At 36.8% G+C, this 116,131-nt stretch overlaps 13 protein-coding genes and 1 pseudogene across 14 annotated transcripts; 6 read left to right on the plus strand and 8 right to left on the minus strand.

Annotated features, from left to right (window-relative positions):
* Positions 1-1,297: 1,297 nt before the first annotated feature.
* LOC148931560 (dirigent protein 1 pseudogene) lies at positions 1,298-1,762 on the minus strand (annotated as a pseudogene).
* A 9,544-nt stretch (positions 1,763-11,306) lies between these two features.
* Positions 11,307-12,448, plus strand: LOC148931561 (uncharacterized). Its single transcript, XM_089064827.1, has 4 exons — positions 11,307-11,354; positions 11,538-11,643; positions 11,825-12,001; positions 12,099-12,448. Exons 1-4 carry the CDS (start codon positions 11,307-11,309, stop codon positions 12,446-12,448), a joined length of 681 nt encoding a protein of 226 aa, XP_088920953.1.
* A 21,001-nt stretch (positions 12,449-33,449) lies between these two features.
* Positions 33,450-35,706, plus strand: LOC125216491 (kelch repeat-containing protein At3g27220-like). The gene is made up of 7 exons (XM_048118222.2): positions 33,450-33,783; positions 33,987-34,157; positions 34,223-34,458; positions 34,549-34,719; positions 35,005-35,110; positions 35,189-35,395; positions 35,475-35,706. The coding sequence occupies exons 1-7, from the start codon at positions 33,610-33,612 to the stop codon at positions 35,637-35,639; spliced, it is 1,230 nt and encodes a 409-aa protein (XP_047974179.1). The 5' UTR covers positions 33,450-33,609; the 3' UTR covers positions 35,640-35,706.
* A 1,117-nt stretch (positions 35,707-36,823) lies between these two features.
* Positions 36,824-37,346, plus strand: LOC125186732 (LOB domain-containing protein 23-like). The gene is made up of 2 exons (XM_048083178.2): positions 36,824-36,976; positions 37,068-37,346. The coding sequence occupies exons 1-2, from the start codon at positions 36,824-36,826 to the stop codon at positions 37,275-37,277; spliced, it is 363 nt and encodes a 120-aa protein (XP_047939135.1). The 3' UTR covers positions 37,278-37,346.
* A 1,228-nt stretch (positions 37,347-38,574) lies between these two features.
* On the minus strand, positions 38,575-42,361 carry LOC125217753 (ankyrin). The gene is made up of 4 exons (XM_048119282.2): positions 41,940-42,361; positions 40,854-41,129; positions 40,466-40,603; positions 38,575-40,271 (listed from the first exon to the last, which is right to left on the minus strand). The coding sequence occupies exons 1-4, from the start codon at positions 42,270-42,272 to the stop codon at positions 38,742-38,744; spliced, it is 2,277 nt and encodes a 758-aa protein (XP_047975239.1). The 5' UTR covers positions 42,273-42,361; the 3' UTR covers positions 38,575-38,741.
* A 9,567-nt stretch (positions 42,362-51,928) lies between these two features.
* Positions 51,929-55,562, plus strand: LOC125202464 (putative inactive leucine-rich repeat receptor-like protein kinase At3g03770). Its single transcript, XM_048100859.2, has 6 exons — positions 51,929-53,919; positions 54,011-54,144; positions 54,402-54,645; positions 54,730-54,941; positions 55,018-55,140; positions 55,224-55,562. Exons 1-6 carry the CDS (start codon positions 52,524-52,526, stop codon positions 55,461-55,463), a joined length of 2,349 nt encoding a protein of 782 aa, XP_047956816.1. The 5' UTR covers positions 51,929-52,523; the 3' UTR covers positions 55,464-55,562.
* Positions 55,563-58,184: 2,622 nt separating this feature from the next.
* Positions 58,185-61,175, plus strand: NARA5 (pfkB-like carbohydrate kinase family protein). Its single transcript, XM_048125450.2, has 5 exons — positions 58,185-58,619; positions 58,879-59,141; positions 59,359-59,476; positions 60,257-60,465; positions 60,584-61,175. The coding sequence occupies exons 1-5, from the start codon at positions 58,305-58,307 to the stop codon at positions 61,041-61,043; spliced, it is 1,365 nt and encodes a 454-aa protein (XP_047981407.1). The 5' UTR covers positions 58,185-58,304; the 3' UTR covers positions 61,044-61,175.
* Positions 61,176-61,569: 394 nt separating this feature from the next.
* On the minus strand, positions 61,570-63,549 carry LOC125222699 (uncharacterized). The gene is made up of 6 exons (XM_048125460.2): positions 63,379-63,549; positions 63,233-63,310; positions 63,093-63,168; positions 62,533-62,606; positions 62,337-62,407; positions 61,570-61,769 (listed from the first exon to the last, which is right to left on the minus strand). The coding sequence occupies exons 1-6, from the start codon at positions 63,397-63,399 to the stop codon at positions 61,727-61,729; spliced, it is 363 nt and encodes a 120-aa protein (XP_047981417.1). The 5' UTR covers positions 63,400-63,549; the 3' UTR covers positions 61,570-61,726.
* A 1,269-nt stretch (positions 63,550-64,818) lies between these two features.
* Positions 64,819-75,396, minus strand: LOC125200647 (dual specificity protein kinase YAK1 homolog). Of its 2 annotated transcripts, XM_089065359.1 has the most exons (19): positions 75,079-75,393; positions 74,766-74,969; positions 73,425-73,624; positions 72,309-72,462; positions 72,109-72,218; positions 71,940-72,009; positions 71,753-71,835; positions 71,588-71,666; positions 71,461-71,501; positions 70,621-70,743; positions 69,231-69,381; positions 67,979-68,093; positions 67,795-67,877; positions 67,632-67,706; positions 67,251-67,325; positions 66,393-67,165; positions 65,801-65,959; positions 65,182-65,357; positions 64,819-65,093 (listed from the first exon to the last, which is right to left on the minus strand). In XM_089065359.1, exons 2-19 carry the CDS (start codon positions 74,958-74,960, stop codon positions 65,014-65,016), a joined length of 2,742 nt encoding a protein of 913 aa, XP_088921485.1. In that variant the 5' UTR covers positions 74,961-74,969; positions 75,079-75,393; the 3' UTR covers positions 64,819-65,013. The 2 variants fall into 2 exon arrangements, with proteins under 2 accessions (XP_088921485.1, XP_088921486.1); XM_089065360.1 differs by lacking the exon at positions 64,819-65,093 and having other exon boundaries at positions 65,182-65,316; positions 74,766-75,396.
* Positions 75,397-76,189: 793 nt separating this feature from the next.
* On the minus strand, positions 76,190-78,536 carry LOC148931562 (uncharacterized). Its single transcript, XM_089066108.1, has 2 exons — positions 78,025-78,536; positions 76,190-76,837 (listed from the first exon to the last, which is right to left on the minus strand). Exon 2 carries the CDS (start codon positions 76,764-76,766, stop codon positions 76,359-76,361), a length of 408 nt encoding a protein of 135 aa, XP_088922234.1. The 5' UTR covers positions 76,767-76,837; positions 78,025-78,536; the 3' UTR covers positions 76,190-76,358.
* A 134-nt stretch (positions 78,537-78,670) lies between these two features.
* On the minus strand, positions 78,671-80,134 carry LOC125201910 (uncharacterized). The gene is made up of 7 exons (XM_048100206.2): positions 79,858-80,134; positions 79,726-79,778; positions 79,595-79,654; positions 79,441-79,518; positions 79,173-79,355; positions 78,934-79,089; positions 78,671-78,858 (listed from the first exon to the last, which is right to left on the minus strand). Exons 1-7 carry the CDS (start codon positions 80,105-80,107, stop codon positions 78,718-78,720), a joined length of 921 nt encoding a protein of 306 aa, XP_047956163.1. The 5' UTR covers positions 80,108-80,134; the 3' UTR covers positions 78,671-78,717.
* Positions 80,135-82,341: 2,207 nt separating this feature from the next.
* Positions 82,342-83,544, plus strand: CXE18 (carboxyesterase 18). The gene has a single exon (XM_048113476.2). It carries the CDS (start codon positions 82,443-82,445, stop codon positions 83,451-83,453), a length of 1,011 nt encoding a protein of 336 aa, XP_047969433.1. The 5' UTR covers positions 82,342-82,442; the 3' UTR covers positions 83,454-83,544.
* Positions 83,545-85,852: 2,308 nt separating this feature from the next.
* On the minus strand, positions 85,853-88,704 carry LOC125201680 (smr (Small MutS Related) domain-containing protein). Its single transcript, XM_048099895.2, has 5 exons — positions 88,440-88,704; positions 87,653-88,344; positions 86,637-87,046; positions 86,369-86,438; positions 85,853-86,259 (listed from the first exon to the last, which is right to left on the minus strand). Exons 2-5 carry the CDS (start codon positions 88,273-88,275, stop codon positions 86,196-86,198), a joined length of 1,167 nt encoding a protein of 388 aa, XP_047955852.1. The 5' UTR covers positions 88,276-88,344; positions 88,440-88,704; the 3' UTR covers positions 85,853-86,195.
* A 6,153-nt stretch (positions 88,705-94,857) lies between these two features.
* LOC125215738 (zinc finger CCCH domain protein) lies at positions 94,858-103,586 on the minus strand. The gene is made up of 12 exons (XM_048117272.2): positions 103,450-103,586; positions 101,600-102,995; positions 99,155-99,162; positions 98,577-98,752; positions 97,932-97,992; positions 97,693-97,791; positions 96,880-96,974; positions 96,651-96,764; positions 96,421-96,488; positions 95,966-96,076; positions 95,423-95,660; positions 94,858-95,282 (listed from the first exon to the last, which is right to left on the minus strand). Exons 2-12 carry the CDS (start codon positions 102,973-102,975, stop codon positions 95,172-95,174), a joined length of 2,457 nt encoding a protein of 818 aa, XP_047973229.1. The 5' UTR covers positions 102,976-102,995; positions 103,450-103,586; the 3' UTR covers positions 94,858-95,171.
* Positions 103,587-116,131: the final 12,545 nt, after the last annotated feature.

The raw sequence follows: 116,131 nt of genomic DNA on the forward strand, positions 1-116,131 counted from the left end.
CCTAGATAGATAATAAATAATAATTAGGTTTATTGATATCTTGCAGATATTGATAGACATTAGGAACCATTATACACATTGCTAATTGATCCTTTGATCTACATCCTTCAATAACTTATTTGGTAATCAAAGCTTATTGTGTACTTTTTATGTAAAAATTTACACATTTTATTGCAGATTGTAGAAACGGACTTTATTCCACAAATTTATTTTATGGTGTCTACGGAGACTCGCGCCAAATTGATTGATGAATGATCATTCAAGAAATGTTGAATGTTGAATCTTAGGGGAATAAGTTGAGGCTGTCGAGAAAATTATTTGTTCCACAAATTCATTTTTTGGTGTTTACGGATACACTCTCTATCAAACAAAAGAGGGATTAGTTATAGACTATTGTTTTTTTTAATGTCTTTACCCACTCCTTCGTTTGTTTTATTATATGGAGCTATGTGTCTTGACTGTTAAATGAGTTAATGTTGGCATCATTGCTTGAAGTCAAGTGGAGAGGATGAACTAATATTTTAAAATTTTTTTGTTATGTTGGTCATGCATTTATATTAATATGTATTCTAATAGATTAAATTAATAAATTGTTTATGTCAAAAATGATACTCCGTAGCATTTTTTTAGAAAATGATTTTGATCAACTGATACGTTTTTATAGGTTATATTTAACAAATAGTTTATTTTATTTTCTATTTTTGAATACGTATAATAATTTATACTATTATACAAATTAAAAGAATATAGAATGTATCGTGCATCGCACGGGTGAGATACTAGTTTAAGTAAAATATAAGATTAATGGGCCGGTCATGGATTGCCTTGGTTGGTCCTAAATTATAAACAATGCCAAATAAGTCTGTTGTAACCAATGAGCCCATTTCAACACCGTTTTGTTTATGATGGATCGATCTTATGCCGGGCCTTACCAGGCTTGGGTCGGACTGGGTCACTTGACAAATCTATTTATGTAAGATGTGTTTGCGTTGGTTGATTGGGCTCGGTCACACTAAAATTTGTTGTGGGCCACTAAATTTTATTTATTACATGACCTTAGTTTTATTAATCTTTTTAAAATTAGATGTATCTGATTATATAGTCCTTCTCAAAATCCAACTATGCTCTAAATCATACTAATACATAAACATAGTTTTTTATTTCATACACCAAATATTATTCCATTCCAAGAAGCTTAGACATTATTGTATAAGGTGCCGAGTTCGAGCCCTCTTGACATCAGTTGTAATTTCATCCTTCATATAGGAGTTTATTAAAAAAAAAAGCAGTTAGCAAGTCAAACAACATAGAAGTCATACACGAACACAAAGGTATTAGGGGTGGAGGAGAAGAGGCTGCTAATGGTGTATCCTCGCGCCAAACGGAATACACCGGTGCCCCCGATGATCGGTATTTCCTGATTCTTCACAAATGGCATCTTCCGGCCAGCAATGGTAAGCGAGCTCCCTCGGTATGGTCCATCCGTGAATATGAAGGTGTACGTCAGCACAATTGCAATATCATCGAGGTCTGAAAACGCAACAAAGCCTTGGCTTCGGCCCAATCTCATCGAGTTCGGGTCAGGAGTAGCAGTTACGAAGTCATCGCCTACTAGGAACTGGCCGAAGTTTGTGGGAGAAGTGGACGTAATGTTTGCCCGTGCCACCTCGTATAGAGTTGCATTTGGGCCGCTCAAAATTTCTTGAAGATAAACACGAAATGTTGCTTTCTTATTCAGACTTGAGCCGTTGCATAACACCATTAGTGAACAAAATACCAATATTATGGGGAGTTTGGCCATTTTGTTTTAATGAAGAGATGGTGGAGAAATGGGAATTTATAGCTGGATAAAAGAATGATCAAGTGTAACTTGGTTTATTTTGTCAAAATGAATTATTGGTTCATTAAATGAGAATTTGGATTTTCAAGTGATTCACTTCTTTTAAGTGATGCTAAATGGCTATATTTGTTTATTTTTTCATAAAAAGTTAGGCCATTTTACATTATAGTTAGTTTTTTTTTTGGAAAGGCTACAATTCTTAGGTTAGTAATGCTCTTATGCCTTATTGTATCATTATTTGACATGATAGTGCTTTGACAAAATAATATTTCTCAATTCAATAAACTGTGTTGGGAGGATTTAAGGAAAAATAAGGAATGTGATCTAATTCTTAATTTATAAAATTTCCATATTTAGTTAGATTATAAGAAAATCTAAAAGTAGTTTGATTCTCCAACACAAGAATCATAACGTAAAATATAAGGATTATTTTAACTTGTATAGTTCTATGTTTCTGCTTCTATATCTAGCTCTCTGCGTCTCTACTTCTATGGTATTCAGATATAAAATTTTCAAATCTGTGTTGCTTAAGCCACTGACTTTTTTTAGTAGTTAGTTATATGTGTTTATGTTCTATTATCCCATAAATCAAGTATGGACTCTCTTTTTTCAGTCACTGTAGAGATTAGAAGAAAAAGATCATAACACTAAAAAAAAGCGCCCATTTTCTAGCACACCACGGTGCTCGCAATTTTGCTAGCAGAAACCGAGCAAAAATGCAAACAACGACCCATTTCTGAAGATGGAAATAAAACGAGGGGCTTTGCGAGCACATATTTAATGTTCGCAAGTTTTCGAGCAAACGGTGCAAAATATACATGTGCTAGCAAGTTAGAGCAAGAATAGGTGCTAGCAAAACTTTAATTATTATCCAGATCTACTTTCTTCTTTCTCATTTGTTACCTTTCCATATATTTATTATCACTGTATGATTCCTTCCCTTCTGCCATTACCTGCCAAACCAAGCTTCCACCCATAGCAAATTTTTTTGCCAGATCTACTGACATAAAAGGTGGGAGTAGAGAAATATGGGGAAGCAAGTTCATCAAATTTTGATATTTTCCAATTATTGAAAGTTGGGACTAGAGAAATGCGGGGAAGCAAGCTCATCAAATTTTGATATTTTTCAATTATTGAAAGATAAAACTTTGATTTATTAGTTATTCTTCTAAAGTTGTGGGCTAAATTATTATACTTAGATATTCTTCTAAAGTTGTGGGCTAAATTATTGATTTGTTAGTTATTCTTCTAAATTTGTTGGCTAAATAATTCAAAATATTATTATACTTGATTTTTCAGCTATTCTTTTGAATGTGTAGGCTAAATTATTATATGGAGTACATGATTTGTTAGATATTCTTCTAAATTTGTGGGCTAAATAATTCACAATATTTTTATACTTGATTTGTTAGCTGTTTTTCTAAATTTGTGGGCTTAATAATTCAACATAATAGTGTACTCGATTTGATTAATATTATTATACTTGATTTGTTAGCTATTCTTATTTTTTATTTTATTATTTTTTTCCCCACATATATGACATGTGATTTATATTGTTTCTTGCCTAAGATTTTTGCGATTTGGAGGTGTTTCTGTTGCCCGTGGTCGGCCCAGCTTGACATTTTTCAAGTATCTAAAGGTAAAATTTTTATTTGATAAATATTCTTTTAAATTTGTGGCTAAATAATTCAAAATATTATTATACTTTGTTTGATTTATATTGTTTGTGTATGATGGATAGTGAAATGAATAAAATTCCAGGAAGAGAGTGGATGTATGAGAGAAAATTTTCCACCGGAGATTTGAATCTGGATTTTATTGATGGTTTGGATAAGTTTATAAATTTTGCTATACAACATCCCTCTAGAATGAATGGTTTTAAAATTAGATGTCCATGTGTACGATGTGATAATAAAAAATGTCTTCATATGGACATGGTGAAGGAGCATCATGTGAAAAAAGGGTTTACTCAATATTATTATGATTGGAGATTTCACTATGATGTTGAAGTGTCGTCCAACTCAAGGCAAATAGAATCCATGCATTGTGATCCACCATTGAATCCGTACCAGCACATGGTGCACGATGTGTGGGGACAATCAGATGCTCACGAGCATTGGCAGTATGTTCTGCCTACATACATGCCAGAACCTCCATTCAATAAGTTGCAACAGTTCTACAATTTGTTAGAAGCTTCTAAGTCTGATTTGTGGGAGGGGTGTGATTATTCTGAGCTGTCAACAAAGCTCGAATAATGACTATGAAGTCTGAACATTGAATGTAACATCCCGGATTTTAGAACCCTAATTTTTTTAGCCCTAGAATTAATTGTTGATGACGTGGCATCGAGAATGCTTTTATTTCATGAGTTGATATGGTCGATTTGAGTTAGGGTTTGTGTTGAAAGTTTGAAAAGTCAAACCTATTTAAGTTAATGGTGTGGCATGTGATATATTAAGTTATGAGACTATGTGGTCATTTAATTGTTTATGGGTGAGTGAGAATATTAGAGAAAATTTCCATAAATACTTGTCACCCTAATTCTTATGATTTTCGAACCCTAGACCCCTTGGAGAAAGAATTTCTATTTTTCCGGAATTTATTTAATCCTTGGGATATTTATCCAAATTAAATTCCAAGAGCCAATTATTTCCTTGTTTAGAGATGGAAAAATCGAGCCCCTTATTCTTCTAGTGATTTTCGAAAATCACTATATTTGGGAAGGAAGGAATTGTTTTATTTTATTTGATTCCTTACTTGATTTCCTTCCATACCTAGAATTTAATTATTCTACCAAATCTTTTCATACTTCAAGAGATCTTGCCTTACTTTATTTTAGTCAATATTCAAAAATCCATGCCTTATTTAAAAGGCTAGAAATCGCCCCTTGTCTTGCTCATGGAGGATTTTCCTTATTTTTATTTTGCTCCATGATATTTTATTCTATATGGAAAAATACCAAAAACAAAACCATGGCTAATTACCTAGCCTAATTTTCGAAAATTAGGAGATATGGCCATCTTCTATTTTTGTTAATTCTTCTTCCCTACTTCACAATATTATTTTATTTATTTATTTATTTGGGAGGATGGGATCTTACCAAATATTCTATTCTAATTACTTAAAGATCTTGTTGAACTCTATAAATAAGAACCAAAACCCCAACCCTAGCCCCATAATTTTCGGCCCCCTCACCCCCATACACTCTCTCAATTTTTCTTCTACATTACTCCATTAATCCTCATCCTTTGAGAAGAAATTGAAGTTTAATCCAAGAACTTTGAAGAATCAAGGCTAATACTTGTTTTCTACCGATTGTTTTTCGCTAAAAAGGTATTTTCGATTAAGAGTTATGTTTGTTCTTCTTCTACCTCTTCTTTTCTTCTTCCAACCGATTAATCGGTCTTCTTGAACCCTCATGCATCTTAGTCGAGTGAAAGAGGGATAAAAAGGGATGTGGGAACGTGTGTATGTGTGTGTGCCGAGTGTGTGTGTGGCGTGTGTGTGTGTGCCGCGTGTGTGTGTGTTGTTGTGTGGTGTAGTGTGTGTTTGATAGTTAAAAATATGGTGTGATAAGCATGATCTTGATTAATTAGTAATGATAAGATGAATCGTTGGGAAGGGGGAAAAGTAATGAGACATGCATGAGTAAGAGTAGTATTGAACCTAATTTGTGATATGTGCCTATGTGATTAAAAAGTGAAACTTTGGTTGCGAAGCCGGATAACGGAAAAGCAAATCTACTTGAAAACTAAGCAATCGAGGTGGGCTTTACTCTTAAAACTCTCTTTTATTTTGTCAAAATGATATTCGGTGTTATAAGGGTGGTTTAACTGTTATGCCATGCCTATGTTTGTTTTAATGTGATTGTTGGATATGCTTATACGAATTCGGGTCTGAGTGTGGGCCGCAAGCCCTACCAGGCTGTGTACACGATGGGATCGAGAGCCGTCCTTGCTAGTCGGCCGGTCTCGTGGGCGAAAAGTGTGGCCACACTTTCGTCGCACCATGGAATGATTGTTATTTGATGAGAAAATGGGAGGTTATTTTGACTGGCCAGTTTATGAAAATGTATTTTGTGATACTCGTGATATTCCTTTTATAACTGCTTAAAACTCGAGTACACTTGGTAAGGGTGGCATAACTTATAAAATGTTTTGGCAACGAGCTCATTGAGTATTTCAAAATACTCAGCCCTGCATGTGTTTTCCTTATGTGCAGGTTGAATGAAGACGAGTGGTGGCGGGTGTTGAGCAGCTTAATTACTTAATGAGGATATGTCGAACTCTAAGTGTAGTTGTGTCACCATACATAGCTATACTTTCTCTTGGTCATTTTCCGCTGAATTTTTGATACTCTTAGAACTTCTTTTTGGAATATTTGCATCTTGCCTTCGGTTTGAGGCCTTAGTCTTTTCATGTAATTTCGTCTTGGATATTGAGCCGTGCTCTTAGGTTATTTTGATCGCCATTTATGATATCTTTCTTCTTCTAAACTTCTAGGTTAAGTTGTTGCATTAAATACTCTGATATCTCTTTCATTTCTTTTGGTCAATACTCTTTAAATGGAACCCTAGCCTATGTTTACTTCTTTGGAGTCGGTTTTGGGTAGCAGCTGCCGCATTTATTGTACCCTAGGAGGGCGGGCTGTTACATTGAATGTCTCAACGAGCTGTTGACGAATTGCGTCAGTTTATGGAAGAGCGTTTGTCAAAGCCAAATCGTATGCCTAACAGTTTCTACAAGTGCAAGAAACAAATGCAGACTTTAGATATGCCCCATCCGAAGATACATTGTTGCAAGAAAGGGTGCATGATCTATTGGAGAGAAAACGAGAATAGGACCAAATACAAAGTTTGTGGTCATGCTAGATTCAAGGATAATGGCAGGATTCCATTCAAGAAGATGTATTATGTTCCTCTCGGCCCAAGATTAAGACGATTGTATGCGTCTGAAGTTGAGCACGCCCAGACTGCAAGAGAGATGCGTCATCCAGCTGATTCTATAGCCTGGAAAACTTTCGACAAGACACATCCCTTATTTGCTTCTGAATCAAGAAATGTCAGATTGGCACTTAGCACAGATGGATTTCAGCCATTCGGCCAAAGTGGTTCACAATACTCATTATGGCCCGATAATTTTAACTCCATACAATTTGCCGTCATGGATGTGCATGAAAAATCCATACATGTTTCTCATTGTGATCGTGCCAGGTCCGAAGAGTCCAAAACAGAAAATTTATGGACTGAAGGAATTCCAGCATACGATGTATCAAGAAAACAAAACTTCCAATTGCATGCAGCACTGATGTGGCCTATCAGATACTTCCCCGCATATTCAATGTTATCAGGATGGAGTACATCTGAGCACCGTGCATGTCCGTATTATATGGAGGACTCACAAGCTTTTTCCTTGAACCATGGACGGAAAACTACTTGGTTTGATTGTCACAGGAGGTTTCTCAATAGAAATCACCATTTCCGCAGAGATAAAAAGAATTTCATAAAGAACAGAAACGAACATTTCGGTCCTCCTTCGATCTTAAACGGAGAAGAGATACTTGATCACTTGGAACAATTTGAGTACAAGAGAGTGTTTGATGAAGGTGCAAAAGCAGCAAACTCCGAGTTGAGCAAGATTTTTGGATGGAATAAACAAAGCATATTTTGGGATCTTCTGTATTGGAAGACAAATGTGATTCGTCACAATCTAGATGTCATGCACATAGAAAAAAATGTGTTTGGCAATATCTTCAATACCATCATGAATGTGGAAGGCAAGACGAAAGATAATGCTAATGCAAGAAAGATTTGGAAGAACTTGGTATACGGCCTGAACTTTGGCCTTGTGACGGGAAATATCTTAAGGCTAATTTCACAGGCAAAGCTTAATGATGCATGCATTGAATCTTATTGGCAAGAATTTAAGGTAATGTTGTTCTAACTTTTTTTCTTTTCTTTTATATCATTTTGCAGGTGTATGCAAATATTGAGAACTATAATCAAGATCTTGCCAAATTTGCCTTTCGTAAAAGATGTAAGCGTAAGTATGGAGATCATATTTACAAATTGAAACAAAGGAAAAAGAAGCCTGCATACTTCACAAATGCGTTGTGGGAAGATTACACTAAATTGTGAGAGACGGATCAGTCTATCAAGGTTTCCGAGAGATGATCGAAAAACCACAAACAAGGATATGAGAAAGCCCCCAGCACACATTGTAACACATGTGTTTCATTTGACGTGACTGCGGAAAAGATGGTAAACTTTGCATTTTCTAGTTTAACTTGTTCATTTTTTAATTATTGTTAATCATTTTGAATATTGTTTGTAGATTAAAGAGAATAATGGAAAGATGCCTAAATTTGTAGAATTTTATAAAAGGACTCACACGCTAAGGGGCAAAGATTCACAGGGGAGGCGCGCCATAGAAAGAATGGTAATTTCAAAGTAATTTGCTTACAAATTTATATATCTATAATTAATTTTTGAGTGACAACTGCCGGAAGTAAATATCTTTAGTATGATGAATAGTAAATATGAATATGATAGTAGTAGTGACTATGAAATTAAATAAGATATCAAGCTTTTTTTGGTCTTGCATCTATGGGATTTTAAATGAAGAAAATGGGGACTGCCTTGCATCTATGGTATGCTTCCATGATTGATTCTATGTGAGCATTTCATGAAAAAGAAGGCAGTGTTGAAGGGGGTTTACCATCGGCTGGTATAATTACTGTTGAAATAAAATGTTTGTTATGAAGAAGTGAACTGATGGTGATGAGCATATATGTGAGTGTGTGTATATATATACAAATCTGATTCTTGATTACTGTTGATATCATAACTGTTGAAATAAGAGGTGCTGTATAGTTTGAAAATCTCACCATCTTCTCATTTCCTTTTCTAAAATGTCTTCTTGGCTCTTTTGAGTTATGAGAGTAGCAGATAAATTCCTTTAGCACCATTTCAGATTAAATTAGAGAGCTATGTATTGCTTTCTATAGAGTTGCAGTGTCATATGCTGGTTGAAATAGACCGTATATAGCATGTGCATGCATTGGTTTGAAGTCTTATTATACATGATATGAATCCTGTATCTTGATTGATTCTGTATCTTTTAGTTCTGCAAACGAGGGGGTTCTGATTTCTAAGTTGATAAGATTGATTCTGTATCTTTTAGTTCTGCAAACGAGGGGGTTCTGATTTCTAAGTTGATATTTGATTTTAAATGTTGATTTTCTTCCTGTTTTTTGTTTTTTTGCAAACGAGGTGCTTACTGTTTTCTTCTTCTAAGTTGATATTTGATTTTAAATTTTGGGGCAACCTCTTACTATGTCTTTGTTTGTTTGTAGGAGCAAGTTATGGCAAGAGCCTATGAATTAGGGGCTGCAGGGGAATTAGATCCAGATTTAGATCGCATTTTCCTTGACCTTTTTGGGAAGAATATGGAGATACAGCAAATTCCTGGAGCCGAACAGACAACAAGCATTTATTTCCCTAATGCTAGTGGTTCGTCCAATGGGGGCTCGGGCGTTAGCAAGGAAGAGTTACAAGCAATGCGAGAGCAAATCACTATTGAGGTGCGCGAGGAGATGGAGCAGCAAAATGAGGCGTCGCGCGCGGAGTTGGAGAGGCAAAATGCGGCATTGATCGCAAAGCTGGAGAGGCAAAATGCAGGGTCACACGCTGAGTTAGCAGGGCAAAAGGTGGAGTTACGCGCGGAATTAGCGAAAGAAAATGAGAGGGCTATTAGAACAATTGTTTACCCTTAGTGAAAAGGTTAATAGAATGAGTAAAAAACTCAGTGTAAACCAATCTTATTAATTTTATGTAAGTTTTGAATTTTGATAACTTTTCATTCTCGTTTTATTATTATTTTTATTTAATAAATTATCCAGATAATAATTTGAAAAAAAATAATGTTAGAATTTGCAAACAAAAAATATATTCAGAATACTAATTGCTAGCACCATTGTGCTCGCAAAAAAAGCTGAAATTAAATAGTCTAAAATTTGCGAGCACATATATGGCTTGGTCGACTTCGCCATTTAGCGAGCACAATGGTGCTCGAAAAAGAACTTATGCTCGCAAAACTGCTCACAAATTTGCTACAAGCGTTATAGCAAGCACAATTGGTGCTCGAACTGTGCTAGCAAAACTAATTGTTGCGAGCATTTTATTACCCTTTTGCGAGCACAAGGGTGCTAGCAAATGGACGCTTAGGTTTATGTTCTTAACTTAAGTTGCTTCGGCCTTTTTTCAGATGATGAAAAAATAGATTCAAATTTGAAATTAGTTCATGTCTTATGATTCATATGCATAGGAGGCTGTGACATTAATCTTAAATAAAGGAAAATTAAAGTTTTGGAATCTTAACATAGGCCAGATGCAAGAATCATATTTTTTTAGGAATTACTATAACTTTGAAATTATATTTCCAGAGTTTATAAATTACAAAAATCAAAATCCTAATAGTTACTTACTATTTCCAAATAATTCTAATAACTTTCCTTTTCCCAACAAAGAAGGCACCAACTAGTGAGATTAGGCGCTAGTTTAGGTATAATTTTAAACTTATTGAGTATTATTCTCAATACTTTTAAAATATCCGTTTTATTTAGTGGTTAATCTAAATTGAGCAACTACTACTACTTGATAATAAAAGAAATTAACGTGTGCAATAACTTTGGAAGAAATTAACGTGTGCATTAATTTTGTAAATAATTAAGTTTTCCAAATCAAGTATAATTTATAGGCTTAGGAAAGGTTAACTTTATACAAGTATTTCCAAATTAAATTGGAAATCACGTCCATACAATCATTTTTAATTAAGTAGTATATTTTGAAAATATGTTTAGTAATAATCCCATTATATATATAGCGGCTGCGACCAAAGAACCCATGTCTTTCTCAAGATCGTCTCTCGAAACCTAGTACATGAATACATAAGTTTATATTAGTGATTTGTTTAATTGGTTGATGTTCTGTGGGACTTGTGTTGCATGCTTGTATATTTATGTGGAATTTTGAGTTGATGATATAAAAGAGATATTTTCTTTGACTGTGGTTTTATGGCTTCTTTCGCTTGTCTGCTTGTCGTGGTTTTCTTTTCTAGCTTTGTTTGGGGTGGAGTTTGATCCTCCCTTTCTTGCTGCTTTGGGTTGTATAGTTTTTGTTTTGTATTCTACAGTTCGCTTCTCTTGGCTCGAGCATTTAGAATAATAAAAAAAAATAGAGACATATTGTCTTGTGTTTATTTTTCTGTTTAATTACTTCATGTGTTGTGTTTTACACCTATTTCAGTTTCAATTTATGGCTGTGATTTATTCGATCTATATAATAATATATATACTATATGTATGTGTTACTATTCACCTATTGATGAATAATTATAATTTCAGGGTTATCTCACAACTCTGTGGATTGAATCAATCAATTGGCTGCCCTCTTTCTGGATCTTTCAAAATGTTAATTGGCCATGTTAGAGAAATCACTCCACAGGACATACGAATCGTAGGTTTTACCGTTGTTTTTTACTCATCATTTGTGTAATCCAAAATCTATATACATTATGTACTATTTGTATTTAATGCATATATATGGTAGCCTATTGAAGCACTGATTGATTAGAAAACAATAACAATTCCTTATATTTTTCTACCATGTGTGCTAAACTTGTCTTTTGAACTCGATCAGGTTAAAAACCTTGTCGAAATGTGCATTCAACGTTACATGAATGAGAAGGAGGTTGTGGATATGTTGTCCAATGATGCAAAAATTCAACCTCGCATCATCAAACTTGGTAACATTAATTTCCACTTAGTCTCTACTATTTTCATCGATCTACCTATTATTTTGATTTTGTACTCCATTAACAAACGTGCTTCATTGATTTTGATAATTCTTGAAAAATGTTTGTACCCGTCCCGTACAATTCATTATACTATAAGTTTGGAATTATCTAATAATTTGCTTTCTTCTAGTGTGGCAAAGGCTGGAATCGGAAAATCCAGAATTTTTTCAGACGTATAATCTCAAATTGGCTTTGAGGGCCCAGATAAGAAAATTCAATGAGTTCGAGAGACAGGTTGAGGTAATGCGTCAAGTTGGCCAAGGAGTCATTTCCATGTCTTCGTCGAATGGATCTCAGATGCATTCAAGTGAGTTTTCTTTTGTGTCATGGTGATTTTATCCATGCATCTTTGGATCAAAACAATATGTTATTGGTTTGATTGATAATCAAATTTTGTTTTTAAGCTTGGGCAGAGCATAATAATTCAGGTTATCAAGTTCAACGGCCGGTCGGGCCACCTATAATGCCTGAAAACATGCACCAAGTTGTTACATTACCCAATGTCTACACTAATGGTGTGTCCGCCCTGCAACCTACCGTGCAACTTCCGGTCAGCATGTCCAGTCATTGCGGTCGGACTGAGATGCCAGAAAACAAGCTGTTAACTCAAAATTCCAGCTCAGGAATCATGCAAGGGATGAACCATCTGATGATTGAATCAGCGGGTGGCTTTACAGGCGACTCCCGCGGCATGTATGGCCCAATGAAAAATAAAGTAGAGAAAGTAAAAATGTATTCTTTTAAGCCCTATTGAATCTTAGGGAAATTAGAAGTAAATATCTGACAATAAGAGTTTTGGAAATTTTGTTACCTTAAGAGATTGAATTGTTTTTGGTTGGATTTAATGTTTTATGAAGTAGAATTGCAGCATGTAATACCCCGTTTTCTTAATGGTGTTTAACGTTTATCAATACGGGCATGCTTATATTAAAGTAAGTAGTACTTCAAACTACTATCTTTTTTTACTTTAAATCCTTTTGTGTTTTATTATTCAAGTGCCAACTTGAGTAGGTAAATATGCTAAACAAGTTTGTTGTGCAAGGAAATACAAGTTAGCGAATAATTTTCCGTGTATAATTATAGCTCAGATGAATATTAAATGTCCATTTACAAAATATAGATATTTTACATTTTGAATTATTACATCCTATACATTTCAACTAGAGCCACAGTCAATCCAAAATGGACGGATCTGTCAAATATTAACAATCAATGGGTGTTTACCCGATTTTGACCCAATTAACATTTTTTATTATTTCAAAAATAATAAATATTATTATAAATAAAATAAGTTTTATATTATAAATAAAATAACACCAAATAATAACATGCTTCTTCCTTTCACACCCAAAACTGAATTTGTTCCCCAAAAATTTCCTAATTTCCCAATCCCGCCACCTCATCTCTTCCCTTTTTCTCCCATCGATCCACCCTGATAGGATAAACCTCCTATCGGGCTGATCGGCGTCCGTAAATCGGCGATCGATAAATGTTTGTCGCGGGCAAGTGTCCGTCGAGCACGACGACTTTCTCACTTAGAGAACATAATGAACGATAATATTGATATTCTATTGATTGATTTCTCAAATCCACCTTGTCCTCAAGGTGGGAACTCGACAACCAAATCTAGTGTTGTGCGCGGAACGTCTTCCGTCGGGCAGCGGCGCAACTTTGGTGCGAGATGGTGGGAAGGCATAACTAGTTGTTGTGCGCGGGTGGATTCCCGTCGGGCAACGACGTAGTTATTGATCAATCGGTGTGGCTAGTTGCTGTGCGCGGTGGATTCCCATCGGGCAGCAACATAGCTGTGATTCGATCGGTGTTTTGGAGGGTGAGATCGTGATGAAAGCACCAATTTGATTCGATCGGTCTCCCTCTGCCTCACAGAATTGATTTCACGGCGCCCTCATTTCTCTTCGGACATGTCGGCTTCCTACTCCCGGTGTTCAGCCGTTGTTGCTCACCCTCAAGCCATCGTCTCGCCTCTCCTCTCCTCTGCGTCAGGCTCATCGCCGCTGTCGTCGCTTGATGGATGTAGCTCGTCGGTCTCCTGCCATCAGCGCCGCCTTCGAACTTCGTGCTGATGCGAGATTCCGTCGTTCCGACTAAGCAGTTTTTGCTCGCCGACAAGACAGAGATACACATCTCTAGTCTCTAATGTTGAGATTTGCACTCTCGGTTCTCTCTGATTTTGATTGTGGAAGTAAGTGTGTGTGTGGAGATTGAGTCGGAGGTGGTGGATTACTGGTGGGATAATTAATCGGGTAAAATGGCCATATATTAATATTAACCAATTTATTTTATTTAGAGTAAGTGCATCTCCAATGCTGAGGATGTCTCATTGGACTTCTCCGACGGACTTCACAAAACCCCTCCTGCCACGTCATAAGGACCTCACACTGCACTGCCACATCATAAGGACATCTCACTGCACAATGGCGGACATCCCCAAGGACTTCCCGCGCAGACTTCCCGCAATAAAAAAAATCACAAATTCACAAATATGCAATTTACGTTGCGTAATAAAATTTCGACACGAATACGGATGGGGAAAATGCAACTACTTCATTAAAAAAAAACATACATAATTATATATATAAAAAAAATTACATGGTTATAAAAGAAAAAAAAAATACAACCCCAAGCTTCAACAAATGCGACCCCCGGCTCACTCCTCATTGTCCGCATCGTCCCCGCCGCTAGTCCAGGCGCCACTCTCGGGCAGGGGTGCCATCCCCAAATCACGCCTCAATGTGTCAATGACATCCTTCAACATCATCTTGTATAACGGACCAGTCGCGTTATGCCACATTTCCATGGTCTGTACCAGGCTATGCATTTGCTGCGCGCGGGCGAGATTGTTGATCTCGGGAGTGGCCTCCGATTGGACCTCGTCAGACCCGCTGGCGCTTCTCCTTGCCATCCGTTGTGCAGTCTTTTGCCCAACCGGACGACGACGGCGGCAGGAAGACGCTTGAGGGGTCGGGATCTCTACCTCGGCCTTGGGGAGCTCGTGAGAACTGGCACTGCTGCTGTACTCACCAGAAGCGCTGATCTTCGTCCGCTTCGGCCAGCCAGCTTCAACACCCGCACAAAACTTGGCGGACTTCTGCACCACCGGAAAGACATCCCAATGCTTGAATTCGCGGAACTTCAACGCCCTATCGGGGTACTGCTGCATGGAAAGGTTCTTCACATCCTTCTCGGACATGACGTTGGTTGCTTGGCGGAGGTTGTTTTGCTAGATGCCGGCAAATTGACTGAGCTTAGGCCTCAACCGCTCCCACTATTTCCGGCATTGCTCGGGACCGTGAGGCTTCCACTGGCGGTTTGAATCGGAGGTAGCCTTGACTAATGCGCAGCCACATTTTGTCGATATACTGGTTAACCCCGATGTAGGGATCCTTGACTACAACGACCCAAGCCTTCATCAGCGCGACGTTTTCTGCCACACTCCAGACGGTCCTCTTTCCCGTCTCCTCCACATCCTCCTCCTCCTCGGCCCCCACACGCACACGCGAGGACGAGGTAGGGCCCTTGCCCCTGCCCCTGCCCCTCCCTGCGTCCTTCTTCTTCGACCTCCCTCCCGCTGGTGGCACCACTGTGGGAGTCTCCCTGATCGGATATAGCCCCAACTCCTCCAAAGAGAAAGTATCATTCTCGGTGAACTGATTCCCCAGAGGAGTACTCTGGAAATCCCCCGATAATAAATCCATGTAGGGGCGATAGACATTGTCCCCAGGTGATAGGGGCCCCTGCTAACCCCCCTCCCCCCCGCAGTGGCAGGCATGCCGGGCATCATTCCCCCCATCATCCCCGGTGTCATGCCCCCAATCCCCACTGCCATCCCAAGCATCATTCCCCCATCCCCGCTGCCCCGGGCATCATTCCCGGCATCATCCCTCCACTCACCCCGGGCATATGGGGCACCATACCACCCATCCAAGGGTACATATTGTAGTACGGGGACATCATCCCCGTCATTTGGGGAATCATCCCCGCCATTCCACTCGAGTTTCCCTCACCTCTGGCGGGAAACATCGGCATTTGTGACTTGCTCGTGGCGGCAGAATTCTTATCGTTCTCCATTTATCTTCAACAGAAATGAAATTTAGAGAGAGAGAGAAAAACTTGTTAACACAAGTGGTGCGAATGAAATGAAATTCAACGAGCCGTATATATAGAGTTTTTTTTTTTTAAAGGAAAAAATCGGAAGTCCGCGCCGGACGTCTGCGTCGTCGCCGCAATGGCGGACGTCGCGACGGACGTCCGCCTCAGCCGCGGATGAGCGGTGTCCACTCCAGACGTCTGCGTCCTCACCTTCCGCGCCTAATGGCGGACATCCCGCGCGGACGTCAGGCAGGAAGTCCGCCGCTGGAGATGCTCTAATGCCAAAATTGGTCCAGAACATATGGTCATTTTACGATTTTGGTCTCAGACATTATGTTTAAAATATTTGCATCCCAAATATTTCAACTCGGATCACAATCGGTCAAAATTTGACGGTTCCATCAAATTGTAATAGTCAATGTCTTTAAACGCGATTTTGACACAATTAAGCATTCTGATTACATTTTTTTATTATTCTGAAAATAAAATAATTCATATATGTATTTCAATTCATAAAAATCCCCTCATTCATCTTCTTACTCCCAAACATATCTTCAATTCCATCATCCATTATTTCAAAAGCTTCAATCTAGGGTGCATTCGGCGCTCACCACGGCTGCCGAAGAGGTGTGGAATCTCAAGGCCTAGCAAGCCTCAAAAAGTATTTCCATATATTCGGCTACATCAACACCTCCTTCGACGAATTCCTCGAATCCACAGTAAAAAAAAACTACCAATTGAACTTCAACCTCAACCAAACCGGCGAGCTCGACAGGGAGGAGATTTGAGTTTTCCAATTTGGGAGTATTCTTTTTTAAAAGAACTAGTATCACACATGTGCGATGCACAGACCTAATGTATTCGTATTTATACGATTATAATTTGTATATTTAATAATGATATTAATTTGAATAATAATATAGATATATGGATATATAACAATAGTAGAAAATTACATTTGTAACTTTTGATATTGTACTAATATTATTTATGATCTATTCTCTCTTTAGCTTGAGAGAGGTGCTGAGTTTGATCAAAAGAGAGGGATGGAAGGAGATGAGTTTGAGATGAATGTCCAAACAGTAGTACTCGTAGTGACAAGTTTACGGAAGGATGAATCTATCTTTGGGGCAGTAGTAAAACATTGTCGTCAGCTTTTGAAAGAGGTCTCCGGATCCTCTATGAGGTTCGTAAGGCGATCAGCGAATCAAGTTGCCCGCACGTTTGCTCGGGCATCTGGTTCTATAGCTGAGAACAAGTTTTGGTTGAATTGCATTCCTATTTTTATTCGCGATGTAATCGTTATGGATTTGGTTGAATAATATCTTTCATTTGGTGTTAAAAAAAATATCTATTCTTGAGAAACATCACTTTGGACATGATTTTGTATTTTTTTAACCCTAACCCTCTTACTTTTCAAACTATTTCCAAGACAGTAATTTACTTTAACTATTACTCAAATAAAAAATTATTTCATATTCATATACTTTTGCACTGAAAATAACAAAGTAGAAAAATCAGACAAAAAAAGTTGAAAGAGGAAATAAAGATAAGCATGCAAGGGCAGCACTGAAGATAACAAAATAGAAAAATCAGACAAAAAAGTTGAAAGAGGAAATAAAGATAAGTATGCAAGGGCAGGGTAGTGATCAATTGCTAATACTCATTAGCAGTCCTAAACTAAGATTAAATCTTAGCCATTAGATTAGAAGATCTAGTGATTGAAATAATGTCACATGGATTATATTTTTAATTAAGAAATTAATAAATAAAATTAGAGAGTATTAATGTCAATTCTCTCTCATTAAAATCATCTTAAAATTTTAAATTTACGTAACTCTCTCGATTTAAATTATTTTTTCGCAAAAAATATATCAATTTAAAGATAATTTTTTAAGGATTCCAACGAGATCTCAGTTGCATATGTTCTGACGACGTTCGGATGATGAAATTTGATATTTTTTATTTTAATTTTTATAAATGTTGATAATCAGATATTTATCAATAAATACATAAAAAAAATCTCAATAAAACCATGTAAAAATCTCAATAAATATGTGTTGATATTTTCTTGCACTAGTGTTGATATTCTTATGTTATATTGTTGATATTTGCAATACACTATGTTGATATAAAAAAAAATATTCACGAAAATTATCATATGATAACATAATGACGATATTACCTTTTTGTTGATATTTTGTCTACTATTTATTGAGATTCGTAAAATTTAATTTCATCCACTCATTTTAAAATCTAAGGGTGGAGATTTGGTTTTGATTTTGGATTAGAATGCTATAATCATTAAAATATGACCGTTCACGGGCATTGTATAAAACTCATATTTGGGGTTGACTAACTTAATTATATCTTCCATGAAAATATTAACTTCCTTGATTGCAGGTATGACATTCACACTGAATCTCTTTAAGGTGCTCTGAAGCCTTTTGTCATCTGTTGTGGTCATCTTGTGTACAACCTTTCTCTTTCTGCAAACCACACAAGTGATTTTATTAGAAACACAAACGGACAAAGTTGAAATCATGACAAGTGTTGCTCTTCTGCTAAGTTTAATCTTGACAACATAAATCAGTTAAAACTATAAATAAAAGTTTGCTGCATAAGAGCATCCGTAATGGTCGGCTAGCGACCGGTTAGCCGATTCGTTGCGCTAGCCGATTGGCTAGCCGAACCATTGCAGTCGGCGAGAGAGAAATCGGCTAGCGCTTCGGCGTGGGCTAGCCGATCGCTCGTCGCTGGCCGAAGCGCTAGCCGATCGGCTAGCTGCCATTGTGGCGGCCCGATCGGCCAGCGCCGATTTTTTATTTTTTTTTTTAAAACCTATATAAACGCGATTTTCGTTTCATTTTCATTTGCACCACTTATTTTAACGAGTTTTCTCTCTCTCTAACTTTCTGTACAAGAGCATCATCGAGCGATGGATCACAACAACGAGTCCAGTCCAGCGACGAGTGGATCTCAGACTCCCACGGTACCTGTGGGATCTGGATGGGGGCAGATGGGCTCGGGGTTTAACATCCCTTGGAATCAGATGATGGGGATGATGGCCGGTGCGCCCGGGGGGGGGGGGGGGGGGGGAGGGCCAGGGGTATGCTCGGGGGGTATGCCGTGGGGGATGCCGGGCGGTGGGCAGGGGAGCGGCGGGCAGTCAGCGCCCGGGTGGGGGGGTATGCCCCAGATGCAGCAGCAGATGATGGGGATGATGTGGCAGGGCGGGATGCAGGGGGGGATGCAGCACGGTATGCATCCCGGGATGCAGGGGGGGCTGCAGGTGTCACCGGGAGGGGACACGGTATATCGGCCCTCGCTTGATTTTTTGACGGCTTCGTCTCACACGTCGACCCCAGTGGAGACGCAGTTCTCTGGCGATGACCTTCTGTCATTGCATGATATGAGGATCGATCTCGGGGAAGATGATACTTTCGTTCCAGCGACACGGGCCGCGCCGAAGAAGAAGACAAGGGGGAAGGGGAAGGGCAAGGCGGTCGGCGAGTCATCGCAGCCCGCTGCCCCTGGCCGGAGGAAGTGGACGGAGGATGAGTACGCCGGGGTGGCCAAGGGGTGGTTGGAGGTGTGCGGCAATCCGCTGGTTGCGAACAACCAGCGAGTCGTCAACATGTGGTCGAAGATTAGAGCTGCCTATAGGAGGCACTGCCCGCACGGGAAGGACTTCAGCAACGAGGAGGTCCGGAAGGGGTGGGAGCGCACCAGGGCCGCGGTGGGCCGTTTTGCGAATTTGTTCGCCAACGCCCTCCGTCAGCTCAGAAGTGGGCAGAATGAGGACGACGCCCGGAGGATAGCCGCGAGTCAGTTCCCCTTGGAGGGGAAGTATAAGGAGTTCACCTTTTGGGAGTGCTTCTTGTTGTTGAAGGACTCCGAGAAGTTCCGGGCGGGGTGCGACGCTGGGTGGCCGAAGAAGCAGCGACTGAACTATAGCGGCGACTACAGCGGCAGCAGCGGCGGATCCCACGACCTTCCCCCGGATGCTGAGGAGTTTCCATCCCCTCCTTCATTTACTGGTCGCCCCCGCCCGGTTGGACAGAAGCGGGCTGCGAGGAGCGAATCCCCCCTATCGCCCCGCGAGGTCCAGTCCTCCGCCCTCCCACCCGCCCCACTCGAGTACACTCTCCATTCGCGTAACCAAACGCGGGCTCAGATGTACAAGGTCTTCCAAGAGTGGAAGAACGCCACTGACCCTACGGAGAAGATGTTTCTTCACGAGTTGCTCGAGAGAATGCGTGTTGATTTGGAGATCGCGAGGGCACGGCTAGCGGGTTCCGACGTGGGCTCAGATACCACGAGTAGCGGCAGCGGCGGCGGCGACGGCGATGAGGAGTAGAGAGTGGCGGAGCTCGTATGTTGAAGCCCTTTTTTTAAAAAAAAAATCATGTACTTTTTTTTTAAATCTTTGTACTTTTTTTTAATGGAAATGATTATTTTTCCCGTATATGTGTCGTAAATTTAATTCCGTATTTTAATCGTAATTTTAATTCCGTAAATGTAGTATATTTTGAATTATTTTAATTGCGGCTGGCCTATGGCTGGCCTAAATCTGATGTGGCAGGTAGATTTTTTAGTGTTGCTGACGTGGTAGGGGAGAGAATGGCTGGCCTATTGCTGGCCTATGGCTGGCCTAAACAACATTGCGGATGCTCTAATATCGAGAACAAACCTTCTCATTGTACCCTTTCCACCAGTGAATTCCATGGTTTCAAATTATTACAAAATTAGTAACATAACAAATTAACAATCACATAAAAAGTACGTGTAAAATATATGAAAGCTAATGCAATCGGAGAAGGCAATGTGAAAGTGACTATAAACTTTTATAGGAAGATATTATAATTTATTATTTATGTACCCTTTCCACCAGTGAATTCCATGGTTTCAAATTATTACAAAATTAGTAACATAACAAATTAACAATCACATAAAAAGTACGTGTAAAATATATGAAAGCTAATGCAATCGGAGAAGGCAATGTGAAAGTGACTATAAACTTTTATAGGAAGATATTATAATTTATTATTTATGATTATGAAGTCTTTATTTCATTTTATTTTAATATAATATTCATGATGGCAATTTTGTAAATATCTCTAAATCTCCTCTTTTATATATTTATAGATAATAGAGAGAGAATCAATTTGGGAAGATATGACAGAGAGAAGAGTGAGAATATGATTTAAATGTTAAGTTGATTATAATAATTAAGGATATAATGGAAGTTAATAATCACACTTAAAGACTGTAATTAGGTTAAAATTGCGTTTAAAGATGTTGACTGTTATAATTTGACGGAGTCGTCAGTTTTGGACTGATTATAATCCGTGTTGAAATGTTTGGGATGCAAAAATTCAAAACATAGTGTCTGAGACCAAAATCGTAAAATGATCATATGTTCAGGACCAATTTCGGCACTTACTCTTTTATTTATAATACTCCATCCGTCCCACTTTAGGAGTCCCGGTTGATCAATTTTGGACGTCCCGCTTTAGGAGTCTCGGTTGAGATAAATTAATAAAAAAATGCCTACAAAGTGTTAAAAGTGGGTCCCAACATCCACTATAACATTTATTTATTGGACACTCAATTAAAAGTGGGTCCCAACATCCACTACAATATTTATTTATTATACACTCAAACATTTTTTTCTTAAAACATGTGTCCGACTCAACCGGAACTCCTAAAGCGGGACGGAGGGAGTATAAAAGTTACTTATTTATAATTGTAGTATTATTTTTTAAATAATTAAAATGATTAATTGGGTCAAAGACTCAAAATCGGGTAAACACCCATTGACTGTTAATATTTGACAGATAAGTCTATTTTGGACTAATTGTGAACCGAGTTGAAATATATGGGATGCAATAATTCAAAACGTAATGTTTTGGACCAAAATCGTAAAATGGGTGTTTATGACCACTTTAGGCCTTTACTCACTAAAATAAATAATGGTCTGAGGGTATCACACTAGTATATACTCTCTCTGTCTCATGGTATTCTTATTTTTATATTTTGAATCGTCCCTACTTGTACTATTTTTATTTTAAGTAAGAATTAGGATATTTAATTAATATATCAAAATTAAAAGTGTTCCTTCATCAAGTAATCTCAAATTATACTTAAAATACTAATTTAACTATACTAAAAAAAATCCATCCTAAATATATGAGGCATTATAATATTAAACTTATTGAGTACCATTCTCATTACTTTAGAAAGATCCGTTTTATTTAGTGGTTAATCTAAATTGAGCAACTACTAATAACTTGATTCAAAAGAAATTAACGTGTGCAATAATTTCGGGAAAAATTAGCGTGTGCAATAATTAAGTATTGATAGGCTTAGGAAAGATACTTTATATAAGTATTTCCAAATGAAATTTGAAATCACGTGCATACAAACATTTTTAATCATTTGAAAACGTTTTTGGTAATAATCCCTCCACATATATAGCGGCCGCGACCTGAGCACCTCATCACTTTCTCAAGATTGTCACTCTAGACTTTGAAATTGATTCTTTCTTTTTTTTTTATGGTTTGATTGGTTGATGTTTTGTGGGAGTTGTGTTGCATGCTTGTATATTTATGTGGAATTGGGAGTAGATGAGAAGAGGCATATTGTCTAGTGTTTATTCTTCTGTTTTATTAATTACTCCCTGTGACCCTGTGTGTTTTACACCTATTCCAATTTCAATTTATGGCGAATATCCTATCTATGTAATAGTAAGTAATATATTATATGTGTGTGCTACCATTCATCTATTGATGGGATGTGGGTCCTACTTTTAAAGTATTAGTTTTATAATATAATGTGAGTATGAATGAGTTAGTGGAATATGAGGTCCACTATCAAAAATGGTAAAAGTGAAATGGGAAAAATTATGTAGGACAGCTCAAAATGGAATACTGGGTCAAATTATGTGCGACGGAGGGAGTATTTATTACTCTCTCCGTCCCACTTTAAGAGTCCCGGTTTACTACTTTTGGGTGTCCGACTTTAGGAGTCCCGATTAGAATATTTCATAATTGGTAATAGGCCTCACATTCCACTCACCTTTTTCCACTCACATTTTATTATAAAACTAATATATAAAAGTAAGACTCACATTCCACTATCTTTTTTCATCAACTTTCTTTTATATTTCTTAAAATTCGTGCCGAACTCAACCGGAACTCTTAAAGTGGGACGAAGGGAGTATCATTTTTATAGAATGAGCGTACAAAAGGCAACAGGACTACTACTATTGTATTGTGTGCGCATATGCTTTTGTCCATACTTTATTTTCTTAAACGTTTATTGTTTAGTAATTTATAAAAGCTAATTAGAATTCGAATTGTTTATTTATGTTAACAAGCCCCACGCTAATCATTTATGTTTCCTAAAAATAGAAATTATTTTTTTTTTTAGTTCTATCGTTTCCAAAATTCTTATTTTTTTAAAACTTAAGTATAAGTTTTGATTAAATACCAACGGGTTTGGAAAGCAAAAAAGAAAGGGAAAATTCAGTCCCAAAATTTCACTTATTTGGAATAAGTTAAATCAAGCTATTCATTGTCATGTCTTTGGCCCAAGAATATGGGCCATCATTTTAATTAACCTTTAAGTATTTTTTAACTCTTTTTCCAAAAAGATTTATTAATGTAACTCAAATTTTGTTTAATACATTAATTATCCTACTTCCACTCATGACACAAATTTTTATCATTTGAAGTTATGAATCACTCCATTTTATTTTCAAACTCGTGATTCATCCAAATTCTAATCAATCGAATAACCTTAAAAGTAAATTAAACGAACCCCAACACAAGTAACGTACTACAATTTTCATACTAATTCAATTACTACAACAAATAACGGAGTATTTAATTTGGACTACTAGTTGTTATTTTAATAATTTATTTAAAATTATAGAGAAAACGAGCAAATTGAACTTTGATTTTTCATGAATTTTAATTAAAATTTATAATAATATTTTTTAATATATTAAAATCAAACTAAATATATAAATTAAAACGACTAATAAAAATATCCGTCTAACTATTATTCTTGACTCGATTTTCTTTGCTTGATTCTCGATTTCTTAATTCCAAACAATTGTTGTATCGGTGCAATCGGTAACTAAATAACCTTGGAGTTGATTAATCATGACATTCATCATTATGGGCCGTAATAAAATTTCGGTTGATGTTGTTTTCTAAGTAAGAGTGGGGACTGCTCATTTGTCAAAGATTAGGGGCCAAAGCCCTGAGAAATATGGGCCATTATAATAATTATCCTTTTACTAATTTAGGTTGATGTTGTTTTCTAATAAGAGTGGGAACAATGTTGTCGGAAATGTCTATTCAAAAATGTTTTTGTAGAACTTAGTTCAATTATTCTACTCATGGCACAAAATTTTCTTCTCATATAGTTCTCACTCTATTTCCTTGTAGTCGAGTCATTTTTCTATTTTAGAAAGTTTCCTTATAGTTGACTCATTTCCATATAATTAACATTTTTTCTCACTCTTATTTTACTTTCTCTTATTTTATTCTCTCTACTTTTTTATTTCTCTTACTTTTTTATCTATTTACTTAACATACTAAACATCAATTTCTTAAACAATGTGACGAAAAGTTTCGGTTCAACTATGAGGAAACAAAGGGAATACTCACTTCGTCGCATTAAAAATGAAACGTTTTCCTTTTTGGTCTGTCCCATTAAAAATGAAAAGTTTCTAAAAATGGAAAAATACTCTCTCTACATTTTCTTCTCTCTTACTTTAGTCTTTCTTCATTAACTCACAAAACAACACTACATAAAATCATGTGCCGAAAAACAAATGTTGCATATTTAATGGAACGGAGGGAGTACTATTTTATAAGTTATAACCAAAAATGATTTGTATATATTTCACATAGATGTGAAATCAAAGTATGCGACAAAATAGCGCCAAAATAAAGAGTGACTGCACTATAAGAGGAAAGAGAAACACATTTACGCTTTTAGAATTTGCACTTTTCACAGATTTTTGGCGTGAATTTTCAGATTCAGGTACTCAAAATATGCCAACACTATTTTTAGTGATCGATTTTGAAGTTCGCTCTTTCAAAATAAATTGCCAAGACAATACGTGCCTAATTTGCAAGATGACACTTGTTGATATTGTCTTCAACTTATAATAGTATCTTAACAAATGAATGTTACAATTTCAAGTTATAGAATCGATTCACTCAACTCTCAAAATGGGATAGGATCGTTGAATTTCCAGCCGTTAATCAAAATAAACGACTTTCCAACGCAAGTAATCACACTACAATTTCCATAAAACTCATCAAAAAAGGTTCAAGTTTATTATATATGGAATCTCAACCAAATAGAAAAGTTCATCCTAATTTCCTCTTAATATTTTAGGGGTTTCTCTAAAGTTGAATTCGTCAACATAGCTCAATTATCAAAAGTGATTTAAGCAATTGCATCTAAGTCTAAAAATAATCATTTTTCCTGCAAAACAAAGTTAAGTGAAGGATTTCGAAAGTCAAATGTCGGAAATTTTCATCTTGTTTCGTACCGCTCTTATAACAATAATAATAATATAAAAATTAAGCCTTAATTAGTCTACCAATTATGACAAAAATATATAAATGCGATAGTAGTAATTTAAATGTCAAAGTTTGGTTAGATTAGATCAGTTCCATAAATTTAAAAATAAAGCAAAGCATTTCAAATTTTCTCAATTTTCTTATCCGTATAAAAAACGATAACTTAATTTAATGATGTCCAAAACAACATTATTTAGTTAAAAATAAAAAAGAAAAAAAGGAAGAAAGTACTTATTTTAATTGAGAAAAAAATGAAAATTGGTAATTTAAATACTTAAATTCGTTTTAATAAATCTTACGAATCTGATTGGACTTTGACCAAATTTTGATATTTAAATGAAATGTCAATCTTTTCTGGACACATTCTTCAAGACTAGAATATAATCGGCCACTTTTCCTCCGAAAAGTTTTCTAGTAGAGGTGGTCAAACCAAACTGGACCGCCGGCGGTTCGGAACCGGAACCGGACGACGGTTCCGGTTCGAAATCCGGTTACACGGTTATTACGGGCCGGTTACGGTTCAAAAAATAAGCAACCGGAACTGACGGTTAACCGCCGGTTAACCGAGAATATGTAGCCGTTCGCCGGTAGGTTCGTAGGGTTGCAGGTGTAGGTCTGAAAAAGGTCGGTTAACCGCCGGTTTGTGTCGGAAAACCGGTGGTTTGTGTCAGAAAACCGGCGGTTTCTGACACAAAACCGCCGATTCCCGACGGTTCAGGGCTAGGGTTCAGGCGTAGGGTTTAGGGTTACAGCGTAGGGTCTGAAAAGGTGTCGGAAACCGGCGGTTTTAATATGTTTTAAATTTTACTTTTAAGTTGAGCTCAAGTCCTTTTTCTTTTATTTCTTTTTTTTTCTAATTGTTTCAACTTTACTTTTAATATGTTTTTTGTAAATTATAATTTTGTATTTAAATTTTAAATTCAAGTGTATAGTTGTATTGTTGTATTTTGTAACTTGTAATTGTATTGTAGAAATTTACATTTAAAGTTTCAAATCAATAAAATTGCAATTCTTTATCGTTATCAATTCTCTTTGGACTTTAATATAGAATTGCAATAAAAGTTATAACTCTAAGATTTAAAAAAAAAGAAGAACCGGAACCGACCCGGAACTGCCAGAACCGGTGAAAAACCGGCGGTTAGTAACCGGAACCGGATAACCGGTATCCGGGCCGGTTACGGTTCAAGCTTTCGACAAACCGGAACCGGCGATTTCCGAACCGTGGCCACCTCTATTTTCTAGCATACTGTAGTATATATTCATGGGCTTGGCCGGGCCGTGTTTATTTTCAAGGGCCAACTAAATTATTTCCATTGGTATCAAACACCAAGACTTTGACCAAAATAGTCCTATTCTGTGCTATCAAACACACCCTAATAGTAATATTATAAAAAGGAGAGGATGGAAGAATATTATTAGATATGTAACGAATATTCACCATCAAAATGAATGAATCTGAAATTGTACCAATTGTGTTTGGATGTGTCTCAATTACAATTTTTGGCTTAATTTGCTTATGCGCTGTTCGCTGGCCCGCCGCTGGTCCATCTTCTGCTCAGCCGGTGGATCGCAACGTCAACAGAGAGTATACAGAGGAAAGCAGTGGAGCCAAGAAGGCGGACCTTGGACAAGGGGCGGCTAGCGCTGCTAGCGCTGCTGATGGTCCCGATGTCAGAGAATCTACTGACTGTAGCACAGGGGGCGGCGGTGGCTTTGAAGGAGGAGGTGGTGGTGGCTTCGGAGGAGGAGGTGGTGGTGGCTTCGGAGGAGGAGGAGGAGGCGGTGGTGGCTTTGAAGGCGGAGGTGGCTGTTGAGGTAGGTTGAGTAGAAATATATGGTACAGTAAGAAAGAATATAACATATAGAAGAGTCTTTTTCTGCACTATTCTCTTACTTACTCTATCATTTCTCTACTTTAAATATTTATTACTCCCTCCGTCCCAGATAATTTGGGACACTTTGACCCGGCACGGGTTTTAAAAAATGTAATGGAAAGTGAGTTGAAAAAGTTGGTGGGATGTAGGTCCTATTTTTAAAGTATTAGTTTTATAATAAAATGTGAGTATGAATGAATTAGAGGAATATGAGGTCCACTACCAAAAATGGTAAAATTGAACTGTGACAAACTATGTGGGACGGCCCGAAATGGAATACTGGGTCGAATTATCTAGGACGGAGGGAGTATCATTTTATTAAAATGCGTGCAGAAAAGACAGCGGGACTACGAATGACGGAGTGATGGAGTACTACTATTGTATTTGTATGTGTGTATATGCTTTTGTCCAAACTTTATTTTCTTAAACGTTTATTGTTTCCGTTTCGCCATAGTTGAGTCATATTTTCATTTCGGAAAGTTTCTTCATAGTTGAGTCATTTCTATATATTGTAGTAACTTTTTTCTCTTTCTTACTTTACTCTCTCTTACTTTATTCTCTACTTTATTCACTTTATACTTTATTCTCTCTACCTTTTCCTCTCTTTTACTTTTTTATCTTTTTGTTTAACACATCCAATATTCATTTCTAAAACTCCGTACCGAAAAGTTTCGTTTCAACTATGGTGAAACGGAGAGAGTAATTTATAAAAGCTAATTAGAATTCGAATTATTTATTTATGTTAACAAACCCCACGTTAATCAAACATGATTTCCAAAAATCATTTAGTTTCCTAAAAATAGAAATTATTTTCTTTTTATTCTGTTTCTATCGTTTGCAAAATCCTTTTGTTTTTTTAAAACTGAGTAAGTATAAGTTTTTTATTAAATACCAACGGGTTTGGAAAGCAAAAAGATAGGGAAAATTCAGTCCCAAAATTTCACTTATTTGGAATAAGTTAAATCAAGCTATTCATTGTCATGTGTTCGGCCCAAGAATATGGGCCATCATTTTAATTAACCTTTAAGTATTTTTTAACTCTTTTTCCAAACAGATTTATTAATGTAACTCAAACTATGTTTAATACTTTAATTATCCTACTTCCACTCATGACACAAATTTCTATCATTTGAAGTTATGAATCACTCCATTTTATTTTAAAACTCGTGAATCATCCAAATTGTAATCAACCCCAACACAAGTAACGCACTACAATTTTCATACTAATTCAATTACTGCAACAAATAACGGAGTATTTAATTTGGACTACTAGTTGTTATCTTAATAATTTATTTAAAATTATAGAAAAAAAACGAGCAAATTGAACTATGAGTTTTATAAAATTAAAAATTGTAATAATATTTTTTAATGTATTAGAATTAAACTAAATATATACATTAAAATGAACAATACAAAATGTGCGTCTAACGATTCTTGACTCGATTTTCTTTGCTTGATTCTCGATTTCTTAATTCCAAACAATTGTTGTATCGGTGCAATCGGTAATTAAATAACCTTGGAGTTGATTAATCATGACATTCATCATTATGGGCCGTAATAAAATTTAGGTTGATGTTGTTTTCTAAGTAAGAGTGGGGACTGCTCATTTGTCAAAGATTAGGGGCCAAAGCCCTGAGAAATATGGGCCACTATAATAATTATGCTTTAAGGCTTTAACTAATTTAGGTTGATGTTGTTTTCTAAGTAAGAGTGAGAACAATGTTGTCGGAAATGTCTATTCAAATTTTTTTTTTGTAAAACTTAGTTCAATTATTCTACTTATGGCACAAAATTTTCTTCTCATATAGCTCTCCCTGTATTTTCTCGTGGTTGAGTCATTTTCCTATTTTAGAAAGTTTTGTTATAGTTAATACTTTTTTATCTATTTACTTAACATACTAAACATCAATTTCTTAAACAATGTGCCAAAAAGTTTCGCCTCAACTACGAGGGAAACGACTACTATTTTATAATTATAACCAAAAATGATTTGTATATATTTCACATAAATGTGAAATCAAAGTATGCGACAAAATAACACCAAAATAAAGAGTGCCTGCACTATTAGAGGAAAGAGAAACACATTTACGCTTTTAGAATTTGCACTTTTCATAGATTTTTAGCGTGAATTTTCAGATTCGGGTTCTTAAAATATGCAAACACTATTTTTAGCGACCAATTTTGAAGTTTGCTCTTTCAAAATAAATTGCCAAGATCTTTCACAAATGAATATTACAATTTCAAGTTATAGAATCGAATCACTCAACTCTCAAATGGGATAGGAGCCGTTAATCAAAATAAACGACTTTCCAACGCAAGTAACCACGCTACAATTTCCATAAAACTCATTAAAACAGGGTCAAGTTTATTATATATGGAATCTCAACTTCGGAAAAAGGGATTAATTTCGCTGACCTTTCGAAATTAGGGATTAATTTGGCTGACCTTTTATAATTTGGGATCGAGGCATGCATATTTTTCAAAATAAGGGATTTCTGATTTTTTAATCTTTTTTCTATTCTTTTATAATATTATTTCCTCCAACCATTTATCAATTGCCTAAATTGTCCCTTAATTATGTTACCTAATTTCTAAAAAATCAAAGCCGTTTCACTTCCAAACCACCCGCCTTTTTTTTTATCCCAAGCCTTCTCCTCTCCTCCCCCCTCCCCTCCCCTCCACGGCGCCTCCGCTCTTCATCACCTTTCGTCGCCTCTTTACCTTACTCTAGACCCTACTCCACCCTCCTTCACGGCGCCTCCACTGTCGTCTTTCAACTCCAAACAGCCGTGATTATGAAAGGATTTCAAAATACACATACCTATTTTCTGTTTTATTTGTATAGGCATACATATCCGTCTGTATATGCAAATACATATATACACAATACATATTTTTTGTTTGTCGGTATTGGTGTTTTGAAATCACTTTACTTAATGTAATTGAAAATTTTGACATAAAAACTATTTTAAATTTTGTGAGAATACATGTATCTCTATATATATGTTTGTCTGTGTTTGGACAAATTCTTTGTAGAAACGGCTGGAGCTATGATTTTGTAGAAATCATGTCAAATAATTGAGAGGGTAATTTAGACAATTGATAAATGATTGTAGGAAAATAATATTAAAAAAGAATAGAAAAATGGAAAAAAAAAATCAGAAATCCCTTATTTTGAAAAATAAGCTTGCCTCGATCCCAAATTACGAAAGGTCAGCGAAATTAATCCCTAATTTCGAGAGGTCAGCGAAATTAATCCCTTTTTCCGAAATCTCTCATCTTAATTTCCTCTTAATATTTTTGTGGTTTCTCTAAAGTTGAATTCGTCAACATAGCTCAATTATCAAAAGTGATTTAACCAATTGCATCTAAGTCTTTAAATAATCATTTTTCCTGCAAAACAAAGTTAAGTGAAGAATTTCCAAAGTCAATGTCGGAAATTTTCAGCTTGTTTCGTACCGCTCTTATAACAATAATAATAGTATAAAAATTAAGCCTTGTACATATTGTTTTTATTACTCCATGTATTGTGTTTTACACCTATTTCAGTTTCCATTTATGGCTTTGATTTATTCGAATATCTGATCTATGTAGCGACGGAGCATCTCACAACTCAATCAATTGGCTGCCCTCTTTTTGAATCTTGCAAAATGTTAATTGGCCAAGTTAGAGAAATCACTCCACAGGACATACAATTTGTAGGTTTTATCGTTGTTTTATACTCATCATTTATGCAATCCAAAATCTGTATACATTATGTACTAATTGTATTTAATGCATGTATATGGTGGCATATTGAAGCACTGATTGATAAGAAAACAAGAAAAAATCCTTTTATTTCTACCATATGTGCTAAATTTGTCTTTTGAACTTGATCAGGTCAAAAATCTTATCGAAATGTGCATTCAACTTTGCATGAGTGAGGAGGAAGTTGTGAATAAGTTGTCCAATAGTGCAAAAATTCAACCTCGCATCATCAAACTTGGTTACTTTAATTTCATCGATCTGTACTATTATTTCGATGTTATACTCCATTAACAAACGTGCTTCACTGATCTTCATAATTCTTAAAAAATGTTTGTACCTGTCCCTTAAAACTCACTATACTATATGTTTGGAATTATCTAATTATTAGTTTTCTTCCAGTTTGGCAAAGGCTCGAGTTGGAAAATCAGGAATTTTTTAAGGCTTATCACATGAGAGTGGCTTTGAAGGCCCAAATAAATAAATTCAATCACTTGCTCGGGAGACAAGCTGAGGTAATGCGTCAAGTTGGCCCAGGATTTATTTCCACGTCTTCATCGAATGGATCTCAGATGCATTCAAGTGAGTTTTCATTTGTCGTCCCAGTGAATTTTATCCATGCATCATTGGATCAAAACAATAAGTATGTTATTGGTTTGAATGATAATCAAATTTTGTTTTGAAGCTTGGGCAGCGCACAACAACTCAAGATATCAGGTTCAACAGCCGGTCGGGCCACCTATAATGCGTGAAAACATGCACCATGTTGTTGCATTACCCAGTGTCTACGCTAATGGTGCGTCCGCCCTGCAACCTACCGTGCAACTTACCGTCAACATGTCTGGTCATTGTGCTTAGATCGAGATGCCAGAAAACAAGTCGTTAACTCATACTAATTCCAACTCAGGAATCGTGAAAGGGATGAACCATCTCATGATTGAATCAGAGGGTGCAAGCGACTCCCGCGGCATGTTTGGCGCAAAAAAGAATAAAGTAGAAGTAGTCTTTTAAACCCTATTAAATCATAGAAAAATTAGAAGTTAATATTTAGATAGGAGTTTTGAAATTTTGTATCTTAATAGATTGAGTTGTTTTTGGTTGGAGTTAGGCCTGTCAAATCGGGTATCCGCGGATACCCGATCCGAAAATTTCGGATACCCGATCCCGAATTTTCTAAAATCTAGTATCCGATACCCGATCCGATTTTGATTTTGGATACCCGGATACCCGACTCGGGTATCCAGTCCCAAATAATCGGGTATCCAATCCCGATATTGATTTCAATTCAATTTTGAGGAGAGATGGGAGAGGAGATGGGCCGCGGCGGCACTGGGAGAGGAGACGGAACGCGGCTGGGCAGTAGAGGAGAGCTCGCCGGCGCTGGGAGAGATGAGGGCTAGTGCTGGGAGAGGAGACGGCGGCGTTGGGAGAGGAGATGGGCCGCGGCGGGCAGTAGAGGAGGGCTCGCCGGCGCTGGGAGAGATGAGGGCCAGTGCTGGGATTGGAGACGGGGGCGTTGGGAGAGGAGATGGGCCGCGGCTGGGCAGTAGAGGAGAGCTCGCCGGCGCTGGGAGAGACGAGGGCCAGTGCTGGGAGAGGAGACGGCGCCGGCGGAGGGAGGCGCGGGCGAGAGAGTAGAAGAGGGGAGGGAGGCGTGTCAGCTGCTAGTTTGTAACTCAGTAATTAACTACTCCCTCCGTCCCGGAGTATTAGACTCAATTCTTTTGGGCACATGATTTAAGGAATTGATATTTAAATAGTTAAAGTGGAGAGAGTAAAGTATGAGAGAGGGAAAAAGTAGGGGAGAGAAGAGAGAAAAAAGTAAGTGGAGAATAAATAAGATAGATGCTTTTTGCTAAAAAAAAGAAATGAGTCTAATATGTTGGGACATCCCAAAAAAGAAAATTGGTCTAATACCTTGGAACGGAGGGAGTACCATTAACACTAATATTTAATTACTTAAACTTTAAAAGTTAGAACTAATATATTAGCAAGCGGACAGTTAGTATTTCATATTTGGGTTAGTAAATAAGTATGAATATGCAAATTAGAATTAACACACTATTTATTAAATTTTTTAAAAAAATCGGATAATTCGAATATACCCGAAGATCCAAAATTCTCAATACCCGATCCCGATCCCAACTTGGAGTATAATGTTTTATGATTCAGAAGTGGAGCATTACCTGTTTGGTTGGTTTCTTGATCGAGTGCTATGTGTTACATTTAATTTATCACAAATTTGACACGGTAATGTAAATTCGATTTAATTTCATCACATTACTTGATTGTGAAAATTTTGATACTCATTTAAAATTATTGTTTTTCACCATATTTAAATTTTGCAGAAAAGTCGGAATTAGCCTTAAATTTATTGGCTATTAATGATAAATAACTAAATGTTTTAAAAAGAGTGTTTGGAGAAAAACCATCTGTATTTGAGGCGGTGTGGCAGCGATGTTTAAACCATTGGCGCCCCATCTTTTTTTCCTCTCCCGAAACATGATCTGCTTCACTATAACTTTCCTCTTTGCTTGCTCCCTTAATTTCTCATTCCCTTTCTTCGATCCTCAATCAATATGCTGTTTGCCGGAAAACGCAGTTCCACTAAATCCACAGTCGTTTTTACGCTTCTATCCCTTATTGGGATTGCTTTGACGCTCGATTTCTTCTGGGCCTCCTCCTCCACTTCTTCTTCGAACTGGGATCGGGAGAAAAATCAAATCTTGGTTGTTTCGAAACCCAAAATCGAGGTTTGTGATGATTGCATATATTGAGTTTAACTTTCAGCATTAGTGATGATGGAGAAGTTTGCTGTTTGGTTTGTGTATTGAATTTTGCATCTATTTGGTTGATTTTGATCACTAGTGATGGTTCAAAATGTGTTGTTTTGTATTGTATGGTATTTACCTGTTTGTAGAAATGCCTGAATAAAAGAGTTATTTGATGATCGCAGGGGAATTATAATGTACCTGAGCTGGAATTATCAGGTACATTTGCTGATCTACCAGCTCCACAATTAGAATGGGAGCAAATGGCTTCAGCGCCTGTGCCGCGTTTGGATGGTTCTGCCATTCAGATTGAGGATCTTCTTTACGTTTTCTCCGGATATGGAAACCTAGATCATGTAAGCTCTTTGAATTTATAAATCAGTATGAGTTTCTATGTTTTGATGTCATGCTTCTTTGGTAGGTGCATTCCCATGTCGATGTCTATAATTTTACGGCTAGAAATTGGACTGAAAGATTCGAGACGCCAAAAGAAATGGCAAATTCCCATTTGGGAGTGGCGAGTGATGGGAGAAGATATGTGTACATTGTGTCTGGACAGCATGGCCCTCAGTGCACAGCTCCTCCCGTGGCTCTTTCTTTTGTCCTCGACACAAAGACGAGGAAGTGGGAGAGCATTCCCTCGTTACCAGCTCCGAGGTAGTACTACTAGATCACTATAGCTATATATCAAGATTACTTTGTTTTGAACTGAAAAACAATAACTTGGTGAATGTGATAATGGTTTAGATATGCTCCAGCAACTCAGATATGGAGGGGAAGACTACATGTAATGGGTGGCAGCAAAGAGAATCGGCACACACCTGCAACCGACCATTGGAGCATTGCAGTGAAGAATGGTAGAGCAATCGAGAATGAATGGCGAAAAGAGGTACCCCTGCCCCGAGGGGGACCTCATAGGTAACAAAAAGTCATCCTTCTTACTGCAAGTTTTAGTTTATTCGTGAGAAGGTGAATAGTACCGCTTCCGTCTAAAAAAAAGTAGTCTTGGTAGTCGACGACACATGTTTCAATGCAAAATTGGTAAAGTAAGAGTGAGATAGAGAGAAAAGTTGGTTGAAGTTTTGTTAGTAGAAAATGAGCCCCACCTCATTATAGAGTGAAACTTACTATAAATAGATAGAGATGGAGAAAAACAAGTCTATTTTTTGTTGACGAAGGTAGTAACTTGGAACATGTGAATAGGGCCTGTGTTGCGGTTGGTGATAATCTTTTTGTGATTGGCGGTCAAGAGGGCGATTTCATGCCAAAACCCGGGTCGCCCATTTTCAAATGCTCAAGGAGGCACGAGGTAGAACACAAGACCAGTATGCCATGAGTTGTAGCTAGATTGATCTCGTGCTTTACTATTTTCTTGTGTCTTGTTCAGGTGGTATACGGGGATGTCTATATGCTTGATGGGGAGATGAAGTGGAGAGCTGTGAACCCCATGCCCAAACCCGATTCCCACATAGAATCGTCTTGGATTATTTGGAATAACTCGATTGTCATAATGGGAGGGACGACAGAGAAGCACCCTGTGACTAAAAGGATGATTCTAGTGGGAGAGATATTCCAATTTCATTTGGATACCATGGTATGTATGTTTGAATCAAATTCAGCTCTAACATGTTCATGTAATGAATTGACATAATATGATAATGTGAATGGTGCAGCAATGGTCTGTGATGGGGAGGATGCCGTACAGGGTGAAGACGACGTTGGCCGGTTTTTGGGATGGATGGTTGTATTTCACATCTGGGCAGAGAGACAGAGGAGAAGATAATCCACAACCAAAGAAAGTGATTGGTGAAATGTGGAGAACTAAGTTGAGTTTCTGATGTTTTTTACTTATAATTTGTAACTTTTTTCTCTATTTTCACACAGAAAACACATTTTTATTTTAAATTTCAAATTAATCAATTATTTTCATTGAAAGTAATATATATGAGAAAAGTGGTAACTCCATCTACAGAATTTATATGAATTATTGAGTCTAATTGAAATACACTATTAACTTCATTTTGCATCAATTTGGATTCAACTTGATAGATAAGAAATTGTAAATCAAACTACATACCCCTCTCCCCTCTAAGCGGAAATCAATACAAGTTGAATCCTCCTCTATTAAATAGTGAGCATTATGATTATTGAAATTATAATTTTTTTTATTGTGATTCCTTTTTTCAAAATATTAACGTATTAAGAAACATGTGTGAAAATATACTTTTTATGTATTTAATTGATCTAATAAATTTTAAAAATAAACACAAAATACAACATAACCCATCTATTAAATTAGAACTAAACAAAATCAAAAGATAAAACTACTAGAAATTTGACCAACAATCGGGTTCTGGTTGCGCATTTCAGAGCATCTATAACATTTGCCTTTCATTCTGTTTCGGAGGAACGAAACATGTAAAGATTTCGTTCCTCCATATAAAGAGTTGTTCCATGTCATTTTTTAGTGTTTTTATATTTGCAATTTTCTTTTGTCCTTTTTTCAGCATTTATTATTTGATATTCTTTACAAATGTTCACTATTTAATTGTTTAATTAAATAAACATTTTAAGAATTTATCAAGTATGGGAAAAAATTGTCGTGAGGTTCATGAATAAATTAATAATTCTAAGAAACGTAGTTGTAGATGCACTTACGAAATGCATTGCCTTATTAGCAATTGTACTATTCATTTTTTTATTAACACACTATGTTTTTCTTCTATATTATATTATGGCAAACATTAGTAAAGTAAAAATAGGAAAGACGTTTTCATGAGGAAAATATGAAACCAACTAATAAGTAAAAAAGGAAAACGTGAAATTATGAGGTCAATTTTTGCATGATTTGAGAAAATTTAGTGAAAATTTGTCACAATTTAAACAATCAAGACTTTCATATTTAATGAGTATTCCATATGTGAACTAGCCGTTAAAAAATGTATGCATCTTTCACTATAAATACGAAAATCTAAAGTTGGATCTTCTTAATAAGAAAATACAAGAGAGATAGGAATAGAAGATGAATTCAAGCCGGTGTGCAGCATGCAAGCATTTGAGGAGAAGATGTCCTTCAGATTGCATTTTTGCTCCATATTTTCCATCAAATAATCCATCTCGTTTTGCTTATGTTCACAAGATTTATGGCGCCAGCAATGTTGGAAAAATACTACAGGTAATTAATGGTTACTTAATAGTACACATTTTTGAGGAGAGGAGTATATATTTTTGTAGTGAATTAATGGATGTTTTTTGGAGAAGAGCAGGATCTTCCGGTGAGCTGTAGAGGGCAAGCAGCGGAGACGTTGTACTACGAGGCATACTGCAGGATCAAAGACCCCGTCTACGGGTGTGCCGGGATGGTTAGTGTGTTGCATCAACAGTTGAATGTTGCCGAATGCCAATTAGCTACCATTAAGGCCGAGGTCGCTGCGCTTCAACCTGCCTATTTGTCTGACTCCTCTTGCTTCCACTAGAAATTATCATGTTTTATGCATTCATTTTCTTTGCCTTTTATTTATGTCTTTTGTTTATACAATAATAAGTTTGTGTAACCACATCAATCATTATTACTATCAATCTCACTCAGTTCAAGTGCCTAACCAAGTACTTGAATGACTATTTACTACCCTGTGAAAAAGTGACTACTACTATTTAATATTCTTCCAACAAAAGTTGCAAAATTGTTTTCAATTTTTCATTATGAGTGTGTTGATTCAACTTCGTACATCAAAAGATATAACCAAGAAGTAGCCTATTTGATTAACTAAATTAAACGCGTCTAAAAATCTAAGAGAAAAAGAATGAAGAACCAATTGATACAACTATTGCTTCATATACAACCATATCAAAATCTAAGTTTGGTCAATGCGTTTGACTTGATCATATAAGTGATGAAATATTTAATTTTGTGAAATTTAATCTACCTTCCAAGTAGATGATTGTGATAGCATTAATTAATAGTAGAATGTGCTAATTAATCTCATATTAGGAAAAGAGCCTTAATTAAACTTATAGGCTAAATTATAACATGTACATAATTAATGTGCACAAAAATTGAATTGTAAAAAGCCCACACGCGCCGGCGCCGCCACCGCCTCACCAAGGTCGCATGTTGGGGCCGTGGACTTGGACTTGGAATTGGGGCTTGGGATTTATCTGAACCCAATTTGATATTTTTTTCTTTAACCCGTGAAATGAACCAATGAAAATAGTAGTCCAATCCTGAATTGGACACATAGTCCAACACAATGTGACTTGACATGTAGCTATCTATGCATGCATATTGATAGGGTCGTCCAAATATGATGTGAGACGCGTCTAGATACATCCATATAAATTCATGCTTTCAACACGTACATGGCATAACGTCAACTGCTACGCTCCAATATTAATGGCAGAATGTTTGCGTTGACTCCAACATGCCCCAACGCAGTAGACTACGCCTAGGTTTTCATTCCATGCATATCAACCCCAAGCAATCTCTGCATACACACTCTCTGCATACTTTGTCTGTAGAAGCTATGCCCTAGCTATTATCTGGTTCGTCAAAGCTCGTTTGTGAGCAATGCAGCTACATACGAGATGAAAATGTTTAATCTTTGGAGACGACAAACCTACAAGAGTACTAACGAGGGAAAGAGAACTTCTGAACTTGGCTATTCTCTGCAGTTCATTGCACCAATTTATGTTTTCGTCAATCTTGCATTTTATTTGCTCCAATTATAAAATGTAGTAGTATTTAAATTTAAGCTCTCAACTGAATTTTAATCATCATCCCAAATCCCAAAATCTCAACTGAATTTTAATCATCATCCCAATTTCCAAAATCTCAACTGAATTTACAATGTAGGAAATAATTTCCCAAATTACATATACTTCGAGATGAAGCACTACCTACTCCTATCATAACTATACACCTCTCATCCACAACATAATTCCTACTTACCAAAAATAGCATCTCCGGTCAACAGCCTAATCCCACGCACCCACAGCTCCGCCACCTCCACCCCTCCTTCACACACAAAATGCACCTCCTTATTCTTCGTCGTCCTAACCCGGAAGATCCCCGTCTCATCGCCATCCCCCTTCCTCCTCCTATTCCGCCCGAAACTCAAGCTCGGCCCTACTTCCGCCTCCCGGCATATCACATTCCTGCAGCTCGACTTCCCCCACCGCAGAACCCCAGTTGCTCCTACCATTGCAACGAGCTTCGTGTGTGGCACTCCCTTGCCTCCCTTGGTGTGTTTTCGCAGCCGTGAGCCATCTGTCACCACCTTGCATGCGACCGCGTCCAGTATCACGTCCTCTGCTTCGTTGTGAAGCTTCTTCGCGATTGATAGCGCAGTTTCACCCTTGGCATTTTTCATCCCAATATCCGCTCCTGAAGAGATGAGGAGTTGGCACATTTTGCCATTCCCTTCCCTTGCTGCCAGCATCAGTGGCGTGTAGCCTTCCCCGTCGGCAGCATTGATGTCGTATCCCTTGCTTTTTAAGAGCTTCACTGCGTCCGAGTCTCCACGACGAGCTGCGTAGTGCAGGGCAAAGAATCCTCCAGCGATGCGGTTTCCCTTCTCCAGAGCAAACTCCAGCATCACCTTCTCGAATAGATCACTCTGCTTGTTGAGTTTGGAAAGTGTGATGGCGGTCTCACCAGATTTGTTGCATAGCTTAACATCAGCACCAGCATATACGAGCAACCGGAAAGCATCAACGTGACCCTGCGCTGCAGCAATCATGACCGCGGAGAAGCCTCTGTCGTCCTGCTCATCTAGCTCGATATCTGCTTGTCCCATCACAGCTTTCAAGCTAACAAAATCACCAGATTCAGCCACGAACAACAGAGGCGAAAAAACAGACTTGTTGGTGGATGTAGGCATGGATCCGCTGCGTATTACATCGAGCAATACTTGCTGGAAACTGACATACCATCGATTTGAACGAGCGATGGAAGCTGCTGATTGGCCAGCCAAGTTAACCAAGCCAAAGTCAGCACCTGCCTTTGCCAATGCTTGGAGGCATTCTTCCTGCATATATGCAGCGCAGATCATTACCGCTGTCTCACCAGATTCTGTTGTGGAGTTCACATCACAACCTGAATCAATCAAAGTACGAAGAATTGTTGAAGATCCAAGACGAGAAGCCATATGGATAGGACGAAACTGAGTTTGTTGTGTGGTCATGACTGATGTCTCAATGCATGCACCATATTTTACAAGCGCGTTCACAGCCTCTTGATTGTCGCATAGAATGGCATGGTGGATTAGAGTTCTTCCAAAATGAGGAGCATCGGGGGAGATGCACTGAAGGAGCATCTCCAGTATAGATCCGGTTGCTTCAAAATATTCAACAGCACACCATGTGATCGGATAAGGCTCAGCGAGTCCTGCACCAACTCGAAATTCCTCACCAGAAGCCAAATCCCATAACCATGCTCCAAGGTGCACTTTCACATCAGTTCTGACACCAGCCTTTTTTGTAGAAAAATATGATAAGTTAAGTTTATTGAAGACCACAATAATGTATGAGATCAAGAAATTTCCAAATATATAGAGGTGATGGTCCAATGTTGTTATTTTGTTATATAGATGGAGAGTGGAGACACACATGAGTAATCGTAATTAATACAAGGATCCAAATTCATTGATAAGCATTAATTTGTTACCTTCAGTAGTAGCCAGACCACGGAAATCTGCCTACTAACAACGGCAGCCACAAGTGCAGTACAATCGGCATTTGTATGCAGAGAAGGCTTACAAGATTGAAGCAAAACACGATCGGTTGCATTGGCATCTACTCCACACTGCCAGTAAATAACAACTAAATTAGATAGATCATAAAATGGATATGAACAAATATCTGTATGATGAGTTGCAACACATTCCATCTGCCTATTTCAACAAACTTACCATGCATGCCCTTCTCAACTAATATGGCACCTGGCAGGCATTATAACCAACTAATTCATTTAACCTCATAATGCTGGTAGTTTACAGTCAAATAACAGAGATATGTTTCCTATACAAATTGGTGTAGGTGTATCCAAAATGTACCTTGAGGAGAGTATCAACGACCTCAACAAATCCTCTACTGCATGCAGTAACGAGAGCATGAACAGCAACATGTGGTCTGATAAGGTCAGATGCCATTAGCAGCCCCACTAACTGAGAGTGTCCATGGATGCTAACCTCTAACAGTGCCTCCTCACAAGCTGGTTGAGATGCCCCAGCTTTGAGAAGGATCTCTAGGATTTCGTAATGGCCCTCTCTAGCAGCTGCTGCCGTTGCATAGCCCCTAAACAGTTGTAGGTTTACATCAGCTCCAACACTCTGCGATTTCAGAAAGGTTACATTCTGTCATTGCAGATATGATATAAAAAAAATAGTCAAACACAAGCAAAGCTCTTATGCATATACTTTGTTTTATTAGAAATGGGCCACTCACCCCTTAAAAGGCCTCATAAGGGGGAGGGTTATCCATCCTTATTTAGAAGAGATAGGATCATTGCCAAGCCGATGTGGGACAAGATATTAGAATTTTAACATGTTTGTAACTTGAGGCAACAATACAGGGAATTATTAAGGAGCTGGTCCCCCTCAGATAAACAGATTTCCTTAATTAAATAGTGGACAACGACTACGAGTAGTTTACATAGCACAATACAATAACAGAGACGGGAAACTAAGTCAATGCGATAAACCACTCTAATAGGATAAGAAAGGGACTGAGATCACAAAGCACAATATACGGTTTATGGAAGGTTAAAGCCAAGAGATCACCGATAAGAAGAAATAGACAGTAAAAAAAATCACAAGGAGATTTCAAGCAACAATCAATGCCAAAGCATCTGTCGACATTTTGAATAACAGAGATAAATAACAATACCAGCACATCAACTTTAAAATTTTGAAAATTGAACCAAACGAAATAATCAAGAGTCTAATCACGCAAAACAAAACTAACAGCATTATATAGGCGCAAATCCAGCAACAATAAATTACAAAATCGAAAAGCCAGATTAGAATTTGCCGAATTCCAGGATGAATGATGGATTTCCATAATAGGAGCAATGTTATAGGAAACAAAATCGATAGACTAAGGCAGGTGAAATAAAAGTGAAGGTGAAGGACAGAATTTACCAGTAATTGCCTGACTAGTGCCGAATTTCCGTTAGTAACAGCAACAAACAAGGGCGTAGCATCAGTTCGGAACTCCTCGTAGCAGACTCGCACCTGGCTCGGAGATTCCTCTGACAAAACGACGCCGGTATTGCGCATCTTCAAGCAAACTGCACCGACGTAGTTGACGTCGACGAAGGGATCGGCGAGGCATTGATGAACCGATCTGAGATCATTGCAAAGCGACGATTGTAGAAGGCGGTGGGAGACCTGAGCATCGTGGTTGAGCGGAACAACTTGCTTGGCAGCCAGAAATCCGCCGCTGCCTCCCCCGCCGTGTCTCAGCACCATCATTTCCAGGTGCAGTGTTGGTTGAGAGAGAGAGAGAGAGAAAGGGAGAGAAATTGAAATAAGTGAGCGCCAGAGACGGAGGGGGAAATAACTTCTTTTTTCTCTACTTGATTGGTTTTTGAATTTCACTTTCAATTTTTTGTTTAAAGAATTTAAAGGAATCCCTTTATTCAAGCATCACTTTAATTACCATTTAATTCTTTTTTCCAAAAGGATCATTCGCTTGTAAAATTCTAAATACTCAATAAATTCTGATTTTTTACTTCATTTCACACCTTTCATTCTACTTTCTTCCTCATCTCAATTTCTCTCTAAATTGAATAATGAATTCCAAAATAATTTCATTTCTACAAGCACAAAAAATAAAAATAAAAATAAAAAATAAATATTGACAATAGAATTGACCTTTAATTTATAGTTTTTTTATATTTATTCTTGCTAATTGATATGTTTGCAAACATAAAAAAAAAATATTGTAGTGTTTAAATATTCAAATAATAAATAAAATACTTAGGGTGGGGCTTAGGGCAAGCTATAGTCCGCCCCATTGCAGTGAAAGAGGTGGAGGATAAAATGCTGATGTGGCAGCGCATAGGGCGGGGGCTTAGGGCGTCGCATCCTCCGCCCCATTGTAGATGCCCTAATATTTTTAAAATCTCCTTATTAACTACCAAACTTTTTTTTGTATTTATTTTGCAACTAATCTACATAACTTATACTAGTAACTTACTTGTGCGTGGCACCATTAAACCCACATACCATTTTGATAAAAGTACATGAAATTTAAATATATATTTACACTTTTATTTTATACTAACATAATAATAATAATGCAAATCAACGTAAATATAATTCCCCAAAATCAGAAGCAGCCCCTTTTTTAAAAAAATCCTAATTCTAAATCCAAAATCCAAAATAACATTTCGCAGGTCTAATCACTGTGTTATTTGATAATTCATTAAGTCACAATACAAAATTCGCAACCTATGCTACCAAGATGTTCTGAATTATTTGAAAAATTCTTAGTTTTAATTTTGATGATACTAAGAATCTTTCAAAAAGTTTGTTATTTGAATTTTGAGAAAAGATTATTCCATGTAATTGCCACGTAACCAAGTTACAAAGTTATGTCATCAGTGAAATTTAGATAGTTGATAGTATAAAATAAGAACAAATTAAAAGTTTTAGTATAATGTAGAGAAAGATTTTAAAACTGTTATGCAAAATCAGAATTTGGTGAAAGTTTAGCAATTTAGGTACAAACATCTCTGTCTAAAATCAACGACTTGAATTTAAATATATAATAAAAAAAATTCTGGATTTGAGAATGTGTATCCATATTCCTTATCGTACATTTTCACCTTTAAACAATTATTATAAATACTCTTCTTTCATCCTATTATACATTTCTGACTATTTTTTGGCACATGAATTGAAAAAATAATTGGATAGAGTCGGTGATGTCAAGACGTGAAAGGGGAGATGCATTACAATTCATCTTCAAAAATAATGTGTAGGAGTAGGAGCCATCACAATTTTATTGGGGTTGCATAAGCCATCAGTTTTCTAATAAATTCAAAATACAATATTTATCTTTTTTGTATACAAGTATACTTTGTGAAAAAAAAATGAGGGGGTTGTAAAAGCTTGTTCACATTTTTTTTCAGTCAATACTTCTTTGACAAGCCAGATACTAGTCAAGATTGTTGGCCAACATTTTTAGCAAATTAATTAGACAACAATGCAATTAACTATTTAATAAATCAATGTTAGCAGATTTGTATTTCATCACAAATTGAACATTAGTTTCACTTGAAATAAAAAGTGTAACACTACTAGTTTATTCAAATTTTACAACTTTCATATTCTAAAATAGAGACAAGTTACAAAAATAATTAGAAAAATACAAATGGACACGAAGTAGCTAATTTTCTTCCCCATAAATTGCCTTTCATTCTTTTGATTTTGCCGGATAAAAAATAGTAAAAGAGATTTTATATTTGTGAGAAAAAGAATTAAATTGAATCCACATGGCGAAAGGGAGGTTCGGCTGCATTTGCGCACGCCGGCACGTGACCACTATATATCACTGTGTCTGAGATAGAATAATTAATATTTAATCCATCGCTAATATCTAAAAAAATGGACATTTTTTTATTAGAAATGATAATTTTGATGTTTAAGCAAATCTATACTATATTAAAGTTAAAGTCTTGTTATATTCACACTTACAAGGCAAAAGGATTTATTCTAGTCACACTGACATGTGCATAAATTAATCTTTTTTTTACATAAATCTTTATGTATAATGAATTGGTCAAGTTTGATTAACTAGCAAATTTTAGCCTAAAATTGTGGTTACACAAGACACTCATGAATACTTCATTGTCACGAAACAATAAAACATTATATTATAAACTTAATTAGGTTTAGAGAAGAATAAAGAGAAGAAAATATATTAAGATGACGATTAGGTCTCAGACCTTTAAATTAATTAATTAATTCTTTAATCTCGTATTTCATTTTTTATGAATGCATAAATTCATACAACAATATGTATTATCAAGTCGAAATAAAGTTAAATTGCTAGCGAAAATAAAAATATAGTACAGTGATTGTGGCCAATTAGGATTCACATGAGCATGTCTTGATTTAGAGTCAATGACGAATTTTTTTTATTTATTACGATCCATACAATCATACTCCATAAATTTGTAAAGAGACAAAACAAACCATGTTCAACGAATAATTTGTAATTGTCTTACTACAATAGGCATCCTATGAAAATGCAGTCCCATATGCACAATTTGAAATAATGGTTTAAATAAATAATTTAGGTAAATGTCAATGCCTCTGAACCTATTAAGGTTGTGTTTTACAATTACAAAAACTTTTTAAGTATTACTCCCTCCGTCCCGTCCCAGAAAGATTGTCCCAGTTCATTTATTACACTCGTTTTGCAAAAATAATAATAAATAGGTAAAGTTGAAAGAGAGTAAAATAAGAGAAAGAATAATGTAGGTAAGACTATTCTCTACATTATTCTCTCTTTTACTTTACTGTCTCTCTACTTTAACTATTTATTATATTTTTTGCAAAACGGGTGTGAAAACAGAAATTGGACAATCTTTCTGGGACGGAGGGAGTACTGTCATTTAAAATTTGAATGAAGATTTCGAACTAGTTCGATATTATTTTATTTTGGAGTTATTTTTCAAAAAAATATATATACATAAATTGATTTGGACTTTATAGATTTATATAAAATAAAGTCCAAGTTGTATTAATTAATTTGCAATATAAATAAAAATAATAGTAAAAAATAGATTTGTGGTTCAACTCTATCAAAAGTAGATTCCCATTAGATTTGAGGCTAATAAATTGAAAGTTTGAACATTGTTAGCGCCTCAATGAGGATCCATGTCTTCACCAAAGCAACACCCCACTTTCATTAATTTAACATTTTCGATACCAAAAGAAGTGTATTCGATCATTTGGAGTTTGAAAGGATTGAAAATCTCTCTTTCTCTCAATTAAACTTGCTTTTTATTCAAGTCTTTCTCTAAATTGTGTATTTTTTTTTGTTCCAACAATTTGGTGGGTTTACCTCATCATCTAAGCAACAATATCTTTGTAAGGGGATTGTGGCATTTGGCAAAACTTAGAATGAAGCTGTGTGGGGCCATTGATCATAATCCATGTTTTATTTATTTGTCATGATTAGGCCATAATCTTAATCTTCTAAATTATTGATAACTTAACCTTTCACTAACAATGGATGATACCTTGAAGTGAGGATTTTAGTATGCCACACAAATAGTGTGTTCCAATTTAATTATATAGAATGTAATTATAATTGGAATAGAATGAACAATAACCAATTGGTACATGTTTCTTTGTTCTTTTAGTAACACTAAGTATAGGAACACTTATATATGCTCTAATTTGGTAGATACTAGACATATTCAAATTAAAAGAAAAGCACAATTGATCCTAGCAACAAGGAGCAAAAGTCATGGATAATATCGTGAAAAACATTATTTGTTTAATGAAATAATAGAGTTGTCAAAGTATTAGACGGTTGGACCTATCAAAAATATTTTAAGGTGCATTATATCAGATCAACCTAGGTTGATCAATCTGGCTTGAATTTTTGGCCAAAAGACAAAAGTATTAGGTGACCAAACCTTTTCGTATTGGGGAAGCGTAGTTAATAACTTTGTAGGATTAGACGAGCAGTACTCCCTCCGTCCCACAAAAGATGTCGCATTATTTTTTTTTGGAAAAGTTCATTCTCACATCAATTATAAAATTATATTTTCTCTCACCACTTAACCCACAAAATATCATCTCCTAAAATTCCGTGCCATTTACATCTTCTCTGGGACGGAGGGAGTATGTAGATTTGACAAAAAGAAAAAAGAAAAAAGAAAAAAGAAAAAGAGTAAGTTCCGAATAAATGCTGAGGTTGTAGAGTTTGATCCATAAATTAAATATGAGAAGCACAATTTGGGCCAACCTGCACATATAGCGGCCCAGAATTAATCATTCAAAGCTGCAATTAACTTTGTTCACGTTCAAATCTAACGCACTCTATCTTCTCATTAAATTTGAACATTTATAAGTTAAGTGGAAAAATAATACAGTACTGAGAGGGAGGGAGAGAGAGAGAGGAAAAAAAAAAAGAAGTATAGATGATGTTGTTTATAGTATAGATGATGTTGTTTATAGACCTGCTTATTCGGTCGGTTTCGGTTCTAACCGGACCGGTTGACCTGTTTCAAATTTTCATAAATTCTAGAATCTGAACCGGAACCGATGTTTAATTTTAATCCGCATTTTATAATTTTAAAAATTCAATACTAATAAAATAATAATCCAACATCTGGATATATAACAAATAATACCTAAAAATTCAAATAAATACACAAAAAATACAAACCAATAATACAATAATATTCATATATGGGTAAGAGTTATGCCAAGTATAGTAGTTCGTACTAGTTTACGTTGACAATTCTTTTATAAAAAAGGACTTCTAAAATTTAGCATTTTTCTAAAAGGAGGTTTAAAATAGAATTCCATTTTCCTTTTTTTTGCTAAATAAATATTCAATGGAATTTCCAATACCAATTGATCTTGTTGTGACTTTTTGGGCTTAATACGGAACAGTTAATAAATCATTCACAAACAGGTTAAAATTTGTATATTGCATGAATTTTTACATATATTTGTTATAAAGTTAAATTTCTATCATATGAAATGATATTGTATTTGTATAATTATTTTGAAAATTAAAAACAAACTTAGATGTTCTACTCATAGTAGTTAGTTCATAAAAAAATGGAGTGTGGAAATAATTGTAGATTAAGCATCACGATTTAAATCTTAAAATCAAACAATGTTTCAAATTATTTTATTTCAATTCAATATTAATTCAATTAAGTTAAAATTACTATATTAAATTATAAAAAAAAATTAAAATTTAATTGTAATTCGGTTCCCGGTTAGGAACCGGTCGGCTCCGATTCTAACTGGAACCGGAACCGATTTTCCAGTTCCCAGATCCTCAATTAACCGGCCGGTTCCGGTTAACCGAGAACCGGGGAATCGTTTAAGCACCCCTAGTTGTTTCCAATTACATTTACTCCCTTCATCCTTAAAAAATAGACAAAATTGTAAATGGCACGAGTTATAATGTGCAATTGGTAAAGTAAGAGAGATGGAGGAAAAAAGTAGTGGAAGGATTGTTAGTGGATTATGTGTAAGATTATTATTTGTTGAAAATCTTCCAAATTTAGACTAGTCTAATTTTGGGGGACGACCCAAAATGGTAAAATAAGTCTATTTTTTGAGGACAAAAGGAGTATAATAGGACAATTCAAAAAGGAAGCGTTTCATTTTTAATGGAACAGAAGGAGTATTTTTCTTACGATCATCTGCATATAGATAACTAATAACACATCCGAAAATAGGCATACCAGAAATCAGCTCAATCCAACAACAAATGATCAGTTCCATCACTAATACTCCTTCCGTTTCACAAGAATATGCACTCTTTCTAATTATCCACTAACAATATCTTAATTACTTTTTCTCTCAATCGCTCTCTTATTTTATTAATTTTGCATTAAAATCATGCCAAATCCAAGGTGCATATTCTTTTGGGACAAAGGGAGTAAAAAACATGACAAAAGAGGAAATATAAAATAAAGTTGATCCATGAGTTACTTGTCCAATACTTTATCAACTGTGAACCAACTCATTTAGCACCAAAAGCATAGTACTATCTAACCCAAAAAAAAAGCTAGATCTAAAATATTTGGATGAAGGAAAGGAAATATTTGGATGAAGGAAGGGGATGAAGGAGGTGTAATGAGATAGGAATCTCTTTGAGACCTATGAGCTTCCACCAAAAGGAAGATGGCAATCTAAGGTGACCCTCAATAAAACAAACACTATATTGGCTATGCAATTCTATTTACACTCAATGTAGTTCCATACATTTACTTAATTAATTGGATAATTAATCAAGCAACCATTCAATAATGAAATTGGATAGATTCTCACACAGGAGACAACTCTCAAAGATGTTTAACATTCATTAATCTAAAACTTATTTTACAAAATAAGAAATAATAATTTATTTGTACTTGGATGGAAAATTAACATAAATGCCTCAAAATTAGGCTTAATAGACTGAAAATTTGAAAACAGCCGAGTGGAGTTAAGGAACCACTCGGACGAGGGGAAGTCTCGGAGCATGCAATTTTTACAAAACGATCATAACTTTCTCAATCAGACTTTAGTTGAGGCATACAAAATTCTTTCGAAAATGAGGGCATTAGTGGTCTTTAAAAAATATTTAAAAATCATCTTGTTGGGCTAAGTATTTACATTATGACTTCCTTCTTTTCTCTACTTTGGCTTGAGTCCCAACATTCGCCCTTGGGCCCCTATCTATCCATGACTCTCAAAGTTGGCACGATGCTCGATGTTGAACAGTCGAATTTGCATCAATGCATGCGATACACATCTGTTGTATATACACGAACTGTGATCAGATTATCTCTATTTATAGAGTATTTATTATAGAGTATTTATTGAGCTTGGTTGGGAATCCAATGAAATATGGATTTGCCTCTTCCTAAACTTCTACTTAGTTAAACCAGTCTTGATTTAATTGAAGTTTTTAAGAAATATTAACTAGTGTAACTTTTATTCATTGTACTGATAGTAAATTTTAATTAGCTATGTTTCTGTAGAATAAATCATTTACCAGAATATTTTTTAGTATAATTCGATCAACAAATGAGAGACAATTCTATTAAGTAATCATACTAGCCATTTTAAATGCTTATCAACACTACCCAAGAAGCCATGATATTGGGAGGCGAATAACCCACACATTTAAAGTAGCGTATGATCGATACCGTATGTTCAATGTTACTTGTATAAATTTAAAAATGAATAATTTTCAAGATCTTTGTACTTTATTTACACACAAAAATATATGTATTTCAACGTGATCCATTCAGTGTTGTATCACATCCACTATCACCAGTAACCACGATAGAAATTAACTTTGGAGTGACACCAACAACTGTTTGCGATAGACGGTCTACAAAGTACCTACTGAAAGATCTTTTGAAACTATAAGTCTATCACAATATAGAAAAAGACTGTTTATTCCATTATCAAAATCCTTAGCGGGATGTTAGTTAAATGGTTAAGTGACGTGGTAAAATACTACTCCCTCCGTGCCAACTAAGATGAGTTAAAATTTTGGAAGTAGGAGAGATAGAGAGAAGAAAGTAAATGAGAAAATAAAGTCAGTGTGATTTTGGATGTTTTGTTTTTTAATTAAAAAAAAAAAAAGAAATGACTCAATTTAGTTAGAGCATCAAGGAATAAGACTCAACTCAGTTGGGACGAAGGGAATAGTAATTTATAAATGTTGTACTCACACACACACAACTTGTGAAATGAGATACTACACTATGATTCTTCTACTTCTCTAATTTGTAACTTAGCTTTGCAAGTTAGTGGATGATATTCTTGATCGCCTTTCTATACTCCGACGTACTTGAAGATCTGTGGCGGTTCCAACCTTGTACCACCACTATGTTAGTAGACGACAATGATATGAATTTGGTGCTTTGGCTTTTAACTTTTAGCTTTATCTTTTTTTTTTATTGTCTTTAAAATTGGTCCCATGGATTTGTCTTTTCTTGTTAGTAGGTATCTGTTTCACAATTTTCTGAAAAGTGGTTATGGTTGCAACATTCCCTCATTATAAGTTTTTAACTGACCGTTAGCATAGTAATCTGTAATTATGGCATCATCATCTTTTTCTTTTATCATTATTTGATTGAGGATATCTCACATCATTGACTGCACACATACATATGTTTCACTTATTGTCAACTTTTGGAAAGAGAGACAGAGAGAAAAAGAACAAAATTCTATGCTTTAAGCTTTGCTGGCAAAAACAATATCAATGGGCATACATTCGCATCGTGCAAAGTCTTTAAAGTGTCAATTACCATGATTAAAATGTCAATTATTATTATGAAAAGTGTCATTTGCTTGCAATCTTACTCTCTTGTAAGATAGGTAGTTAGGTACAATACAATTTATTCACAAGAAAATTGTACCGTAGTACTATATCAAATTCGCACCATGAAGATTTGGTCACAAGGGTGTATCTATAATGTAAAACGAGGTCATGTATAATAATCATAGTATTCACTATTATAGTAGTATTATTGCAGCAAAAAAGGCTATTCGTCGTCTTGGTGGCCCCCACACTCCGGCCCTATATCATGTGAGGGTGTTCAATCAGGATACGCAATAGCCCGTTAACGGGGAAGCCTTAACCCACTGTCTGTCAGAAGCCTATCTCCCAAGGTCTCACACTTATGCCTGAGAAATGGAAGCAACTACATGACAGCAGTGAGATTTGAACCCACACTATTGCAAAAAGGTCTACACAATAGTATTATGATTATTATGGAACTATTTATATTTTTTCACTTTTTGTATGTGGATCCCACATTTTACCTACTTTTTATATTCACAATTCAACATAAAACTAAATGAGTTCCACATCCCACTCACTTTCTCTCTTTATTTTTTTTCACAAAATCAAACAATTTATTAAAATTCGTACCAGATCAAAATAACTCTTTAAATGGTGGACGTGGGAGTAATATCCAAGTTGCCCCCTTTTGGAATGGGATCAATTAGTAACGGAAATGGAAACGTGGGGTTAGGCACTGATGACAGAGTGATTAACATGTGTTTTTGTGCAATTTGACTGACTAATCATCATGCTAAACTATTTAATTTGTTATTTAAAGCTCTAAAGCCCTATTTTAAAAGGAATCAGTGACTTGGATTTGTTGCTTTCTGTGTAGACCCCTTTTCTAAACCAGGTTTCATTTCAAATTTCACATAACTTATTAGAATTACCACCATTGTAAAATTCAAAATATATCCAATTAATTTTACTAGAATCAGTAGTCAGGTCAGGTGTTTATAAGAAATGGCAGGAAGTTTAAATATATTTTCCACATCAGAATTACACCTTATTTTGTGCCTTTGTCTAATTGTCATGTGAAAGTTAAGGTTTTCAATTTTAACAGTGGACTGGTTTTTGTATAGATGTGAAAGTTATACTCTCACTCTCAGTCTGACTGCTTGAATCCATCTCACCTCATCCATTAATGCTACATCGAAAGACGACAAAGGGAAGTTCCCACTTTTGCTACTCTCAACTTGTGTTCTTCCATGAATAAATGCATCTATGCTGGTGGTAGGAGTAAATGCTGATTCTTCCCTTCCAACCGCCTCTCATTATTAGTTTCATTTGTTCCAAGTCTTTCCCATTTATGTTAAATTCTTTCTCTTAATAAAATTCTTTCCAATAGGTAATTTATCGAATTTCTCTTGATTGTTCATGCTGTCTACCCCATGTTTCTTGTCTAATTTTACTTCTACAGAATCCAACACTATTCACTTTCTTTCATCTCCTCTTTAATGGTTTCCCAATATCTTATCTCTAGCCCTGTTCCATGAAATCATCAGCTGTTTATTAGGCTTTTTCTGAGTGCTCTTTTGCAGTTTTCTGAATTTGAGAGTTGGATGTTGGTGAGAAATGGAACCCCTAACCAAAAGCTGCAATCTTTAGGGCTTTTGCAAATTTATAAATTTGAGTGTTGAAGTGTTGGAGAGATAGAGGTAGCTGATGGAATGCTAACAAAAGCTGCAATCTTTAGGGCTTTTGAGCAAATGGGGCCTTCAAATTACTCAGTTTTGGTGTTTCTTTCATGGCTGCTGTTTGCTTGTAGCACTCATCAGCTGAACAGCTACGAAACTCAGGTTCTTCTTCAGCTTAGGAAGCATTTGGAGTACCCTCTGCCTCTGAGCACTTGGGAAAATAACAATGCTGATTTCTGCAATTTGTCTTCTCCACCACAGCTCACCATCAAATGTGAGAATGATTCTGTGACCGAGCTTCGAATCATGGGAGACAAGCCTGCAAAGGTCAGTAGTGAATTCAATGGATTTGCAATTCCAAATCTAACACTGTCCCAGAGTTTCTCTATGGATTCTTTCATCACAACTTTGACGAGGTTGTCCAACTTAAGGGTTGTTACTTTAGTGTCTTTAGGCGTATGGGGTCCATTGCCTGATAAAATCCATAGATTATATCTGCTTGAAGCTTTAGACATGAGTTCAAATTTCTTGTTTGGTCCCATTCCTTCTCAAATGTCTAGAATGGTAAAGCTAAGGACTTTGAGCTTTGATGAGAACTATTTCAATGGCAGTGTACCTGAGTGGTTGGATTCGTGGTCGAATCTCACTGTGTTAAGCTTAAAGAACAACAGATTGAATGGTGAGATTCCTTCTGCAGTGTCAAGAATTGCAACATTGATTGAATTAGTTATGTCTCACAACTTGCTCACTGGGAAGTTACCTGATCTGAGCAGCCTCTCGAGTTTGCAGCTGCTCGATTTGAGAGAGAACGGATTAGATTCCGAACTGCCCCCTCTGCCAAAAGGGCTTGCTAATGTGTTTCTAAGTAAGAACTCGTTTTCTGGTGGTATACCTGAACAATTTGTTAAGTTGGATCAACTTCAGCATCTTGATTTGTCGAATAATCATCTTAGTGGAACCCCTCCTCCCCTGCTTTTCTCTCTGCCGAATATTAGCTACTTGAATCTTTCATCCAATGTTCTTAGTGGATTACTTCCTGAGCATCTTAAGTGTGGAGAGGGACTTAGTTTGATTGATCTTTCTGATAATAAAATGGTAGGTCATCTTCCGAATTGTTTGGACACTGCAGCAGATAACAGAATTGTCAAAATTAGTGGGAATTGCTTCTCTGCTGATGCCAGAGATCAACATTCTGCAGCATACTGCAAAGATGTTGAGGGCAAAGGTCGATCTAGAACGAGGGAAATAGTGATTCTGGCCGGTGTGATTGGGGGAATCGTCGTTGTAGTGATAATCCTCTTGCTAGTTGGTCTTATGTTTTTCTGTAAAAGGCACCAAACACAGCATTCAGTAGTTCAGCATATTGCACCTAAGGTTAAGCAAGACGAACCACCATCTGGAATTTCCCCAGATCTCATAACAAGTGCCAGTACGCTCCCTTTCCTACATTATGATTCACTTACAATGTCATCTACTATCTTTTGATTGAATCTTGAACCTTTTATGTTTCCTTCCATCAGGGATAATGTCTGAAGCATCAAAAGTTGGGAATCAAAGTTCTCCATCCTATAGGGTGTTTACTGTAGCAGAACTTGAAGAAGCTACAAAAAACTTTGATCAGTCGACTTTCTTGGGCGAGGGATCTTTCGGAAAGGTAGCTTGGGACCTACATTGCAGTCTATGTCTTGCCCCTTTCTTTAAGTGAATTTAACTTGAGCATTTTTTTAAGTACTGCTTGTGAAAATGACAAAGTTTCAAGTTTCATTTAGGTAAGTAGGTAAGTTTTATTCAAGATTCAAGTTTTCGTTCTCGACTCTTTGATGTGATTTTGCATATGCTGCATTAACATTCTAAGTTCCTACTATTTGAAATTCTACTATCTTTCTTACTTTGCTAGTTTCACCTGTACAGGTTTACAAGGGAAAGTTAGAAAATGGAAGCTTTGTTGTTATACGATCTTTAACTCTATACAGAAAATGCTCGATTCAAAACCTCAAGCTGCGGCTTGATTTGCTTTCAAAGCTTCGTCACCCTCACTTGGTTGCCCTTCTTGGCCATTGCATCGATGATGGTATGCAAGACGACTCAAGTGTACGTAGGTTGTACCTTGTGCAAGAATTCGTTCCTGATGGAAACTTCAGATCCCATCTTTCAGGTACTATACGGATCACCTATCTTTAATAGAAGACGAAAGTTATTAACTTTACAAACGATGGAATTTGGTTGTGTTGGTGTACAGAGAACTCTCCAGAGAAGGTCATGAAGTGGCCGGAAAGATTGGCTGTTCTTATTGGTGCAGCCAAGGCAGTCCATTTTCTGCATACAGGGGTGATTCCGCCTTCTCTGAGCAATCGTCTAAAGACGAACAATATACTTATGGACGAGCATGGGATTGCAAAGCTTAGTGATTATGGAATGTCCATCATTGCAGATGAAACTGAAAAATCTGATGTAGGCTCTTCCCTTCACTCTTGAAGTCATACTTGTAAACAGCTATTTACAGTTTTTTATTTTTATTTTTTTGCAGGGAAAGGGAGAGCATGTCGATAGGTTGCAGGACGATGTTCACAATTTCGGGTTCATATTACTTGAGTCGTTGGTAGGTCCTGTAACAAGTGGAAAAGGAGAAGCATTTCTACTAAATGAGATGGTATGATGCTATATCTGTATGTTGGTTTCTTGTAATGAATTTATCGGTTTAGGGGTTTGATTGTCTCTGACCACGAATGGCAGACATCATTCAGCAGCCAAGATGGTAGGCGAAAGATAGTGGATCCAATCGTGCTAACCACGAGCTCACAGGAGTCGTTGTCCATAGTGATATCCATCACGAACAAATGTATATCGGGTGAGTCATCAGGGCGCCCCTCGTTTGAAGATGTGCTGTGGAACTTGCAGTATGCTGCTCAAGTTCAGGCCACGGCTGATGCAGACCAGAAGTCGGATAGCGCGTCTCATCAGAGCTTCGGCTAACCTCCTTTTGTTGTAGTAATTCTTTCATTAACTTAATAGTATTATGTTGGGAAAATGTAAATGCATTCATTTCCACTATTTGATTTTTTTTTTCCTTGAGTCAATTCTTCAATCTGCGAATGTGTGAAATGAGGTAGTACTGAAAAAGCATGTAAACAGTTGAAGTTGAGCATGATACATAACTACGACAGACCACCGGTGTCGAAGAATAAGCTTGAAGTTTAGAAATCGTTTTAATCTCATCAGATATTTCCCATTGGCAAGAAGCATGTTCCTCTCTACAAACCTTGTTGTCATCTCCCTAATTGCATAATCATGTGGCAACATTATCCAAGGTGCAACAGAATTGTCTATTCAGGTTCAAACCCCAATCAACAAGAATAGTGGCAATTTAGAAGTAAGATCGTCACCCTTATAACTATAGATCTTTGAGAAGCCAATGATATTTTATGCAGATTTCATGAGCTATCGCGGTGAGGATTACCTACAACTTTACCTACAAAATCTCCTACTCCACACTCACAAACCTCACTATCATATTTTATGTTTGTGAGGAGTGGAATAGAAGATGTTGTAGGTAAAGTTGTGGTGATCCTCACCGGAGCTATCGATGCAATGCAGTGTGATAAATAAAGTTTGTTTTACTGCAAGTGGTCCATTTCCATAAGAGCATCCACAATAAGAATAGGCCGGCCATGGGCCAGCCACTCTCTCTCTGTCACGTCATCAGCACTAAAAATCCACCTGTCACATTAGCATAGGTCAGCCATAGGTCAGCCGCAATAAAAATAATTAAAAAACAACTACATTTTACGGAATAAAATTTACGATTAAATTACGGAATTAAATTTACGAGACATATACGGGAAAATTCATTAATTTCATTAAAAAAAAGTACATAAATAAAAAAAAATACATGATTTTTTTCAAAAGAAAAAGGGCTTCCACACATGAGCCCCGCCACTCTCTACTCCTCGTCCTCGCCGCCGCCGCTCGGGGTATCTGAGCCCGCGTCTGAACCCCCCACCAGTGCCCTCGAGGCATCCAAATCCACCCGCGTGTTCTCGAGCATCGGTAGAGGAACCTCTTCTCCGTTGGGTCGGTTGCGGCCTTCCACTCTTGGAAGACCGCGAACATACGTTCCTCCGTCTTTGCACGCGAGAATAACGTGTACGCGCGTGGGGGTGGGGGGGCCGAGACGACCTCCTGGGGCGATACGGGGGATCCTCCTCTCGCTGCCCGTTGTGCCCGCTTTTGGCCAACCGGGCGAGGGCGACGAGCAACGGATGGAGGGGACGGAAACTCCTCAGCATCCGGGGGGAGGTCGTGGGATCCGCCGCTGCTGTCGCTGTAGTCGCCGGAATAGTTCAGCCTCTGCTTCTTCGGCCACCCAGCATCGCACCCCGTCCGGAACTTCTCGGAGTCCTTCAGCAACACATAGCATTCCCAGAAGAGGAACTCCTTATACTTCCCCAGCAAGGGGAACTGACTCTCCGCTATCCTCTGGGCGTCCTCCTCATTCTGCCCACTAGTCAGCTGGCGGAGGGCGTTGGCGTACAACCCCGAAAATCGGCCGACCGCGGCCCTAATCCGTTCTCACCCCTTTCGGCACTCCTCCCCGTTGTAGTCCTTCCCATGCGGGCAGTTCCTCCTGTAGGCTGCTCTAATCTTCGCCCACATGGTGACGACCCGCTGGTTGCGAACAACCAGCGGATCGTCGCAAACCGACAACCACCCCTTGGTCACGCCGGCGTACTCATCCTCCGTCCACTTCCTCCGTGTGGGGGTGTCGTCAACACCGGGCTGCGAGGACTCGCCGACCACCTTGCCCTTTCCCTTGGCTTTCTTCTTCTTCAGCGCGGCCCGACCCGCTAGAACGGGAGTGTCCGGATCCCCGAGATCGATCCTCATATCATGCAATGATAGAAGGTCATCGCCAGTGAACTGCGTCTCCACTAAGGCCAACGTGTGAGACGAAGCCGTCAAAAAATCAAGAGATGGACGATAGACCGTGTCCCCACCGGTGGCCTCTGCATCTCGGGATGCATACCGTGCTGCATCCCTCCCTGCCACATCATCCACATCATCTACTGTTGCATCTGGGGCATACCTCTCCACCCCGGCGCTGACTGCCCGCCGCTCGCCTGCTCCCCGCCCGGCATCCCCCACGGCATACCCCCCTGGTTCCCCCTGCATCCTCCCCGGCGCTCCAGCCATCATCCCCATCAACTGCCCCCAAGGGACGTTAAACCCTGGGTCCATCTGCCCGCCCATCTAGCCCCATCCAGATCCCACGGGTACCGTGGGAGTATGAAAGCCGCTCGTCGCCGGACTGGACTCGTTGTTGTTGTCCATCGCTCGATGTTGCTCTTGTAAAGAAAGTTAGAGAGAGAAAACTCGTTAAAACAAGTGGTGCAAATGAAAATGAAACTAAAATCGCGTATATATAGGTTTTCAAAAAAAATTATAAAAAAAAAATGAAAATAGGCGCTGGCCGATCGGCACGCCACAATGGCGGCGGTCAGCACATCGGCCAGCGCCCCTGAATCGGCTAGCCCACGCCAATTTTCTCGCCGATTCGCCGCTGGCCGACTGCAATGGTTCGGCTAGCGACGCGAATTGGCTAGCCGGCATTATATTATCTGACAAATAATTTTATCCCAATAAATAATTAAATCCTATACAAATTGCTACTATTAATTTGATTTTAGTATATGGTTTATCCAATGGATAAATGGTTAGGGGCGCGCAGTTGAGCGGTGGAGATTGCGAGTATCGAGAGCAGGCTTGATCGCCTGCAGCTGCAGCCACCATCTCCGCCGCGGTCTTCGCCCTCTCCTCATGGCACTCTCTCTCCCTCCTCTCTCATTCAGAACTTTCTTCTCCCTATCCGAATTTTCTTCTCCTTCTCCCGCTCTCAATTCATTCCCCCTTTTTAACCGGACATCCATTCCTTCTCAATCTCATGCCTCGTTTACCTTCCTTTCCAACTCTTACTTTTCCTCCTCCTCCTCTCCTTCTTCTATGTCGACTGGCAGCCACTGCCGTTGCGCCTCTGAAGCTGGAGACCTAGGACTTTCCGATTCCGACGACGATGATGAATCCCCCCACAATTTGCCTGACACATGGCACGTCCTTGGCCTCGGCCAAGCTATGGTACTCTTTGCCCTAATTATTTATGGATTTGTCAAATTTCACTGTTTTTTGCTGCAATTTCCCTAATTTCTCAGATTTATTATTTTGGAATTATGCCTACAATAATTGAAATGGAAATCGCAAATTAGGAATTAAATGAGAATCCTGACCCTAATATCGACATAGGAAACTGCTTACGAAGCTAATATATGAGACCTGATCCTTACCTGTGAGGAAGTTAACGAGAACAAAGTTTAAGGAGTTCATTTTCATTGTCTAGGTGGACTTTTCGGGAATGGTCGATGACGAATTTCTTAATAGGCTCGGATTAGGAAAGGGCACAAGGAAAGTGGTGAATCATGAAGAAAGAGGTAGAGTTTTACGGGCTATGGATGGATGCACCTATAAAGCTGCTGCTGGTGGCTCTCTCTCCAACACCTTGGTTGCTTTGGCAAGGCTTGGTGCTCAACCTATTGGAGGACCTTCGCTAAATGTTGCCATGGCAGGCAGTGTTGGAAGTGATCCCTTAGGTGGATTCTACCGGTAGGATTTGTAGTCTTTTATGTTTTCCATAATCGTACATTTTCCACCTCCTACCATCCATTACTTCTACTTCAAGACTCTTTTCACATCTTTGTTTACAATGAATTCAGGTCAATTAAGCAGTTGGTGCGCTTTTGATATTGTCTGTCACACATGTGTCCACAGCTAGATTGTTTGAGTCTCATTCTTAACCATACTTTTGTGAATGTTAATATAGATCAAAACTCCGGCGAGCAAATGTAAATTTCCTTTCAGCACCAGTGAAGGATGGAACTACCGGTACAGTTATTGTTCTCACAACTCCAGATGCTCAGCGGACAATGCTTGCTTACCAGGTCAGTAGCATTTCAGATAGTTAGTGTAAAGTTTAAGATGCCTGTGATTATGCGATATTCAGCACAGTAGGGAATATGAAGTCAAGCACTGCCAAGGTTTATTATTCAAAAATCAAAACTATGCTAATAATGAGTACAGTGAGGCAGGCTCTTCCAGTTACTGCCGACCATGAAAAAACTAAATCATGAAATGTGTTATGGAAGATATTTTATTAGATTAATTGTTATTATACATTGTCAGAAAGGTTGAGCAACTCTAGCGTGAACCAAGGAATGTTGAGATAAACCTCTTGAAAGGAAAAATGTGCTCGTTATGAACAAAACAAAGTTTCTAGATGACTATTATTGGTCAAGTTAAGCGTTTTTATGCAGTGTAAGACAGTGAACCCATTTGTTTGTCTTGTTTAAAGCTAGCACAACATTGGTTGAATCGATGAATATTGATTTGTGAAAGTTAAATAAATTAACATGACACCTTGAAACTAGTTGCTGTTAAATGATCCAGCAATGAGCTATATCCATAATATTTGAAGTTAATCTATACACTGTCTCAAAAAAATAGATCTCTCCTTTTCAATCATGATGCGGTCGAACTTATTTCATTTTGCTGATCAATATCAACTGTAAATAAGTTTTCTTCATTTTGACATTTTCACCTCAGAAACATCTATATTACTGTAGTTGCTTAATCCATTATCCCAAATTTTCTTTTCAGTTCTTCAATTTTATATAAGATAGCTTCATGATTTTCTCTAAAAATTGTTCTGTCAATGATATCAGGGCACGTCGTCAAGAGTAAATTATGATTCATGCTTGGCTAGCTTGATGTCCAAAACAAGTATATTAGTTGTGGAAGGATACTTATTTGAATTTCCTGACACAATCAAAACAATTTCTATGGCATGTGAGGAGGCCCGCAAATGTGGTGCTCTTGTCGCCATTACAGCGTCAGATGTCACCTGCATTGAAAGACATTATGATGACTTCTGGTAAATATTTTGCGACCTACCTAACTCTTTTATCCTCTTCATTTGATCTGAGGTTTGTCTGTAATATAATCAATCTGTCAGCCTGAGATATAACTTTTAGTTTATACTTATGTGTTAGGGACATCATGGCAAATTATGCAGACATAATCTTTGCCAACAGCGATGAAGCCAGGGCTTTTTGTCATTTTTCCTCAAAAGAAAGCCCCATCTCAGCAACTAGGTACCTGAGCCATTTTGTCCCGTTTGTTTCCGTGACAGACGGTCCTAGAGGCTCTTATGTTGGTGTGAAGGGAGAATCTGTTTTCATACCTCCAAACCCTTGCGTAGCACTGGACACTTGTGGGGCGGGAGATGCCTATGCATCTGGCATATTATATGGTTTGTCACGTGGTGTATCTGATTTGAGAAGTATTGGTACGTTAGCTTCGAAGGTTGCATCTGTAGTTGTTGGACAGCAAGGAACTCGGCTAGGGATAGAAGATGCTGCTAAGTTGGCTGAGTCATTCGCATTCCATTGCAAGAGCAAGAGCTCAGCTAGGTGGTCTGATGTAGGTTCTGATCAAATTTCCAGCTTGTGATCTTTTGCATTTAGTGAAGGAAAAATCTATCCCATGGCAATTTGTTGATCCATTGAACATTTTAAGCTGTTTATAACCACTGTATATCTTGGAACTAGTAATTAGTTATGACATTGCATTATTCTTCTGCTATGAGAGATATGTAGTAGTTTATCAACTAGCATCAGATATGTAGCAGTCTATTAATTTCTTCATTGAGAGTTGATTTTGGCTTCTTGATATGTGACAGTAACAAATTGATTCGACTAGCACAATAACAAAAATTGCATAGTAACTCCATCAATCAATAATCGAATCAGATCTGAGTTCATTAACCTTTACTAGAAAGAAGAAATACTGTGTTATTAGAAGATTTCAATTTCAATTCAAATGCAGTAAATGGATGTTACATAGCACATAACCACTAGATAGCCGTTTAGTTATTTTTGCTCAGATAGTACTTCAACCTATTGTTAGTTTGCTTAGACCGGCAGCGCACACCTGTTCTTCAACAACAGACACAGCATATGAAGAAATACAACAAGAATAGGCCAGCATAACTAGCCGGAATGGCGTTTTCATCAACTTTTCTGCATTGCTTTTCTTAACAATATGATACAAATATTTGTCTCATCTCTTAATGTTAACAGACAAGAATATTGAGATGGAGAATGGTGAAGAAATAAAATGACTCTCTCCAAACCTCAATTTTCTTTTAAATCATTAAGTTCCACAAGTGTCTGTGACCTGCACGAGGAAACAAAAAATAAAACACAAACAGTTAGAGTTTTTATCAACAAGAAAGGCCAAGCTGCAAGAATAAGGCAGGACTGTAAAATAGCATAAATCATAGATTGTGCATTACTTTCTACTCATTTATGAGTCTGCTATTCCATTATAATTACAATTACTCTCTTGACTCTAGTTTTTCTCAACTACGAGAACAAAGGAACTATGTAGGGGATGAAGCACATGCAACACTAACAAATACTATAAATAAACAAGACCATCAATATAAAGTCACAGCAAACACACAAAAGTGTGTATGGATAAAGCTGTCTTCAATAGTCACATATGGTGAGATGTAGTAGTTGATGTCTTGAATTCAAGCAAGAAAGCAAATCCCTTTTTCATATAATGTTTTTATTGTACTTAAACATGATATTATTTTCATTCCCCTTTCATATTAATTTCTCTCATTCTACACTCTGGCAGCACGCCATGCCAAGGCCCTAAATGCAGGCATGCAATTTCATAACGTACTTGAGAAGAAAACGAAGCAAGTTGAGCATCAAAAGAGATAATCATGCTTACCATTTTGATGTTTGGCTGATGCCAAGACCATTACAGGTGAGTATCATTCCTTTGAATCTCGATAAATACTCCTAGAAAGGGAGAGGCCGATCAAACTATTAGCGAAGAAGCATCAAAGTTTGACAATGATAACAAACTGTTAACATAACTTGGATCAGACAACGCCTCAAAAGATGACACGCCACAAAATACTAACCCGTAGGGTGTACTTATCAATCTCATAGTTTCCATTCAAATCATACTCGAGTCTCTTATCCGGATCACTTAACACTGCAAGGAATATACATGGGAATGAGACTTAACAACATCATACCCCAGAAAACAAGAGGGCTCTACCAATCAACATATCCTTATAATGTTAAAGGCACTAGATTTTTAGGTCAGCTGATGGAAAGTTGATTCAATTCCATTCCATTTTGCAGAGAGAAGACAACTAATTGTTTACACTGCCCACAAACTATGCTTAAATGGTGATCTTAGATGTAGAGTAGTACTCCATCCGTTCCATCCGTCCACGATTAGTTGATACCAATTTCCTTTTTCGTCCGTCCATAATTAACGGACACCCTTATTTTTCATTCCAACTTTTGGTAGTGGACCCCATTCTACTAACTTTTTCAACCTGCTTTACACTATATTTCTTCAAATGGACTCAATTAATCATGGACGGAGGGAGTAGAACATGATTTTATGATTGAAAATTGGAGATGAAATCCCAATAATTCCAAAATGAGATTGATTAGTAAACACAATTACCAGAATAAGCTTCATTAATTTCTTGAAATATAGCGGTGGCAGCAACATCACCCTTGTGTTTGTCAGGATGCCATTTCTGCGAACGAACAAGGTAAATTAGAAGAGGAAATAGAGAGAAAAGAAGATGAATTAAGTTGTACCAAAGCGAGCTTGCGGTAATTCAATCGGATATTTTCGTCAGTTGCATCATAATCTACTTGTAAGATCTTGTAGTAATCCTGAAATAGGAAGCAAGTAAATGAAATTGAGAGGTGGAAATGGATAGAGAAAAGAAGCTAGAAGTAACCTTGTGAGAAGTGGAGTCCATGATTAGATGGAGAAAGATTCATAATTTCGTTTCATGGAAGAATGAAGCTGGATATTGGGGAGTTCTAATTTTCCTATTTTAGGATATTTTTAGAGAGAGGTTTGCTAGCTGGAGAGGAGAGGAGAAGAGAAGAGAGATAATGGAAGGCATTTATTTTCTTCAACAAAAAAGGCATTTATTTTAGGATATTTTCTATTAATGTAGCTTATAATTTATATTCCACTAAATTTTTTCCTTCCAATTTTCTTAATAAAACCAAACAACTTCTTAAAACTCACACGGTCAAAAACAGGACAAAAATTAATGGAGATCGGAGGAAATATGCTTTAGAAATAACGATTACAACTCATTATTCTATCACTTTTATATTGTTCTTTTACTTAATATTTATAGGTTCCATTTTTTTAATTCATTTCTTATTTCAATATTTATTGTGAAATCTTATTAAATTCTTTTGAGATTAAATTGAAATAAGAAATGAATAAAAAATAAAATATTTGCAGTGAGTTAAAGTTAACTAAATTATAAATTAATATTAAAATTAAAATTTTATAATAATGAAATTCAGATGATAATAAAAATATAAATATGATATTAGAAAAAAAAGTAAAACACAAGTGAATACAATAAAATGAAAAAAAAAATACTTCATACACTCTTTTCTTTTTAGTCATAGTCCGTCCAACAAGAATATACACTTTCTAATTTTGAAAACTCTCTTATCTCTAATGAAGTGGGATCCATTCTCCCCTAAAAATAATTTACTTACTTTTTCTCTCTACATCTTTTTACTTTCCAATTTTACATTAAAATCTGTGCTGTCCCCAAAGTGCATATTCTTTGAGGACAGAGGAAGTATAATAAAGATCGAAAATGAAAAATGAAGAAGTTGGATTTTTAATCCAACCTTTAGGTTTCACCAAACACATTACCACTAGATTACCATTGATTTTGTAGCAAAACTCAACAAATTTATATAGAAAGGATTATACACCACAAAAAAAATTTAATAAAAAAAATTGATTCTTTACACTTAAAATTGGGCAAAAATTATGTCCTCACAAAGAAAGACAAGGTTGTGAGGCAATTTCACACCAACATGGCTTATGCTATGCATAGTGATGAATCGTCTGGATCGAGCTAATAAAATTGCTGAGGATTGAAAAACCTAACTACTTATGCTTGTGCGATTGATGCTTATTTTGGGTGTAAATATAATAATGCTACGGGTGGTTTAGATTTTTAGAGATGATTTGAATGGTGTTTGCATTCATCACTCTTTTTATACAAATTTCAATCCACCCTATTTTTAAAAAAAAAAGCAGTGACAATAAAAACATTCACTTGTCAATAATAACACTATTTTTTGTAAATCACCATCTCCTGTCTAATGTATTATGCTCCATCAACTAAGCAATATCAACCCTCAAATCAACTTCTTTCTTTAAGCTTTTGAAACCAGAGACACATGTATGTCGATAGTAATTTTTTTCTCAACAAACTCAGAAAAAAAAAATAGAAAGGGAAAAGAAAAAAATCACAAGTCCAGGAAATTCAATACTAGTATAAATAATGATGGAGGACTTCTCCCATTAAAACATTTCACATTATGCATCACGCATTCCTTCTGTAATCTTTTCGTCCTTGAAAAGCCGGAGGTGTGCTGGAGACTGAGTAGTTCCCCCTATGTCCTCCTGCAAGTAGATATACCAAGTTCGTGTTAAAAGGTACTGGAATGGTGACAAGATGTTCAAACTGAAACCAGATCATTGGGGTACTCACCTTCATGAAATTGAGCTGATCTCCCTATGTTGTGTCGCTGAGCTGGCTGTTGCCCCAAACGGCTGGGAGAATTTAGCGCCAAATGAGGCGTTAAATATGATTGATTGGCATAACCATGGATTGCAGGATTACTCCCTGCTTCGCCAAGAGAAAAAGACTGAATAGGCCCGTCATGCCTAAATTGTTATCCAACAACAGAAAAACTAAACTGAGCCTCAATTGACAACCATAAGGCACAAGAAAGCTTCAAAAGCACAATCATCTTTAAACAGTTCCATTCGTCTTTGCTTTTCAAGTGATATCAAATCAAGGGTTTTGTAGTTTCAAATTTCAATTATAGAGTTTTACAAGCATAATTCATACTTCTGAAATTCTTGATCGTAGTGGAAGATATTTGTCCACCTAGGCCATGTCAATGGATAAAATTGTAAATTATCTTTAGTTAAAAATTAAAGATGATTTGCAATTTTATTTTTTAACAAGTGATGAAACAGGTGTACATCTGGCAGTAACGAAAGCCTGGGCTAAATTGGAGAATATGATCTTAGAAAAGCAGTAAAATGGATCAAACAAATTTCAAGACTGTCCCCTTTATATATTCTGTGAATATAAAGCATACCTTTGCATAGAAAGAGCAGCAATGGAGATGTGACTTGAATTTCCAGCTCCAATCAATGGTTCAATGGACATTGAAGGTTGGCCCAAGTCCATCCCCTTGATAAATTGATTTGTCATGCTATTCACATCTGAACTATCCTCTTGTAAAAGAAGTTCTTCACTGAAAAAAACAAAATAGTGAAATACTATAAAACAATGAACATATTACAAGAAGATCCATTTGATAATTTCATACTCCCTCCGTCCCAACTTAAGAGTCCAATTTTGCCATTTCCGTCCATCCCAACTTAAAGAGTCCTATTTCACTTTTACCATAAATGATAAGTAGGCCCCAATTCCACCAATTTATTCCACTCACATTTTATTATAAAAGTAATATATATAAGTGGGACCCATATTCCACTAGCTTATTCAACCCACTTTTCTTTATATTTCTTAAAACTCGTGCCCTAACTAATTAGGACTCTTAAGTTGGGAGGGAGGGAGTGAAATACAAGCACATAGATAATCAGAACATCTATATTAATAGAGCTCAACCATCAAACAACTAAAGTTTCTTATGTCAAAATACATTACTGCAGTTATATGCATACCTATAATTCGGATCCCAGTCTCCAGGATCAGGCAGTGAGTTACTAGCCTCATGCTTTTCAGCTGCACTCCCTTGAACAGTTTGCATGTGTGAAGAGGAGTAACTAGATGCTACACTCCTCCCTCCTTGTTGAGGTCTCCATGTTGATGCATTAAAGTTGGGCTGTCGATGAGATTGAGAGCCTACATATACAGGAGAGTTCCCCTCAGGCTGACAAGTGTTCATATCGGTGATATTTCCTTGACAGTTAGAAGATGATGCAGTCTCTTGGGAATGTAAATTTCCATGATAGGACCAGTTCTTCCTTCTGTTGTAATGGCTTCCAGATGCCATCTTTCCTAGAGGAGATCCATGACAACTACCTCTAGGAGAAGGAGGACCGTAATGTCTGGGCGAACCTGCTGAAATCTGACCATAAGAGCTAGGAGGAGTAAACTGCGAAGGGCTAGAACCAAGGGACATAGGTGCGAAATTTCCAGGGCTAAAACCAATTCCACTCCCGTGCGGTAGTTGCATCATGCGCCTAGTATCAGGACTATTCCCAAGAAGTGAGTTACCACTATGTGCGTAGAGATTCATTCCAGACGGACCAGCCGGAGAATAAAATGCATGGAAATTGTTGTTGTCACCAAAACTTCCATAACTGCTTCCAAGCCCCAGGCCATCATTGTAGCTCCCATGGCTTCCCAAACTACCATAACTACCTGGATGCACATATGGCACAAATTGGTAATGTTGGCTGTTGGGCATCATAGCTCTATTCCTTCCTGATATCTACATAAGAAGGCCTGCAAAGTCAATTTTTGCATCCAGATAAACAAAAAGGGACTGTAGAATATATTGGATGAAAATTGCTTACGTTAGGGGACAGACCAGCGGCAAACCAATGACCCCCAGCAGGATGATGGTCCACCTTAGCATTTTGAGTAACAGGCTGAAAAAGGAAATTTACAAAAATTGATGAAACCAGGAAGGGTCGTGTAGACAAGGTCAGATACAGATCAATGAATGAATCAGGACACTGCTAACATAGAGGAATGACTATATCAAGCAAGATCTTCACCAATTGCTGTCACAGCCTTCACAGGCTCGCAATCAATACAAAAATATTTTCATTCACGGGCTACCCTTAACTCACACAAATAAAAATGGTAGAATTCTTATTTTCCAAAAGGTAAAAGAAAGAACATGAACATGTCGACACATTATTATAGAAGGCAATTCAGCCATACTTACTCACCATGTGCGAGGTCTCTGGAGCAGGTTTGTAAGGGCATGTAAAAGGTTCCCCAGTAACAAAAGGGTGCTTGGAAGCCTAAAACACATTAATAATCAAATCCGTTTAGACAAAGAAAATCAATTTATAGATCCATATTTATTGAGATGCCAAAGTTGTTCAATACCTGCAAAGGCGACCACCTTTTATCCGGATCAAATTCGACGAGCCCCTTCAAGAAATCAATAAGTGCCAATCGTATTTGACTTTCTGTAAAAGTAGAAGTCAATAATGTATCCAAATAAATAACGTATCAAAAATAAGACAGTCAATATGCTCCCTGTAGCTTCTTGAAAGAGTATCATGATAACCTTTAAGAATTTCTTCCTCTGGCAAATTCTTCCTGTAAGGGTACTTCGTGACAATAGCTTCAAGGTTCATATGGTTGAAGTACTCCTTTCCTATTGAAGGTTTTTTCGATTCCCTCTGAATCAAAGAAGCATTAAAATAACTATTAACTAGCATAAAGAATTAGTGAAAGCATAAATGATAATTCAAGGGCTGGAAATCAGGAAAACTAGTCAATATTACACCAGGACCCACCATAAGTACGATGCTAGTAATATCATAAGCATCATTATTTTCATGGAAATGCATCAAGAGAGAAACTGACAACTCGTTACTATGGCTTGAGTGAGCAATGTACCCTTACCTAGTTGTGGCCTTGTGGATCGACATGAGAAACTAAGAATAGTGATATAATACAAAATCTCAAACAACAATCTGAATTCTATGTACTCCCTCCGTCCCACTCAAGATGTCCACATTCTTGAGTGGCACGAGATTTTAGGAGTTGTTGTTAGGTGGAGTAAGTAGAGAGAAAAATGTAATTGAATAATTTAATGAGAGAGGAGAGAGGGATTTATTTCCAAATATAGAAAGTGGACATCTTGAGTGGGACAAACTAAAAAGGAAATATGGACATCTTGAGTGGGACGGAGGGAGTACAAATGAAAATTGATATAATAGGAAGCTAAGAAGCAGACTTCAAAATTAATATAGAGAGCTGCACACCCATAAATAAATAGTATTATACTTGATTACTTGTATATGCATAGATATTATTGTGCACACAAATACAGATAAATATGGCATAGGGGCCAGTACATATTTGAAAGGGAAAATTGCCATTTAATTTAAATCACAACGTTTGATTGACTTCTGATCAAACCCATAACTTTCAAAATCAGTCTATTAAATCATAACTTTTGTACATTTCTCAATTGTCTCATACAGTTAAATCATATATTTGGTTAACTTCCGGATAAATTTAGCATTGTTCTATGGTGGTCGATTTCTAGATTATTATTATGTAAGCGGTGAAGATACAATGACGAAAAGTACAAAAGTCACAACAAATTTCATGAAATTCTTTATTGTATGGGACAACTGAGAAATGTACAAAAGTTATTATTTAATTGGCTGATTTTGAAAGTTGCGGGATTAACCATAAGTCAACCAAAAGTTATGATTTAAATGGAAATTTTTCCCTATTTGAAAACACACAAAACCCTAACAATAAAAATCACCAAGCTGTAACTGACAAGTTTAAAAGGCACTTACAGCTGCATATTCTTCTTCGGTCAAGACCTGATACATGCTGTAATTGCTTCTTTGACTCTGGTCTCTGTCATCATGGTTGATGCTCCCAATGAACTTAAAAAACTTGCTAGTGTTTTTTGCCTTCCTGAGAATATAATCAGGAGGTTGACCCCTGCCAATTTAGCAGAGTAAGTCAACTTGCACGATAGCTAACACCCTGAGCAAAGTAAACTTTATACAAAGCATAGTTCACCAGATGTGATGTTTTTATTGTTGTAGATGTTGTGGTGGTCTGTTTCAGAACTAATTAATGCACGGTAAATTGGAGCTTTGATTTATGTTCAACTTGATAATGTATTTCAAGAGATAAAGTAAAGAAAATATGCCTAAATATCTAAACTTGGAGATTTTAGCATTGAATTTGAGATTGAGGGTAGCATCTTCATAATGGAGTTAAAATTCAGTCATGAACCAAATTTGAAGCAAATGAGATATAAAGATTTCTGAAATGGGAACGAGGAAGAACAAGGAAAAGAAGAACTCGTGGTAGAAAATCCTGGAGCATTTATGCACCACCTTTACTCGCATGGCATATAACATATTATATCTCAGAAAGTTGAATCTGAAAAGGCTGGAGAGCAGAGTTTAGTTAACTAAATTTGTAGGTTTAGAAAATGGCAGTGGATGGCAGTGACTGGAAATGCCATGAGGTAGTGTGTGATTATGATCGCATTGGGGTGGAAAACAGAACCAACAGCCATTTTCAGGAGTGTGTTTTGCAGCATCTAAGCTGTGTATAACTATCTATTGGATACCATGTCAACCTTCTTTTTCTCAACTAGACAAATTTCTTTTCCCAATCTATGCTTACACTTATGAGTATATAAACTTATAAAGCTATCCAAATTAGAACAGTTTCAGTAAGTACAAAATTTTAATTAACATCATTCACAAATCACAACCAGATTCTCATTATGTTTTTCAAGACGTGCCCAGTTTCCTATCTAAATCTATCTTTGTCCCAAGATTAGGATTGGATATCATTAATTTATTTTGTAAGACAATAGACCTCAAAGATCAACAGCCAGGCCTTCAGGGCCATTTAATTCTACAATAGCAAGCATAAAAAACAGTGGAAGTGATTTAGAGTAAGCGAGTGGAATAAATAGCAGAACCCAAACCTTAAGGGAGGACGTATTGGTAGTTGTATCAAATAACTGAAGAGTACACGGACATTCATTTCATAAAATGAAATATGCCCAAGCAAAGATAATAACTGAAACAAAGCCGTAAGGCCTAAGATAAAAATCTCCAGTAACATTAACATCAACCTTCGCTTTCCACTAGTCAAAAGATTGCTTAAGAGCATCAGTTAATTAAATTTGAAAAAGAGAAAGAGGATGTGTCATACCCAAGAATTTTAATCATTCTCCGCAGAAGATCAAACTCTGAAACACCTGGAAACAATGGTAGCCCAAGAAATAACTCGGCAACGATGCACCCAAATGACCACATGTCAATAGCTGTAGTGTACCTATGCAAGGTTAAGGTCTACACAAAAGCATCTTTTTGCATCATAAAGAATCTGTAAGTGAGTATAAACTATCATAAAAGAGCGGAGGAAGATGAAAATAAATGTAGCCCAAGAATTTAGTTCCTCAAAATCCGAGTGACTATTAAATACTCCATCTATCCCACCATAAGCGAGTCACTTTCCTTGTTAGGGTGTCCAAGTGAGTCATTTTCCCTTTCAGCAAAAATAATACATACTCCCTCCCATCCACAAAAAATAGTCCCATTTGTGGATGGCACGGGCTTTAATGAGAAATTAGTAAAGTAAGAGAGAAGGGATAAAAAATAGATAAAGTAGGGGGAAAGAGAAACGGTAAAAGAGAGAGGAGAAAAAGTGAATAAAGTATTAGAGAAAGTTCCATTTTTGAAATGAGACTATTTTTCGTGGACACCCAAAAATGGCAAAATGGGACTATTTTTCGTCGACGGAGGGAGTATACTTTATTCTCTCACCTACTTTTTTCTCTCTCCACTTAACACTTTAAATATCAATTTCTTAAATCATGTGCCGAAAAGAAGCGTCTCGCTTATGGCGGGACGGAGGGACAACTTGTTTTCCTTTACTCAATTAGAAGTACTATGATTAAGACTAGCTTCTCCATTATGGCAAGGTCCAGGGTATCCCAAGCAATTTTTTTGTGGGGTCAGGGGCCAGGGTTTATATCATTTTCAAGGATACTGGTATCCAAGAAGAACTTCTGGTGATCTATAGTACCGACTCTGCAAAAAAAAAGGTTACTAGCTTAACAAACTAAGCTCAAATTGGCATCAACAAATTTATAAATTCCAAAATTGAGAAAGCTTACCTGTATATAAGAGTAAACAGTACGATCTTCTCTACAAGCTGATCCAAAGTCTATGATTTTGATTTCTGCTGGCTTCACGCTGTAATTTTATGTGTAAATACTTTAAATATATAAGATAAATAAGATGCATACCTTTGTGGGGTTCAAAATCACCGAGCAGCTCACCTTGTAGATAGCAGAATATTCTCTGGCTTTAGATCACAATGAATTATGCCAGCATCTTTCATGAGAGCCAAACCCCGCAATATCTAGAATAATAAGAAATCAATCTTATTCCATGAATTAAACAGTCCATTCCATGAATAAACTTTCTTAAAACCCACACCAGCTTGGAGAAAGGAAAAACCGTCACCTGTTTCGAGAATAGCTGCACAATGCTCAACGACAACCCTCTAAAATGATTCAACTTGATAAGCTCATACCTGATACAAGATTCTCAAGGCAATGCAGCTAAGTTCCCAGGTGTGGTCAAGCAAAAAAGGTTTATCTCTAAATGGAATATTTGTGGACCAATAACTCACAGATTAACATCAAGCAGCTCAAAGACGATGCACAGGTGATTCTGGTACACAAAATAATCATAAATCCGGACAATGTGGTGCTTATCCTCAGGATCAAACTTCTTATTTAACTGCGTAAAGAAACAAAAGGCTGAAAACCTACCACAAAGAGTTCTAGGCGAATAAAAAAAATGACAAAACCAAGTCCAGAGCAGGCTTACTGTTGTTAGGATAGAAACTTCAACAAGTGCCTGCTGGTAAAAAGCAGGTAAATTTTTTATGATCTTGACAGCAACAAAACTGTTCATTTCTGCGACCCAACATTTAGCAACCTGCCCAAAGGTGCCTTGGCCAAGAACATCCTTCACAACGTACCTGCATACAAAAAGTAGATGGCAAATCATCATCTGATGTTACATACAAGTGAGAAGCAGAGAGCCTAGCAGGGGAGAACAAGAGCAGGAGAAAAAAGGCAGATGTCGAATAATTTTTTATAATATGTAACCATGTGATACAGAAACTTCAGTAAAAGAATACTTTTCTCAGCAATTCATACAGGCAGAATGCCAAAACCAAGATGATCGATCCAGTTTTTCTTTTACTTTTTCTTCATTACTGACCGGATACTAGATGGTACTCTCTCTGTCCCAAGATATTAGACCCATATACCATTTTGGGGTGTCCCGACATACTTGAGCCATTTCTATTTATGGTAAAAATTTACTTTATTACCAACTCCACTTACACCATAAAACAACATCTCCTAAATTCTCGTGCCCAAAAGAAAGAGGTCTAATATCTTGGGACGGAGGGAGTAACATTTTTCTTACAAAAGAACTTATATCATTGAGAACCATTCATTGATTTATTTATCCATTTCCTCGTTCCATGAACATTAGGTTGATACTTATTTAAAATGCCGGACAGGAAGATATTTTATTCAAACAATTATGTTGATCAATGCGAAATATATTAAAATGGGAATCCAGTGGCATACCAAGATAAATTAATTGTAACAATTAGAAACCCTATGGTATCAGTCCAACACCAATGGAATCTTGATATAGACCAGAAATTACAAGGGTCAGTGCACTACTCATAAAAATCCCCTGTTTTATTAACTAAATTCTTCCACCTGTTAAAAATTACAATAAGACACGTATTCTGCTAAGTGTTCGCATAACGCAATTGCCACTATATGTTCAAAATGTATCATCTTGAGTTTTAACATTAATTATTTAAATATGAAAGTAGGACGTAATGCTTAATGCTACCAAAAAAGGTACACATTCCTTCAAATCCTTGAGCAAATTCCCCGGACATCGAGATAGGCATACCTTTGATTTAAGTTTGAGTTAACGAGGGAATAATTTACGGTCAGGATCAGGTCTGAGTTTTCATTATCGCAACCATCATTCAAAAGTCCAACAGATGGTGACGTCAAGAACCTCTTTAGATTCAATTCTTCTGAATAACAAAACTGAGGGTTGCATAATTGATATATCTCAACAATATCCTTAGTCAAGCGGGCAACCAACTGCAACCAAAAAAAAAAGAAGAAAATTCTAAAATTAACCTACAAGTTCAACAAAGGTTACACAAAGCAAACGGAGTCCTAGCAAAAAATGACAGATAAGCAGCATGTCAATGAATAATAGTTTGTCAGGAAAAACAAAAGCAAAGCCAGAAAGGAGATAAGTTCCTTGATAGAGGACATAATATCATCCAACAATAAAACTGAATCATGACCAGCCATTGTAATATGCACAGTCCATATATATAACCAGAATATCTTGATCTTTTGACCTCCTTCCCAGTGACAACAATATTGAGGCAGTTTCTTAAACTTTCTGTCTTATCCAAAAACAATCTTTCCTTTCTTCAGGTCAACAAGCCAATGACAATTTTACATAGGGATTTCACTATTAAGGCTTCAGAAATTCATTCTTACTCAACCTATCTCAACAAAATGAAGTGATGCTCTATCCACAAACCACGCCCAAGTCAAGACCACTACTTTTATATTCTTCAGATAGCATGGCATGCGATTATACTTTGGAATTGATTTATGAATAAAGGACTAATATATCCTGATTTCTTGTGTTGGTACAACCACAGCCATCACAACTCACAAACTTACTCATTTAAATTTATACTGATTCAGTGACAACTTAATTTCAACAAGTTTAGTTGGTTGATACAAGTTTATTTCTGCATTGATAATTTGATGATACATAGATGGTCCAGAATCTATATGGTCAAAATGTATATAGTTTTGTTCAAAGCAGATACATAATATCATGCCAACAACATCTAATACCAACCTCTAAAGGTAACCTGTTAATATATGAAGCATCATTAATGTATTCTCCAACATTGGTCTCTTCCTAATTACTTTCAAGGTCATCTACTGCCTAACGTTATATGCAACCTATAAATTTATGTGATCTATTATAATCAACTGCTTCACTGCCAAACAGGATGAAATGCTCGGCAATCGGCATACATGATCAATAGTGAAATAGGAAATGTAGCAAGAACCATAGCAACCAAACCAAACCAAACCAACAACCACATTCTTTGACAGATCACAGCCAATTCAAAAATTAGGCACTTGGGGAAGCTGAAATCGTAGATTAAGTGATTGTAGCTATGCAATGAGGGATGAAAAACGATACCGGTCTCTTGACGACCACCCGAAGATGTTGGGGCTTGGTATTGGTGGGGAGAGTTGGGGAATAAGGTCGGAAGGCAAACGGCCTAGGGCGCCATGAGATTATCCTGGATGATGAGGAAGAGGAAGATGTTGAACTCTCGCTGAGTTGCGGGGATTCAGCTTCCCTAGCAGCGGCAGCAGCAGAGACCTCGTCCATAACTCAATCCTACCTCAATTATATTGATTGATGAATAACAGATTAAAGATTCAGTTGAATTGAAAGTCAGAAACAGGGATGGTATGGTTTACTCCTCCAGCAAATTCGAGGAATTTACCGGAAGATTGTAATCCCATCCTCCTCCTCCACTCAGGAAAGAATCTTCAAAATCAGGCACATAAACAAATATAACAAATTTCTTTTTTATTTTTTTTTCTGGAAAAAAAAAAAAGAGAAATGAAATGGGAAGGGAAGGGCAAAACGAGGGAATCGATCGAGCTGAGGCGAGAAGGGGGAGAAAAGAAAGAAATCAAAGAGATAGAGCGATGAAGTGAAAATCGGTAGAAATGAATCTGAATTTGGAGGAAATAATTAAGAAAATTAGAGGGGAAAAGGGTGAAGGCGCTGTGAAAGGGGTGGGGTGTTTTGTGGTAATCGGGGATGAGCAGTAATTGAACAACTACTACTGTGTCTGTTACTCTATTTGGATTAGCAGTAAAACTACAGTCCCAACATTCTTCTCCCCATTTCACATTTTATTTATGCTCATAATTACTTAAATAATAAATCCAATAATGTTTGAGGAATCTTCAGCTGTATTAATATAGGCCAAAATCCAAATTGCCACAAAAAATTATGAAATTTAGCTATTTACTGCTCAATTCCATCCCTTTTTAAAATAGTTACTTATATCATAATTTTGATTTTTTTTTAATTGTTATTTAGATGTGGAGGAAAATTATACTAATATGACTTGAAAATTGAAATCCATTTTTTTGCAAATGTGTGTATATGCAAAAGCCATTGACTTTAGTACAAACGTACATATTAGACTAAAGTTTTTTGCCTTCTAAATCTTACGTACATGATTTCCTCCTAATCTAAATTAATGGAACAATAGAAAAAACTGATGAAGTTATGATATGATTGAATATTTTTTAAAGTTGCAGGATTAATTAAAATTTGACAAAATTTCTTGATATGTTGGCAATTTCCCATTTAATATTCATAAAAGTCTTGCATCTAATACTTTTATCTTTAAATGGAGTATATTTCAACCCATTTGCTAAAAGTTTACTGATTAATTTTTCCCTGTATAAGATAAAGGCTGCAATTTATGTAAGATAATCTTTATTCAATCTTGGTTTTTGTTACAAAATTAGGCATTAACAGTTAACACCTCCTAATCATATATAAACCAGAAACACATATCATAGTGCGATGAAAAACATATAAACCATCAAGCATTTCCCATAGCATCTCTGACCAAAAAATCAAGCTAAGTACATGGGCCACATTCAGAAAAGCATTGCTAGAGTTGGTTCACATTTTGTAGAGAATATGCCTGATTGCAAAAATGTGCAGAAAAGAAACAAGTTGGAAAATAAATCAACCTAGTCATGCTGCTGAACTTGTGGATGCTCTAAACTTCCCCTGCATCCAAGCTAATCGCCTCTCACTTTTAAGAGATACGAAAGTTTCTCTTGCTGAGGGATTTTCAAATAAATCCAAGGCAAAAAAGTATACAGTTTGATCAACACCTTGCATCTCATCCAATATTTTTATGCATTTGCTAATGGTGAAACGCTCCTCATTTCTCATGATTGCAGCAGCTCTCATCTTTGAAGCTGCAGCTATCTCCAACATAGCATCCACAATAGCATCACCTGTTGCTTTGCGGCTTCTCTTGTGCTGCCCTGAGTGAGGAATCGCGGTATGGTGTTTATTCTGGCTATCTAACATGTTTGCTTCCTCGCCAGACCCAGAGGAAGCGTCCCCGTCTACAAAAGTCCGGTCACCAGACATACTTGGCCTTACAACATACCAAATGAGGGGGGAATAAGGTTCCAGTAGCCTTCTACGTTAGCGAAAAAGACCTGGATCAAAGCAATTACGAAGCCAATGATGTAGAATCATTCAAATGGTGAGACCATAGCACAAGAGATGAAAGCAGCAATGGACCTAATTAAAGGAATATCCGATGTATTAAGCTACATTTTCCATATGTTTTGTGTCAAAGGAGTAAGACAACAACACTTCAGAACCAAAAAAATAAATAAGCATGTGTAATCTCAATTACAGTTAGAAAGGAAGAGAAGGATACTACATGCATGTTGTTGTAGATGGCATTACACGGATGTCGATAAGCATGAAGGCCTCAAATAAGTACCAATACGTGTGACTCAATGCTATCAAAGTATCAGTAGATACACTTAATTTGCTAGACTGGGATATATCTTAGGTACTTGAGGAAGGGTCATCTTAGAAAAGGTATTGAACCAAATACATTTTAAACATACAAGACGAGCTAGATCATTTAAGCATAAGTTGTAAATAGTTAATACTCAAGCATCACAGTGGGAATTAACAGTCAGGATAAGTGCTATTCAGATAAAAATAAAACATATTTTGCATGTCATATTAATGTTAACCCTAATAATAAGTAATGCAGATGAGAGTCAGTTGCAGAGTGCAGATTGATATATACGGATCTATTGCAAACTTCTCTGCATAATTAGATATGCCATAACAAAGAGAGGAAATTGGCAATAGCTAATCAATGTACGTACTTGTTAACTTGAAATGGCAAATCTGAATTGCAGATGTTGGAACATTTTCAATCAGAAAAATTATCTAGTAGGTTACATACAGATAACACAGGGTGACAGGGAGAAGTACATTCTGCAGCAATTCCACAGAAATACATCGTATACAAATGTACAAAACGAGCCTAGCCAAGTGAAAGATGCAGAAACAACGATAATGAAGGTACAATTGAATAAACAAGGAAAGAAAGTAGATGGAATCAGGGTTTCTGGCTGCACTAATACATGTATTTTTTGGTTAATTATTCCCGGACTTAGATCGAGAGGAGTTAATCTCACGCCTATGATCAAACACACTGACACGTTCGCATGAAAGAGAATTTTGAGTGGAAATTGAAAATCAGCACAGGCACAAAAGGGCAGTTGCGTAATCAAATCAATAAAACAGAATTAATTGAGAAAATTAGCAATAAAATTGAAATTTAGGATAATGATTAGCTGGGCAGAAATAGAATTACCTGGGCTGGGAGGATGAGAAAAATGAAACGCCAGTCAGAGCTTTTGCAACAGAAATGAAGACGATGATTTTGGAATATTTAAATGATTATTCTCCGTTATAGTGGGTGAAGCTTAAACTGGGCCATATTCTCACTATTTGGAGGCCCATTAATTTGTGATATTCTCATTAATGCCATTTATTAAAATCAATCTCTCCCATACCATTTTTCCTCCCAAACTCACAACCACAATTTATATTTATAATTATAACATTTGACAAAAATAGTTTGGTGCAATTAATTCATAATAAAGATGAAAGGTCAATTATTTATAATATATTATGTATAGCTACGTGCATTCAGCATTAAATTTATAGATTTCTAATTCGTAAATCATTACAACCTTTTCCACTTATTGCATTGAAAAACGAAACAAACTTTATTAGTCAATGATTTCATGAGTTACAATGGCATTTATAATATTTCTCAAAAGTCCTCTTTTATTTATGTATAGATAGATAGCTACGTGCAATCAGCATTAAATTTATTGATTTCTTATTCAGTTTCACTTTGCTGTAAAGTATGAACTTAGATTTGTTATGTGTATATATTTTATTTTTTGAAACTCATCATCATTCTCTAGCTCTATAAAGGTGTGATATTTGAATGATACATATAGAAAATGAAAGATGAATTATAAGAACTTGTCTCTCTTCAGGTACATGTCTTCCATGGATTGATGCTTGAATTGAGCGGGTAAGGGAGAGTAGCAGACCAGGCACTCAAATCTGGCAAAACCCCTGTCAAAGCCATATAGTTTTCTCCTGAACCCTTTGGCATCTTCTTCCAATTCACCTTATAAAACAAACAATTATAATTGGAACTCAATTGGCCAAAAAAATGCAAGTGAAAGACAAGAAGCAACCCTACTTGACCAGGAAATGCTTCACACATGGCCCTAATTGCTGCATTCAGCTTCCAAGTTTCATTATCTCGAGAAACCGCTTCACCTTCACCCGCACCACAGTTTACCATGAAGCGGCCTCCAGGCATCAATTTCTCAGATAGTTGTAACCAAGTAGCAGCCTGATCAAGAATAATCATATTACTACAAGTTTTCAGAGTGATTGCATTGCTACAAAATGTAGAAAAATGGAAGTTGTATACACCTGTTCTAACTCTGGCAAAACCTTTCCCTCTGCAAACAGATCAACAACGATGCCTGCATATCCTCCCGAAATAGCAGCTTCGGGAGAAAAAACATCACCGATGTGAGTAGTAAGCAGTCCACCCTCTCTAGTTTGCTTCTCCAAGTCGGACAGTCCAAAATATTCTCTGGACAAATGTATCAACTGCAAGAAAGAAGAAAGTGTGAGACAATCAAGCAGTTAGTTGGCATTTATAGCAGAATTGAGGATGATAACATATTCACATTACAATTTCATCTATCTCCCAGCCATGAATCTGCAACGATGGCCACAAATCAAGCATCAAATGTGCAGCCGTTCCTCCGCCCTAACATTTCGACTGAGCCATCAATTCAAAGACGAGACTGAGGAAACTTGAGACACTTAATCGTGAGTTAATTTACCAAGCCAAAGATTGCAATAGGGCCCGGAGGAACCACAGGTGGCAATGCACTAAACTCATCCTGCAAATCGACATGATGATTCATAAGTCTTCTTTCCATCATCAAACAACACAGCATGTGCATAAACATACCCAATAGGAATCTGTCCATTTGGTCTCTTTGTTAAGCATGCTATGCACATTATCTGCAGCGTCATAGCTAAGATTAACCACTCCTTATCATTTACTACTACGAATGAAATGCTCTAGAATCGAGAGGCGTACGAGTTGAGTCGAGAAGAAGAAGCCTTGATTCAGTTGTATCAACAATTACTACGTTGTTGTATCTGGTCTGGATGGCTGTCAGGACTTGGAAATCCTCTTCTTGCTGGGCCGCAGTAGCTTTCACCTTCAATCTGCTTGATTTCTTGCGATTGCTACCAGCAAATGCAACGATACAAGGTGTTGATTTGAATGAATTGGCGGAGGGAGAAGAAGAGCAAACAGGAAGAGGGCATCGCATAGAGGCAATCATGATTTGAATGAATGGTCACGATTGGCTGAGTTTGGATATTACAAGAACTTAAATGTCAAGTTGCCTAGTTGAGTTGTGGGCTGAAATAAAAGCCCAATACTAGTTGTGGTCATAGAAGCTATGCAGGAGCGGGCAAAATTCTGAAATACCACACTTATCGTATAGATAGTCATCGTCCCACTGGGATTAAAGTGGCCAAGAGGAAGGGAAAGGTGAAGGCACCGACATCCGAGCCAGAAGCCTTATCTCTGATGCCCCAAGACCCGCAACTCACGTCCTTGGTCTGGGTCACGGCGCAGAGGCTGTTGTTGGACACACATTACGCCTTCACCGCCTATCAGAACCCAGCCAAGCGAGAAGTTCTTGGGGAACTCATGAACCAACTCAAAAGCCATTTGAGAATGGAATAGTGATCTGGTTTTTTTAATTTTCTATGTTTTTTAATTAAGTACTACTAGTATTTTCGTTCTATTAATTTTTTTGATTAAATATTTTGTAGTGTTACATTTAATTTATGTTGTTTTGATATTTTATTTTATTTAGTAAGATAAAAATTTTACAAAAAAAATAGAAATAAAGATAATACGAAAAATGAGGCTAGACGGATTTACAGGACGGGCTATTGGAGGCAGTGACGCATCCTGCTCAGGCCAAGCCACCGCTCCAGCAGGGGCTTAGCCGGAATCAAACTGCTAAGACCATCGGAGCTACAGCCTAATAGGGCCGTCATGCTTAGGTTGCATAAACTAAATGAAGATGAAGATTAGCAGTTCGAGTTTTAATTTGGATTGGTGGACTGAAAAAATATGGAGTAATAAAAACTAAAAGGCTCACAGCCCTATACTCCCTCCGTCCGAAAAGAGTATGAACTATTTTTTTATTCGTTCGTCCCTAAAAAATACTCCCTCCGTCCCACTTTAGAAGTCTCATTTGAGTTCGGCACAGATTTTAAGAAATGTAAAGGAAAATTGGTAAAAAAAGATAGTGGAATGTGAGTCCTACTTTTTTATATTAGTTTTATAATAAAATATTAGTGGAATGTGGGGCCTAATACCATTTATGGAATATTCTAACCGTGACTTCTAAAATGGGACACCTAAAAATGGTAAACCATGACTCCTAAAATGGGACGGAAGGAGTATGAAATTTCTAGTTTTGGAAATTCAAATTACATATTACCCTTACACATCATTTTATTTAAAATCATACCATTATCATTAACAACTTATACCATTATAATAGTGTGGATCCCATTTTTCACTAACATTATTTTCACTACCCTTTCTTTCTCTCTTACTTTTCTCCTTAATTATTAAAATTCGTGCCGAACCCATTATTCATACTCATTGGAGATGAGGAAGTATTATTTAATATACTATCTCTAGTTAATTAATACTCTCGGAATTAACTTTTATTCACAACTGTCCTTAGTTCCCTATGATACAAATGTTTAAAAATTAGGCGTCTACCAATTCTCTAATTCTAAACCATGTATATATTTCTTTCCTATTATCATTAATTGCTACAAATTGATACTATCAAGTACTATCAAATAACAATTCCTAAATTACCTTCCATGAATCTTTGCGTTAATTTAATAATTCATAATATCAATTTATGTATTTATCGCGTGTATATTATTTTGTATGTTAAGTGGAAAGAGATGATATATTTTTATATATTAATATGAGAGAGAATCTTTTAAAGAAAAGAAAATATGATATTATTGTGAGACTAAAAAGAAAAGTGGAATATCTTTTTTAGATAAATAGCTTATGATTTAATCATTCTTGAGTGTGAATATATATTTTAAAACTCTCTCACTTAAATTAATAAGATATGGAGTAGTATAAATATGACTAATTTTACTCATTATTCGATGGGGAGATATGTATTCCTTTTTGATTTTTTTTTTATTGTTTTCTACATTGAATTTTTTGATATCATAGTATTATTTCCAGTATATTTATTTTTTATATATATTTATATAATTCAAGAATCATTTAAAGTAAAAAAAATTATTTTTCATTGTTAAATTTTAGCTTTGATCAGTCCAATTCTAAGAGACTAGCTCAAAATTTACAACTCAATCAATTTGCAACCGATTAGTCCGCAGTTGGAGTACTTGATGGTAAAAATAATGAAGAAAAGTGTGTTATTGCGATTGGTGGGTGGTTGGACGACAGTCGACAGGTAAGATTTAAATACTCGTACTGCAAAAAAGTGTGGGCCGGTAATATTTTCACCAATAAATTCAACTACAGCCTATCCCTACCCTCCATTGTATTTTGATTTTCTCCCAATCTATCTTGAATTCGAAATTGATTTGGGTGTGATGGATAAATCCGCTGTACACCGACCTCAGCTCCCTCTCAAGACGCGCATCAGCCTCTTCTTCCTCAGCGCCGTCACCGACGCCACCATGCGCCCCGACGGCACCGTCAACCGCCGCCTCTTCTCGACTCTAACCTACATCCTGAAGGTCCCACCCTCCTCCTCCAAGCCCCGCCACGGCGTCGCCACCTCCGACGTCCCCGTGGACCCCTCCCGCGGCCTCTGGTTCCGCCTCTTCGTCCCCCGCGACTCCGATATTCAGAAACTCCCCGTGCTCGTCTTCTTCCACGGCGGCGGCTTCGTCTACCTCTCCCCCGACTTCAAGGCCTACGACGACGTCTGCCGCCGCTTCGCCCGCGCGATCCCGGCCGTCGTCGTCTCGGTGAACTACCGCCTCGCCCCGGAGCACCCGTACCCGGCGCAGTACGACGACGGCTACGACGTGCTCCGGTTCCTCGAGGCCGAGGGGAGCAGGATCCTCCCGGAGAAGGCCGACCTGTCCCGCTGCTTCGTGGCAGGGGACAGCGCCGGGGGCAACCTGGCCCACCACGTGGCTCTGCGCGTTGCCCAGCACGCAGAGCCACCAGGCGAGCTCAGGGTACTCGGAGTGATTGCAATACAGCCCTTCTTCGGGGGAGAGCAGGTCCGGAAATCGGAGATCGAGCTGGAAGGCGTGGACGTCATTGTCAACCCTGCCCGGACGCAGTTCATGTGGAAGGCGTTCATGCCCCGGGCAGACCGCGACCATGAGGTCATCAATGTGTGCGGGCCGAACGCAGTTGATATTTCGAATATTAGTTTTCCGGCGACCATGGTGGTGGTGGCGGGGTTCGACTCGCTAAAGGACTGGCAGATGAGCTACTACAACTGGCTCATTGAATCCGGGAAAGAAGCTTATCTCGTCGACTACCCCAACATGTTCCACGCCTTCTACATTTTTCCTGAGCTTCCTGAATCTACGCTCCTCGTTTCCGAACTCAAGAGCTTCATCCACAAACAGTCTAAGGTCTAACTCTACCTAGTTAGTTGGATTCAGAATGTACTATTTCCTGTTAGTACTCTTTTCTTTTTTTTAAATAATAAAAAAAAAACCATGAAGTGAAGGGTGGAGGCCTCAATGTCCATTTCAATCAAGCTAATAATGCTATAATTACTTAATTAGGATAGACACATTCATACTCTTATCTCATAACTGAAATAGCTACAAAAGAGTCCGGTCTCACCACGTAACAGAAAGGTACAAAAGGCTCTCAACAAATTACCGCTTGGGTACCTGAACAGACCACCCCCTCCCGCGGCACCAGACGTTCGGTAGAAAGGGCCATCAGCATGGAGTTTGAGCCATCCGTCCTGGACCTCTTAGTGAGCAAGACAGTTAACCACTTTGTGGAGGGACGTTTGTTTTGCTTGGGTAAAAATGATTTTATAGCTCTTGGTCAAATATGCCATTTTTTTTTCTGGCCAAGGGCGAGCTTATCCAGAGACCGGGAGAGGTACTCTGTTGCAAGCACAAAAAGAGAAGACGGAAGGGGGTCACCTCGCCTAAGGCCGCAAGAGGAATTAAAGAAGCATGCTGGAGAACCGTTCACCAAGATTGAAAACTAACATGAGCTGATGCATCTGTTTCAAGACCTTTAATAGGAATCCCCACTTAACAAATCATATGCTTTGGCCAATTTCAGTGCTACATTCGGCGAGGGGTTGCATTTGTCAAGTTCATGTATCACCTCTTGGCATTTGTCAAGTTCATGTATCACCTCTTGCGCCTCTTGGCGCAAGAGGTGATACATGAACTTGACAAATGCAACCCCTCGCCAAATGTGACACTGATATTGGATATGGCTAAAGCATATAATCGGGTTCAATGGGGATTCCGTGTTGTACTCTTTGACATAGCAGTGGATCCAAGCCTGTCAATGCTACTGCTTCTTTTGTCCCAATTTATATGCTGAGGGGAGTGTGTTCTATGTCAAACACTATAAGTTCGAAAGTGGATGCCCTCTAAGTGCTGACGAAACTAAACATTTTTTTTCTAATCACCATCTCTTTGTTTTAACCTTTTTTAACAATTCTAATTGATCGTACACCATGCAAGTGCAACAAAACTCCCATTGTCTGATCACAGCAAGTCAGCAAGGAGATTGACTCATCCAATGGTTAGTTCTTATCCGATTCAATAATATATTATGATCCATATTTAGAGGTGACTAGCCAACGGTTCAGCTATGCTTCGGTGACCAGGGGCGTAGCCAGGAATTCATTATAGGAGTGGCAAAGTTAATAAAATTTTCATTTTTGAGAAGGGGCATTTGATATAATTTTACATATATACGTGAAAATTTGTAATAAATATAGAAGGGAGGGGAAGAGGTGAGGAGGGGCAAATGCCCCACCTACTAAAGGGCTGCATCCGCCCCTGTTCGGTCTTACTCTAATGAACACCCACATAGAGAATTTACATTGGTGGGTATGTTAATATATGTAGGGTTATCAGACATGGAAAAAGATGAAAGGATAAGTTATTGTGCATGGTAGGCCAAATCTGTAAACCGATTCATAAAGAAAAACGATCTGAACGTTGGGGTACGATGCACGTTCCAGCACGTGGTAGTGAAAGAGCCTCACTTTCAGGTCACATTCGTGATTTGTCCAACAAATCCCACCACAAAACCTTGTACAATCAACCACACATTTTAGGTAGTTTCTTGTGTGTAGAATACTTTGTCATATTTTGTCAGCATGCTTGGGTGTCTAGTGATCAAACTTGCATCAATTTCCTCAACTGAAAGTCTTTTTGTTTTACAGAAATTGTATTTGTGGGTCTTGATGGAGACTTGTATGCATTTCATATTTACCAGCAACTTATCTCATAATTTCATGCATAAAATGAACGTTATGCACATAGATAGATAAACTAGCACAATATTGTTTAAAATACAAGAGTCCCCACAAGCTAACGTCACAAATTCTTCATCACGACACTCAACCACATAGTAAAAAAAAACGAGTCTATTAAAACGATGTGCTAACATCGTACTATTAGTTTTCCTATAACAGCTCCGAGCAACACCAATACAATCGCCATGAACCCGTAAACACCATGAGAGAAATATTTTATTGCAACTCTGATGCAAATGGACAATGAAATCGGGAGTGGAAGTAAATTCAATTGTATTGACACAAAAAACAGGGGTAACTTAAGGAATCTACTTGTAGTCCATGGTGCACTTCCCAATGCAGAAGTGATAAACCAGGGCACTTGACATTTTTTAAATTCTTGCCGAATCGCAGTGAACAGTGCGGGCCAAAGCTGATATCTCGGGCCCAGTAGCAATAAAAAGGAGTACACATGCTCTACCTTAACATCACTTGGTTTAATAGTGCTAACAAAATAATCATGATTCAGGGCTATTGAGTCATAAAACTAAATCCTGTTCTGAAATGCTAACCTTGTAGTACATGTACAGTATTCTATGTTTAAACCACTAAACTCATGATATATCTGTAAGAGTAACTAGCTAAACATGACCAACTGTACTATCTCAGCTAACACTAATTCACACCATAAATATTGTATGTTCGTTACATGTGCCTCCACTGACAACAGCAGCTTCCAGCAATGAATTTCCTTATGGTAGTTCAGTCAACCCCAACATAGGAGAAATTAGATTGCATAATAGTAATCAATATATATTCACATACCACCAGCTCACTGTAGCACAGTTTATTCTTTTTCAAATGGGACACCAATGGCTCATCGCAACCGAAACTTGGGTCGTACCATTATAACCCCAGGTCTAGTCTCATCGAAACTATACCTGCAGAGAGTATACTAGTTATCAAATACCAGGACATTTTGTTCCACTGTACTATCTTGATTCAAAACTTCCTCTGCCAAAAGTATAATAGGAAAGAAGGAAATCTCACCCTTTCTCACTGAGAAAGTTTCTGACAGCTGATGGGAGTGCAGCTGATCCCCGGCTATGATTACCCTTTCCTGCGAGAGATGCAAATATATGACTGTATCAGATCAGATTCCTTACTCTAACCTACACACAGAAAAGAAGTGAGTGCCAATATCTAAAGTTTGCAGAGGTTTCTAAGTTGTTTTCACCACCAAGTGCATGCAACATTTCTATCAATATCAGCCTTATTCGCTTATTCCAAAGGATTCTTTTTTTTTTCTGGCACATACCTGTTATAACTTGTAACAATGTAATCCTCTGCCTAGAAGTTGGGTGCCGTCTCCCGAACTTCTCCATCTCAAGCTGACCAGATGATTGTGCAGATGCAGCAACTGACACGCTGGATTCCTTTACCATTACTTGCTGTGCTTCTAAACAGTGCGGTGATAGTAGGGTTTCAACACTCATTAAATGTTCATGCAATGCTTTAACTGCTTCTGCTGCATGAAGACCATGTAAATCTAATGTCCATGGATCATTTTTACAATTCCTCAAATCCAGAATTTCTTTGGCTGCCTTAGCATTGAGCCTCTCAGCAGCAGCCCATTCTTGTTGAGCTTTAACTGAGAAATGGTGAGCGGCTGCATGGTCACCCCTTATGTATGCATCATTAGCAGACTTTGAATGACGAGATGCTGATCTGATCATATGAGATGGAACAATTAAATAAAAAGGCAAGAAAAGATTATTGAGAATTCCTGTTTGGGAGTGGGATCTTTTTCATTTTCCAAGTAATAACTTTGGTATATTTGCACAGGCAGGCATTTTATTCTACAACATGAAGAATTCAACATTAATGCATTTGAATAAGTCAATTAACATAGTGGGAATCATTCGGGTTTACACGTGCTAATAGAAAACGAAAGTTCAGAAAGAGCATTTTCTTGGGCATCTCATTTTGATGGCACTGAGTCAGTACTTTATTCTACTAAGCTAAACAAATCATTACTTATCACCTTCAACCACTAACCAAAACACACAACAGAACCAGGCAGAAAATGGAAAAGGTTAACCATGTCATGTCATCGGCTGACAAGCATTAGACAATAGTTGCTTTCAGATGGAAATGGTTCGACTGGATCAGAACTTGAAAACAACGAAAAATATAACAAGCAAAGGACATAAGAAACTAAAACAGTCTGATGCAATATGTTTCTAGAAACAGAACATAGCTATGAGACAATGGTCTGAATCATTACTTATATGCTGCACAAAAAGTGACCATAATCAAGAAACATAGTACTACCTCGTCATCCTTATTGCATCTTTCCGGTATATCAGATAGACATCATCCTCTCCCCACTCAGGCTCGGGTTCAACGGGTAAAGACTTGATGATATCCAGTAACTGTAATGAAGATCCCCCATCCATGGATTGTCTGTGATTTCCAGCTGCAGAGTCAAAATTATTGCAGCTTGACTCAACTTCTTCCTTCTTGTCAACTTGATGATTATCAGTAATGACCATTGCTTCTAGTAAAGACAAAGCCTCATCGACATTGTCGTTTACACCAGCCAAAACATCCTGAATCAAGCTTTCATCTGCCCAGGGGTGGCGATCTTTAAGCTTTCCATAAGCTAACTTAGCTGTGGCAGCGTTCTCAGCTGTAGAAGTGGTGGCTGGAGAGTTGCTACTCTTGACATCTTTCAAGGAAGGAAAAGCAATTGAAGGGGCAAGCACGGATGAAAAGGGTTTAACTAAAAGGGATTCGTTTTTTCTAGGTGCAGCTAGGGCTGATAAGGAAGGATAAGGATTGGAATCATGATTGTCGGCAGCACCTTGCTGCTTCCTTCTTTGATTAAGGTCAAAATCAGTCCAACCGGAGATGCTACGAGCCTTAGCTCTGTGGCCAGCACCACCACTGCTCATCTTATTTCTCTTTCAGTAGAAATCCGTTATCCAATTTGGAACAATTTAGGGAAAACGGAAAGGGAACAACTGCAATATTGCATAAATAGAAGAGTTTCGCGGATTGCTGCAGTAAAAAAGAAGAATCTTTTCTATCACAACAAACAATAAGGATTTTGAATTACCTATTAGGGATCGGTGAGAGGAGATTGACGTATCCTGAGCGAAAGGGGGTGAATTGAAGGTAAATAATTGGAGGTGGAGGATGATGGAAGAGCAACAACAGATGTATAGAAGGAAGCGGCGGCGGAAGAGGAGCGAGAGTTGAAATCCATAAATCCGGATGAAAATCTACAGATTGAGCAGAAAAGTCAGCCGGCGGATGAGAGAGATCCTCCTTTTGCTTCTTCCTCTTTTGTTGAATGGTTGCAGTTAACCAGAAAATTGATGATACGTCAGCCCACGCATATTAATTGTTTTAATTTTCTTTTTAAAAATAATTCAACTTAATCAAGATTTTTTAAAAGAAAATACTCACTTCGTCTCAGCTAAATTTGCGTCCAAACTTTTTGGGCATAAATATAGAAGAAATAGTGTTGAGCGGATTCAATAAAAATAAAATAAAATAAAATAAATAAATAAAATACTCAAGGAAAGATAATAAAAAGTAAATAATATAAGACTGATTTAATATTTTATTTTTATTAAAAAATAAAATAACTCAACTTTATTGAGATATTCTAAAAAGAAATATTCGCTCTATCCCAATAAATATGAAATATTTATTTTTTGGCACGAGATTTTATATAGTGTTGTTTTATGAGTTAAAGAAGAGAGAGAGACAAGTATTGATAAAGTTATTTCTATTTTAGGAAATGATTCATTTTTAATAGGACAACTCAAAAAGTATTGATAGAGTTATTTCTATTTGTGGAAATGAAATATTTATTTTTTGATATAAAATTTGATGTAATGTTATTTTGTGAGTGATAAAGAGAGAGTAAACTGAGAGAGATGAAAAAATAGAAATGATGTTATGTATCATTTTAAGAAACGTTTCATTTTTAATAGGACAATCCAAAAAATGAAAAATATTTCATTTTTATTAGGACAGAAACAATACTTGCTATACACGCAATCAATTTTATTGCAGATAAGTGATAACAATTTTCCTTTCGTACTATCATTTTATATTAAGAGTCATTTCATATTTAATGTGGACATAAGTTTTAAAAGATATAAAAAAAGGTGGATTGAAAGTCAGCGGACTATGAATTTTAATTATATTACTTCCTCATTCCTTAGTAATTGAGGCATTTTTTTTTTACACAGAGTTTAAGAATTATTTGTTAAGTAGATAGTGAATAAAGTAAAAGAGATAACGATAGAATAAAATAAAAAATTAATTTACTTTTTTGCTAAAAATATAAATGAATCAACTTCCCAAAATAGTAAAATGACATTATTAATATAGAATGGATGGAGTAGTTTCTAATAAAATATAAATGAAATAAGTTCGTGGATGACATAAGTTGATGGATTGTGAGGTCTACTTAACATTTATGATAGAAATGAAATATGATTCATTATGAAATGGAATGAAATGACAAAATGTGATCTTGTTATGAGATAGAAATAGTATATAACTCTAATTTTCAGCAGAGAAACAAATAAAAAATTGTATGAGAATTTATTGAAAAAAGATAAAATATAGGAATCTCTTAGATATGTTTTGTAAGTGAACACTCCTTAGAAATAAAGGACTAGATATGTTCTGTAAGTGAACACTCCTTAGAAATAAAGGACTAAAATTTTGAGATATTCGGAAGCACTTGTTAATGCCGTCACTTTACCGATTTGGATTTGCACTTGTTAATACCGATTTGGATTTAACCTTCAATCTTGTGGTTAAGGTCAATACTTATACTCGAGTTTATGAGCATGCGCAGTGGTGCATTTTCGGGAAAGCAGGATGTCACACCCCAACCCTTATAACTTATACACTTACTATAAATAAATTCAAAATTTAAAATAAATAATCCACACGTATTGTAAATAAAACACACATATTATATAATTTCAAAAATCAATATTTATCAACTACATATTTCAAAACATTCTGAACAGTAGTGGGACCCTCTCACCACTCTATATACTATACATTTATCTATATGCAAAAAAGATGAGGAGGAGAAGATTGCCAAAAATGCGTCAGCCGCCGACCCTTATAATAACTGTAACTCACATCAACCCACGCATCATTGATATCTTATTCCTGAAAAATATTAGTAGTTTATATGAGCCACAACTCAGTGTATATAAATCTTACCTTTAATTCACAGCCCAAACAATCAATTATATTCTTTAACCAATATATATAACAATTATCAACAAATATTAAAATTAATTCCATATACATATGCATATCCCACTCTATTTAGTTTATTATTCTGTGACAGTTCAAGCCTAGTATCTGTCCGGGATTTCCATTGTATACGACCCAAAGGTCCCTTTTAATTATTTGACCTTTCCACGAAGGCCCCTCTTTGATTTGACCTTTCCACGAAGGCCCCTCTTTGCACATTTTCTTTGACCCGTAGGTCCATTATCATTGAATATGCCCGTAGAACCCAGGGCAAGACTGTCACATATCCTCTTTAATTCAATGATGCAAATAATTCTAGTGCTATATAAAAATATATCCATAGCACCACTCACATATTCAATATTCCACCATCAATATCAAATAACACATAACTATTTTAGGCTCACATCATATAATTCAAATATTCACTTCAATTTAACACATAGCAATCAATCACATAAAATATGTAAAATTAAAAGTGTGATTTATACACACCTGATTAAGATAGGTAAACTACTCAAAAGCTCGATTCCTTCTCTTCGTTTATCAGTCTCATATATATAGTTGTTGCTTCAAAAGTCTAAATATTTTACTCCGTACCTTCCTCAAATTCCCCCTCTTTTATTCTCATGAAAAAAAATAACAATATATATACTCTACAGTCCTAAAACATGTCAACTGCAAAACTAGGTGACTCACTTATTATTTGTTATATTTTTATAAGGAAAACACGTATAAGTGAGTAACTAAAAACGTGTAATTTTGTAAACACTTGAGCTGCAAACTAATGCATGAAAATACTCATTTTCTATGCCACGTACGTATGCATATTTGTTTAATATTATAACCTTAGTCTATCCCAAACAAAATATATAAATGTGTAAAGTACGTACATAATAGTAGTACTATATTATCTCGTGCACATATACACACATTACTACACGTACACATGCATACAAATTTAATTTAGCTATCAAAAATTCACGTACAAATACACACTTATACATATAACACATAATTATCCAAATAACATAAAAAAAATATGCAATGATAAATAAATCAATAAAATATTTAAATAGGCAAAATGATGCATGTTTTAGGTCATGGATGTCACACAGGAAGTGTGCCGACGGCATGGGAAGAGACATGTTCGTCGCTGCGCTCTTGCCGACGGCATGGGAAGAGACATGCTCGTCGTTGCGCTCTTGCCGACAGTACGGACGTGCTCTTGTCGACGAGCAGATGACGTGGCATTTTCTAGTTGACCAACGGCAATGCCGCTGGATTTTCTTTTTATTTTTTTGAAAAAAAAAGTTCGGAAACTCTAAAATTTCAGATTTAAATATAAAAAATTTCCCACTTCCTAATAAAATATATCCAGTGTTTTCGCTTTTAATTTATTTTTTCATTATTTTTACCCCAAAATTCACATTTTCATCTACAAATACCTCCACTCAATCCAAAAAATCACACTACACCAAACAACTCTCTTTAAATTTCCACGGATATAATTTTTTATTTTTAGGATTTTAGTTATGTAATTTTTAATTTTTTTAATAATTTATAATAGTGTTTCGAGCATTTTGAATGCATTTCAATATTATGAAAATATTTTTCGTAATTAAAATATTTAAATTGAATAATAAAATAATGGGATCCATGAATAGTATAAGAGCATGCATTGCGGAAGAGCACAGATGTGGGTGTTGTGTTCTTACGGAAGAATAGGGAATTAAAAATGAATAAATGTATGTTTAGGTCTACATCCGCATTCTTGCGCAAGAGTATGAACGTGGAATAATATCAAAGTTCTAAATCTAGGAGACAGAAAATAGTCCAACTTTGAAAATTTTGAAGAGCTAGGAACACTATTTGTCTCATTATTTTATTTTCATGTTTATATTCAAATGTATATGTAGTATACATCTAATGCATATTTATTGTTCATGCAATATACTACATGTATTATGATCTGATTATCCTCCATATTTAAAGAGTCGCTATTAAGTTTGATCCTGACTTTTTTAGTTTAAATCAATTCTCTGTGTATAACATGATTATATATTCATTAATTAATTAAGTTTGTTGACCTGTCTTAATATAATTACTTTATTTTTTAAAAGAGTGTTAAGATTTCTAATGACCTTTATTTATTGTATTACTATTAATTCCAGTTAGCTAGATTTCTATACAATAAAACTTTGAATAGAATATTTCATGGGGACAACATCAGCTCTTGCAAACCATGATGCGATTCTATTACTTAACGATACTAGTCATACTTGAATATTGACCATTGTTATCGAAATGTTATGGTATTGGATAATAAAAAGCGCGCACATATTGACAAGTCAAAGTAATATATTACCAACATACTCAATGTTACTTGACGATGAAATGCAACTCAGTTGTTAAGACGTTTCTCTTCTAACCAATAGGTCATGAGTCACAAAGGGGTAGTGTGACTTGCATAGATTTAGAAATGAATACTTACTGAGATCTTTAATTTAGTTTACATGGCAACACGTAAATATAGTCTATCGATCAATCTATAATATAGAAGGACTATTTATTCTATTATCAATTACTCCTATTTTTCTATGAATTGAATCAACATGATAACTGACAAATCATCTGATAAATAAATTTATTCTCACAAATGCATAAAACTAAGTTTTACAATACAAAACAGTACTATAAAATACTCCCTCCGTCCCGCTTTAGCAGTCCCATTGATTTTTCTGCACTCGTTTTGTAAAAATGATAATAAATAGTTAAAGTGGAGAAATAATAAAGTAAAAAAGAGAATAATGTAGATAAGACTCTTCTCTATATTATTCTCTTTTTTACTTTATTATTTCTCCACTTTAACTATTTATTATCATTTTTACAAAACGAGTGTAGAAAAGTCAATGAGACTGCTAAAGCGGGACGGAGGGAGTATGATTTTCAATATAAACTTTAACATTATGTCCTTTAAGACGATTTTGATATGAACTCCAGCATTATATCCTTCTATATAAATATGATTTTCAATATAAACTTTAATGTTACGTCCTTCAATACGATTTTAATATGAACTCTAACATTATATCCTTAAATTATGTTCTCCTCCAAGCCATATTTCATACTATAACCTCTCAAATAATTGGTAAATGTGACAAGCATGACCTCCGGGACTAAGAGTCTAAGGGGCTTCTTGGTATGATGAAATGGAATGTGATTTCTACTTCCATTCTATTCATTTGTTTGGTGTGATGGAATGAATGAGTGAATGGATGAAAATGCAAAGGAAATCCAATAAAATTGACATTTCATTCCAACCTCCATTCCATTCCATCATACCAAGCATGCCCTAAGATAATAGTACGAGCTAGTGTGCTAATTAACCTATACTCCTTCCGTTTATAAATAGGAGTCTCGTTTCTTTTCGATATGAATTTTAAGAAATATTAAAAAAAGTGGATGGAAGAAAGTTATTGGAATATGAGTTTCACTTGTATATATTAGTTTTAAATGATATGTGAGTGAAATGAGTTAGTTCAATGCGGGATCTCTTTACCATTTATATTAATTATGAACCAGGACTCCTATTAGCAAACAGACCAAAATGAAAAAATACTTGTATATATTAATTTTAAATGATATGTGAGTGAAATGAATTAGTTCAATGCGAGATCTCTTTACCATTTATATTAATTATGAACCAGGACTCCTATTAGCAAACAAACCAAAATGGAAAAATAGGACTTCTATTCGCAGATGGAGTTGTGAATTTAACTCAAATTCCATTTTCTATATTTTATATTTTCAACAACTATCAACATCAGAGTCAATAAGAGTTACCGAGAAAAGTCTTCAACAATTTTATATTAGCTATAGGAAAATATATTAACCAACAAACAGAAAACTCAAAATCAATAAAAAATTCATACTCCGTCTGTCCTAAACTATTATCCAAGTTTGACTCGGTACGAGTTTTTAAGAAATGTGAAGAAAAATGGATGGGAAAAATTAATTAAATGTAGGTCCCACATTTATATATTAATTTTTATAATAAATGTGAGTGTAATAAGTTAATGGAAAGTGAGGTCCATTTACCAAAAATGGCAAACTAGACAACATTTCCCGAACGGAACGGATGGAGTAGTATCATATTAGATGCAATCACTCCCATTTTCTTTGCCTCAAATGTCACACTATTCACCTCAACTGTAAACTATTTTCCTTCCCTATCATTTCATCAACGCCCTTTTCCATTTTCAAACTAAGAAAAGACTGAGTTTATCTAAAGTACATCCGTCCGCACAATGCGGCAGAATCTTATAACCCGACCTGGGCTTAATATACTACCTGAACATTTGAAGGATGTTGTATTGTACAAAAACAAACAACATGAACTAGAAAACAAGAGAAGAGTGTCTCAAACCAAACCATATGCAGCAAGTATAATTTGGCTTCTAAAACTACCGACTTACAGCATTGAGTTCGCTATCTATAAATCCCCTCAGAAAGAGGAACGCATGCTGTGTTCAGCACATCCAACACACATCTATCTTTGGGAAAGAAAATGTGCACGAGCAAGATTGTATTCTTTGCCACCAATCCAGGCACCAGTTTGCGACCAAGCTATCTCATCCCACTCCAGATTATCCTCCAAAACCTGGCCAGACCAAATACAAATTTGCAACATAAATAATAGCTTATGTTGTGGACATTTCATATCATAACCAACAATACTCTGCATAATTTTCTGAGGAAAAGGACGCCTACAGCGACAAAGAAACGGCACAAGAAGATTACCTCTACATGTTCAAGAGGCAACGGAATTCCAATACTCTGCATACTTTTCTGAGGAAGAGGACGCCTACAGCGAGACCATCGGAATATGTCTACCACAGTGCTTTCACCATCCACACCACTCCGTTCACCATTAACGGAATGCGCATTGTTAGTTTGAGGTTTTCCAGTTTCAGATCCATGTGCATGAGATGCTGTTGCAGCTTTTACTACTTTTTCTCCATTAAAGCAAAGTTCATACCTAAAAATAGCTCCATTAAATAAGATGAGATAGTGATGGTGGATAACACTGTTGTTCATCTTGAAAAACAATCAACTCATCCCTCACAACTTATAAACTGAAAAGAACATGACAGCCGTGTCAGATATACTATCACAATATTTATATATGTGCTGTCCACCCCAAGAGTCATTTCTATGATCATGCAGCATATGAATGGAAAAAAGACTTGACAAGTAATATAATAAAATCTTGTTGGTAGGGAAATCAAACTAGAAGGTAGAAAATCTAATGACATTTAATTTATTTTAACCCAAATCATGTACCTGCGAGAATGAGTCTCTACATATAGCACTTCTCCCTTCTTTAGGCGTGCAGATGTAAAGAGGGACTTTTTCAGACCCTTGTCAGCAACAGCACTAATGCTGTATTTCAACCTAAATATACCAGAAAGCAACAATAAGGGGAAAAGTCATAGGTATAAATAAAAAGTAGTACAACAATCATTATACTTCTTTTAGCCTATTAGATACTTCACCAGGAATACTTATGACACAATTGTTACCAGAACAAACAATCTTAAAAAGAAGTGTGTATATAATTTGACAGTGTTAACTTTAATTTAATTTTCCCAAGTATAATAATTTGGAACAATGCAACAAATCCAGCCATTGACAAGTACAATGCTAATCAAACAAGGCTAATAATGGTGATCATAGAAAACTTGATACACAAAGCCCTAGAAGAGTTCAAATAGTACTGCTGAAAAGCACAAACATACCAAGGCTCCATGCAGAGGTTGAACTGAATTGTTACTTCACGCACAAACCTTTGCTGGCGTAATGCATTCTGGAAAAAAAGGTGGACATTTATTTATTCTAATTTTATGTTTATTTTGGGGGCTGAGGGTTTTTTTTTAATTAAGCTACTCACAAGGACATAGAAAGTAAGGCATTCCTTAACAATAAAAAACAAAGTGTGTGCTTAGATACGACATCATGATGCAATTACCGAAGCTGCGGCTCTAGTAGTCATTGTGCGCTCCACTGCAACTGGAGCTAAAGTAGGCTCCATAGTTGATGAGTGTGTAAGACAAGGTTCAAGATCAATAATCCCACCTCCTTTCTGATACAGAAGCATACATCAATACATGCAAATAAGTTACAAGTAGGAGTATATAGCAGAGTGAGAGAGTGAGAGTGTGAGAGCAAAGGCAAACATGGAAATGCACAAAAACAACCTTTACAATGCAACACCGCTCAACACGATAACTGCAGCCAATCGCAGCACCCCATGCACGCGACCGGACATTATTCCTCAGTGTAGAATTATAACCTGACATATTTCATGAAATAGATTCAATTAAAACGCGGGTAGAACCCTCAGAGAGATAGAATAGACAAATTCACTATCTTAAATTAAACATGTTAATTTCCTCGCAACGAAAAAGATGCTGTTTAGCAAAGCAACAAATCTTCAATGGAAAAAGTACAGACCAATAAGTGCACAAATAGTAAGGTTTGCAATGACTGTAGCTGTGTATTTGTCTTTGAAAATTTACATGTATAGCACACAGAGAGAGATACTAGTCAACATAATGTGTACTGGCTTAACAAGCTTCACTAAATACTAAGTTCTATCCATCCACATTTCTTCACATAAGGAGCCTCGATGTCTATTAATTTACTTCAGGTATAACAACAGATAGTATTATATTACTATAGATAAAGTTTATGTAAATTGGGATAATGGAAGCATTAATAGGATGACAGACGATTCACTAGCCACCAGTGCTATAAGCCAGGTAAACTGTGTTATGATCAGGCAATCCATCCATCACAATTCTCCAAATCCTCAAACATACTTGCTCTCCTCAATGATACTTAATAGTGGGCATCCGCTTCCCTCTTGTCCCCATGTAATGATAATTCTATTGACCCAGTGTGAAAGAAAGTTTTACATTGACATGCATTACATTTAACTATCGAAAATTAGGACTTAAGCAAACATCTGTTTCAAGAACTATTTTTGACTGGTTATATATTGCACATACTATCTTGTGGTGGCAGCACTCTGATAGTAGCCCTTAACTCCTGAGTAGCAGATGGAGGGGGAGAAGCCGTTGGGCGACAATATCCTGTATGCATAAGAACTAAACAAGAGTGCATAATGTTAGTCAAAGTCACATCATGTACCTATGGGCTATGGTTTATACAACATACGGAAGCTGTACCCCAGTAAAAAATAAGAACAGAAAAGAAAGAAAGCTGAAATATATGTCACTGAGCATACCAGCCACCAAATCAGAATCCACTGTATACACATCAGTCCCCCAAAGCTGTCCACCTCTAACCTGCACAGGCAACATTTAGGAGCTCAGAATAATGGAATTTACGTTAGGGTAAGGATGGAATTTTCCAGGGAAATTTAGCCTCTTCATTAGTCAATGCATCATTTGATGAAGAATTTAAGCTACTAACCATTCAGTTTGTCAATCAGAGAAGATATAAAATCTGGGTGCTACCCACAGTTAGGTCCTTCAATATGAAGCCTCCCCAAACTTATTAAAGCTTGTATCTTATGCTTATACACAGTTTGAATGCATGTAGGAGGAATATAATTTACTGGTAGGCGATTCAGAAATGCAAACAGAAAGCTTAGTCTGCTTTTAATTTTGACTACAAAGCTAAAATAAAGCAGTTCATTCACAAATAATACAACAGCCAAAATATAAGAAAATCGCATAGAAGAAATGAGTTTTTAATGATTGAACTGGACAAAAGCATGAGAAATGAAGGCATAAACATCTCAGGGTTCAAAATTCTAACTAACCTGTAGTAGGAGATTCAGAAATACAAATAGAATTTATAAAGTTCAAACAGCAGTGAGTGGGGTCACAATAAGTAAGAGTAAAAGGAAATTATATAATCATCTTACCTGGCGATTAGTAGCAGTAACATGTTCTGCTGGTATGCAAATTTCTATAGTAGGTCCATTTTGAGCGCCATCACATGCTTTATCAGCTTGCAATGATTCATATTCCTTCCACAATTTTATGAGTTCTTGCATGCACTCACCAATTTTATAAACAACATAGGACACACCAGTTTTACCTGCAAATGGAAATCATAAATTCCAGATAGGCACTACGATGCAACAGGAAATTTCATAGAAAATCATAAAGAGTGCAACATGGTATATTCAAATTTCAATAGCATATGTAGTATTGAAACAGCATGAGAAAAAAGCAAATATCCAGAGGAAACTTGTGCTATTTGAGGTGCCAGCCTCCGACTATTCAAGATACAATGAAATTACTGCTTTATAGAATCCAAGGAAAGCCAAATTCAAGCGAAATTAACACTACTGCTGAATGGGATCAGCTTATCAAGGAGTTCTTATCGTCCTGTCATTCATGAAGTACTCATCTAACAGAAAATGAAAAGCAAACCAGAAATCCAAGTCAATTGTGCAAATGGAACGTTAACAATCATCCAGTCCTATTTGAGCATTACCTTGTGACCTGCACAAAGGTCAAAACAAACCAAACAAAACAGAAAAAAGTTAGGAACATCACTGCAAGAGAAGCAAAACAAGAAAATTAAGTCTTGGTGCATCACAGCATTAAACTGTAGATACATGTTATGATTAATCAGGGGAACTTATAATAAGCAAAATGCAAAATGCAAGTAAAACAAATCACCATGCTACTCAATTACTCATGCTTAATCAAATCATCAAAGTTTATATAATGTGCAGAATTGCATGGGCTAATCATCATCTGACCAATCAGAGAAGGGATGGACAGAATATTAGAGCGATGTAGGATCCAATAGTAAATTCTGTCTTTTCTCCAGGAAGGGGTTTATATCATTTTAATCTATAAAAATGAAGTACAAGCTGTCTTATTTTGGGTGGTCGGGGAGCAGGGGGTCTCTACAACTAACCAAACAATATTAAGGAAAGCATAAAAATGCTTCGGGATATATTTCTTTTATCTTGAATGTTTCTGTAGTTAGTTGAATGCAACTCAATTCTAACCAAAAATTCCCTAAAAGAAGGCAATCGGGAGCACAAATTCTTTGTTAATAAAAAAAATGACCATGAATTTATCTCGCTATTTTTACCTATGAATATCTTATCTTTTATGCAACTTATCTAACAAACAATGTTCCACTCACACTCATTCCCCTCTCCGATGATTTGACAGTGGGGAGCTGCTGAATTTTAAGATCACAATACCATCAATTCTCTCCCTCCCTTTCAGACATCCCACATCCCAGACAAAGTGCATAAGCATACATTACAAAAATTCTATCAGGCCGATTTCGTACAAACAAATATGGAATTAATCTAATTTAGGTAAAGAAGATCAAATCAACTTACCGGAACATATGTTAACCCTGAGAAGAAGAAACTTTTTGATAGAAAGCGAAAGAGAGTTCAATGAAATTTCTGACAAGGAAAATGCCAAGCCTATTTTACTTTCTTCGAGACCCGAAATATTTTCATTTGATTTGATCATTAGATTTGGGTTTAAATTGACGGTCATAATCACTGAATGGGAAAAAGAAAAGAATTACTTAACTTTATTAAAGAATAAAGAGTTACTAAAACTGAACACTGGTCAAAAGAAAAGAGTTGTTTAACTATATTAAAGAATTACTAAAACTGAACACTGGTCATTTAGCGCGTATAAATGCTTCTTCATTCTGATCTAAAATTCACGCCCAGCACGGCCCCTCTGAATTACACAGCCCAAACATGTAAGAGTTAAATCAACTGCATATGTTAGCATGACTATCGTAGCATATATACATATATAGGGTACGGTTCTTATAAAAACATCTCATTGTGATAACTGCGAGAAAACTCTTGCACTGAACCTATTAAGCAATTAGCAATATTTGCTGAGTGTAGCATTCATTTATAGGTTCAGTGCAACCGTTCTCATATATATAGGTTTTGATGAATCAATACATCCAATGGGTCCTTTCGTCATATCCCAATCCATATCAGGTTTGATGTCTGCTTGATCTTAAAAAATTTGATGATAGTATAGGTTTATTTCCATGGCATCAACTCTTGAATAATATAACTCAGTTAGTATCAAAATAATTGACAAAGTGGCATGAGTCTAGGAGTAAGACTTTGACACAATAGTCTATTAAATATTAGGGCCTCCACACAACTCCAACCAACAATGACTGGCCTCATTTTTGGCAGTATCACTTCTACCACAACTTTAATTTACTAACAGAAAAGGTCCACGTAGCACTCGGAATTCATTTTATCCCCACTTTTACCTTCAGATTCCTTCCCCTATATCATGTTTCATCATAAAATAATTGATAATTTATTTCATTTAATTGAAATAATATTTCATCATTAATAGGTAACCCTAGAGTAATAAGCAGAAACCAAAATACTTTAAGTTAGCATTTGTAATAAGCATATTGGAAATAGTCAATGAATGAAAAACTTAATTATAACATTCATTTTAAAAAATAATCTTAGAGGGGCTGGTAATGGTTTACAGCAAAGGACTCAATTCAGTGCATAAGCAAATATGATGCAGACATGCAGTACATGGAGATGTCCTTATTATCATACTAGATTTCATGCATAAAGTGTTGATTGGATTCTATACAATTAGAAAAAAACAACTTTTAGATGAAAATAGACACAGATAAGAAGTTTGGCAATTTTTCTTTTTCGCTCATCCACAGTGGAAGCTCCCCCCAAGGGCTATAATTTTTTACTCTTCCTTACAACTCCAATACCATATATGGATATATAAACATATGAGAAGCATTAATGGTTCATATACCAATCAGATGGAAAAAATATGCGCTAAACTTAAAATGGTGATTTTTCTCAAAAGCTCCCACTTTCATGTAACAAATGCACTCAGAATTTAAAGCTGTCACAGCGGAAAGGGAAAGATAATAAAACCATACCCTTCATTATCATTGGCACCAGATCTAAATCTCGAATCACGATTCCCCAATTGAGGACTACCTCTCGGCCGCAGCATTCTTTTTCTCTGCTGAACCCCACAATTGAAAACTTCTCTTTCCCGTTCAGTGCCTCCTTCAACATGCATACTGTCTTCTAGATCTTTTTCATTATACCTATTGCGTTTATCAGGTCTATCTGATTCTAAATCAACATCTCTTTCCTTCTTTTTCTCTCTTGCCTCCCTTTCAACATTTTTCCAGTTATCATGATCTTTCTTCATTGGTTCTAAAGTGGAGTTTTCCTGTTCACTAGATTTTCCTGGAATTTCTATGAGCTCCTTCTCATTGTGAGGAGGAGCCTCTTTGTCCGACCCATTCCATAACTCCTTCTTCACATTATCTTTTTCATTCAATTTTTCCTTCTCTTTATGAGGGTCTTTCTTTTCAATTCCCCGCCTCTCAGACTCTCTTTCCTCCCTTCCCATATCTTTATTTTCATTACTGTTATTAGCATGCTGCACGGTGTTCCGTCGATCACTTCTTTCTTTATCTCTTTCCCCTAAATCCCAGTGTTTCACTTCTTTCCGCTTTCTATCTTTTTCCTTAAACTTGTCATCAACTTTTGTATCGACCTTGTTCTCCCCAACTGCTTCACGAGCTTCAGCAAAGTCCTTGTCATCAACATGTGAACCTTCCTTACCAGCATCGACTGGGCCATGCAAGCTACTTCTGGATGTTTGCCAGGTTTCAACGTTTCCTCCTGGGACATCAGGATATTGTTTCAGACGGTGTTGTTCTTTCACATCTTTCCAATTCAACTGGCTGCTGGATCCAGTATAACCATCCTTATCTAGCTTCTCATTGCCCTTAGGTTCAGAATATGTGTCTCTTTCATGTTTTGATTCTTTACTATCATCACCTCTGCTATCATATTTATCAGATTTGGCAGTCTGCGGCAACTCCCTGGACTCAGGCTTCATGTTGCGATTCTCAACCTTACTCTCCTTGGTGCTGTCCTTAGAATCCCGGAACTCCATCCTGGTCTCTGAACCAACATGATCAGAGTGTGAATCATTTGGTGTCGGCACCCTGAATAACATATTAGGAAGCAACGGAGATCTCCGCTCTGCATCACGAGACTCATTGTTACGCGGTGCAATCTTAGGCATGCGACCTTCCTGGCCCACGTCATAGGGAGCATGGTAGTCATGCCTGGACGACACAACAACCTTCCCACCTGTACCAGAATATGTTCCCTGGTCATCATGTGGATACTTTGAAACAGAGGGGTGACCGTGATTGACACTACCACCAGTATTGCTGCTGCTGCCATTGCCCCCATCTTCATGGGGCCTTCTATTAGGAGTTCCACTCATATTTCAATCAAATAAAAAACCTAAATTAAAAAGAAAAGCACATAGTTAGAGTAATTGACAGCTGACACATGCATTAAAGTAAAATATTAGCCACAGTCTCCGATGAGCCCATAAATTCCACCATATCTTTTCATAGGAATCCAGCTTTTACGGATTTGCTGAGAAACACGGTGAGAACCTTCAACCAATTACTTTCGAAAACATAGGACAAAGAGGAAAATTGTAAAGCACGAATTTTAGGAAAAGATGCTTCAATTGGAAGAATGTTAATCGAATTAAAAAGTAGTGATCGGAGCAAGTTTGAGAAATTTAGCGGCGAGTAGCAAGGCAGGGTCTTCAACCAATTATATACAAAATCAAGTTAGGATCCATGGAAACAGTAATGCAATTACAACTTTGAAGCAAAAACGGTATGCGTATTCAAAATTGTGCATTGAAACGATAAGGAAATGAGTAAATTTAGGTAAAACTTACCTCCGTAGTGGCGATTTGGGGACGTAGAAGGGAGTGGGTTTCTGCTTTTTCTTACTCTTATATATTGGGTGGTTTCTTCGCAAGATTAAATGAGATTGCCCAAAAATGGAGTCGGTTGTAAATACGGAGTACTAATAAAAGTGAATAAATTAAATAATAGTAATAAGTAAATACCTTCATCCCAATCAAATAATCTACTTTTCCAAAATCTCCGTACTTACAATAAGATTTATTTCGTCCTTTCATTATCGATACTTTCACCTGAATCTCGTTACATTAAAAAAATTGTTTCTTAATTTTGAAAATATGCTTTCAGAAAATGATATTTAGTGAGTTACAATCTTAGATTGAAAAGAAATAAAAAAAATAAAATATACTATAGTAAAATATAAAATTTAAAAGATAATAAAGATAAAAGTTAATTACGTATATATATATAGGGTGTTGTTAGGTTGAGATTATTTAGCTAAATTGAGAAATGAGATGCAATATGGGCCACTAATCCACAAGATTAACAAAATGTCAACAAATACCACATTATGTCAAAAAGGGGTATAATTGTCTTTTCATTAAATTGTGTTTGAAATCATTTTCTAAAATCCTCTCTAAAATTCTAGCTACAAAGTCTTCAAATCTTCAACATTCAAATATTCAAATCTTCAAATCTTCAACATTCATATCTTCAAATCTTCAACATTCAAATCTTCAAATCTTCAAATCTTCAATATTCATATCTTCAAATCTTCAAATCTTCAAATCTTCAATATTCATATCTTCAAATCTTCAAATCTTCAACATTCATATCTTCAAATCTTCAACATTCATATCTTCAAATCTTCAACTCTTCAACATTCAAATCTTCAAATCTTCAAATCTTCAACATTCATATCTTCAAATCTTCAAATCTTCAACATTCATATCTTCAAATCTTCAAATCTTCAACATTTATATCTTCAAATCTTCAAATCTTCAACATTCAAATGTTCAAATCTTTGAATCTTCAAATCTTCAACATTCAAATCTTCAAATCTCTTCAATATTCAAATCATCAAATCTTCAAATCTTCAACATTCAATAAAATAACACTTATAATTCACATATCAATACCGAGAATATCGAATATCAACAACTGGTATTAAAATGTCAACAACTAACAAATAACACTTACAATTCACATATCAATACCGAGAATATCGAATGTCAACAACTCGTATTAAAATGTCAACAACTAACAAATAACACTTACAATTCACATATCAATACCGAGAATATCGAATGTCAACAACACGTATTAAAATGTCAACAACTAAAAAACAACACTTACAATTCACATATCAATACCGAGAATATCGAATGTCAACAACTCGTATTAAAATGTCAACAACTAACAAATAACACTTACTATTCACATGTCAATATCGAGAATATCGAATGTCAACAACAAACAAATAACACTTATAATTCACATATCAATAGCGAGAATATCGAATGTCAACAACAAACATTATTTATGTCAACTACAATGTCAACAACAAACTTTATTTATGTCAACTACGATGTCAACTATTATGTCAACAACAAATATTTTCATGTCAACGACGTATATTGTTTATGTCAACAGCAATGTTTTTCTTATAATTCATGTCAACAATAATGTTTTACATATAATTTATGTCAACAACATTTTTCATAAAAATTATACCAACGATCTATATAATTCATGTCAACAACAAACGTTATTATGTCAACAAGCTATATAATTCATGTAAAAAATAAACATTTTCATGTCAACAACTTATATAATTTATGTCAACAATACTATTTTAGGCAATATCACAAACACCTTATCTACACAACTAAAAAATTCCAGCAACATAATCGAATTAAAAACTGCATCCATATATTTCACAAATTTCATCGTACAATTAAACACACGCAAATTTAAATCTACAAATATTGACAAACACCAAACCCAGCATGGCTCCGAACAAATACACAAAAAATACAACCTAAACTCAACCCTTCTCACCATCACCCACAGCTCCATCTCATCCACAACTCCCACACCTTCCACAACATGACTCCCCACATCTTTCTCCACCACCAATCACACTATTTCTATTCAATTTTTACAGTGAACAAACACTTCATTTATTGCTCAACATATGAACACAACAATCACTTATTATCTCTTTGCATCATCAACAATCATATACACAATAATTAATGTCAACCACAAATATTTTCATGTCAACAACCTATATTATTTATGTCAACAACAACGTTTTACGCATATCAACAACAATGTTTTACATATAACTCATGCCAACAATATTTTTCATAATATTTGTGTCAACGACTTATATAATTCATGTCAACAACAAACGTTATTATGTCAACGAGCAAATGCAAGTGATTTACGAAGCAGATTTGAGAGGCATAAATCGAATTAAATAAAAAATTGCAAGATCTGTGCTGAAGTCGCGAGATAAAAGCGAAATTCAGCATTGAAATGAGCAGAAATCAGTATTTTCAGATTTTTTCCCAAATGTTCAAGCATTTTGATAAAAACAGCGAAAATCGTGAAGATGAACCTCAAAATAGTCGACTTTTACACATAGCTCCGGCGAAAAAACAGAGGTAGCAATTTCTCTCACTAAAAATCAGTTCACATCCAACACAATTGATAATGCAAAGCTTAATACCTCCAAATCCATACTCGAATCAACAATTAAGCTTCCGGCGAAGCGACGGCGTGAGAAGCGAAGCTGTTCGGAGCTTCGTACAGCAGGAGCGGCGAAGCACGGTGAACAGCGGCGGCGTTAAACCGCGCGCGAGAGAGAGAGGGGGCTTGTCTGGAGGCGTCGAGGATTTTCCTTTGATTGTATTTCGAGGATTTCCTTCGGATTGGATCCGGCGGAGCTGGATTTGTCGCCAGAATTCGGCCACCTCGCCTCCTCCTCTTTCCGCCACCGTCCACATCATGATCCTCCGCCTTCGCCGCACTGATCTCTATCTCCAGTTTCGCCTTCTCCGCATCGTCTTCTCCGAGCTTCGATTTCAGCTCGCAGATATGCTCAATTCAACACAAATTCAAAAATTGAAGCTCAGTTTTCCCTGCCGCCGTCCAGATCCTGATCGTCCGCCTCCGCCGCGCCGATCTTGATCTCCAGTTTCGCCTTCTCCGCATCGTCTTCTCCGAGCTTCGATTTCAGCTCGCGGATCTGCTCAATTCAACACAAATTCAAAAACTGAAGCTAAGGTTCGTGAGATGGAGATCTTCGTGTAATTGAGAAGAGGATGAATCTAAACCCCTTTCCTAACTAAAACATGGAATTTGACAACTAACAAATAACACTTAAAATTCACATATCAATATCGAGAATATCAAATGTCAACAACTCGTATTAAAATGTCAACAACTAAAAAATAACACTTATAAATCACATATCAATACCGAGAATATCGAATGTCAACAACTCGTATTAAAATGTCAACAACTAAAAAATAACACTTATAATTCACATATCAATGCCGAGATTATCAAATGTCAACAATTCGAATTAAAATAGCTTAAACCAAAGTAAAGTCGACACTGATATTTTTGTTTTTCGAATTAAGAAATAGCTTAATTAGAAAAAAAAATCATGGAAAAAGTTTAACAAACTGTATAGAATAGTAGAATACCAATAGTTTAAACAAACAAAAGTCAAACCTAGCTAAGAATAGCAATTTAGAAAACTTCCAAAATGACTGTAGATTGAATGAAAATGATTCTAAATGACCTGTGATGATTCAATAAACATGAGCTCAGTAAAATTTAGATATAAAATGAAAATAGTTAAAAAACTGTGAAATTAAACAGAGCAATAACTTCAAGTGAACTGAACTAGAGAGCTACGCTCTACTTCAAAATTAGCTTCCAATAACAAAAAATAAAATTATTTTAGTAGCACGTTTCCAGTAAGCATCAACAAATCAACATACAAATTTGATATTGTACGAAAATAAATAGAATTCCGATCGCGATCACCTGGTGCTGGTAATTCCAGTAGCTGTTGGATCCAGCGAACAGGACAGCCCACCGAGTCCCCTCGGAGTCGTCGGCGCTCAAATCCTCCTCGCTCTCCTCACACTCTCCGCGTTTTTCCTCTCGCTCCACGCCGCGGCCGATTCGGATCTGTCGAGGTCTCTGCTCCAGAATTCAGAACCGGAGAGAATAGGTGCGGATCCTCCGTCGGAGGCGGAGGCACCGGCGGTGTGGGAGAGCAGGAAGATCGGGAAGCACCACCGCTCGTCGGACAGATCGGTAGCAGTTTGAACGTAATCCGCCGAATTTTGCGCCGCTGGAGCCTCGGAGCAGCCGCGGCGGAGGCCATGTAGTGTTGATTTTGGTCGCCGTTGAACGGATTGTGAGGATCCGATGGCTGATAGAGCTGCACCACAGCTCTGCCGTTGAGATCCAAGGTGAATTCGGTCATGCTCGTAGTCCTCTTCATCGGCGGCCGACCTCTCTTCCCCACCATCATGTCTACTCTAGAAGCTTCCTCTTACAGATTTATGATTCAATCTAGGCGATTTGCGAAAGTTAGGGAGAGTGCAGAGAAGGGGAAGGTTAGGGAAGATAACAAAGAGCCAGAAACGACGACGGATTTGACGGCGACGAAATGGAGGGGAGAAGTTGCTGCTCTTTGTTTTCAATTGGGTTTAAACAAAATTACCATTATGCCCTTTTATAATTAATTAATCTAAAAATATTTATTGTGTGGCAAAATCTGGACCACTCATTTAATAAAAATGAGTGGCTGATATTGCATCTCATTTCTCAATTAGCCTAAATAATCTCAATTGATCACAATCCTATATATATATATATTGATTTTTGCGTCAGAGGGTCAAAATTAGAATACGATTAAGTACAACTAGTAGTATCTTAATAGTCAATATGTTCGGTCCCGGTGGCGCACACCCGAACTCCACATTAGTATGATATTGTCCACTTTAGGCAAAAGCCTTCACGGTTTTACTTCTGGGGTATTCCCCAAAAGGTCTCATACTAATGGAGTTGGGGTAGCCCATTTATACACTTGCAGGTCTTGTTCATTCTCCAATGTGGGAATTGTTTGTCCTCACAATCCTCCCGTCAAACCAAGACCCCACCAGACCAAGACCACATGTGTGCCTCATGTTACAGGTCACCCGGTCACCGGTCACCACAGGTCTTGGTCGAGCTCACGCAGAGACATTGGAGAACTTGCAAGCGCAACCACCGAACCCGAGCCACATAGGCTCAGCCCTGAACCAGGGCTTTGATACCACTGTAGGGATCAGATTAGGTGCGGATTCACTAATTACCAAGACCTCTTTGTTCTTCATTAAGGGAGCTCAGTCAAACTCCAACCACGCGACTGATATGTACCACAGATTACAAAGGAGAATCCCTCACAACTATTACAATTACAAAGTAACTAGTTCTAGCTAGGGTTCTTGAGTAACCTTGACTTCTTAATACACCTACACACTCAAGAAGATTGGTAGTATAACAACACAAGATCCTTGCGGATCTTAAACAACAACTAACAAGGGAAGTAAAGAGAAACAGAATAGATCACAGAATATGGCTCAGAGCCCGCCACATAGCCCAGATCTATTCAACTAGAACCAAATCCAAGGGAGCACCGATGAATCGACTGGAGTCTACCCTCGCACCGTCAATACCTTCACCACACAGCCCCTTCACACCGGATTAGGTTACTGAAACCCCTCAGAACAGAAACCCTAGTTCTCACACCAACAAGCAACCGAAGCAGTTGCCTTCCAAACAACTCAGCACTCGAATATTCACACAAGAATGGCGAATAATCTCAAGGAATCAACCGGAGAAGCAATCGGAGATGTAGAGAGAAGATGGAGAGTCTCAGAGAGTAGAGAGAGAGTGTATCGAATGAGAGAATACAAACCGGCTCACATCTCACATAAACAAACACACATTAACAAACCCTCAACCCAACGACTGAGAATCATAATCCGGGTGAAGGGAACACGTGGCAGAAATCCAGCGGCCTCACTTAAGTGATTGGGCTTCTGGGCTAAGTCCAGTAAGGATAAAAGCCCAGACACAAATTAAATCAAGCCCAAAGAATAATGGTCCACATTAATTCAACACAATATAGTAAGTATTTCATCCCAAAATATAAAAATTATATTGGCAATTACTTCTATAATTTTTTAAAACAATGATCTATTATTAAAAAAGGATATTGGTCTCTAAAAACCATGAACTTTGAGCAAATTTTGGTATTTATCATGAACTTTAAAATTGGTCTAAAAAATCACAAACTTTACCTTTTGTTTGTTATTTCTCATGGCATGTCAATCATCATGATTCATATCTAACCAATTTCCATGCAATTTTTATCCTACTTGGCACTGCTAAATCAACGTGATTTTCTACGTTGCATTTTATCTTATTTATCACGAACTTAAAAAGTAATCTAAAATATCATAAACATTTCATAGTTGTCCACGTATAATAAGATTTTTGCCAAAGATATCTTATTTGGGCTGCCATGGGAAATAACATATAAAAAGTAAAGTTTGTGATTTTTTTGATCAATTTTAAAGTTCGTGGGAAATACCAAAATTTGCTCAAAGTTCATGATTTTAGGGACCAATTTCCCTATTAAAAGCAACAAAGTGATTCATATTATTATTAGATTAGATTTATTACATTCGTTCCAAAAAAAAAATAAGGACATTTGCGACGACACGAGAATAAGTGCATAATTTGTAAAGTAAAAAAGATGTAGATAATGAAAGTTAAAATAGTGTTAATGGCTAGTCAGACTCACACTATTATTAGTGGGTCATAATGATATAAACTATAAATAAATTAATATACATGTGTATTGAGTTTAGTAGAACTTTTCATAAATATAAATGAGATATTTTTACAGAACGGACGAAAAATGAAAGTGTCCTTATTTTTATGGGACGGAGGGAGTACTAAAATTTTGAGAATTTAGCTTTAAATATTATTTGGTGTTTTAATTATCATGAATTGATTATCCAGCTGAGATTGATGGTATCATTAAAGCTTTGACTCAAATAATTAGGGGTAGGTCTGTACGGTATACCGTACCGAGAACGTCATACCTTATACCTTACCTAAAAAATATAGTATGAATATCAAACTGATACCGTACCGAATTTTCGGTATACCGCAACTAACAGTGATTATATCATTAAATTTTAATTGCCAATTCAATTTTGACTCAAATAAATAATACTCCCTCTGTCCCACAATAAGAATCACATTTTCCCATTTCGGTCTGTCCCATAATAAGAGTCACATTTCACTTTTACCATAAATGGTAAGTAGGTTCCACATTCCACTAACTCACTTAATTCACATTCTATTATAAAACCAATTTTAAAAAGTGGACATCATATTCTACTAACTTTTCCAACCCTCTATTCTTTATATTTCTTAAAATCCATGCCAACACCAAATATGACTCCTATTGTGGGACAGTGGTTCACGTGTAGATTGAAATAGATGGGGTTCATGCACTTGATCGAGATAAATCTGTCAACGGATCAAGTAAGCTACTAACTCGTCATTGGGTGTGCAAACTGAGAGACTCAAGGCTTTCAAGACCTTAACCCACAAAATAATGAATTAGTACAGAGAAGTAAGGGTCGAACCCACAGAGATGGAAACGTGTCGAGTCGTGTTTGGGACATTTGGGAAACTTTAGCTGCTGCCACGCTTCACAGTGGGTTAAGATTTAATCTATGAAACTGAACTGATCAAGTCTCGAAGCCTAACGGATCAACTAAACTAAACAAGCACAAAACAAAGGCATATTAAACTGATCAACTGGACTGACACACTAAAAGTGCTTCTGCAAAAAGTAAGCGGGACCACTGCAAATTACGACGCACTACAATAAAGCTACAACAATGAAAAAAGTGACAAACATGGTTATGCTAACGAACTACAGCCTTCTTCTTCTTCAATCAACCAAAAGTAAATTAACTAAGCAACTACAGCAGATCTGAATAGAGTATCTAGCATAAAACAGGAAACAAAACAAATCTAAACCAGATCCATGCAATTCAAGCGAAAAGACAATAGATCGACAGTAAACAACTCCTGCACCATGCAAACTGACTTCTCAAACTTAGATCCAAATGTAAACTAACCAAAATCAGGCAGATCTAAATAGCTAACACAAATTGGAACAGTATGTAACAATCAACAAAAATCAAACAGAACTAAATCCAAACAAAACAAACTCCAACTCAGAAAACATCAGATCCTAAGCAGCGTCCATCAAAATCTCCAGTTCATAAACAAACTGAAGGGACTGGCAGCGGAAGCGCTCACATAAATCAATTACGGATAATTCAGATCTATTTAGCGGATTATTTAGACAAATTCTATTCGCGTAATTATCACATGTATCATGCTCATAACTCAAATAATAACATGCTTTAAATTAATTGAAACCTAAAACATGCTTTTCTAAGGTTCAGCCATTATACCTTGATGATTCTCCAAAGAATCGAAGATGGCTAGCACCTTCTCCACGTGAAGATCTTCTAGTACAAAACCACGGATCTTCTGACTGGTTCGCGAACTGTGAACTGATATCAGGGTGGGCTGATCTCACCAGCGCACTAGGACTTAAATAGAGAAGACAGAAATCCTTTCCCACGGAGGAGAAGAATTCGACCACTACTAGGAATAGGGGGGGCCGAAAATTTTGAATAAAAATTAAGTGTATTTTCTGTCTCCTTTATTCTCCTATTTATAATAAGTCACATATTGGGCCCAGACAGGGATCTATGGAAGGCTTTGGATATGGGCTCCTCCAATTAGCTTTTTACTAATTAAATTAAACCCAATTTAATATATGCTTAAAATTGGAATATTACGAGCAGCCACTACAGAAGTAATACTGCACTCCCCATCCAAATCCGAAATTACAAGTACTTTGGGTTTCCAATACTTTATATTTATTTCCCGCGCTTAAGATAGAAACATCCATTAATTAATTATTGTATGCTATGGACTTAATTAATTAATATCTTATTTATTCCAAGAGAGGACTCAGCAAGAAAATCTTATTTATTATTCATAGAGTAATTAAACTCCAACTAGCTAGGTTCCGAATAATAAAACCTTATTTCAAGCTTCTCTTGAGGATGTTATCAAACGAGACTCACCTCGCGCACGATTCAACATAATAGCAATCCTAGCACCGCTAGATATTAATCACCACTACCCAATATACCAGGCTTATTGGGTTGTGAAAAACCCGCACCATTTGGTAAGTCAAAGTAGTGCATAATCAATACCGTATGCTCAATGCTAACGTACATTGATTGAGATATAATTTACGAGACCTCGTCTTTCAGTATATAGCATAAAGACTGTCTCGCTGTTAGATCCATTCAGTGCTATACCACACCAACGTCATCTTATTTCAGTAAGGCTTAGAAATAATCGGACTGACATTGCAACCTTTCCCGATAGGTAGTCTAAGCCTATCTAGGTTGTGAAATTATTCTTTTTCTTTGTTTAGAACTGACCGTGTTACCTTAAAGTGGACGACGCCCACAACCGGTCTACTAAAACAAAGACTTAGACTTTGTTAAGTTACTTATACATTTAAATATGCAATAAACATCCATTAAATGTAAAACATAACAACATTATGACAAAAATAATCTGTTTATTCATTTGGAAAATAAAATAAGAGTTTTAACAGTATTCAATCACTCGAAAGATGATTTCTAGTATACAAATTCTAACAATCTCCCACTTATACTCAAAACAGCTTTCGAGTATACAAAAAAAATGTGCACTACCTCTAATTCTCCCACTTATACTGAAAGCGAGTTGAGGTCTCGAGCGAGTCGAACTCCCATTCCTTCTACATGGCGCTCGAACGGTTTGACCGCCAATGCCTTAGTAAAAGGATCTGCCAGGTTGTTCTCTGACGCAATCTTGACCACTTGTATGTCTCCTCTCTGCACTATATCTCTGATGATATGATACTTCCTCTCAATGTATTTGCTCGCTTTGTGAGCTCTTGGTTCCTTCGAATTAGCCACAGCACCAGAATTGTCACAGTAAATGATGATGCTCTTGGGCAGATTCGTAACCACACCTAAGTCCATAAGGAAGTTCTTGAGCCATACAGCCTCCTTTGCAGCCTCCGAAGCGGCCACATATTCGGCTTCCATGGTAGAGTTTGCAATGCATTTCTGCTTTACACTCTTCCAAATTACGGCTCCACCTCCTAAGGTAAACACATAACCAGAAGTAGATTTCCTCGAGTCCTGATCAGCTTGAAAGTCTGAATCAGTATATCCCAAAGGACATAGCTCGCCTGCTTTGTAAACTAGAACATAGTCCTTAGTCCGTTTAAGGTACTTGAGTATGTTCTTTACTGCAGTCCAATGTCCTTGGCCAGGATTAGATTGATATCTTGCTACCATGCCAGCAGCAAAGCAAATATCAGGTCTTGTACAAAGCATAGCATACATGAGACTACCAACTGCCGAAGCGTATGGTATTCTTCTCATCTCTGCTATCTCAGATGCAGTCTTAGGACACATCTCTTGAGATAAATGGATGCCATGTCTAAAAGGTAAGAAACCTTTCTTGGCATCTTGCATGCTAAAACGACTAAGTACAGTATCGATGTAGGGTTCTTGGGATAAGCACAACATCCTTTCTCGCGATCCCTAAGGACCTTGATACCTAGGATGTGTCCCGCATCTCCCATATCCTTCATCTCGAACTGGTTTGACAACCAAGTTCGAACTGATGACAACATCTTTTTATTGTTTCCAATTAGAAGAATGTCATCTACATATAAAACTAAGAACACCACATTCCCTTTTTTCTACCTTCTTGTACACGCAGCTCTCGTTAGGGCATTTTTCGAATCCAAACTTATGAACAGTTTGATCGAAGCACTGATTCCATGATCTAGATGCTTGCTTTAGGCCATAAATGGCCTTCTTAAGCTTCCAAACCATGTGCTCTTTGCCCTTCACGGCATAACCCTCGGGTTGTTCCATGTAGATGGTCTCCTCAAGAGTACCGTTCAAGAACACAGTCTTAACGTCCATCTGCCATACATCCCAATCCATATACGTTGCTATAGACAACAGTATCCGGATCGATTTGAGCATGGCTACCGGGGAGAAGGTCTCTTCGTAGTCGACACCCTCCTTTTGGGTATACCCCTTAGCCACTAGTCTTGCCTTAAAGACTTTAACTCGTCCATCGGGTCCACGTTTACGTTTGTATATCCACTTACTCCCAATGGCAGTACAACCTTCGGGTAGGACGGACAAATCGTAGACGTCTTTGTCTATCATAGATTGTAGTTCCGAATCCATTGCTTTCACCCATTCGCAATGATCGACATCCGCCTGCGCCTCTGCAAAATTCCAGGGATCTGGTACACTGCTGTCCGAGGAGTGATCCATAGATTCTCCCAAACCAATATACCTTTCGGGCTCATGAGAGACCCTCCCACTGCGGCGCGACACTACAATATTAGGTGTAGAAGTTGAAGGTTCGGGAATTGGTTGTACTAAAGGTACTTGTTCTTGGTTAATGGAACTTGTGACTGAAGTGAGCTCTTCAAGAGCCACCTCACTGCTGGGTCTATGATTCATAACAAAGTCTTCCTCTAAGAATGTCGCGTGAGTACTCACAATGAATTTCTTGTCTCGGAGACTATAGAATTCATAAGCTTTCGAACCTTTGGGGTACCCTATAAACAAACATACCTCTGTCCTTGAGCCCAGCTTAGTTGGATCCTTTTCCAAAACGTGAGCTGGACACCCCCATATCTTGAGATGTTCTAGATTGGGCTTACGCCCAGTCCACAACTCATATGGAGTAGCAGGAACAGATTTTGACGGTAAATTGTCTAAAATATGATTCGTGGAAAGCAAGGCATGTCCCCAAAATGAAATAGGCAGTCGTGCATAACTCATCATCGATCGGACCATGTTCAACAAGGTCCTATTCCTTCTTTCAGCTACGCCATTCTGCTGGGGTGTGCCCGGCGCAGTCGTTTGGGATTCAATTCCCTCTACTAATAAGTAGTCCAAAAACTCGGCACTGAGGTACTCGCCTCCGCGATCAAATCGCAGGCTCTTGATACGTTTTCCATGATGCGTCTCCGCATAAGCCTTAAACTCCTTGAACTTGTCAAAAGCTTCAGACTTAAAGCGCATCAAATAAACATATCCGACTTTTGAGTAATCATCAATAAAAGTGATGAAGTAGCGAAAGCCGCCTCTTGCCTCGGTTGACATTGGTCCACACACATCAGTATGAACGATTCTAGTGCTTCCTTGGCCCTATTACCTTTCACCCTAAAAGGTCTCTTAGTCATCTTACCTTCCAAACAGGATTCATACGTGGAAAATGATTCAGTATCTAGCCCTTTAAGAAGGTCTTGATCCACGAGAGTTTGAATCCTCTTTTGGTTGGCATGACCAAGTCTAAGGTGTCATAAGTACGTTTCGTTCATTGAATTTGAAGGTTCTTTTCTCTTCTTAGAAATTTTTGATGCATTATTGAGTTCTAATTTGCGATTATTAAATTGTGTAGATATGATTGTGTACAGATTGTTTTCCATGA

The sequence above is a fragment of the Salvia hispanica genome, chromosome 2 (genome assembly GCF_029641045.1).
Source record: "Salvia hispanica isolate PSC_SH4W2 chromosome 2, Shi_PSC_v1, whole genome shotgun sequence".
Lineage (NCBI taxonomy): Eukaryota > Viridiplantae > Streptophyta > Magnoliopsida > Lamiales > Lamiaceae > Salvia > Salvia hispanica.

Bases quoted from the DNA above. Each gene is read 5' to 3' on its own strand.
- LOC148931561 (XM_089064827.1), top strand. From the start codon at position 11,307: ATGTTAATTGGCCATGTTAGAGAAATCACTCCACAGGACATACGAATC. The intron at 11,355-11,537 runs GTAGGTTTTACC...GAACTCGATCAG, and splicing joins CTCCACAGGACATACGAATC to GTTAAAAACCTTGTCGAAAT. The intron at 12,002-12,098 runs GTGAGTTTTCTT...TTTGTTTTTAAG, and splicing joins TGGATCTCAGATGCATTCAA to CTTGGGCAGAGCATAATAAT.
- LOC125201680 (XM_048099895.2), bottom strand. From the start codon at position 88,275: ATGAGCAGTGGTGGTGCTGGCCACAGAGCTAAGGCTCGTAGCATCTCC. The intron at 87,047-87,652 runs GTAGTACTATGT...TCATATGATCAG, and splicing joins GATGCAATAAGGATGACGAG to ATCAGCATCTCGTCATTCAA. The intron at 86,439-86,636 runs GTATGTGCCAGA...CATCTCTCGCAG, and splicing joins ATTGTTACAAGTTATAACAG to GAAAGGGTAATCATAGCCGG.
- CXE18 (XM_048113476.2), top strand. From the start codon at position 82,443: ATGGATAAATCCGCTGTACACCGACCTCAGCTCCCTCTCAAGACGCGC.
- LOC148931562 (XM_089066108.1), bottom strand. From the start codon at position 76,766: ATGTCTGGTGACCGGACTTTTGTAGACGGGGACGCTTCCTCTGGGTCT.
- LOC125201910 (XM_048100206.2), bottom strand. From the start codon at position 80,107: ATGATTGCCTCTATGCGATGCCCTCTTCCTGTTTGCTCTTCTTCTCCC. The intron at 79,519-79,594 runs GTAAATTAACTC...TCGAAATGTTAG, and splicing joins CTATTGCAATCTTTGGCTTG to GGCGGAGGAACGGCTGCACA. The intron at 78,859-78,933 runs GTAGGGTTGCTT...TTGTTTTATAAG, and splicing joins GTGAAGCATTTCCTGGTCAA to GTGAATTGGAAGAAGATGCC.
- LOC125215738 (XM_048117272.2), bottom strand. From the start codon at position 102,975: ATGAGTGGAACTCCTAATAGAAGGCCCCATGAAGATGGGGGCAATGGC. The intron at 96,765-96,879 runs GTTGTTTTTGTG...CTTCTGTATCAG, and splicing joins AGCGGTGTTGCATTGTAAAG to AAAGGAGGTGGGATTATTGA. The intron at 95,283-95,422 runs GTAATCTTCTTG...TGGTCTGGCCAG, and splicing joins TGCCTCTTGAACATGTAGAG to GTTTTGGAGGATAATCTGGA.
- NARA5 (XM_048125450.2), top strand. From the start codon at position 58,305: ATGGCACTCTCTCTCCCTCCTCTCTCATTCAGAACTTTCTTCTCCCTA. The intron at 59,142-59,358 runs GTAGGATTTGTA...ATGTTAATATAG, and splicing joins CCCTTAGGTGGATTCTACCG to ATCAAAACTCCGGCGAGCAA. The intron at 60,466-60,583 runs GTAAATATTTTG...CTTATGTGTTAG, and splicing joins AGACATTATGATGACTTCTG to GGACATCATGGCAAATTATG.
- LOC125202464 (XM_048100859.2), top strand. From the start codon at position 52,524: ATGCTAACAAAAGCTGCAATCTTTAGGGCTTTTGAGCAAATGGGGCCT. The intron at 53,920-54,010 runs GTACGCTCCCTT...TCCTTCCATCAG, and splicing joins AGATCTCATAACAAGTGCCA to GGATAATGTCTGAAGCATCA. The intron at 55,141-55,223 runs GTATGATGCTAT...CACGAATGGCAG, and splicing joins CATTTCTACTAAATGAGATG to ACATCATTCAGCAGCCAAGA.
- LOC125216491 (XM_048118222.2), top strand. From the start codon at position 33,610: ATGCTGTTTGCCGGAAAACGCAGTTCCACTAAATCCACAGTCGTTTTT. The intron at 34,158-34,222 runs GTAAGCTCTTTG...CTTCTTTGGTAG, and splicing joins GATATGGAAACCTAGATCAT to GTGCATTCCCATGTCGATGT. The intron at 35,396-35,474 runs GTATGTATGTTT...TGAATGGTGCAG, and splicing joins AATTTCATTTGGATACCATG to CAATGGTCTGTGATGGGGAG.
- LOC125217753 (XM_048119282.2), bottom strand. From the start codon at position 42,272: ATGATGGTGCTGAGACACGGCGGGGGAGGCAGCGGCGGATTTCTGGCT. The intron at 41,130-41,939 runs GTAAATTCTGTC...CTGAAATCGCAG, and splicing joins CACTAGTCAGGCAATTACTG to AGTGTTGGAGCTGATGTAAA. The intron at 40,604-40,853 runs GTACATTTTGGA...ATTTACTGGCAG, and splicing joins TCGTTGATACTCTCCTCAAG to TGTGGAGTAGATGCCAATGC.
- LOC125186732 (XM_048083178.2), top strand. From the start codon at position 36,824: ATGAATTCAAGCCGGTGTGCAGCATGCAAGCATTTGAGGAGAAGATGT. The intron at 36,977-37,067 runs GTAATTAATGGT...GGAGAAGAGCAG, and splicing joins ATGTTGGAAAAATACTACAG to GATCTTCCGGTGAGCTGTAG.
- LOC125200647 (XM_089065359.1), bottom strand. From the start codon at position 74,960: ATGGACGAGGTCTCTGCTGCTGCCGCTGCTAGGGAAGCTGAATCCCCG. The intron at 68,094-69,230 runs GTAAGTGCCTTT...TCTTTGATTCAG, and splicing joins CCGAAGAAGAATATGCAGCT to AGGGAATCGAAAAAACCTTC. The intron at 67,326-67,631 runs GTGAGTAAGTAT...TTCCTTTTTCAG, and splicing joins CTCCAGAGACCTCGCACATG to CCTGTTACTCAAAATGCTAA.
- LOC125222699 (XM_048125460.2), bottom strand. From the start codon at position 63,399: ATGGACTCCACTTCTCACAAG. The intron at 63,311-63,378 runs GTTACTTCTAGC...TTCCTATTTCAG, and splicing joins TGGACTCCACTTCTCACAAG to GATTACTACAAGATCTTACA. The intron at 63,169-63,232 runs GTACAACTTAAT...GTTCGTTCGCAG, and splicing joins ATTACCGCAAGCTCGCTTTG to AAATGGCATCCTGACAAACA.